Source organism: Engystomops pustulosus, chromosome 4 (genome assembly GCF_040894005.1).
Source record: "Engystomops pustulosus chromosome 4, aEngPut4.maternal, whole genome shotgun sequence".
NCBI classification, from domain to species: Eukaryota; Metazoa; Chordata; class Amphibia; order Anura; family Leptodactylidae; genus Engystomops; species Engystomops pustulosus.
The window spans coordinates 163,795,326-163,939,504 of NC_092414.1; the positions used below are offsets into that span (position 1 = coordinate 163,795,326).

General features: G+C 43.3%; 3 protein-coding genes and 2 long non-coding RNA genes across 12 annotated transcripts; 3 read left to right on the forward strand and 2 right to left on the reverse strand.

The window, feature by feature from the left end:
- Positions 1-18,184: 18,184 nt before the first annotated feature.
- On the forward strand, positions 18,185-42,933 carry LOC140127560 (peptidyl-prolyl cis-trans isomerase FKBP8-like). 2 transcript variants are annotated; one of them, XM_072148400.1, is made up of 8 exons: positions 18,185-18,752; positions 24,023-24,192; positions 25,947-26,035; positions 29,043-29,260; positions 31,164-31,336; positions 32,460-32,537; positions 39,721-39,789; positions 40,276-42,933. In XM_072148400.1, the coding sequence occupies exons 1-8, from the start codon at positions 18,401-18,403 to the stop codon at positions 40,360-40,362; spliced, it is 1,236 nt and encodes a 411-aa protein (XP_072004501.1). In that variant the 5' UTR covers positions 18,185-18,400; the 3' UTR covers positions 40,363-42,933. The 2 variants fall into 2 exon arrangements, with proteins under 2 accessions (XP_072004501.1, XP_072004500.1); XM_072148399.1 differs by having other exon boundaries at positions 18,186-18,752; positions 39,721-39,867.
- Positions 18,796-53,152, reverse strand: LOC140127562 (uncharacterized). 5 transcript variants are annotated; one of them, XR_011855012.1, is made up of 8 exons: positions 52,982-53,152; positions 47,633-47,736; positions 41,864-42,215; positions 40,449-40,533; positions 40,217-40,358; positions 37,860-38,045; positions 36,557-36,668; positions 23,914-24,536 (listed from the first exon to the last, which is right to left on the reverse strand). It is a non-coding gene; the product is annotated as an uncharacterized lncRNA (long non-coding RNA). The 5 variants fall into 5 exon arrangements; XR_011855010.1 differs by lacking the exon at positions 52,982-53,152 and adding an exon at positions 48,119-48,203 and having other exon boundaries at positions 23,916-24,536; XR_011855011.1 differs by lacking the exons at positions 23,914-24,536; positions 52,982-53,152 and adding exons at positions 34,431-34,564; positions 48,119-48,203.
- SERF2 (small EDRK-rich factor 2) lies at positions 53,121-58,662 on the forward strand. The gene is made up of 3 exons (XM_072148402.1): positions 53,121-53,277; positions 56,208-56,310; positions 58,159-58,662. The coding sequence occupies exons 1-3, from the start codon at positions 53,271-53,273 to the stop codon at positions 58,220-58,222; spliced, it is 174 nt and encodes a 57-aa protein (XP_072004503.1). The 5' UTR covers positions 53,121-53,270; the 3' UTR covers positions 58,223-58,662.
- Positions 58,663-70,032: 11,370 nt separating this feature from the next.
- LOC140127563 (ras and EF-hand domain-containing protein-like) lies at positions 70,033-95,582 on the reverse strand. The gene is made up of 17 exons (XM_072148403.1): positions 94,913-95,582; positions 88,128-88,283; positions 87,529-87,619; positions 85,317-85,412; positions 84,349-84,426; positions 82,906-83,021; positions 80,161-80,229; positions 78,363-78,441; positions 77,448-77,497; positions 76,525-76,729; positions 76,295-76,411; positions 74,880-75,027; positions 74,479-74,560; positions 73,332-73,446; positions 72,038-72,148; positions 71,879-71,955; positions 70,033-70,686 (listed from the first exon to the last, which is right to left on the reverse strand). The coding sequence occupies exons 1-17, from the start codon at positions 95,224-95,226 to the stop codon at positions 70,590-70,592; spliced, it is 2,001 nt and encodes a 666-aa protein (XP_072004504.1). The 5' UTR covers positions 95,227-95,582; the 3' UTR covers positions 70,033-70,589.
- Positions 95,482-107,105, forward strand: LOC140127564 (uncharacterized). 3 transcript variants are annotated; one of them, XR_011855017.1, is made up of 4 exons: positions 95,482-95,573; positions 96,964-97,067; positions 103,571-103,636; positions 103,896-107,105. It is a non-coding gene; the product is annotated as an uncharacterized lncRNA (long non-coding RNA). The 3 variants fall into 3 exon arrangements; XR_011855015.1 differs by lacking the exon at positions 95,482-95,573 and adding an exon at positions 95,624-95,713; XR_011855016.1 differs by lacking the exon at positions 95,482-95,573 and adding an exon at positions 96,488-96,563.
- Positions 107,106-144,179: the final 37,074 nt, after the last annotated feature.

Sequence of the window (144,179 nt, forward strand, 5' to 3'; positions counted from 1 at the left end):
ACTCCTATTCCCAAAGCAGTGTTCAGTCCTTGATATGCGACAACATTATGGTCTGTGTCTCACAAACCAAACACGTTTATGTGAATGAGCCCTTATATGAGTGGCTAATTGTTCCATTACAGTCAGGAACCAAGGCCAAAGTAATAATGCAGCTGCGTATGTAGTGGTATTACATGTGTGATACTCACATTTTATAATTTCCTTTACTATATAATAATTCTAGAGAATCTTTTCGTATGAGTTGTGTTATTTCTTGCCTTAATTTACAATTATACAGTTTCACAATTTACAGAATTATATAATTTCACAATAGCAAATTTCATTGCTGTGCTCTTGGAACTTTGGAGCTACTTGACTGTGTCTATTGGCCCACCCCTGAAAAAATGCATCAGTTTGTAACTACTAGTTAGAGATGTTATTTTTAGCAGTTTTATATGGTCCATGACTACATTGGGAAGCCATTCATGTATGACAGATGGGTGTCTAACTGTGCTGCATCCTTATATATACAAACGGATTAGGTTACATAGACCTCAGTGTCTGTATAGGATTAAGATGTTTTGTGTGCAACAGAGGCACCTGCTGGTAATGTAGAGAACATACTCTAGTGACATTCTTAGTTATACTGTACCTTACAAGATCTATGCCTTTTATAAGGCAATGCTTTCAACCTATTGTATGTGAGCATTATAGCAGCAATTGTCAGAACGCGATGCATTCAATGCATGCTGATTAACCTCCAGCAATGCTACCCATCAGGTACAGTTTTATTCACTGAGAGTCCTTTTACAAATAGTAATAATTGGGAAAGGAAATTCCTGCCTAAATCCCTGCCTCTTTGTTATCTACAATAAAATGCTGCCAACATCCCTGTTGTATGGGCCCTTACCTGGACCTGTTGTCACAAATGACCAACTGACCAGTATTCACCCATTGCTTATGTAAGAATTATCACTTATAAGAACCAACTAGGGCATGGGAGCCAGAGGCAGGAGGAAGAAATCACATATTACCCAATGGGATAAGTGTATAAACAGTGGCGTAACTAGGAAAGACAGGGCCCCCTAGCAGGCTACTGCATGGGGCCCCCATTCCCACAAAATATACATATTAGAATACTCACACATGCGAGTTACAATCACATATATACATCACAGATACTGCATATATACACCACAGTATATGTTATATACATATTATGCTGGACATGTGCAGTACAATATAGATATAATGGTGTACATCCTCCATTCTTTATTGTGTCAGGTCAGATGACGGGGCCACCCAGCACTGCAGGCCCCATAGCGGCTGCTATGGATGCTACCGCTGTAGTTAAGCCCCTGTGTATAAAAGTACATATCAATGAATAAATGTGTGTGAATAAGTGTAATATGTGTGAGTATATAGTGGGTAGGGGGGCCCCATTTAGAAGTCTGCTATGGGGCCCTGCCTCTCATAGTTACGCCCCTGTATATGTATTTTTGTTTATATACAATGTTGTTAGCTTGATATTAACTACACATGCTATTTAGTGATAGAACTTATCAGTGAAATAGAAATCAAATCTGCCCTCTGAAGTCAACAATTCAGGTAACTTGTACATCTGTCATTTCCTTTTAGAGTAAGAGAAATATGGTGCAGGACTAACACTTGTAATGTTATCTATTAAAGATGAAGCTGTACCTACAGTAGTCATAGGTGACAGTCACTATTTCTTTTTAAGAAGGAAGTTTAAAGTTTATATTCTTATGAATGAGAAATATATATATATATATATATATATATATATATATATATATATGGGTAACTTCCCCGACCCTCAACCATGTTGCTTTGGGGAGATGCCTCATCCTGTTATCCTGTTTACCTGTAGGCATCCACACCCCTAGTTGCTGGTACAGTCACTGTAACATTCCATCTAAATGTCTCTAAGGCTATCTCCACCCAATGCAGAAAAAAAAGATTTTGGGTGAAATTAGGTGAGAAAAATTTCTCAATGATAATATAACATTCTAACGAAGCCTGACCTAAATCATTAAATAGTACCTTACATAAAAAAATCACTTGTGCTACCTATGAAGAATGTGAGATTATCTGCCCATTCATAAGTTGGACATATGTGAGCTCTGTGAAACTGGTTCCCAATGTGCATTGTGGTTCATCCGAAAGGATTGATATGATTGTGGTCCAAGCCATGCCTCTATGGACCTCCTGTCTGCCCTAGTTTTTAATGTGGGGAAGTTTTAAACTTTCACTGAAGTTTTTAAATTATCTGACGCTTAGTACATAACAGTAATGTAATAAAACTTGGTGCACAGAAGCTATAATATAACATAATATATTACATAGGGACATGAGATTTAGAGTAATGGAACAGGGAGCTTGCAGCTCCCATACTCGGTGATAGAACTAAGAGGTGAGATTCAGTAGTGGGCCCTGGTATATTTCAGGTCGGATTCTAATCCCTATAAAATTAATCAAAGAAGAGGGGGGAATGCTGGGAACGCTCTACTAGGTGGGCCTATTTTATTAGCTGGACCCACTATTTTACCCCTGATGGAAGCTCTGACCATGGATTTGCTGACCCGGCCTGTGACTTAACCCCTTACCTCCTTACTTTCACAGGAAGAGCCCTCTACATACAAGATGGGTGTTTGCTGCGATGTGCAGGTAACACTCGCGATTGGTGCTAACACAGATCGCAGATGTTAACCCCTCGATTGCTGCCGGCAAAGCTGCAGGCGGCTTTAAGAACTGGGAATGAAACATCTGAAGATTATTAGGTGTGTGCCAATAAATGTGTCCATTTGGTGACTAAGTAATGTACACTTTAGGGTGCGGTTACACGTACTGCTAGTGCTGCATTCACAAAGGGTGCGGGCCGAGGCCCGACCGCTTATGCGTATCTATGGAAACGCAAGCGGTCAGTAACCAGAACCCGGTGTCTTGCATTGTTTTATCCATAGAAATGCGTATGCGATCGGGCCGAGGCCTTCCCCCGTACCCTAGCGGTACTTGTGACAGCACCCTTAGTCTTGCTATAATACGAGCCTTATTTTAGTACATTATAAAGGGGACTTTAGTGCATTGGGGACTATGCTCTATAATTGCATTTTATTCATAAAAATGAGCGAAATCATCCCTAAGGTTTACAAATCCAGAATGAAAGTCTTCATGTATTCAAACTAAACCTAATCCATACAGAGTCCAGAGGATTACAGCACAGCAATGCTGTGTACACAGACGTCAGCCTTTCCTGTCGTTTTTCTAAAACAGGTGTCACTTTGAATATTAGTGACTCAGTAGACAGAGACAAGGAAGGACTGAGAGCAGGCTGGCGGTCAGGGCTTGTTTGAAGGGTAAGATGATGAATATTAGCAGCAGGCAGCTCAAGACTAGCAATTTCTTTGTAGTCTTATTAATCTATTCTTCACAAAGTAAACAGATTATAGGAAACTTTTTGGTTATTGGATATTTAAATTCAAATAACCTTCCCCAAACATAGACTTTTTATCAGGATCTCTTTAAGGGTGCAGTCACGGTCAGTTTTTCAGATGCAGTTTTTGATGCCCAAACCTGGAATGGAGTAAAAGTAGGAGGAGGAGCAGCACCTTTCAATTATATGTCTCAACTAGAGATGAGCGAACATACTCGTCCGAGCTTGATGCTCGTTCGAGCATTAGCGTACTCGAAACTGCTCGTTGCTCGGACGAATACTTCGCCCGCTCGAGAAAATGGCATCTCCCGCCGTTTTGCTTTTTGGCGGCCAGAAACAGAGCCAATCACAAGCCAGGAGACTCTGCACTCCACCCAGCATGACGTGGTACCCTTACACGGCGATAGCAGTGGTTGGCTGGCCACATCAGGTGACCCTGGAATAGAAAGCGTTAGGGTGTTCTATTAGAATAGTGTTAGGCAGGAGTGATTCTAAAAGAACCCAACAGCCCTTCTTAGGGCTACAATAACGTTATACATTTTTTTTTTTATTTGCAGCTAGTACCATATTGTGAGGAATTTGCAGGGGGACTTGCTACCGTTGTGTTTAGCTCTTAGTGACACACATATCCACCTCAAACACCAAAGTGGGACAATTTATTAGGGGTTTGATTTCAATTAGGCACAGTCTGCCGGTTTCTTTTTATTTTACGTTTATTTTTTCATAACTCAGCGTCATCTCATCTGGCATAGCAGTGTGCTTTCATACTTGGCTAGAAAATAGCCATAGGAGAATCCAAACGGCTTACTTAGGCCTACAATAGCGTTATATATTTTATTTCTGGTTGATCTGCTGGTGGCTGTCCTTGCTGCAGTGCATCTACTACCATATTGTGAGGAATTTGTAGTGAGACTTGCGACCGTTGTGTTTAGCGCTTAGTGACGCACATATCCATCGCAAAGACCGAAGTGGGACAATTTATTAGGGGTTTGATTTCAATTAGGCACAGTCTGCCAGTTTCTTTTTATTTTACGTTTATTTTTTTAATAACTCAGCGTCATCTCATCTGACATAGCAGTGTGCTTTCATACTTGGCTAGAAAATAGCCAAAGGAGAATCCAAACGGCTTACTCAGGCCTACAATAGCGTTATATATTTTATTTCTGGTTGATCTGCTGGTGGCTGTCCTTGCTGTAGTGCATCTACTACCATATTGTGAGGAATTTGTAGTGAGACTTGCGACCGTTGTGTTTAGCGCTTAGTGACGCACATATCCATCGCAAAGACCGAAGTGGGACAATTTATTAGGGGTTTGATTTCAATTAGGCACAGTCTGCCAGTTTCTTTTTTTTTACGTTTATTTTTTTAATAACTCAGCGTCATCTCATCTGGCATAGCAGTGTGCTTTCATACTTGGCTAGAAAATAGCCATAGGAGAATCCAAACGGCTTACTTAGGCCTACAATAGCGTTATATATTTTATTTCTGGTTGATCTGCTGGTGGCTGTCCTTGCTGTAGTGCATCTACTACCATATTGTGAGGAATTTGTAGTGAGACTTGCGACCGTTGTGTTTAGCGCTTAGTGACGCACATATCCATCGCAAAGACCGAAGTGGGACAATTTATTAGGGGTTTGATTTCAATTAGGCACAGTCTGCCAGTTTCTTTTTATTTTACGTTTATTTTTTTAATAACTCAGCGTCATCTCATCTGGCATAGCAGTGTGCTTTCATACTTGGCTAGAAAATAGCCATAGGAGAATCCAAATGGCTTACTTAGGCCTACAATAGCGTTATATATTTTATTTCTGGTTGATCTGCTGGTGGCTGTCCTTGCTGTAGTGCATCTACTACCATATTGTGAGGAATTTGTAGTGAGACTTGCGACCGTTGTGTTTAGCGCTTAGTGACGCACATATCCATCGCAAAGACCGAAGTGGGACAATTTATTAGGGGTTTGATTTCAATTAGGCACAGTCTGCCAGTTTCTTTTTATTTTACGTTTATTTTTTTAATAACTCAGCGTCATCTCATCTGGCATAGCAGTGTGCTTTCATACTTGGCTAGAAAATAGCCATAGGAGAATCCAAACGGCTTACTTAGGCCTACAATAGCGTTATATATATTTTATTTCTGGTTGATCTGCTGGTGGCTGTCCTTGCTGTAGTGCATCTACTACCATATTGTGAGGAATTTGTAGTGAGACTTGCGACCGTTGTGTTTAGCGCTTAGTGACGCACATATCCATCGCAAAGACCGAAGTGGGACAATTTATTAGGGGTTGGATTTCAATTAGGGACAGTCTGCCATTTACTTTTTATTTTACGTTTATTTTTTCATAACTCAGCGTCATCTCATCTGGCATAGCAGTGTGCTTTCATAGTAGAAAAACGAAAATAAAGGTGAGGATCGGCACTCCAGGCTGTCTAAAACATGGTACTTCTTTATTCAAAATTCCTTAAAATCCATAAAGAGGTCATAGTGCATAGTCCATAGACCTACGCGTTTCGAACATTAACATTAGTTCTTACTCATGGTCTCATGGTGTTTTGTTGCCTAGTGTGCTTTCATACTTGGCTAGAAAATAGCCATAGGAGAATCCAAACGGCTTACTTAGGCCTACAATAGCGTTATATATATTTTATTTCTGGTTGATCTGCTGGTGACTGTCCTTGCTGTAGTGCATCTACTATCATATTGTGAGGAATTTGTAGTGAGACTTGCGACCGTTGTGTTTAGCGCTTAGTGACGCACATATCCATCGCAAAGACCGAAGTGGGACAATTTATTAGGGGTTGGATTTCAATTAGGCACAGTCTGCCATTTACTTTTTATTTTACGTTTATTTTTTCATAACTCAGCGTCATCTCATCTGGCATAGCAGTGTGCTTTCATACTTGGCTAGAAAATAGCCATAGCAATAGGATAGCATCGTTTGGTTTTAAAAACTAAAAAACACAAAAAAAAAAAAAACACAAAAAAACACAAAAAAAAGTTAAAAAAAAATTAAAGTTATAACTTTCATTTTCAAAATGTTTAACCCGAGGGCTAGGGGTAGAGGACGAGGGCGGGGACGTGGGCGCCCAACTACTGCAGGGGTCAGAGGCCGTGGTCCTGGGCGGGGTGAGACACCACCTGCTGATGAGGGAGCAGGGGAACGCCGCAGAGCTACACTCCCTAGGTTCATGTCTGAAGTTACTGGGACTCGTGGTAGAGCACTGTTGAGGCCAGAACAGTGCGAACAGGTGATGTCGTGGATTGCCGACAATGCTTCGAGCAATTTGACCACCAGTCAATCTTCCACGCAGTCCACCCATGTCACCGAAATCGGCACTCCTCCAGCTCCTGCACCTCAGCCTCCTCCCCCCCAGTCTGTCCCCTCCCAGGAAAATTTGAGGAACTGTTTTCTGGACCCTTCCCACAGTCACAAACCACTTGTCCGGTTGCTGCTGAGCAATTTTCCGATGCCCAGGTTTTCCACCAGTCGCAGTCTGTGGGTGATGATGACCTTCTTGACGTAGTGGAAGAAGTGTGTAAAGAGGTGTCCGACGATGAGGAGACACGGTTGTCAGACAGTGGTGAAGTTGTTGTCAGGGCAGGAAGTCCGAGGGGGGAGCAGACTGAGGGATCGGAGGATGATGAGGTGACAGACCCAAGCTGGGTTGAAAGGCCGGGTGAACACAGTGCTTCTGAGACGGAGGAGAGTCCTCGACCAGAACAGGTTGGAAGAGGCAGTGGTGGGGCCAGACGGAGAGGCAGGGCCAGAGCTGGTGCATCAGCGCCAAATGTGTCACGTAGTGAAGCTCCCGTGGCGAGGGCTCCCGCGGAGAGGGCTAGATTTTCAGAAGTCTGGAGGTTCTTTAAGGAAACAACGGATGACCGACGGACTGTGGTGTGCAACCTTTGCCAAACCAGGATCAGCAGGGGTTCCACCACTACTAGCTTAACTACCACCAGTATGCGCAGGCATATGAATGCTAAACACCCCACTCAGTGGCACCAAGCCCGTTCACCTCCGGCCGTGCACACCACTGCTCCTTCCCCTGTGTCAGCTGATAATCAGCCCCCTGCCCAGGACCCTGGCACAAAAACCCCATCGTCGCCTCCACGATCCTCCACAGCATCCACCAGCGTTCAGCTCTCCATACCCCAGACGCTGGAGCGGAAAAGGAAATATAGTGCAACCCACCCGCACGCCCAAGCCCTTAATGTCCACATCTCCAGATTGCTTAGCCTGGAGATGCTGCCCTATAGGCTAGTAGAGACCGAGGCCTTTCGCAACCTCATGGCGGCGGCCGCCCCTCGGTATTCGGTCCCCAGCCGCCACTACTTTTCCTGATGTGCTGTCCCAGCCCTGCACAAGCACGTGTCAGAGAACATCATCCGTGCCCTGACCAACGCCGTTTCTGACAAGGTCCACCTGACCACGGACACGTGGACCAGTGCTGCCGGGCAGGGCCACTATATATCGCTGACGGCACATTGGGTTAACTTGGTGGAGGCTGGGACCGAGTCTGACCCTGCGGCTGGTCATATACTGCCGACGCCGAGGATTGCGGGGCCTACCTCGGTCCAGGTCTTTCAGGCCTACTATGCCTCCTCCTCCTCCCACCCCTCCTCCACCTCCTCCTCCGAACTACCATCCGTGGGCATGGCGCCATCAGTCGCTAGCTCTAGGCACAGCAGCAGTGCCGTCGCTAAGCGACAGCAGGCGGTGCTCAAACTGCTGAGCCTAGGCGATAAAAGGCACACCGCTCAAGAACTATTACAGGGCATCACGGCGCAGACTGATCTGTGGCTGGCACCGCTGAACCTGAAGCCAGGCATGGTTGTGTGTGACAACGGCCGTAACCTGGTGGCGGCAGGCTGACACATGTGCCATGCCTGGCCCATGTGTTAAATCTGATAGTTCAGCGTTTCCTCAAGACATACCCCAATCTGTCTGATTTGCTCACGAAGGTGCGCCGCATCTGTGCGCATTTCAGGAAGTCCAGCACAGATGCTGCCACTCTCAGGGCAGCGCAGCGCCGCCTCCAACTGCCCGCTCACCGACTGTTGTGCGACGTGCCCACGAGGTGGAATTCAACATTAACTATGTTATCCAGAGTTTACCAGCAGCGCAGAGCGATTGTAGACTGCCAGATGTCAACTTCCACCAGAACTGGTAGTCAGGTCAGTCAGCTTCCTCAAGTCTACAATGAGGAGTGGACGTGGATGTCTGATATCTGTCAGGTGCTGAGTAACTTCGAGGAGTCAACACAGATGGTCAGTGGCGATGCCGCCATCATCAGCCTCACCATCCCGCTGCTTGGCCTGTTGAAAAACTCTCTGATCAGCATGAAGTCGGAAGCTTTGCGCTCGTCACAAGAGACGGGGGAAGAAGATTCCCTTGTTGATAGCCAAAGCACCCTCAGGTCTGTTTCTCAGCGCATATCGGAGGAGGTGGAGGAGGATGAGGAGGAAGAGGAGGAGAATGTTGGCGAGACACAAGAGGGGACCATTGTTCAGTCCTTCACTGTTCAGCGTGTATGGGCAGAAAAAGAGGAGTTGGAGGAGTTGGAGGAGGAGGAAATGGACAGTCAGGCCAGTGAGGGGAGTGAATTCTTGCGCGTTGGTACTCTGGCGCATATGGCAGATTTCATGCTAGGCTGCCTATCCCGTGACCCTCGCGTTCAAAGAATTTATTCCAGCACCGATTACTGGGTATTCACTCTCCTGGACCCACGGTACAAGCAAAATCTTTCCACGCTCATCCCTGGAGAGGAAAGGAGTGTGAGAATGCATGAATACCAGCAGGCCCTGGTGCACAAGCTGAAACAGTATTTCCCTTCTGACAGCGCTAGCGGCAGAGTGCGTAGTTCTGCGGGACAAGTAGCGAGGGAGAGTAGGCGAGCAGGCAGCTTGTCCAGCACTGGCAAGGGTACGCTTTACAAGGCTTTTGCCAGCTTTATGTCACCCCAGCAAGACACTGTCACCTGTCCCCAGTCTCGGCAGAGTAGGGCTGATCTTTACAGAAAGATGGTGAGGGAGTACGTAGCTGACCATACCATCGTCCTAAATGATCACACAGCTCCCTACAACTACTGGGTTTCAAAGCTGGACATGTGGCACAAACTGGCGCTGTACGCCTTGGAGGTTCTTGCCTGCCCTGCCGCTAGCGTGTTGTCCGAGCGGGTTTTCAGTGCAGCTGGTGGCATCATCACCGATAAGCGTACACGCCTGTCGACTGACAGCGCTGACAGGCTGACGCTTATTAAGATGAATAAAGCCTGGATTTCTCATAATTTCCAATCTCCACCAGGTGAAGGAAGCTCAACCTGAATAATTTATGCACTCCTCCTCCTCATTTTCCTCCTCTTTGTACACTAAAGCAGAGGAAACTGGCTATTTTTTGACAGGGCCCACTGGCTCTAGCTATAGTACTTTATGCATTAAATTTTTCTGGAGGGCCACCTACCCGGTCCTCTGTTTTAAACAATTTTTGGGAGTGCCACATACAGGTACTCAATCTATTCAATTTTTCTGGAGGGCCACCTACCTGCTCCTCTGGTTTGAAAACTTTTTTGGACTGCCACATACAGGCACTCAATCTATTTCATTTTTCTGGAGGGCCACCTACCTGCTCCTCTGGTTTGAAAACTTTTTTGGACTGCCACATACAGGCACTCAATCTATTTCATTTTTCTGGAGGGCCACCTACCTGTTCCTCTGGTTTGAAAACTTTTTTGGACTGCCACATACAGGCACTCAATCTATTTCATTTTTCTGGAGGGCCACCTACCTGCTCCTCTGGTTTGAAAACTTTTTTGGACTGCCACATACAGGCACTATCCAAATTAAATTGTCTCCATAGCAGCCTCCACACGTTGTCTCCATTGCTACCTCCAAAAGTCGTCCATATAGCTGCCTCCATACATCATCCCCTTATCAAACGAGGTGTGTCAGGCAGAAATTTGGGGTGTTTTCATGGATTCCACATCAAAGTTGTTAACTTTGTCGCCACCCTGCTGTGTTATCCACAAAATATACTGGCAAACTTTAATGATTAACCGATATTATTTCAGCGCTTCTTGCGCATCTGTTGATTACACTGCTGTGTAATCCACAAAATATACTGCCAAACTTTTACCATTTACGGATATTATTTCAGCGCTTCTTGCGCATCTGTTTACATTCCCCTCACCCGCCATATCCCAAACTTATAAGAACGCTACTACACTTAACTTGGTGGAGGCTGGGACCGAGTCTGACCCTGGGGCTGGTCATATACTGCCGACGCCGAGGATTGCGGGGCCTACCTCAGTCCAGGTCTCAAAGGCCTACTATACCTCCTCCTCCTCCCACCCCTCCTCCACCTCCTCCTCCTCCGAATTACCATCCGTGGGCATGGCGACATCAGTCGGTAGCTCTAGGCACAGCAGCAGTGCCGTCGCTAAGCGACAGCAGGTGGTGCTCAAACTGCTGAGCCTAGGCGATAAAAGGCACACCGCCCAAGAGCTATTACAGGGCATTCCACATCAAACTTGTTAACTTTGTCGCCACCCTGCTGTGTAAGCCACAAAATATACTGGAAAACTTTTATCATTTACCAATATTATTTCAGCGCTTCTTGCGCATCTGTTTACATTCCCCTCACCCGCCATATCCCAAACTTATAAGAACGCTACTACACTTGATCTTATACAAAAGGTTCTTAGAAGTGCTGTTTGGGGAGTAGCCTAGAGACAGGGGCTTGGATTGGCGAAAGCTCGCCTGGCAGCGGAGCGCCAGCTCCATCCCAAGATCCAACTAACATAGTTTTAACTGCAGCACCTTTAATCTACTACTAGTTCACTGCCTCCATACATGGTCCCCTTATCAAACGAGCTGTGTCAGGCAGAATTTTGGGTTGTTTTCATGGCTTCCACATCAAACTTGTTAACTTTGTCGCCACCCTGCTGTGTAATCCACAAAATATACTGGCAAACTTTTATCATTTACCGATATTATTTGAGCGCTTCTTGCTCACCTCCTTTGGTTCCTCTCTGCCACCCATTGGTTTTAAGCCTGAGTCCATTTGGGGTATGTTGCCAAGACACTCTCTAGCCTGCCGCTGCTGCCGCTGCCTCTGCATGCCGTCCCCTATAGTGTCAGGGTCAATTATTGGATGTTTTAGATGCTATCTAGCTTCATTCTGTCACTCTGTCATGGCCATGCTGTTGCCCATAATTTTGGCATAATGGTGCGTTTAAGCAGCCTCAGAGGCATCCATGCATGCTGCCCCTGCTGTTTCCTGTCCATTTCCGTGGTGTTTCCATCCTTTTCTGAGGTTTCCAGGTGTTTGGCCAAGCTTCCCTGTGCAGAGCCTTGGTCCCCTTGAAAAATGCTCGAGTCTCCCATTGACTTCAATGGGGCTCGTTATTCGAGACGAGCACTCAAACATCGGGAAAAGTTCGTCTCGAATAACGAGTACCCGAGCATTTTAGTGCTCGCTCATCTCTAGTCTCAACCCATTATGATCCACACCTGCTTTTGGCTTCACAAACTGCATCTGAAAAACTGAGGGTGCGGTCACACACCTGCATTAACAAGCGTTAACATTTGCTTTTTGTAAACACAAGTGTTAACAGCTGTTTAATAAGGCAAATCTCTCTTCAGCTTTTGCAATGCATTTTCAAGCGCATGCGTAAAACGTAACATGTGATCGCACCCTCAGGTGCCAAATTAGTAATAATTAGTGATGAGAGGACCCAAGTAGGTTCGGCACCAATAACCCCAGAACAGAGTTCTTGATTAAGAAAAACACCAATTAACCAACTAGTTTGCAGCCCCATAGCAACTGCAGCCCACCCATATTTAGCATTGCTGTGATTGGCTAGGTTGGACATATGACCCTGCTGGATAAGGGGCTCACATGTCAAGGTGCCATAACAGACAGGAGACAGAGCTATGGAGAGGTTGCTGCTTTTCATAGGGTCAGACAGACAGGAGGGACTTACCAAAAATGAATGATTGTCCTTTTCAGGGCAGTTAGGTAGGGAGAGGAGGGTGCTGTCATTAGGGACAGGTGGAAATCTGAAATTGCCCTTTTTAAGCCTCTATGGGGAACTTTATGTTGCTACTTATAGGTTGCTATAGTGAAGGGCCAGTGTTAGTACTATTTACACTTCCAGCATCATATGGCAATACTTTAAAGTAGCAGCGTTAGTACTATTTGCATTTCCAGCACTATAAACCAATATCTTAAAGGAACAGTCAGAGTATTATTTGTCATTATTGTTATTAGCTCCAGCATCATACAGCAATATTTGAAAGGACGAGTGTTAGTACTTTTTGCAGTTCCAGCATCTTACAGCAATACTATAAAGGAGCAGTGTTAGTACTATTTGCATTTCCTGCATCATACATCAATATCTTAAAGGATCAGTATTAGTACTATTTGCAGCATCATACGCCAATTCCTGTCTAGGCTACCAATACATTAACACAGTAGGCAGTTAAAGAGATGTCATGCTAATTTGTCCACATATTGGGCCCGTGGGTGAGATTGGCCAAACTTCTGCCTATTCTCCATTGTTTTTTTGGGGGTGGGAGCTGAATGCTTCCCTGTGATAGTGTGGACAGGCTTGGTGATGGTTGTGGTGGTATCACATCCTCCCTTTGCAAAGAAACAGGTGGCCTAGTCACTTGGCATGCGTTGGTAGAGGCTTAAACGGGAGCCTCAGGTGTTTCCATGTTTTTTTTTCGGTATTTCATCCACCACAGCTCATGTTTTGTTTTCTTGGGGCCTGGTTATACACATGGTGCTCAGATTGTTGTTCACTTAAGGGACTAGCAGCATTGCATGCAAATGATATTTTGTCGTTTTGCTTGAAAAAATGTCACACCAGGGAGATCCCCTGGGTTGTACTTTGTGTGCTCAGCCCTGGACATGATGGCCAGTAGTAGGCAATGTTGTGGCCGCTGCCCACCTTCAAAATCATTATGGTAGATGTCCTGTGATGGTCCATTGTCCACACCTTTATCCTCCAACCCAAGAGTTCCAGACATCTGGGAACTCTATGTCTGCAAATGGGGCGGGGGGGGGGGGGGTGTAGATGGCCCACATTATCCCAGCTAGGAGATTTATCATGGAGCATTAGTAACTGCTCCATGACCTGTGGCTGAGATGTCCTTGCTAATTTGAATGGGCACTCTGATTTTGGGACACTCTTTGCAATGTAATTCTCTATTCTAGTCATACACAGGACTTTATACTGTCTTGAAAAGACCAATTATTTAAAGCTTCTAGCTGCCCCCAACTGTCATTCTAGCTCTTTCCTCTCCCACAGACAGTTTTGGTGGTGACCACTCTTTAATACCCACACCATCTTCTGTCCCAGTGACATTAACATCATATTAATAATTCATTAATTTTATTATTTTAAGTACTTTTCCTAACCCATATTTGGCAGGGCAACTGCCCTGTTATTACCACAATTTTTCAGCCGTCTTTCCCTTATCAGCTCTATTTTACAGCCATTTCTCGGTGTTCAGGGTCATGTTCAGGGTCACATCCGGGTCCCGAACTAAAGTTCAGACTCATCACTAGTAGTAAGCACTTTTTCACTGATATAGGCCTCTAAACTCCTTATTTAGAAAAAAGTTCATGTAACATGTAGCACAATTGGGCACATTTAATTCGAGAGCATATTTTTCAGTCTTGACTATATGTAAAATAGCTATAGTTTTCAGGAAAGAGATCAAAGTGTATATTAGTTTCAGCTGTTTTAAGGATGCTACTTCAGGGTAGATTCACACCACTGATACTGGGGCTTATTTACTAAGGGTCGCGGATCGCACTTTCGTCAGACTGTTCGCCAGTTTGGGGATTTGCGCAGCTTTGACAGGTATTTAACAGGGGTTTGCGCTGGGATTGTTTTGCACGCGATCGGATTGTGGCGTAGCTGCACTGGCTTTCGTGCGACAGAAATCGGGGGCCGTGCCATCGGACGATCCGACTGATTCGGACTTTTACTTTCAATTTGTGTCGCAAGACAATGCAGCAGATTTACTTACCCGGCCCATTCGCGATCCAGCGGCGCGTTCTCTGCGCTGGATTCGGGTCCGGGCGGGATTAATTAAGGTAGTTCCACCGCCGTCCACCAGGTGGCGCTGCTGCGCTGAAAAGCATCTGAACGCGCTGGAATTCACCAAGGCCGGCTGAGTGAAGGTAAGCGCAAGCTTCGCGACACATTTTCCATTTTTAAATGCAGCGGTTTTTCCGAATACGTCGGGTTTTCGTTCGGCAACGCCCCCCGATTTCCGCCGCGCGCATGCCGACACCGATGTGCCACAATCCGATCGCGTGCGCCAAAATCCTGGGGCAATACAGGGGAAATCGGCGCAAATCGGAAATATTCGGGTAACACGTCGGGAAAACGCGAATCGGGCCCTTAGTAAATGACCCCCAATGCGTGAACTCCTGTGAACTTCTCGGACAGGGTAAGTAAATGTGCCCCACTGTTTGGTTTCCAGTTTGTATCACAACTATTTTGCTTCTGTTTTCTTCCCTTTTTTTTCAGATTCGCCCCCCCCCCCAAAAAAAAAAAAAATTAAGGTTCAACATTGGTCAGAAGACATAACAACTAGTTCTCCAACATCGTCAGTGAAAAAAAGGACATCAGATTTTTGGGGATAGACCCAAAGACTTCTATTGCCTTCTGTGATCCACAAGCTTGAAAAAAATAGGAAAGTGTGAAAAAGCACATACATAAGAATGCTTCAGTAAGGTTTCAATAACAAATAACTGAAGCACGGAAGTGAAACAAAAAACGGACATGTAAATGAGCAAAATGTTAGGATGAAACATCACTGCTACTTTGGTCCTGTATGAGCAGATATCTGATCTATGGGGGAGATTTATCAGAAGAGTCTGAGAGCAGAACTGCTTTAGTTGCCTTTTGCTACCAATCAGAGCTCAGCTTTAATTTTCACACCTTCTTATAATATTAAAGCTGAGCTCTGATTGGTTTCATTGGGAAACTAGAAGGGTGGTGCTCTCAGACACTTAAATCTCCCAAGTTTATTTATGTAGCACAGAAACTATAGTTGTTTACAGTAGTTTGTTACTATGATCGTTTGTTACTATGATCAGAGGTTGTTATTAATGTTTTGAATAGAAATGATACTATTTCAGTAATTATTCATTCATCGAATATGACCTTCTCTTCAAACCTTTTACCAAATATGTGCAAAAAATGTAACTTTAAACCACCTTACAAAAGGAATTATTCCCTTACTGAAAGAAGAAGAACCTAATTATATCGGAAATGTTGTGCAGACTCACATGCTGGCACTTTATTCCATAAATAAATTTTTATGAGCGTTGTCTATGTCTATACTGGCACCGTATATAACATGGTAGGGTAATCCTGAGAGTTTGACACTAGAGAAGACCTTTTTATCCACCCTAGAACAAAGTCACCAAGGTAAGTGTGCTATAGTCAAACACAACTAACTTTTCATTTATTCTCATCTCTGATGTTTAAAGGGCATCTACCACTAGGATGAAAGACTATATGCAAATGAGCCTGAGGTGCTCCAGGCTCCTTAGGTGTTAATGGAGCCTGGAGCCCCTGATGCTCATTTGCATATAGTCTTTAATCCTGGTGGTAGATGCCCTTTAATTTGTTTTAAAGAGAATCTGTCTGGCAAGTTGGGTCCACTAAATCTGCAGCATACCTTTATACAGTTGGGGTGTAGGGTCCTCAAAATATTTAACTTACCTCTTCCAACTGCCTTGGAGAAAACCACAAGTTCTGCTGATATGGGTCTGTTGAAGTCCTCCAGCAAATACACCTTGTAAAGCCCAAGGCAGTACGCTTTGCTGTACATGTTCTGGATATTGAGTGACTGAGGTGAAATGCCCTCTTCTTTACCAGGCACACTGTGCCTGTGCTGGGGGCCTCCTGCATATATACTGTATATGCATATATATGTAATTAATAATAATAATAATTCTTTATTTATATAGCGCACACAGATTACGCAGCGCTGCACAGGCATGTCAAATTGGTCCCTGTCCCCATGGGGCTCACAATCGAATCAACCTAACAGTATGTTTTTTTTGGAGTTTATGGTATGTCCTGATGTTTAATTTCAAGAAATATTAATATTTATAAATATCACATTTATAACTATTTATTACCATTTATTACTATTTTTTACATAAACACATTCCTTTAAACTGATGGTGGTTATTCTTTCAAATTATGGCAAGAAAAATTCTTTCTTTTTTTGTGCATTCTCTCAAGCACTAGACAGGTTTATATACTTGTGGAGGACTTGTCTAGACCTCCCTGGTTAGGATGTTTCTAACATTCACATACCTAATCCCAAATCCTGTATTCATTTATAGTAGCAGAGGACAGATGAGATTAATGCCCCTCCCCCAACTCTACACTTCAGCTAAAAGAAAACAGCGCTATTCATTATAGAGCAATAATAACAACAAAATATTACAACAATAAAATAATAATGTAAACCCTCTAAACAATCTGTTTCAGTTGTGATTTTTGTGTTGTAAAGACCATATTTTGTTCTTTAGGATTATGAAGGACTAGATTTTAAAAATGAAACCAACATTCAAACGTGTAAATAAAGGTCATCCGTCTCTCCTGAAATTGTAAGAATTGCCAAAGTGTAAACATAGTATTTATTCTACAAATGATTAGGCCATAACAATACAGGAATCTTTGTAATGTATCTTTATATTATGGTAAAGTGGTTCTTTCCAACAGTCTGTAATACTGCTCCTCTTTCTGCCACAGCATGCTATAAGAGGGGAGGGAGGTTAGATGGGGGAAAGATCACAGAGCATATAGTTAGCTAACTAAAGAAAATAAAAGCTGAGGATAGAAGTCTACAAAATGTGGGTTTAAAGAACATTTCTAGAGCTAGGTCTATAACCAGGGCGGTGGAGTCAGAGCCGGTGACAATTTTGGTGGAGTTGGAGTCAGAGTTAGGGAAATTGAGGAGTTTATAAAAGCTCATGTAATAAAATACTTCAATCAATATTCAATATGAAAATCACATATAATAATTAATAATAACAGGAACAGGATAAGAAACCTATGTTTCTTACCCTGCTTTGGCTCCTTTGTTGCGCCGGTCTTTTGGTCTCCAACACTGGTGGTTCCCTGACCCACTTTGGCCAATCAGAGGCTTCCTTGGACCATGGGACATCACTTCGCCCCACGGTCTGCAGCGACCACTGATTGGCCAAAGCTGGTTCTGTGACTTCCAGATTGGAAATCCAGCAGGTCAACGGAATCAGGAGGTAGAACCGGGCAATTACACTTTGATTGCATTTTGGCAATCCTGCTCCCATGCAGTTTTCCACGATTCCTGGCAAACCCCTTTAATTACCAAACGGTTTTGGTAGAAGTCATAGTGACTTAGTATGTATGTTGTAATTGAGCTTGTAAATAAAAGAGACATTTAAAAAAATAATAATTAAAAAAAACATCAGAAAAAGGTGCTCCTTATTCTACATGGATGTAAACTGGCAAACAAATCAAATACCACATATAGGTTTCTGAAAGTTATCCAGTGATAGATCAATTAGTCAGTTTTCTCTGTGATGTGGTCTCCAGAGAGTGGTTCTCTGTACAAATGTCAAGAAGGCTTCACATGTGCCCTCAGTCACAGACTTAAGATCCTTACGCGAATGTAAATAGACAGAATGAGAGGGAAGAGAGGCTTATGTTAATCATTCAGTTAATAGCAGTAATTGAATTACAGACATTTAGAAGACTCAGGGTTCAGGTTGTAGACATCTAGTCTTCCGAGCTTGTGTTTCCTTCTCTTTTAAATATATATTGAAACACTCACTAGACAGCAGGTCAGGACTAACAGATGATGTGACTTCTATAGGAGGGTGATCACAATATCCCATCATTTTCTGAAGATAATATAAAACTCTTAAAAAGCAAAGGAAAAGCGGTGATGCCGCAAGGTATCCTCCAGCCTGGAAAAATCCCTGATCCTATAGAACATGGGACCCTATGGGACACATCAATTGAAGTACAGGACAATGGAAACTTGGGTAAGATACCAACAGTATTTGTGGAAGAGGCAGATTCGCAGCAGGATGAATACAGGGAAACTGAAAGGCTTCTGCAAAGGACACCAAGTTTTGGAAAGACAGTCAAATTTATTTTGCCCCCTATCACCATTGAGGACAACGCACCCCAAGAGGAGGAGATGCAGTTCTTCCAAGCTGTTGAAGATGTTCTGGGAGGTAGAGGATACAGCTTCAAACATATTTTTCACTCAAATCATTGGATAGATATTACAGGTACGTAAATGTTTTTAAAAAAATATTTTTATTATATTCCTGGTGGGATTAATCTAAATAGTTTGAGACAGCCTTACATTAGCAGGAAGTAAAAATAAAGTAAATCTCATTTTTGAAAATTCTGCTTTGTGAGGTATCTTAATATACAATTACGATAGTTGTGATTTGTCAATGTGGAATATTAAGGGGTTATTTACAACTTGTGTCAAAAACAACAGTGCTCAACAAAGATGACATGCATCCTTCTACAGACAAGGAATTACCTTATATATCAATCTGTAGTTACTTGAAGGATATACTCCATAATAATATGCTTGTTCTATTATAATAATTATATTTTATATTTAATATTATTCTTCTATGATACTAGATGACAACTCCCGGTTGTACTGTGATGCTCTTCACATGCAGTTGTCAGACACCATCTATGAACCATAAAGACAACAAAAAGCTGAATAAGACATTAAATGGTCAACTCAAAGATTTTCTTACCATACATTTCTTTGTTTCTTTGTGGTAAGACTAATCATTCTATTAGGACACTTTGAAGAATAGAATACGCCAAATAAGAATAAAGGGGGATATTTATTTATGTATGATGAAGCCCCACCCGTCCGCCGCCACTGCAGATACATTAGGGTTAGACCTTATAATAGATATAATAATAGTAATAATAATAAGGAAAGTTGTAAACATTTTACAGTGCGATTTTAACATTTTATCCATCATTTGAGCACTTTTAAGATTATTTTATCTTTTATTGGGTTTGGTATTTTGTGTTGAATATATAAACACACACAACAAAGAAAAACTGTTTTAGATATAAATGAAGTTCAAGATTAGGTGACCTATAAAGCCAAGGATTAAAGGCGTTTGCCCATGAAATAATTCAAATTTTTTCCCCTTAGTGACCATTCATATGGATATCTCCGTTGGTCCATTAGGGGCCTTAGGCTAGGCCGACTGGTTTCTCTGTCCGCCTAGCCTAAGTTTGAAGTGAGCGCCCTTGCTCAAACAGTCCGGATCGGAATTAGTTCAGATTCGAACTGTTTAACCCGTTAGACGCTGTGACTGCGAGATCTACATATCAAGCCCCAGGTTGCCTGTCAGCCGAGTTGTCTACCTGTCAGCCTATGCGAGTTCAAAGGCTGAGATTCCTAATGCTCTGCAATACATGGTAATTGCTGCGCATTAGTTTGAAAAAAGTGATCAGATGATCACTTGTTAATGCAGCATTATGGTGAAAATAAATATTAAAAATAAAATTCAATAAAATGTCCCAAAAAAAGTTTAAAAAAAACCCCACAACATATTAGTTATCTCTGTCCCTAAATTCCCAATCTATAAAAATATGAACAGTTATTCCTGGCAGTAAACCACCAGTAAAACACCACTTTTATTGCCATTTTGCAGCACATAAAAGTTGAATAAAAAGTGATCATTTTAGAAAATGGAGTCGTTCTTTGGGATAACTGGTTTGAGGTACCGGAGGCCGCATCCATACAAGGGATTTTGGTTGCGTTTTGAAACTAAATCTAAAGGTATCATGTTTCCAACACGTTAATTAAATGTGAAGGAAATATAATTTTACCTCAACATATGATCACAGGTGGAGACTTTGGATTGCAACTGAAACATCACATGGGAACGTTCCCTCAGGGGCTTTGCATTTTCTACTTTTATTTAGCTTAAAGGGGTTTTCCCATGAAAAAAGGTTAGGCCCTATCCACGGGATAGGGCCTACCTTGCTGATCAAATGGGGTATCAGTGCTGCGACCCCACAGATCACAAAAACGAGTGCTCCGTCAGACTAATGGAGCAGATGCCGCACATGACCATTCTGCTCCATTAATCTCTATGGAGCTGATGGAAATTGCCAAATGCTGTAATGGTCAGTGTAAAACTCCAGAGTCTGCGTGGGGACGCTCTATGCATACACTTTATGATTCCTTGTGCTATGAGATGCTATATGCTGACAATGTACTTATATTATCAGAGTACAGGTTTATTTACACGTTTATTTAGCTTCTGAACATTCTACTAGTATCTGATACATAGAAAAAGAAAGATGATGAGATCCATGAGATGTCTCCCTTCCCTGGATAAAGACCTTATCTGTCTGTAGCTTGTAGAGTGAGTCTCTGCACACTGCTGCTTGCCAGCAGGACGTCTCTGTGGCTGAGCTGGTCTTGTACTGCCAGGGGAGGGGCAGGAAGTAGAGAGCACTGCCAAGATAAAGCCAACATTTGTTAAAAGCACATAGAGCACATCTCTTTAACATGAGTGCATATTGGTTTTTAACTATGCTTTGAATATTTAGGTTTCTGTAGATTACCCCACCTGTGCCTCTCTGGGCTACTTGCCTGGAATTGAACCGGTGTTGTTTCTCTGTGCATCTATCCCCATTTCTTCTGCAATATCCCCCACCAGGGCCTAACCTTTTCCTTGGGGCCTAGAGGGAGCCGGGGCCCAGAGTACCGGAGTGGCTGGCGGTTGCAGCCTAGGCACGCTGTGATCACAGTGCTTGGTATGGGGAGCGGAGGGCTGTCCTACAGCCTGGCAGGTCTCCAGCAGGTGGTGTGTGCAAGAAATATGGAGGGAGAGGCTGATGTTCTGGTTCTCCCTGGGGCAACCCCTGAGTGTCCGTAATATATGTCCTGGGTGATGGATGGGGAGCCCTTGGTGGTACAGCCTTATCCATGGAACAGACAGAGGCAACACAGTGCAAAATAACTCCCGGTTCTTTATTAGAACAACTGCAGGCAATGGCCTAAATGATCTTAGAACAGATTCTGGATTACTGGAGATTTCAGATCACTGGAGTGGTCATTTAGAGTGATCCTCAGGAAGGGTTCACCAGCCTGGTAGTAGATGCAGGCTGGGACAGAGCTGTGTCCAGCTGTGGATGCTGCAGCTTTTATCCTGGGTGTTAGTGCTGATGGTGCACAGACACTCGTTCTCTCCTCTGTGACAGGATGTGATCTCTAGTAAGAGCTGAGGCCTATGTGGCCTGTGGTAAGAGCATGTGCTCTCAGGTTTCTGGAATGCAACAGAGCCAGATCCTAAGAGACCTAGCCCCTCCCTGTCCAGGGGTTTTGTTAACCTGGTCAGGTGGAGGCTGACTCTCCAATCACACTCCAGTGTACATGGTGGAATACAATTGGTAGACAGAATTACATCCACTTAACCCTTGCCTGTTCAGGCACAATCTACAGTTGCTGATTACCTAATAACCCAGTGTAAGAACTTACTAGAAGGTTCATGACTCCTTAAAACAGCTCCTAACCTGGATAGGGCGCTGTTCGCAACTACTCCTCTGTCCATGCATTGGCAGGGGTGTTGCACTTCCCACATGGACAGTCTCAGAAGCAGTAAGCTGATCTCTTTAATTTGCTTCCATAGACAGCACCGCAAAAAGTAAAGCGCTTAAACATAGGTCAGTACTTCGTACCTTGCAGATCCTCTTACATTTTATAGTGGCGATAAGTGAACTTATTGGCTACAATAATAAAATCTAAAAATATATGCGACCACACATGTAGATTCATCACAGTTAACATTAATGGGATTGTCCAAGAATAAATAAAAGTTATATGAGCTTGGGATCTAGTTAGCCGCGGCATTGCTCATCACTGCAGAGTCTCTGTTTGTATATGAAGGGCAGAGGTGCTGTCACGACTGTGAGCCTGAAACTACTGATGTAGCAAGCGGGTAGCTGTTTTTGGGATGGCATAGCTGTTCTCTGTATAAATTCAGAGACCTGTCAGTGATGGGCAGTACCAGAGAAAGGGAAGTAAGTTGTTTATTATGTCTATAGCCCCACCCCCCAGCTATATATAACATTTTTTTTTATCCCAGACAACCGCTTTTTTCCGTTCCCGCATTTGAGCGTTTAGGAATGTCCAGAAATTCACATATTTACCCCATCATGGCCTGAACATTCTGAAGATTAGATGGGTTCAGCAAAGTGACAGCTGAACCCCTCATTAAACCCTTAAAGCGCCACAGTGATGTTTGACCGCGGCATCTATAGGGCTTTGTTGCCTATTCCCCGTGTTAATATTCCATGACGTGTACAGGGAAGCGGGAAAAAAATTTCAAATGTGGTGAAATTGATGAAGAACACATTTGTTCCATTTTCTTGAGGACTTTTTTATGGCTGTCACTGTTTGCTCCAAATAACACATCTACATTAGGGCTCATTCAGATGGGCTTTTTTGATGTCTGTATGCTATCCATTTTATTGTGGATGGCATACTGATCTATTGATTCCTATGGGTCTGTTCGCACATCCGGTATTTCATTGATGTGCAGAGAGTGAGAAAAAAATTGCAGCATGCACTATTTTTTTCTCACATGCAGACCACAGACCTCCGTAGAAGTCAATGGATCCACAATAACAGACAGCACACGGATGACATCCGCATGTGGTCCGGTTTTTCTCAACTTTCTCAAAGTGTGCCACAATTGTGTCTGTGCCACAATTCTGCAGCATTAACAAAGTGCACCAAAAAACATTGGTGCACACTTCCCAGGCAGTGCAAGGGGGCACCAGATTAATGAAGACCGTGCACCAGTTTTGATTAATCTGTTGCACTCTGCACACTCCACAGGCAAACTGCATCGAGTGCATTTTGCACTACTTTCGATAAATGTGGGCCACTTTGAAGAGGTTCTAAGGATTTGGCTCACGTGTGATGCACTGTCTGCAGCATCCCTGAAAGTTATTTTACAATGTCAGCAGTAACGTCAGTCTTCATACTACATTAAGTAGGTCATAGAATTCCACATATTTTTTCAAAGGAAAAGCAGGACTTAGTGTCTCTGTCAACTTCCATGTTCACATTGCATTAGCTCCCATAATCTACTATATACCAATCACAGATTCCCCCTCTCCCCCAGCTGCCCTTTGAAGGCATACAAGAAAATATTTTATACATGACTGGTCAAATCTTTAATACATCTAGCAAAACTTGAATCAATGTTAAACCAGAATAGATATAAGCCTTGACTTCAACCAACCCATCCCACCCTTTAAAAGGAAAATCATTATTTTCTTGATTTTGTTTATAGGATAAGGATTAGCTTTTAATTTTTTTGTTCTGTACTAATATACTGGCTCCAAAACATACAACGTGTCCTTAACTTTCCTTGACTCAAGTTGGGACACAAATATTTTTTTTTCCCAAAATCCTCTATCCCTTCCCATTTCTGTTTGGCTATTTCAAGGAAAGAAAGAACAAATCTGCATCAGGTATTTTTTTATTTAGATGACAAACTGCTAAGAAAGAAAATTCTGAGGCCAGGTCGTGGTGAGGACTCAAGACCGCTCCCAGGGCAACAAGTAACCGTCTACCTTATGGGAATTTTGGAAGATGGAAACTTGGTGGAGAAAGATCCCAAACTGTCCTTTGTCCTGGATGAAGGTGATGTTATACAGGTAAAGATACTTGAAATTCACTAGATTTTGTTGATGCATTCTATGGTCCATTTGAAGGATTCACTTACATTGGAGAAGACAGGACAGGTTTTTAAGTCATTCTCAATGTTTCAATCAGAATTGGCAATTCAATGGGCAACCAGTGAAGACACTGACAGAAAGGAGAGGCTGATAAGAAATGTGGACAGACATGAATTAGTCAGGAGCAGAGTGAAGGTGGGATTGCATGAATCTAGAGACCACAGAAGAATGTTGCAGTAGTTCAGATGAGGAGGATATGTAGACGCCAGGTTGAGGAAGAATCTGATGTTCTTGACATGGAGGTGGAAGGTTATAATGAAGGCCTGAATAATGGGTGAAGCAGAATCAAGGTTACTCTAAGGCAGCAGCCTTTTGGAAACCAAGAGAGAGTAGAGTTGTTAACTTATCAATCTATTTGTTGGAGTAAAGATTATGGCCCACATTTATTAAAGTGTGTGCGCCAGTTTTTTGTCTGACTTTGCACTGAAAAGAACATGGAAACAGCTTGCACATGTATTTAAGAAGTGTCCGCAACACTGCCCGCCGCAAGGCATATTTCTGCACATAAAGGGGCTTTTGGGTGCAAGGTCAGTCCATGCGACACATTTGTGTCACAAGCTCTATGTTGGTGCACACATCCTGAGCAGTGCGCGGTGCGTCAGATTCACGAGGAACGTACACCACATTTTATGAATCTGGCTTACCCTGCACACTACACATGTGCAGTTTGCACTGTTTTTGGTAAATGTGGGCCAATGAGTTTTGTTTTTTTCATGTAGGAGGATGTGGCTGGTGGACACTCTAGAACTCTGGATAGCAGAGAGCTGATGTCTGCACCAGAGATATAGATCTACATGTGAAAGGGATAAGTATGTCCATAGCTTCTGGGGGGAGCACATAAGGCTTATACGCGAGTCAAAATGTTTTTTCCAGGTTTTTTGTGTTAAAATTAAGGGGTCTCTAGTTATACTCGGGTTCGGCTTATACTCGAGTATATATGGTAAACTTTATGAGTCTGAAGGGCTCCAGGGGGTTTTTACCAGAGAACCACCATACTGTAGCTTCACATGCTGTTACAGCGTCCCCCCCCTTGCTCTCTTTGCACTTCCCCTCTTACTCTGCCTGATGTAATCTCAAAGCAGCAGAGGAAGTTTCATCACACAATGGGAGGGGGAAGTGCTCCTTGCACACAGAAATAATAATAATAAAAATAATAATAATCACTTTATTGTCCTCAGAAAGGAAATAATATTGTTTTACTCTACTCCATGAAACATAATAAAATCATAATAAAACAATAAATAATATTTGACCCCTAAAAATAAAATAAAAAAACATCACAATAATCAATTAATATTAATATTCGGCAAGCATTGCTACCTACAAATTTTACCCTCACTATAAAGTGAAGAAAATGGGATAAAACTTTTATTCAATCTTTCCCTTTTGGAAGTTCAGTGATTACATCTACCACTAAATATACTTGCAAATTCAAATAGGCTGTGTGTCTGCAGCACGGAGGACCTCTGGTAACACCCCCAGCAACCCTTCAAGCTCATTAGCATAATTTTAAAAGTTCATTCTTTTTTTTTAGAAGGAAGGAGGCTATGGATAATAAATACACACTATTACCACAGTCACTGTGCCTGAATCTATGAGTAACTGCCCCTGATTGATCATGATGGATTTCCTTTACATTCTTGTATGCATCTGACCATATTTTATGCACACAGGCTTTAGAGTTGGGTGTTCGGTCAATGCAACTGGGAGAAGTGGCATTCCTGCTGACAAATGGCCTTTATGCCTTTGGTCTTTTGGGAAGGTACGTATATTAAGGAATATAATTGAATATCTGCAATAAATCAGTGTTATAAATCATCAACAACCAGAAACTGCAATGTGAAATCTGAAAATAATTTAAAGGGGTATTCTGGGAACATGAACGTCTGATACAAAAACCCATAATTCTATAAATAAATGAATATTTGAATGAACAAAACTCAATGTCATTAGTCACAAAATATTATATTTTAAAGACCCATTTTTATGTGAATTATGCTGATTCCTAAAATACCCCTTTAAGCAAAAGTCTCGCCACCTCTTATCTATTTCTTTTGACTTTCTACGTGAAAATAAGTAGGGAACAAACTTGGTTGGCTGATGGTGATGGTGGCTACCTTTGCAACAAACTGTGAATTAACTAAAAGTGATTACAAGAAAGGATGTAATATAACTTATGAGAGGAAATTGCTTCTTTCTCCACTTACTTTGGCTCTTCTCATCCTCCCTACATCTATCTTAATCTGATTTGCATCATAAAATCTGCGCTGAATTGCATCTTGCAAGCCAGACATTACACAGAAGTTATATGCAGGAGGATGTGCCAGTCCCAGTAGCTTTGTCTTCACCTACTAACACTGAGAGGAAATCAAGAGACACAAACTGCACAAAGTAAATCTGCTAGAAAATATAGACTGCAACTGACCTAAATTGTATTTCTTAAAGCTCATTAGCCAGTACCTTTCATACTTTTGTCTGCCCATGTCACAAAATCCATGAACTTTAGAGTTTAAAGCATCTGTATAGACCAGTGATGGCGAACCTTTTAGTGACCGAGTGCCCAAAAATCAACCCAAACCTTCCCTTATTTATCGTGAGGTGCCAACCAAAAGTTAAAGCAGTAACTTATTGCTCCCTGTTCTTCAACAAATTTCAATCATATTGGCCTCCTGAGGACATTAACACAGTAGAAATATAGAAAATTTGCATAATTTTAGCTTCTTTGCAGTGTCCCTCTGTACACAGAGAATCGTGGGGCCAGTAGGAGGTCCGCCAAAGATAATTCGGCCCTGTCTGTTCATTCTCCCTCTTCCTACAGTCTCAAGTAGTGAAGTAAGTATGAAAATATGACTGAAAACAGCATCTTTTAAGTTGCGTGGAACTGCAGGAAGAGTCTGAGTCCTGTCTGGTGTGCTGGGGTGATGGCCCGGGTGCCCACAGAAAGGGCTCTGAGTGCCGCCTCTGGCACCCGTGCCATAGGTTCACCACCACTGGTATAGACCTTTCCAGAGAAATATATGAACACAATTATCTTATTCATCCCCCTATCGACAAAAAAGCCCATCAAAAATAGTAAATTACAATTACAATAATATCTTACAATAGTGAAGAAATATGCAATCAAGAAAACATTTGTTGAATACGTTTCTAGCATAGTACAGATGCTGATTTTGCCAAGTCTGTGTACATGACAGCTGCTAGATCAGCTGCTGAATCCAAAATAACTGAAGACTTTCCATTTATTCATTTAATGTATTTTAATGTATTTGGATTTCAAGTATATTTGGATCTCTATTGTGATTAAATATCCAAAAAGACAGTATACACAGATGTCATTTAGAAATGAATGGTTCAAGCTGCACACGTGTGGCCACCTCATCGTTCACAGGGACAATAATAAGGGGGGTAGACTGGGTACCCTTGTTCAGGAAAAAGAGGGAGTCTAAGGGAAGAAACATGAATCTATCGGACGAACGCAATATATCCTGGGGGATGTAATCAGGTCAGGTACCTGTCATGGTATCCATCATTTTATCACCTCTAAAACATATGTGAAGTCCATCACTTTCCACTTCTGGATAAAGTAACTTTATTAAGACACTTATTGAGATTGCCTTTGCAGCCCACTTTTTCAGGCATACAGTCTTAAAGGCCATGTATGCTCTGCTGGAGTTTCTAGGTTAGAAATATTCAACTATGTCTCCAGCGGTCTTTTTAATGGGGGAGTCCGTCTACATAAATCTCTATTGATACAACATGGAATAAAAGCCAAACCATTAAAGGGAACCTGTCACCACATTTTCACAAATACAGCTAAAAATAGTTTTCCTTACCAACACATAAATTAACTTTTATTATATTACCTGGCATAAGAAGGGGCATGCCCTGCTTGGCAGGCCCCTCCCATCTACTCCTCTCCATGTCCCATGTCCCAGCATGTCATGTGACCAGAGTGAAATCATCGAAGGTCTTGTTACATCTGCAACGTCTACCCCATGTATGTATCTGATCACATGAAATCACAGCAGCCTCCATGGACTTCTATTCCTCCCCATCATTCATGGATTTCTTCTTCTCCCCATCCTCCATGAAGGTATGCTGTATTGAGATACATACATGTGGTCATATACATACATGGGGTAGACATTGATGATGTCATACTGGTCACATGACTTTAAGTGCCTAATGTTACAACAGATCCCTTGATACAGCAGAATATCATAGCCTGTCAATCAGAAACAAGGAGGCATGGCAATGCAAATCAATTTTCATATGAATGGCTCAATGGGTGTGAGTTACTCACATCAGGTGATTTGCATATAAGTTTACAAACTGATTCTTGTAACATTGCAGCCATGGAAAGGAATCATTTAGGGATAAGGCCAATAATTTTTAATCATAGTTTTTAATGAAGCCTTTATTTTAGGTGAGTTAATTTGCATGACAGGTTCTCTTTAAGTCTTCTCTAAAAGGAACAGAGACCCAACTGTAAAGGGCACTGTTTCAGTTTTGTTGCATCTCATGAGGAGAGTGTAGGGAACTGATTTGGTTAGGTGTCAGGTGTTCTCCTTATGGAGGTTGCCTTTACTAGCTATTTCATATGGGTTTTCAGCTAATGTAAATGATTCCCTATACACTGGTTAAAAGATAAATGTTGATGATGTGATGTGAAGCCCTCGAGTGCCTTGTGTAAACATAGCTCTGGTGTACATGTAAATGATATTTTATGTGGTAGTTTGGGATTTTTACTTCTCTATTTCCTATTGTAGAGACCCAGACATTCCATCAGATGCCTCTCTACTATATAAAGTGACTTTGCTAGAAGTCAGAGACAAGCCCAGTCTGGTAGCCCTCACCACAGCTGACCGTATAACTCTTGGGAACCAGAAACGGGAATGTGGAAATTTCCATTTTGAACGTGAAGAATTTCGAAGTGCCATGCACTCTTACAGCCAAGCATTGACTATCCTCACACCAAACACTGCAGGTAACAGAAACTCATATACATTTATAGTTTGCATCATCATTTCTAAATTTTAAAAGTTGTACAAGCCAGACTATATCCTCTATTGAATACCCATCCATTTACTTGTATTTCTGTTCTCACAAAAACATTAAATAAGGTAATTTCAACCATAGCAGTTATATGACTGCTTTTTTAATCACATTTATGCACTCTAAATTCCACACTCTCAATTTTACCCTGAGGCCTTCTTGGCCTCAAACAATGGAGTTGAATAAGAAGCTTAAACATAGGCACAGTTATGGTGTTGCAGCTAACCACGGGTTTCCCATCTTACAGAGTCTGCTTTATGCTACTGCAACACCCCTACCAATGCATGGGCAGAGGAGTGGTTGCGAATAAGCCCCTTGTACTATTCAGTACATCTAGAGGTAATAATGCAGCGGTAGATTCTGCCTAGATAGGCAAGGGTTAATATTATTGCATTCTGTTATTGTCAAATTACATGCTTCATTGTAAACTGGAGTGTGATTGGAGAGTGAACCACCACATGACCAGAGAGAGTAACAAAACCCCTGGACAGGAAATGACAAACTCTCTTGGAACCCAGCTCTCCTAGAGAGCAGATCTCTTGGGACTCAACTCCTGAATGAGGAGCATCTAGATCATCCACCTGAGCAACTCTAGACTGAGTGACCAGAGACAGCGTGTAGTGCACACCTCTAGTGCCCACACACACAGAACACCCAGGATTAAAGCTGCAGCTTCCAGCATTGGACACAGCCACATCCCAGTCTGCATCTGCAACCAGGCTGGTGACCTAGCTCCTGAGGTTCACTCTCCAAGATCACTCCCAGTAATCCGACCATCTGTAAGGAATCGTTTGGCACGTTGCCTGCCATTGGTTCGTATAAAGAACTGTAAGTTATTTTTTGCACAATGTTGCCTCCGTCTGGTCCCTGCTACGACTGTATCACCATCAAGGGCGCCCCCATCTATCAGCCAGGGACTTATACTACAGACACTAAGGGGTTGCCCCAGGGAGAACCAGTTCCACAGCCTCTCCTTCATCTAATTTCTTGCACACACCACCCGCTGGAGACCTGCCAGGCTGTAGGACAGCTCTCCAGTCCCCATACCAAGCACTGAGACACTAGGGTGCCTAGGCTGCAACTGCCAGCCACTCCGGTATTCTGGGCCCCGGCTGCCTCCAGGCCCCAAAGAAAAGGCTAGGCCCCTTGGGGAATGTAGCACTACATTCACACAAACGTGATTTCTCCAGTACTGTATTTCTGTGCCGTATGAATCCTTATATAAGTGATGTTTTTTATATGTATGTTCATGTATGGTCCAATATCTGTCCGTATCTGTATAAAATATGGTGGGCTAGTAAACAATGGATGGCTGACTATTGTCTGCCTGACAGAATGCACCTCTGACTGTTTCTACGTCAGCATATGGTGCGCAACCTGTATGCAACCCCCATTTTTATTTGTTCCCAATGACTTCAATGGGGTGTACGGACGCAAATACATGAGAAAATATGCTCTTTATTTTTATAAGGATCAAATACGGTACGATACGGTGCACAATACGGCCATTCAATGGAAGGCTGTATTGCCCATTGAAAAGAATGGGGAAGTATGGTACCCATATATACGGCCGTTTTCACATGTTCGTGTGAATGTAGCCTAATTCATATTAGTGTTCAGTATTTCTTTAAAATACCCTCAATTCTTTAAGTAATTAGGAAGCAGAATCTCCAGGTATCTATAGGGGCAATTGTCTGGGCATGTTTTTTTCTTCACTGCATGCCGGTATAGCAAAATGGAAGTTTTTTTCTGGTTGTGTTGTCATGGTACCATGCAGTGAGATGTTCGCACAATCATCTCCTGGATAATGACTCACCATTATCTGTATTACTCAGACCCACTGAGCTCAGAGGAAGAAGAGGAGATTCGTGAGCATCGAATCAAGTGTCTGAATAACCTGGCAGCCACCCAGCTGAAGCTCCATCACTATGATGACGTTATTAATTCCTGCAATGCGGTCCTAGAGATGGATACAGATAATGCAAAGGCACTTTATAGGAAAGGCAAGGTAATGTCAGATTACCCTTTCACATATAACTAAGATAAACACTACAAGGTAATGTTTTCCTTCTCCATAATTAATATGTCTGAATGAGCTCTGGGTAAACACATCTCAACCGTCCTCAAAAGCGGCATTAACAATTATTTTAGAATCATTTCCTTCCACTTATAACTAATATTTATGTTTTAAGGGGTTATTTTTCCATGAAAAGCATTTCCCCATTACCCACAGTATAGAGGATAACAGTCTGGCTCCCAGCTATTAAGAGCACAGTATTTCCAAGTTCCCCTTTGTGAATGGAGACATACCATAAATGCAGACCACCTCTCCTTCATATGCACGACCACCGCTTCAAGCGGCGTGCTCGATCCCACTGATCCCACTGTTGTGAATGAAGAGGTGATTGTGCATGTATTCAAGGAACAAATCTGCCGAGCCCACCTGACACAGGTTCATATACAGGTTTCGGGTTCTATATCAGGCGGGGGTTCTGGGTACCGGATCAGGCTTAATTAAGGCTCAGGTACAGGGTCAGGATTTCGGATCAGGCTGAGGTTCAGGAATCTGGATCAGTCAGGTTTCAGGTTCAGGTACATGTTCAGGTTACTAGTTCGGGCTTCACTGGAGTTACTGGAGTAACGGGTTTCACATCAGGTTGGATTCAGGGACAGGTAGGAGTTCAGGATACAGATGCAGCAAAGCAGGAGAAAGTATAACCACCCTGAGTGAGCTGAGGCGTTCCTTGATGTCCCCCTCGCAGATGACTGACACCGCCGACCATCAATCTACCCACACCTGAAAACCCCAGCTCAGAAACAAGATGAAACTACTCAGCTTTCAACAAATCTCACACCCAGCTCATCCATGGGAATCAATTGCGCTAGGCAGCTGTCAATCAAAGCTCCAGGAGAGAAGCCCTGTGTGTGGTTAACATGCTCAAAACACAGCAGAAAGAATCCATTCAGAGGGTTCTGACAACATATGTGAACTCCACCACTTTCCACTTCTAGATAAAGGAAGAGACCCAATAACTTATTAAGACACTTTTTAGTGTCAGTAAAAATGCCTTTGGGCATTTGGAATCTCTTGACAAAGAACCTCAAAGTGTCCATTTTTGTGTCCACATCAGGTCTTATCAGAGAGAGGTGAATATGAAGAAGCCATGTCTATCCTCAAACAAGCACTTAGAGTGGAACCTACAACAAAGGTAAGCTATGGTATATAGAGTAAAAGAGCAACATAAATGTGATTGCAACTTAGGAGAAACAAAATATTAAAAACAATGGAAACAAATGGAAAACATAGTTCATATTGCATAAGTAATATCCACCACATTTTTACTACTATATTTGAGAAAGGGTACTATTATAACTACCCTGTTTCCCCGAAAATAAGACAGTGTCTTATATTAATTTTTGCTCCTAAGGAGGCACTAGGTCTTATTTTCAGGGGATGTCTTATTTTTCCATGAACAAAAATTTACATTTATTGTTGAACAAAAAATCAACTTCTCTAACATCCTTATAACTCTCCAAACTCTGAATTTCATGCTGTATTTCTTGTGACTGAATTTCTATTGGAATCATTGGCCCCAATCTCTCACGTTTAGTAAAAACACTTTCCATAACTGTCCCTTCTTATCCTGGTAGCTGCTGGTATCACATTTGTAGCACAACAACCAGTGATTTATTCCATGAATTCTTCCCCATGTCACAACCTTCTGCAGCATCTAAAAGACTTACTAATACTAATGTATGCGCGGGTGGAGCTGCTGCAATGACGGCCGCTAGGTCTTATTTTCAGGGGAGGCCTTATATTTCTAAGCCTGAACAAAATTGTACTAGGTCTTATTTTCAGGGGATGTCTTATTTTAGGGGAAACAGGGTATTAGAGGTAGGTTTATTTCTTTTTATTGTACAATAGAAAAAAACTTCTAACTAATCGGTGGAGGGGCAAGTTGAGCATGCATACTGTCACTTCATTCAATGGTAAGGGAATCTTGGAAATGGCTAGGATATCTCCAGCACTTAGGCCTTATGCACGGAAACGTGTTTGCATATGGCCACAAACAATGGTTGATGTTATTTGCCGCCCAGGTGACATGGGTGAGCATTGCACATCCCGCTCAAGTCAACTGAAAGAAACTGGCTGCAAGAATGTAATTGGCTTAGCACCTGCTCTATAATTTGTAGTCTGTTCGCATGTGAATTGTGTAGTGTGGCACAGTACATGCACCGCACCTTAAACATGCCCAATAAAAGGCTATAAGGTTGTGATATAGCTACAGTTTGTGTGGCTAGCTCACAACCTCTGCACACCTAAGACTGAATGTGAGTCTTGGAGACAACCGAATGCTGTGCATGGCACTTTACAACACTTCCATACTATTTATCCTCGACCTCTCGCTCCATCAGTTAGTGAGGATGGCACCCCCATTCTCTGGATTGCTAGTGGTCCCCTTCTAGTGATCAGTAGGGGTCCCAACAGTGGGATCCTCAGCTTGTCCACCGGGGATTATTTGTAAACTTAGTACAATACTTTTAAATCTGGAAAAGATTTGCCTAGGACTGTTTTACTATGAGACAAGCTAATTAAGACCTATTCAACACTGTAACAATCTTCCTTTGTACATATACTGTATGTGAAATTAGATGTCACTGAGGTTATAGAACTGGACAAAAAGTAGTCATTCACATAACATGAATGTCCGGTAAAGCTTCAGATTTTAAGGGGACTTTCCTGCCACCTAACGGTAATATGTAAAGTGTTCTCCCAATTTCCCCAAGTAGTTCTTTCTTTGTAATGAAAGTATGGTAGTGTTAGCTTGAAGCGTATCTGTAATTTGAAACAATTTCTATATAAATTTAGTGGAAGTGTTATGTGACATTTTTGTACTTTATTACCAAATTCAGCTTAATTTGTTAAAAATAATAAATTGAAAATAACAAGCAGTATTGCTCCTCTAAGGGAGAGCAGAGGCAGGAGCTAAGTCTGCAACCCTTAGGCTGCATTCACACGACCGTAGCGGGACGTATATACGGCCTCAAGCTTGCAGTCATACATGCGTCCCCCATAGGCCAGCAATGGACACACGGAGCGATTTGGTGCTGCAAAAATACGGCACCGTACCGCTCCGTACACGGGGATAATGTCCTACCTTTCCCAGTTATACGGCACCGTGCCGTGCACCATCGCTATGGAGAGGGGTCAGTCTTACAGCAAGCAACATTAAGCCTATAAAGACAAACACTGTATAGGCTGAATACAGGCTCTCCCTATCAACACTTTAGCTAGTTTTCCTAGGGAAAGACAAACATTTTTAACAAACTTGGCTAATTTTGTTAATAAAGTATATTGCAAAAAGTCTCATACATTTTCCCCACCACAATATAAAAATAATATCAATTGAAAATTGCAAAATGCACCAGCTTGAAAGTGTTTCCAAATCAATACCTGATGTATTTGCCAAGTGTGTGTCTAGAAACATGCTAGGCTCAGAAGAGCTCTCCTTACAGAGACTTTGCGCAGTCACTTGCAACAAAGCAGGAACTGGGAAATAGTGTCCCTTAACACCAAATGTCAGTATGAGTACTAGACATGGCATGGAGAACCAACTTAACCTGATACAGAGTATTACAAGTGGAATACCCTAATACAGTGATGGCGAACCTTTTGGAGACAGAGTGCCCAAGCTACAACCAAAACCCAATTATATGTTGCAAGCTGCCAACATGACAATTTAAGCAGTATCACAGGTTTTAATCGTATTGGCGTCCTGAGTTCACCAATACAATAGAAAGATGGAGAAATTTGGATTGTAGCTTCCCTCCAGGGTGCCCTGAAGAGGAAGGATCAGGGGACCCAGAGCAGGAGCTCCAATAACAATCCATCTCTATCCACACCTTCTTGCTCCTCCTTTAGTCTTGGCAGCCAAATAGCGCTCAGCATAGCACGTCCTGGGCTGTATTGGATCACAGAAGAAAACCTTGAGTCCTAGCTGGCAGACTCTGTGTTGGGGTGAAGGCCTGGGTGCCCACAAAAAGGGCTCCGAGTGCCACCTCTGGCACCCGTGCCATAGGTTCGCCATCACTGCCCTAATATATCACTAGTGGATGGAGCTGTGGGGGCCCCATTCTGTAGCTTGCCTGTTGCGGCAGCAGCAGAGGGTTTGGGTTCACCCCTGGTTATTGGTCACAGATCCTATGTCCTAGTTTCAATGAGTTCATTTTCCATTTCTTACATGACAACGGATATCACTATAAAGAGACATTCCTATTACTCTTTGACTTCCCTGTGCAACTTGTTCAGGCTTATCTTTATCATTGGGATATACTTGATGTAAAATATAGCAAGACTTTACTTACAGTTTCCACTGGCAAAGAATAAAACAGTCATATAGTGAGGTCATCTAAATAAAGGCAACATTTACCTCATGGATTCTCTTGCAGAATAAGGTTCTGAGGAATCACCCTGTCAGTATTTGACATTGTATACTAAAAGCTAAGCTTATGGTTGATGTATCTAGATTTTTTCATGCTTAAAGTTATTTATTTTTACATCTCTAAAAATATTTTGTTAAAATAAATAAATAAAGCTGTATCCAAGCTCTTATATAGAACATTACTTATAAAGTTTCTAAAAAGCAAAACTCATGAGTCACAATAAGTCTGCAACCATATGATACCAATCATGTAATGATTCCTTAAAGGAAATCTACCATGATAATCCATCATGATAAACCAGGGGCCCTTACTCATAGATCCAGGCACTGTTACTGTAGTAATCTTATGTTTATTATCCACAGCTATTGTTATCCATAAAAATATGCTATTGATCCAGAAGGGTTCTTGGGGGGCGATACCAGTGTCCCTCCGTTCTGCAGCTTCACAGGCTGTTACAATGTCTCACTCCCCCCCCCCCAAGTATTTCCCTCCCTCCTGTTGCATGATGCAATATCACTGCAGCAGAGGAAGTTTCTGCACACAGTGGGAGGGGGAAGTGCTCCTTGCACAGTGTAATAGCCTGTGAATCTAAAGCAGACACCCCCAGAGCCCTTATGGCTATAAGCGTCATTTTAAAAGTTGATTTTAGAAGGAAGAAAGCCATGGATAACAATTATAAGACGATTACCACAGTCACAGTGCCTGAATCTATGACTAAGTGTCCCTGGTTTACATAATCGATTTTGATGGTAGAAACATAAACAAAACACAACAGAAATGATACCTCATTGTATCTAAGCCATACTGTTCTGAAGCTGCCCAGGCCTCCTGTTAGTCCCATAATATCTTATCTCTCGACACGTAGCAATGAGTCATTTCCTACACAAGAAAAGCCTCTGTGAGGGATAAAAAAATCTCACAATCAGGTCTCCGATCAAAAAACGAAAAAATGAAAAACTACTAAACTTAAACAAATCTAATAAAAGAAGTCCCTTTCATCAAAATATCTTACTATGTATAACATTAAAAAAAACCACACAATTTATTCTTGAATTTACATAAATTTACATAAATAAAGTTTGTTGTGAATGATAATATTAATCTAACACATTACATGGTGAAAGATGTTTTAAAAAACTACATATCTATGCCACAAATGCTGTTTATTTTGTCAGTTGGTCATCTCCATCAATGGAAGATTATGGCTCTCAGAATAAAAGATAGATAACTTTTTTTTAAATAAAATTTAGATTGTACAATTAAGACGACACAAACTACCGTATATACTTGAGTATAAGCCATGTTTTTCAGCACAAAAAATGTGCTGAAAACCCCTAACTCGGCTTATACCTTTCCAACGCCCGCGCATGTCCTCCTCTGTCTTCAGCTCTGGCTCCGTCTTTGGGTCCCGATGCGCTGCGTCGCACATACCATGACGTCAGCTGCTTCATCATAGTGTGTGCGCCAGCAAGCAGCTGACGCCATGGTGTATGTGACCCAACGCCACCGTGCAGGGACCCAAAGATGGAGCCAAAGACAGAAGAGGACCTGCAGGAGGCGTCGGAAAGGTGAGTATAGAATTCTTTGGTTTTTTTAGGCTGAGCAGGGGGCTGTTGGCCACATAATGGGGGAAGGAACTGGCTATATACGAGGGGGCTGCTTCCTATATACAAGGGGGCACACGCTGCTATATACAAGGGGGCTGCTGGCAATATACTGGGGGACATGGGCTGCTGGATATATACTGGGGGCAGAGGGCTACTGGCTATATACTAGGGGCAAGGGCTGGCTCTATACTAAGGGGGCTGCTGGCTATATACTGGGGGGACAGGGGGATGGCTGGCTATATACTGGGGAGGCTGTGACCAATGCATTTCCAACCCTAGGCTTATACTCGATTCAATAGGTTTTCCCAGTTTTTTGTGTTAAAATTAGGTGCCTTCGACTTATACTCGGGTTGGCTTATACTCAAGTATATAGGGTATATAAGTTAGGTATCATTCTAGCCCTGTACTGTGCAGTATGGTGAACACCACAAAATTTATAGGCTCAGATTTATCAAAAGTGAGGCAAACACATTTACTTACCCGGTCCTGCGTGTTCCCCGTTCTGGAGTGTCCGACGAGAATGCACTGTTCCGCGATTCACTTACATCCAGATGCATGTACGTGCTTGGTTTGCGACACAATTTTAAAGTTAAATCTTGTGGTTTGTCCGATTCCGTCGGATTGTCCAAAAGTCTGAAAACCCCATGGAAATGCGTCCGCGGGACCCTTAGTAAATAAGCATCACAGTCTTCAATTAACTGATGCTCCCTGCACTGCTCAGGAAGTGTGAGCCAACTTCTTTTAGGTGCTTCTTTAACATACAACGTGTGACACAATTCTGTGGAGTCGCTCTATTAAACTATGACTAAGCACTAACTCTATGTTAAAGACACCTTCTTGGCCAGTGTTTTATTATTACTATTATTTTAGTTAAATACATTGAGTATGCCACAGCATTGGACAGTCATGGGTCTTATTGTCTGCTATTCCTATCTCATGTACCGTTGTATCCAAACAAGTATCATATGTACCAGATAAGGATGACGTGTGCTTGTGTCCAAGATTTTGTTACAACCTCATCTCCGAAGCACAATTTACTTTTGCCCCTTTCCAGTGTAGATGTGAAGTCCCTGTAGGCAGGTCTTTCTTTTCTTCTGTACCATAATCTTAGCATTTCATAATGTCTATATATATACTGTATGTCATATCTATATGTCATGTAGATGTGTACAGCACCGACAATTTAAGCATTAACTTATTACTCCCTGAACTTTCAGAGGTTTAAATTGTATAGGCACCTGAGGACACCAATACAGTAGAAAGAAGTAGAAGAATTTTGGATTATCATTGTAGCTGCCTTCTAGGGTCTTGGGCTGCAAGGACTGCAAGAGGCCTTCAGTCCTGTCTGGCAAACCCTACCCTGGGGTGATGGCAATGGTGCCCATATAGAGGGCTCCGAGTGACAGTTTTGGCACCCGTGCCATAGGTTCCATAGGTTCGCCACCACTGAGTTAGGGGAAACTGCTGGGCATTTCATTAGTGAGAGGGGCTGCTGGATATTTTATAAGTGAGGGGAGGCTGTTGCTGGACATTTTATTAAAGAGTAGCGGCTGCATTTCCCATTCCAGGTTTATACTTGTGTCAATTACTTTTCCCAGTTTTTTGTGGTAGAATTAGGTGTCTTGGCTTATGTTCAAGTATGTACAGTACAAAGATTTTTTTCCTCATAGTGAAATGGTCAAAGACAAGGAGAGATTATAGGTGTGAGTGGAATGCTATAGAAAAAAGGCTATTATAATGTCCCCTTTTCTTATGTCCCCTTCTTATATAGACAGACAACAGAAAAAGGAGCACTACAGGAGGGTCTACAGAAAGGGGAGCAGCTGCAAGAAAGGGGGCATTTTAGACTGGGGCTGCTGGAAATTACACATTATATAGATTGGGGTTATATATGGGGCATTTGGGGGGACGACCAATTTTTTTCCTGTTCCTTGAAAAACAAATTTGGTTGCAGCTGGTCCCTAGATACTAAAGGTCCACTGCTTTAACAGATGTAATGCTTAATATGGATTTTAACTAGGTTAGAAAGTTAATCTCTAGTTTGCTTCTGTTATAAAAATATATATATATATTTTACTACACAAACATTTGTTGTGTGACAAGCCATGGTATAACATGTTTTCTAAGAAATACAGATAAATATTCATCTTTTTCTTTCCAACAGTTTCACAAAAAATAAATCTGTCTTCAGACCTACCATCCTGATTCCGAATGATGATTTTAGTGCATGCACAATAGTTATAGATATTATAGAATATAGGTATTTAGAATTTTGTGTTATAAAATAGAATTCCTACTAATGCAATGAATAAGGCTCATAGAAACATTTGTTTTCTTTAAGGCAATCCATGCAGAGCTTTCCAAGCTGGTAAGGAGACAAAAAGGACAGCCTGAAGTCACCAAATCCTTGGTGAGAACTAAACCCAAAGCTCATCTTAAGCTAAGAGATGATTTAAATCCGCTTATTCTTCACAGTGCAAAACAGAGGGTGAGTTCTGTCTCCCATGTAAGGTTTCACCTTTTTATTAATGTAAATTAAAGGTTCTTTCTGAAAGACCAGAGCTCACACCCATTGCTTATATTCTAGTGCAGGTTTTATATAACAATAATGTTGGCTTCTCAATATCACAACTAATATTGGGAGTTTTGGATAGATACTATGTCAAAACAGATTTCCTTACTGCCTATTGTGTTGGGCCTATAAGTGTAATTATTATGCTCTCTAATGATTTTATTTATTTAGATTATTTTTTGGTTCTGATAACTCTAGAGAGTGATTAGATATCAGTAATGAATCAAAGGCAGTAACAATATTGTGCATATCTTCATTCACTTACCCAGAGGAAACACTGGCAGCCATTAATACTAATGAGCTCTTTCTTTCCCTTGATATTAGGTAACCAACAAGGTGCTGCTGATCGGAGCTGTGGTTGCAGCGTTACTGAGTTTATTGGCAACTTTCATCCTTGTTCAGGACACCTGAAAGCAGAGAACAGATCAATGCTCCATTATAATTTAAAGTTTCCATTGTATACATATGCAGATAATGTGTGAAGACTGAAAACTTACTTTTATATGGTTAAAGCTGCGTCTAGTCAGGGACCACTGCCCTCCACTCACACACAGGGTGGACTCTTGTGTTGTAGTGCAATTCCTGGCAAAAAAACAAAGATATTTTCTTTATGTATTAAGGAAAGTAATGAATGGAAAAGTATATATTTCATGTCAACATGTCTAGCATTAAAATTATTTGGGGGTTTTCCCTTTTTTGATGTGAATATATACCTTTTAACATCAAGTTGTTTTGATAAATATTCCATTATGTCTTCATTGTATTCGTATAAATACCTACGTCCCTTATAGGCGTAGGAATAACAAGTAACATTCTGACTTAAGCCTCCACTAGGGGGAGCAAAGTAAATTTGTCTTAAAGGGGTTTGCTCATGAAAAAAGTTCTAAATTATAATCCCCTAGAGATGTTTACACAATAAAGATAATTTTTAACCCCTTACTTTACTATTTTACTTAGTTTTATTGATGTTTTAGCTCCTATAATTTAGTGATGGTCAGTGTAAAATTCCACAGTGTGGGCGGTACCTGTAAGCAGACACATAATGATCCCTGTGTGCTTAGATTATCAGGGTCCAGGGTTTATCTCCACTTTTATTTAGCTTCTGAGATATGAGACAGATTTGAGATGAGAGATGATGAGGTCCATGAGATGGATATAAAACACAATGAGGCACATTTACTAAGGGTCCTGCGGCCGAACCTTTGTAGGATATTCCAACGATTTCTGTTTTGCGAAGAGGATTTGTCGCACGTGATCGGATTTTGTTGCATCTACGCCGGCTTTCATACAATACGTTGGACGATCCAAATGATTCGGACTGAGCGCAGGGTTTAACTTTGAGATTGTGACGCAAGCAAAGCACTTACATGCACTGGGAAGAAGATGGTGAACTCCTGCGGACCTGAGCGGGGATGCGACACATGCAGGATATCAGGTGTAAGTAAATGTGCCCCAATGACACTCTGCTAACTCACCTATAAAACACGCTGTCAGCTACACTATATCTCAGCTATAACAGACACCGTCAGCTCTGCTAAAACTCTTTCCCTGCTATAAAGACCCTATCTTGCCTTTAGTTGGTAGAGTAACTCTGCTCACGCTGCTGAAGTGTCTATGAGTTTCTGTGTGTGTTTAAGCTCATCTTTAGTTATGGGAATTACGTCTTTTCTTAGTGAGCTGGCTCATTAGGTTCCGCTCACTAAGAAGAGTCATCTTTTATGGCTCGTAAACAGCTCCCTATTACATGTACAATAGGGAGCCGCAGTCCAGCCAGTCGCCCCATTCCACAACACTTTTTACCTGATTTTATCAAGTTAAAGGGGGCGTGTTGAGCCGTTTAGGGGTGAGGTTAAGTGAGCCGTATGCTCACTGCAGGGAGTCGACTCGTAAAAGAGCCAGCCCTTGTACTTACCTTACTGTAGCACTCTGTTCGTGTGACATGTCTCTCTAATCCCTGGTTGACACCTGCAGCTGATGTTTTGTTGGTCACATTACTTTTGCAACCAGCCAGCGGCTGTCACAGGAGTGAGAATGGTCACTGTCCTCCCTCCTGTAAGCACAGAAAAGTTTAAAAGATTTGTAAGTGCTTGACTCCTTAATAAGTCACAACACATGGAGATAATCCAGATGGTTATTGGTTCTCACTGTCCTCTCATGGATTGGAGTAAAAGATATATGGTGGTCCCTCCACTGTCCTATTTTCAAATGTCAAGACTTCACCGCCTACAGCGTTTCACTTCCGTGTTTGGGATCTGCAGAGATTCCTGGATAAAGTTAAGAGGGCACATAGCACAGGTCACAAAACATAAGGATAAAAGTAACTTTTATTAGGATATGCACAAAGGAGATATGTAAAAATATGCATGGTAATAAAACATGTGTCCATGAGTAGACAACTTCCGTGGCAAGGAGGTTGGTGTCTTGTGGTCACATTGGGGCACATCTACTAAGGGCCGTGGGACAGTTTTCTGTCAGACTTTTCACATTCTTAATATTGCAAACTGCTAGCACAGGAATTTACTATGCTTCATGCAACACAAATGTGTTCCACGGCCCATGTTAAAGGTGCACCAAAAAAAAGTGGTGCATTCTGTTGAGGCAGTGCAGAGGGTGCCAGATTTTTGAAGAATGTGCACCAGAAATCCTGAATCTGGCGCCACCTGCGCACTACACAGACAAGCTGCACATACTACAGACTGCACTGTTTGTTTTGCCAAATTGTTTGATATGCATGTTCTAATTATACATAATAAATATGCCATCTATATCTTTGGTCAGAAACCAGTGTTATATACATGCAAAATGTCAAGCTTATGTGCACAGTATATATAGTATTATAATATTGTATGTTATATATATGTGAAGATGTAAAATAATTTCATTCATTCAGTAACTGTTATGTGTCATTTTATATAACAAGGGCCCAGAGCAGGAGCTCCAAGGAACTGAATTCAAGGACCAAATAAATTAGTGATGAAATAAAGAGAGGATTATTTTGTACTATTACTCAATGCTAAAAAAAACAGGGACATTTCCAGGGACACAAGTTTCCAGAGCTGTAAACAGGAAGAAAGTTTCTGAATATACACTTGGTATTTCTAAATTACCAGCATCTGTATCTCTCCTCTACAGACAAAGTGTGCGTTGTGGGGTGGAGGGTGGGTGCACTGAATAGCAAAACATGGAACCAGGCAGGTGAATTTTCGATAAAATCACCACACATGACAACCATCTGTGACCATATATATATATATATATATATATATATATATATATATATATATACTTCCCTTGTCCGGTGAACTCCGGCGTCAAATAAGGACCTATAGTTGTTTAGTGTCCCAAAGCCACCTGAAAAACACACAGAGCACTCCTGTCCTCCTGCCTCCTGCTGTACTCATCTGTACTGGGCGCTGTGTGCTCCAGCAGTTCTACCTCATTCTCCTCATGTTCCGGGCTGCAGGGGAGGAGGGGGAGGGGCGTGCATTGACCTGCTGCTGTGTCTGACTAGGCAGCACTAGTGAGAACAGAGCAGGTCAGATGCAGCCTTCAGTGAGAGAGATCACTGGAGCTCTCGGCGAGCGGCAGCATTTCCTGCCTGGCCAGTGTTGCAATGATTTATATAGAGACGGCAGTGGAGATGGTGCGCGTGTCCACAGAGAGGGCTCTATGCGATCTGTCTGGCACGTGTGCCATAGGTTCGCCACCAGTGCTCTATATCCTTAATCTTGTACTGTTCATAAAAGTAATTTGAGAATGAACTTCAATCGCGCTCTTATAGCCCATCTGTTTAGGAAAGCCAATCACATTCCCTACTGCATGGACCCTCCAACCCGACTTCTGTCCAAACCAGATCTCTCAGAGATGTGAATGCAGCTTCTGTCTGGCCCGGCCTCTGTGCTCTGCAGCTGAACTCCCCTTCATACTGTAAATACTCATGTAAAAGCCAAGGCTCCTAATTTTACCACAAAAATTTTTACTGGAAAAAGTTATTGACTGGAGTATAAGCCTTGGGGAAGGGGGGATACAGCCACTACTCTAATGCCCACCACAGATGGCCCCCTTTAATGAAATGTCCCCCCAGATGCCCCCTTTAACTAAATGCCCACCACAGATGGCCCCCTTTAATAAATGTCCACCCCAGATGACCCTATGTAATGTCAACAGCAGGGCTCTCTTGAAAGAAAAAATATATATTCCCCTTCTGACTTCTTCTCCCTAGCCTGCAGCTTTGTCTTCTTCTTCTGGCCCGGCCGCATACACCATGACGCGGTGGTGTTGTGCCCATGTGACGTCATAGTGTAAGGGCCCGCGCACACACACCGTCGCGTCATAGTGATGCGCCCAGGCCAGAAGAGCAAAAGATGGACCCGCAAGGCTGGGGAGAAGAAGCTGGAAGGTGAATATAGTTTTTTCTTTCTAAGACTGATAGCGGATCTTCATATAGGGCCCGGGTATGGGTCACTAGACTATAATGTTATAGTAAGTAATAAAAAAACATCAGTAATGTCTGTTGTAGCAATTTTGACCGACTGACACCTTTTGGTTTGCAGAAAAAAAAAGCTACATGCCACTTATTCCAAGCAAGTTCTGGTGGATTCTGCTTGAAATATTAGCAAGCTGTCAAAATCTGAACAGTTGCGTGAATGAACTCTAAAATGTAGCTAGTTGCATCATTCTTGCAAGATTGAATTTAAAGGAAATCTACCATTTGATTTGATGCATTGTGAAGCAAACATACCTTGAGAATGCCATAGCTACACTGATGCAGGATCATATCTTGGTTAATCCCTGTGCCCAGTGGTTTTGCGGAAAAAACAATTATAACATTGGGAAAGTTGGGTTAGGCTGGCTGACATAAACAGGTTACACACGGGAACTTGTAATTACAAATGGAGATTAGTCAAGTCATGACTAATCAACCTGAGCTGGATCACTCATACACAGCAGCTGGGGGATGGTGCAGCAATTGATTATTCCGCCTTCAGGCACAAGCCAGGAAGTACATCACCCTCTCCTGCGGTGAATAGGAGAAGCACTGAAGCCATAGAAATGACAGAGCTTCATTATCATAATGTTATATCTGTTTTATCGGCAAAACCACTTAGCACAGGGATTAAACAAGATATGATCCTGCATCAGTGATTCTACAGCATTCTCAAGGTATGTTTGCTTCATAAGGCATCAAATCAAATGGTAGGTTTTATTTAAAGGACATCTACCATTACTGTAGATTACCTGATGGTAAATGATTATTACTTAACTCCCCCATGCTGTCCCTGTGTGTCCCAAGCTTTAAAGAAATGCGTCCCTGCAAATAAATAAAAAATGAAGCTTGGGACACACGGGGACAGGACGGGGAAGTGAGTAATAGCCATTTACCATCAGGTAATCTGATGATAGATGTCCTTTAACAAAATAATTGCTAAATAAACACGAACCACTAGAGGGCAATGTTGCTACAAAAAAGATTCAGCTAGTTCTCAGAACCTGTCTCCAAAATGTTCAGGCCATCATGTTCACACTGCATTTGCAATGAGCATTTGGGATATTTTCAGGAAACACTTCTTGCACATATATTATATAGGCACTTTCAGCAAATAATTGATATTGTTTGTATAATGAAAAGTTCCAATACACTTTCTATGTCTAGTTCTCGGCTTGCTGTCATTCTAGAGGAAGCTTTATTGTTTATCCTGCATGTGTAGCCATTAAAATGCACAGCCCTGATTACTTTCTATGATATAACGTCTACCTGTGTTATATCACATGAGCAGGTAAAGGTTTTTATCCAAAAATAAGTAAACAACAAAAATATAGAAAGATGCAGAAGAACAGGCACTACCCACGTCTCTCCATACTGTGGACACAGTGTGAACTCTCCCCAATAGCACAGGACGGTACCTTCTCCAATCGCTGGTGTAATGGGATCTATTGTGGTGCTCTGTTCCCAATAGAATAGAAGCCAGTAGTGGAAAGTCCAAGAACAGAACGGCACTCACTTTTCTCAATCCACGATTCCTTTATTCAAGCGTTAAAACATCAGACATCTGAGGACGCCGGGGTCCACAAGGTAACAGCCTGTTTCGCGCGTATAGCGCTTTGTCAAACCTCAGGTGAATTGAGAAAAGTGAGTGCCGTTCTGTTCTTGGACTTTCCACTAAGTAAACAATAAAGTTTCCTGTGGAGTGACAGGAAGCAGAGATCTAGAAAACTGCGAGGAATCAATAAAATCAATTGAAAGCATATTGGAAAATTATATAATTTGTCATCACAGAAACAATATAAATTATTTGCTGAATATGGACAACCCCTTTAATAACTGACATCTAAACTAAAATTAGGATTTAATTAATTTAAAATTAGGAAAACCAAGTATGGTATTGCTGAACAAGCATATTATATTGCGTATAGAAGGGATAATTGCTCTCAGACACTTCTAATACATCTCCTGCAAATGTACCTAAGTAATACCCCTCATTTGACAACTCACCACGCTCTGCCCCCATATAACATATATACCTCTCAAAGCAGAGCTGACCCATAATTATTTTTATATAAATAAAAATGACCATAATAATATAATTTTAATAATGTATTATTCCCCTATGATAAATTGAGACATTTTGCTGAATTTTACATATAAAAATGAGACCAGCATAGAGTTCTCAATTTGTTATGGAGGCAATATATTTGCCTCCAGTCAAATAGACACAGTCACAGTCTCCACTGAAATCAGTATAGTTACAGTTCCCCAACAGTATATATAGTAATAGTACCTTCACTGCAGAAACCAGTAATAGTCACAGTGCCCCCACAATATCCATTATAGTAACAGTACCCCTAAGGTAGCCAATATAGTCATGGTGACCTTACAGTAGCCATTATATTTACAATGTCTCCACAGTAGCCATTAATTACTCCAATTTCACTGTAAACCATATTCTGTGTTCAGGTGCTTTGTAATGGGACCCAACCCCTTACTTCAATGGCAATACTAATCCAGTCACACTGATAAAGGAGTCAATCATAAGATATATATTTTACTGGGTAATATGGCAGCAGACACAACTACGGAGATTGAGTCAATATAGTCACAATACCTCCACAGTAGCCAACAGTCACAGTGCCCCCAGTAACCAATAGTTACAGTTCTCTAGACAACAGTCACAGTGCCCCATAGTAGCCACAAAAAAAGGTAATCCTCACCTTTCCACTACTGGCACCTCCAATACTGGTCTCAACTACATCCACACATAAACAATTGATTGCTTATTCTCTAAGTATAGGGATAAATCTTTAGCCTCAATTAATATTCATCATTATTCATTCATTAGCAACTTTAATTACCATATAAGTTAATAAAATAGATTAAAACATTTCTCTGCGTATAATCTCTAATGTTTATTTATTAGGACATAAATTCACTACCAATACAAGGTAAAAGGACACCTGAATACTTGTAGTGAGGCATATTTCCAGGCATTAAAGGGTTAATCCTTCAGCTCCCTCCCTGTGTGTGACATCATAATGTATGACACGTGTAGACACGCCCTCAATGGTCACAGATGTTGTGCTGATGTCATAATTACTGAAGATTCCATAATATCTGGCGCACTGCTGTGCCTGCTGCCATTTTGTGCCATTGGACCTTGAGCTTGACTACCTACAATATACCTACCTTGATGCAATTTGGAGGTTCTACCAGGGATGCCCCATCAGCCCAGGACTCAGCACCACAGCGCCGCCATCCTCTTCAAGGGGTTGTCTGCCTCAGACCTGGAGCTGCGAGGGAGGAAGGGACATCCACCACCAGATCAATTGGGTGAGAGATATTTATTGGCAGTGACCCTCTAAGCCCAAAGGAAGGGCGACCCTTCAGCCATGGCTTCCCTAGAGGTTTCCTCCACAGGGGGTTTTTCCTCTCCTGAGTGCTGAGGGGTGACTCTTCGTGAGTCGGGGGTCTGCCATGGGAAGTAGGATTATAAATAAAGATTTGGCCATGTAATTCCCAATGACGTGCGTTTTGTGTATTTATTGTGTCTTCTTTGGGTTGAGAATCAGGGTCCATACAGGGTCTGTACACATCACATATCACACAGTCATAGGGGAACATAGTCCAATAACTGCCCCTATGGATGCATCTGCCCCAGTGGTTGCCCCTTACCATGTGAAGAAGCCAAACTGCCCAGTTATCACATGTACACACATCCCTGGGGTAACAAGGCCCAGTACATGCAATAACTGTCCTGGTTACCCATAGTGACCAATCACAGCACAGCTTTCATTTCTGAAAATTCTCTCTTAAAATAAAAGCTGCTCTGTGATTGATCGCTAGGGGAAACAGAGACATCTTCCTATTTAGATACTTTATTAACATATCTCAATCCCCCTCATATTGTGCCACATATACCCAGCATATTGTGCCTTCACCACCTCCACTTTATATCCCCCCCACACACACTTTACCCTTAGTTATGCCCCCCCCCCGATCCCGCCCTAATATTATGGCTCTCTCTCCATCTTCAGCTCACCTATCCTCTTCTGTCTTTATTGCTGCTGTGTGTAGCACTGAAGCCAGAGGACAATGATGATGCAGGGAGCCGACTGCTCTCTGCATGATCTTTGAATTCAACAGTGGAGCAGATCCCAGAATCTAGTACTATCCAGCAACATCTGGGACGGTTAGGAGGTTTGCCTAAAATGTTTTGAATTACTTGATACATCGATTCACCAAAACTGTCTAAAAGTCGGCTTGCCCCCTTGGAGTCATAAAAGTGTATAAAACTGTTTAAACCCCAGATACATGTGGTGTTTTGAAAAACATTCGAAAAATTCCCCCAACCTCCAAACGGCATACCGGATCTTCTAGGACAGTGATGGGCAACCTTTTGAGCTTGGTGTGTCAAAATTCGCCAAAAAAACGAGCATAACTCGGGTGGTGTGTCACCTTGACAAAAAAAACATAATTTTGTGATATTTATAGTTTAAATAACACTTATGTATATTATTTAACTTCTAGGGTACTTTAACCCTAGGTTGTGTGATTGATCCTACCATGTACTGCCATACTACAGTATACTACATTATGGCAGTATATGGGGATTTTCCCAATCATCTATTACTATGTGCAAATCACACATTGTAATAGATCGGTTACAATCAGACACGTGTGGAAATGCTTAGGAACCTGTCATGAAAGTTCACATTATAGCGAGGGCGCAGGCGCCACTGTCTGCATCTCCCTCATGCTCTCTTGGCATGGAGAAGGTGTGAGGAGCAAAATAATCACACAAGGCAGCAGCAATGTGACCTCTGACTGTGCTGCCATCTTCCCCCCACCACAACTATCAGGAGCTGCAGAGGAGCCTCCTGGGTGTATGGCCGGGTCACCTCTCCTGCTGTTCCCCATGCTGATACCTGTGCTGACTGGAGACACTAGGCACAGCTCACACATGGGGAGGGGCTGGCCCAGGGGAGGAGGAGGAGGGGGGAGTGCTGGAAGCTCAGTGCAATCTCTCAGCCTCCCGGCTACTGCACCTGGTCATGTAGGATGAAACTTAACTCTCAGGCAGCCGTGTGTCAGTGAAAATGGCTACGCGTGTCAGCACTGACACGCGTGTCATAGGTTAGCCATCACTGTTCTAGGAGGTTCTGACCTGGCAGAGTTTTTAGCTATATTCTTCTTTTCCAGCTGAGCCAATCGTAAATATGGCGGCCTCCTGGCTCCGGAATGACCCGTTCCTGACCCTTCATTCCGAAACTGAGCAGTAAACCTGAAAAACTGGCAAGTAGTGTGGTGTAGCAGCTGTAGAGGGCTTGCCATGCTACGGGGCCCGCCATGTTAGGCTCCGCTGAGCGGGGCCTGTCCCTCTATGTTCCTCATGAGGGTGGTATGAATACATTATGACTTGGAATCTCTCTATGTCCCTGATGCACAGCTGCTGCTGCATGGCCAGCCCAGTCCATCTTGGTTTTGGTTCTCCTTTAGTCTTCTGGAGTCATGTGACATATTCTGAGGTTGAGCAAAAAATTTGTGCTGAAAACCTCTAACTCGGCTTACACTCGAGTCTATTAAAAAAAATTAACACTGTACTCACCTTTCCGACGTCCGCCATAGGTCCTCTTCTACTTCCATTGCTCCGATGCCTCCTCAAGTCCTTTGGGTCCTCTTTGGGTTGTTCCGCTCCTTTTCGGGTCCCCTCATGATGACGTTGGCTCACAAACAATGAAGTCGGCAACGACTGACTTCATTCTGTGTGTTGGCCGAGTGCAAAGACCCAAAAAGAAGCAGAACGACGCAAAGAGGAGCAGAAGAACCTGAAGAGGACCCGAGGAGGCACCGGAGCATTGGAAGCAGAAGAGGACCTACGGGGGATGTCGGAAAGGTGAGTACAGTGTTAATTCTTTGGTAATCCTTGGTCTAATTACAGCAAAAAATTTTGAAACTCCAATTGTCACTGGTGCAAAAAAAAATCTACAATTTTAAAAGATACAGTTTCTACATACATACAAATTCAACTTAAGAACAAACCTATGGAACCTATGTTGTACATAATCCATGTATATATATATATATATATACATGTATCTTTATATATATCTGTGTGTATATATGTATATATACATACAGGCAGTCCCTCAAGTTACGTACAAGATAGACGTCACCCCGTGTACATACGTGCCGGCTGCACGCTGACTTACCGTCCATGCTCCAGCAATGGCGCCTGTGGTCCAGCGGGCACGTTCCCTAGGATGAGTGCGCGTTGGTTCAGTGAAATTTAGAGGAACAGCCTGCCGCTAACCGCGCAGGCCGGCCGCTGCCCTGTTATATAACCTGCCACTACCTGTGACCCCTGCCGGATCTTTGTGCCTGTTGCCAATGAGAAAGCGTGTTTTTGTGACACTTGTGATTTACCAGTTGTGACTTCTGCTTCATTTCCTGACTTCGATTCTCTGCCGCCTGTCTTGGCCTTCTGCAACGTCCCTGACTCCGATCCTGTGCTGCCGTTTCTGTACCTCACCTTGGCCACTACCGCGAGAAGGTCGCGCCTTTGGAGCAACCTGGTGGTTTCCCGCCGCAGCAAGTCCAACCCACTCTGCGGCGGGTTCTGGTGAATACCGAGTTCACTAAGGCCCCTTTCACACTTGCATTTTTGACGCGCGTTTTCTGCGCGTGCTTTTGACGCGCAGAACTTGCATTGCACTCTGACCCATTGTAATCAATGGGTCTTTTCAGACTTGCATTTTTTTTCAAGCACACACTCGCGTTTTTTTTAACGCGCGTTTTAATCTCGGCATGCTCTACTTTTGCAAGTCATGCGCGTGAAAAACGCACCATACAAGTCTATGGAGATGCATCAAAAACGCTTTGCACTCTGAGACACATGCAAGTCCAATGCAAGTGCAATGCGTTTTTCACGCATCAATTGCCATAGAAAAGATAGAGACCAGTCCTGAGTCCATTTCACAGGGCATTTTCTGCGCGTGAAAAACGCATTGAAATTGCATCAAAAACGCGCGTGAAAAACTGAGACACTGAACAAACTCTGACTGAAAACTGATTGAACTCTGATGCAAAATGTGCGTTTTTCACTGACCAAACCCTGATCGCACCCACGTGAAATGCAACGCGAGTGTGGAAGGGGCCTTAGACTCCGCTCCAAGGTGTTGGCTTACATCGGCTTACGTGGTTCAGTGGGTTCAACACCTCCGATCCTGACAATAGATTCTTTAAGTTTGCTCTTAAGTTAAATTTGCATGTAACTTGGAACAGGTATATTTCACAATTGTAGCTCTAGACAAAAATTTGTCCCTGTGACACTTCAATTTTCAAAGTTTTGTGCTGTCATGGGACCAAGCATATATGATATGCGGTATGTGTGTATATTGTATGTTTATACTGTATGTTTGTGTATAATATATATATATATATATATATATATATATATATATATATACACATTATGCCTAAGTGTATGATGTATATAAACTACTAGCTGGTGTTGCCCGGGATAGTAAATAACTGCCCTTAGCTATAACAAAATAAAATGGGTTAATAAAAAATATGTTAGATCTCTCTCTCTCTCTCTGTATTCTCTATTACAGGGGAGCATAGGGGAGTCTCCTAACACTGCTGTGAACCCTGCAAAATAATTATCTGTAGGTTTTTTTCCATTCACAGCTAAAAGGAGCGAGTGCTTATTCAGACGTACGTCTACGCTGCTGTCCACAAAAAAACGTGGATGTGTGATGTCCTTGTTCCGTCCATATTGTATCTGCATCTGTTTTTTTTTCATGCGTATTTGTATGACCGCATACGAATGTCATAATTTTAAAAATAGTGCAGCAATTTTTTTCTCACAGTCACATCAGGGAAAGAACCGGACATGTGTTTGTGAACAAACCCTGAGGGCGCGTTCACACGTTGCGTTTTGACCTGCGTTTTCATTGCGTTTGAAACGCATATACAACAGCTGAGGAGAGGTGATTTGCCTAATTTCATCACTGTTAACGCATGCGTTAACAAAACGCATCGTAAACGTGATGTTAACGCATGTGTTAACAGTGCGTTAACGCATGCGTTTTGTTAACGCATGCGTTAACATTGCGTTTACAAACGTAAACAGTAATGTAATTAGGCAAATTACCTCACATCAGCTGTTGTATATGCGTTCCAAACGCAATGAAAACGCAACCAAAACGCAACGTGTGAACGCGCCCTGAGGGTGCGGTCACACGTTGCAGTTAAAACTGCATCACAATCATCTTTGAGGTGGTTTTAGGTGCAGTTTTGTCAATTGAACAGGTGAAAGACATGAACTGAACGAGTGAATTTGATTTTGAAGGAGAAACCTGCTCCACAAATGTCATTCACTTGTTCATTTCATGTCTTTCACCTGTTCAATTGACAAAACTGCACCTAAAACCACCTCAAAGATGATTGCGATGCAGTTTTTACTGCAACGTGTGAACGCACCCTCAGAAAACCATGAATTCTGCAAAAACTTAATGTCCTGAGTACACTTACAATGCTGCCCTCTAGCGTCCACCACAGTGTCTACATCCCGAGCAGCTCACGTGACGCTCCGTAACGTGACCACGCGCCTCCCGCTCCCATTCGCCGATCGCCCCGCAGGCTCCTCCTTTCTAGGGGCGGGGTCTTATATGTAGCGCATTGGAAATAGTTGTTTGTGGGACTGCTGCGCTGACGCACGTGATGTGCGACAGCCAATCAGTGACCGGCGAACGGTGAACCGCAGCGGACTGAGGAAGAAGTTGGTGCCCGACTGGGGAGCGAGTCCCGGAGAACCGGAGCCATGACCCGTGAGTATAGCGGAGAGGAGCGGGGGCGCGCGGCCACAGAGGCGCCGCGTGTGTGTCTATTCGTGACCTGATTGGAGGGAGCCCGGGTAGGCCGAAGCCTGAGGCCTCCCTGCCACGTCTACAAGGCCTGGATCGCCGGGGCCAGCTGGGAGTGATGCGCCTGCTACTGTTAGTGCGGGCAGGGAGAGCCCAGGCCTAGTGCTCCGGGGCAGCTCATGGATAATCTGGGGCCTGGCTGCTGGGCCGATACATCTTCTTTCTGTGCATTGAGTTTCCTTCTATAATATCTCACACGTTTATAGATCAGCGGGGAAGATGCGATGTGTGATATGTGAGCTATGGGTAGGATTCCCTCCAACTCTTTACAGACAATTTGTGGGCGCCCCGCGGGACGTGTGTGGGCGCCCCGCGGGACGTGTGTGGGCGCCCCGCGGGACGTGTGTGGGCGCCCCGCGGGACGTGTGTGGGCGCCCCGCGGGACGTGTGTGGGCGCCCCGCGGGACGTGTGTGGGCGCCCCGCGGGACGTGTGTGGGCGCCCCGCGGGACGTGTGTGGGCGCCCCGCGGGACGTGTGTGGGCGCCCCGCGGGACGTGTGTGGGCGCCCCGCGGGACGTGTGTGGGCGCCCCGCGGGACGTGTGTGGGCGCCCCGCGGGACGTGTGTGGGCGCCCCGCGGGACGTGTGTGGGCGCCCCGCGGGACGTGTGTGGGCGCCCCGCGGGACGTGTGTGGGCGCCCCGCGGGACGTGTGTGGGCGCCCCGCGGGACGTGTGTGGGCGCCCCGCGGGACGTGTGTGGGCGCCCCGCGGGACGTGTGTGGGCGCCCCGCGGGACGTGTGTGGGCGCCCCGCGGGACGTGTGTGGGCGCCCCGCGGGACGTGTGTGGGCGCCCCGCGGGACGTGTGTGGGCGCCCCGCGGGACGTGTGTGGGCGCCCCGCGGGACGTGTGTGGGCGCCCCGCGGGACGTGTGTGGGCGCCCCGCGGGACGTGTGTGGGCGCCCCGCGGGACGTGTGTGGGCGCCCCGCGGGACGTGTGTGGGCGCCCCGCGGGACGTGTGTGGGCGCCCCGCGGGACGTGTGTGGGCGCCCCGCGGGACGTGTGTGGGCGCCCCGCGGGACGTGTGTGGGCGCCCCGCGGGACGTGTGTGGGCGCCCCGCGGGACGTGTGTGGGCGCCCCGCGGGACGTGTGTGGGCGCCCCGCGGGACGTGTGTGGGCGCCCCGCGGGACGTGTGTGGGCGCCCCGCGGGACGTGTGTGGGCGCCCCGCGGGACGTGTGTGGGCGCCCCGCGGGACGTGTGTGGGCGCCCCGCGGGACGTGTGTGGGCGCCCCGCGGGACGTGTGTGGGCCAGGGGCTACTAAAATCAAAGATGTCTGTGATGAATTCTGGCAACAGAATCCGGTTGGGAAGCGGACCTCCCCTACATGTTACTGTGTGGGCAGTTGGCTTGGACCCCACCGTGTTGTGATTGCACCCGGTAGATGTCTGTGTGCCATAAATTAGCTGCAGGTTGTGTGGCTTACTGAAGGTGCACATATCCAGTAATGTGCGTACGCCAGGTAGAATATGCTGCACAAAACTAAAGGAAGAAGAAACCAACTTCGCTGAAATTAGAGTGGGGTGACATTAACGCTTGTAAATATATGTTGAAGGGTCCACTTCAATGTGGACATTTGATTAACCTAAGATACTTGTGCGTCGGCTGTGTTACTTAGAGGGTGTCTGATAAGTATGAGCGGCAATGGTTAAAATGGATCTATTCCACGCTAAACCATACTGTATACTCAAGCCCTAAAGACTTGTGGCTAGACCTACAACCTATAGTAATCCCTTTAATTTTGCCTTAATGGAAAAACTCCACTCACCACACATACAAGTGCTTCTCCATAAATTTAAAAAAAAAAAATCAGCAAAAAGTTATTTAGTAATTCAGTTCAAAAAGTGAAACTCGTAAGTACGAGACCTTGGAAACTACAGCCTAGTTCATGAGGCCATAGAAAGCCTTGGGGCTGTGTGCTTGCTGCTGAACGAACACCCTACACACGACCATCTGTATGAGGGCTCCCAGGTGGAGCTCTGGATGCGGGCACCTTAGTGTACTTTTTCCGCAGGCGGCAATGATAAACTGTAAGTCTGCAATAAAGCTTCATTGTTCCCATGACAACACAACATTTTGAGTGTCCGATTGTCACGGAGATAAATTTAAACAAAATACCTGTTGCAACTTGTATCCGAATTCTGCATCGACTTTAAGGGGACTAACTTGCTGATTGGTGGGGGTCTCAGTGATGAGACATCCACAGATCACGAAAACTAGAGGTCCCACATACCTCTGTCAGACCCGTTAGAGTAATGGAACAGACGGCCGTGCATGGACGTTCTGCTCTATTAATCTATGGAGCTGACGGAGATCGGTGAGCACCGCGGTACCCGGGACCCCATCCTGTGGATACGGCCTAACTTGTGTTTGTGGGAAAACCCCTACAAGCTATGAGATAAAGGGTACAGTTTGGGGGGGGATTAGGACTGACCCATGAGCAATAGATAAACAGTTCCCTGCCCTGTGTATTGAGAATGTTGCTTCCTTGAGATTGATTGGGGTCTAAGATAGCTCAACCCTCAAAGGCGAGCACCATCCACCTACTCTTTCTTTCAGTCTCCCTTTATATCTCTACTGTTCTATGAAGTACATTGTGTTTTTGTATATATTAATACATTGTGCACATGTTGTACAACTACACCAATTGTTGCCAAGATCACAGTATTTGGGGGGTGGTTTGGAGAGTAACTCCTGTACTCCATATGGCAATAAGACAAATTACATATAGGCACAGTTGCTTTCCCTGCCAGGGTATACTGTGTAACTGCCCCAAAATGAATTTTATTTTGATCCATTTGTCAAGGCCTAATAAAAGATCTTATTCTACAGGTGGAAACCAGCGTGAACTTGCTCGAGCGAAAAACCTAAAGAAAACTCAAGATAAAGCAAAAAAGCAAGACGATGGTTTATCGGCTGCTGCCAGAAAGCAGAGGTAAAAGATTTAGTACTGAAATAATAGTCAGTGGTGCAGGGACTGTGCGCTGACTGAAATTCACCACAGTGTAGACGATTGGACTCCAAGCATCATAGTGATGCATGATCCAAGGAGTCCCTTCTTCTCTGTGGATTAGCAGTACCAAACTGTAATCATTATAGTGGGAAAGAAGGGACTCCATATATACATACAAGGTAGTATGTTGCAGGTCTAAGGCATATTTGGAGTAGTCCCCAATATTTTCAGAGGTTTTGTTTTAACTCCTTTTGGACCGACCGCTCACTTTCGATGTTGCTGCAGTTGTCTACTGCTTCTGTGCTAGAGCTGGGAGTGGGCCGGGTGTTGGAAAACCTAGGGAGATGAGGTTTATTTACTGCTTTTCACTTCTCACTCTATCACTCTGAAGTAGCACAATGCAGAGAGGAGCAGAGCTGGAACTGCCGCCTCCCCTATAGACTCGGCGGTCACAAGGAGTTAATCGACCCAGTATAGCTGTGATCAGTATCAGCTGATCTTTTTCTTTACAAAGCATCAGCGCCCCAGTTACAGGGGAGAACTTTTTAAAGAAAAAAATGAAAAAATAACTGAAAATTTCCCCCAAGGGTCTTTTATGACCTCACAGGGGACATTCACCTTTCACAATATAATAAAAATCCCCCACTACACTACTAAAAACATTGCTATAGTTGCCCCATGTGCCAGAGATTATACATATTCTATATCAAAACAACTGAAACAATATAGGAAACTATATATTTACTAAAAAAAAATGCTGCAAAAAAGGGAAGTTATCGCCCTTAAATCGCCACGTAAAAAAAAATTCGCTAAAAATGCCCAGTCATTAACCCCTTACCGACATGTGCCGTAATACTACGTCATATGCCGGATGTGGGTGTATGTAGAGGGCTCACGGGCTGAGCCCTCTCCATAGCCGGCAAGTCTTTGCTGCATATTGCAGCAAAGGCTTACCGGGAACACCCGCGGTCGGTGCCATCTTGCCGATACATGACAGCCTCGAGTCTTCTTCTGGCAGCTTCGTGTTAACCCTTTCATTACAATGTGCTATGAGCACATTGTAATGAATGAGGAGGGAAATCCCCATATACGGCCATACTGTAGTATGGCAGTATATGGTAGGATCGTACAGACACCCTAGGGTTAAAGTAGCCTAGGGAGCTTCCTTTTGAATGACACGCTGTTTTATCAATCCCGTGGTGCTAAAGGTCGTACAGTCCTAAAAATGATAACATTGAAAACGTAATCAAAAGTAGCAAAAAATGACACCCCCCAAAGCTCTGTATACCAAAGTATAAAAAAGTTATTAGCACCAGAAGATGGCAAAATCCCCCAATTTTTTTTATCTACAGAGGTTTTAATTATTGTAAATGTATGAAAAAGTTATAAAACTATACAAACTTGGTATCCCCTTGATTGTACCGACCCAAAGAATAAAGTAGACATGTCATTTGGGGCGTACAGTGAAATCCGTAATCCAAGCCCATAAGAATATGGCGCAAATGCGTTTTTCACCAATTACGCTGCATTTGGATTTTTTTCCCTGCTTCCCAGTACACGGCATGGATATTAAATACCACCATTTTGAAGTGTAATTTGTTATACAGAAAACAAGCCATCACACAGCTCTGTACATGGAAAAATAAAAAGTTACAGATTTTTAAAAGGTGGGGAGTGAAAAATGAAAACACAAAAACGAAAAAGGGCTGCGGTTGGAAGGGGTTATTGCGTCATTACTGATCATATTTTTGGTGGGTTTTTTTTGTCTGGTTTTTTTTCCCCACTGGTTTTATTCTGCACTTACACACTATAACCCATTCTTTCTTTTAGAGATGCTCAGATAATGCAGGAAAAGCAGAAAAAGGCGGCGGAGAAAAAAGATGAGCCGAAATAGCATTGGTGGATTGCATGTGATGGAGGAAGATGATGACGAAGCGATGATACATTGCCCAATCCCTGAACAAAAACATTTGGCTATATGGCTTTATTTGCCTAAATGCAGAGTTTTTATTTTTTCCACTGTGCATCATTTCTAGCCTTTTTTCTTTTGTCATACACTAGTAGCATAGATTTTTGTTTTTATTCTGCCTTGTGTATATATTATAAATATACCACTTTTATTCCACCCCTGCACAGAGCTCAGGCCATCATGTTTCTCTTCCCTCCGGCTTTCTCTGCATGCTGACCTAGCTTTAGTTACGTCAGCCTTAGAAGACAACTTCTGATGGAAATCAAGATCGTACAAACACTTCACCATAATTTGAAGTAAATTGTCATTTTGTATTCACGGTGGACCCAGTCAAATATTCAATAAAGTGGCTTTTTTTTTCCGTGGTTGATGTCTTGTAATAGGCCAAAACCAAATCATGTTCAGGGTAGTAGATCTGTATGTTAAATTTCCCACCAGTTACCATTTATGATGCAGTCGCACTTCCCGTCTTATGCATGCGTTTCAAAATGCATTGCCCCAGCTGGAGAGATTTGATTATGTAAACAGCTGTTAACATTTTCATTAACATCACATTACCGATTGGGTTTTGTTAACACATGCGCTAATGAAAGCGTTGACAGTTGGTTAATTAGGCAAATCTCTCCAGCTGGTTTGAGACACGTGTAAGATGCGACGTGTGACTGCACCCTCAGTCTGTCTAGGCCAGTATTGGGAAAGTATTCTACAAGCAGGAATTCATCTAACCACCCCATAAAAGCTCTGTTAATACTATGCGGACATGTTTTGTAACTAGATCAAGTCTTTAATTTGTGTTTCGATTGGCTAGCTGGTAGTAAATCTGTTGAATATATAAAAAAAAATCTTGCCATTCCAATATTCATCACTAATACTGAAGCCAGTGATTAGCCCCAGCAGTATAATAATGTAGACTATATGATAAGCATACTTTTGTTTTTAGTCCAGTTCATGTTTTATAACTACCAGAACACACCTTTAATTCTGTAAGACAGGATAGTAATTCTGCCAGTGTTCCTATATCTTGGCTAAACTTCTTCCATTTCTATAGGACAGGGGATTGGAACCTTTTTGGCCGATAGAGCCATATTTTAAAAAGTAATTCTGTGAAAGCCATACAATATGTTTAAAACTAAAGTAAATGTGTACAAGTAGTGAAGTGTCCTGCAGCAGCCGTGCCCCCTCATAAAAATAAACCCCCGGTGTAATTTTCTTCCTGCCAGCACACACACATATTTTGTCAAATAAGGCTGGTTTCACACCACGTTTTATGTATATGATAAGTTTATACCTCAGCATAACAACCGACATATGTGCTTAGGGTATGCATTGACAAATGGTGGCAGACAGAGGCGTAGTTATTGGGGCTCATTTACTTACCCGGTCCTGTCGCAATCCCACGGCGCGTTGTCCAACGTGGATTCGGGTTCCGCCGGGATTCACTATGGTCGTGCGCCCGATATCCAGTAGGTGTCGCCTGAGTTCGCCTGCTTCTTCCTGGTGCATGTAATTGCTTGATCTTGCGACACATTTGGTTTTTTAAATTCTGCAGTCTTTCCGAATCCGACGAGTTGTCTGACGGCCACACCCCCCGATTTCGGTAGAGGGCTTTATCCTCTTTCATATATACCTTCTATCATCAGTTTACCTATAAAATTCTCCTACAGTCCAATGTGTACCTCTGGCGAGCACATTGAGGGCTGTGCAGTCCTCCAAAGAAATGCTGCCCCACACCATTACTGACCACTGACAAACCGGTCATGCTGAAGAATGTTGCAGGCAGCAGATCGCTCTACTTGGAGTCTCCATGTGTTCAGTTTGAACCTGCTTTCATCTGTGAAGAGCACAGGGTGCCAGTGCCGAATTTACCAATCTTGGTGTTCTCTGGCAAATGCCTAGTGTCCTAGACAGTGTTGGGCTGTGAGCACAACCCCCATCTGGCCCTCATATCATCATCATCATGGAGACCGTTTCTAACAGCTCCCAACCATCCCGGATTGGCAGGGACAGTCCCGTTTTTTTTTTACCTCTGCCCCACGGTCACGCGCAGCTGGTAGATAGTCCCGGATATTCCCTCCAGGTCCCGCACTTGCTGTGGTTGTCCCGGCTCTGTGTCCCGCTCAGTAAATACTTTCAGAGCCTGAACCTGGGATACTAAATGGCTTCTACAGACACCGGCAGGGAATCCTTTTGAGAGATGTATCGAGTTAGCGGAGAGCAGGGGCCATGTCATCAGGGAGACATCGCCATCTGTTCATATATGGTCTGCACATCTACTAGGATTCCCCCCCTCCCAAAGATTTTTTGGTAACTAAGAGCTGGTGACTGCTACTGTTACAATGTGACACAGACTTAATGCACTGATATATAGAGAGGGATCTTCTCAGAGATTATTATTGTAATTATTGAGACTATTATTATTATTATTATTATAAATTTTATTATTTTTATTATTATGGAGACGATTATTAATCATAGTAAAAATAATAGTAATCGTCTTAATAATTACTATAATAATATCTGAGAAGATCCCTCTCTATATATCAGTGCATTAAGTCTGTGTCACAGTGTAACAGTAGCAGTTAACAGCTCTTAGTTACCAAAAACCATCTAATTGCAATCTCCTAAGCCTGTAGCCTAGTGGATAGATGCTCTGTGTCATGATGGCACATGGGCTGTGCATGTTTTAGGTTCAAATTCCTACCTAGCTAAAAAAAAGTATTATTATTGAGAAGATGATTTTTATTATTATAATATGGTAAAAAATGTGGGCGTGGCCAGGGAGTGTGGCTTAGGGGGATAGCCGCGGTACACTACGCGTGCCATCGTTTTGTCCCTTTTTCCCCTTCCAGAATTGTTGATAGGTATGACTTTCTAACTGTGCAGACACATGCACAATTATGGCTGCTGGAGGTAATTTTGGCTGGGCTCTGGCAGTGCTCCTCCTGTTCCTCCTTGCACAGAGGTGGAGGTAGCAGTCCATGTCTCCTGGTGTACTGGCCTGTCTCCTGGTAGCGCCTCCAGCCGCTGGACACTACCAAACATACACAGGAAACCCTATTGGCACAGGTGGCATTTATGTGCCTTCCTGGATGAGCTGCACTGCCTGAGCCACTTGTGTGGGTTGTAGAGTCCGTCTCATGCTACCACAAGTGTGAAAGCACCACCAATGTTCAAAATTGACCAAAGTATCAGCCAGAAAAGATCGGTAGAGACCGTCACCCCAGTTCAGCGTTTGCCGGACAGGTTACATGACTCAAGATCTCCTCCTGCAGTCCTGGATAGCCCAGGATTTGCTATGTTCAGTGCTATTTTAAAGCACCACTTCCAGGAGGTGTGGACTGGATTATCATTGTAGTTATTGCCCTGCAATTCTTTTAATGGACCTTGAAACAATGCTACAATCATAATCCAAATTTCCCCTCCTTCTTTTAACTGTGTTGGTGTCCTCAAGATTCCAATACGATTGAAAGCTGTGCATAAAGCAATACATTGTTGATTGAATTGCTGCTTTGGCACAGCGTGATACATAAGATGGTTTTTGGCTGTAGTTTGGCACTCAACCTCAAAAAGATTCACTATCCCTGGTCTAGTGGCTACATGGTCTAGGTCACTAGTAAATGTAGTGTAAGGAAATGTGGACAAAGTCTTTATGGTTATTTAAGACAATACTCAGATAAAAGACATCTAAAGTCACGCCATGTCGGGAAATAATACGCCACCGCGGCAAGTAACAACTTACTTGGGTGTGCAATGCCGGATACATCAACAGAAATTTTTCAAAAGAACACAAATTAAGTTGCAAAAATATACCACGTAGGAGGTGGTGTATGTGGGTCCACCGCTACTGCATGTGGTGCATGGGGGTGATGTATGTTGCCTTGAAATTTTTATTTTTGACGCCGGGTTGGCATATTAATCTCTGGAGTTGACTCTTTAAAGCCACTGGATTGATTGGGCTGCGAAGTGGTCGGTGGTTGTTGCTCAGAGGCAGCCACCATAGACAAAGGATTGTGGTGGCTGTTATTTGTACTGTGGATTTGCGGAATCATAGCCGGTGGTTGCTGACTTGTTGTTGTCATGGCCATGAATGGTAGGGCAGTGGGGGACATGGCTGCAGCTCGTAGTGTTGGGTTGGCGATAGCACGGCTGCAACTTGTAGGGTTGTTGCAGGCATAGGGTGAAGACACACGTGGCGTTTTTAGGCCGTTTTTGGGCCGTTTTTACTAAGTGGGTTTTCAGATCGTAAAAAACGCATCTGTTTTTTAAAAATGCATGCGGTTTTTGAAAACGCATGCATTTTTGTCCATTTTTAATTGCGCAAATTCGGAAAACCGGACAAAAACGCATGCATTTTAAAAAAACAGATGCGTTTAACAATCTGAAAACGCACTTAGTAAAAACGGCCCAAAAGCGGCCTAAAAACGCCATGTGTGTCTTCACCCATAGAGGGCGAATGTAGGGCTGTTGCAGGCATGGGGGGGATTGTAGGGTTGTTGCGGGCATGGAGGGGGATTGTAGGGCTGTTGCAGGCATGGAGGAGGAATGTAGGGCTGTTGCAGGCATGGGGGGGATTGTAGGGTTGTTGCAGGCATGGAGGGGGAATGTAGGGTTGTTGCAGGCATGGAGGGGGATTGTAGGGTTGTTGCGGGCTTGGAGGAGGATTGTAGGGTTGTTGCGGGCATGGAGGTGGATTGTAGGGTTGTTGCAGGCATGGAGGTGGATTGTAGGGTTGTTGCAGGCATGGAGGGGGAATGTAGGGTTGTTGCAGGCATGGAGGGGGAATGTAGGGTTGTTGCAGGCATGGAGGGGGATTGTAGGGTTGTTGCGGGCTTGGAGGAGGATTGTAGGGTTGTTGCGGGCATGGAGGTGGATTGTAGGGTTGTTGCAGGCATGGAGGTGGATTGTAGGGTTGTTGCAGGCATGGAGGGGGAATGTAGGGTTGTTGCAGGCATGGAGGGGGAATGTAGGGTTGTTGCAGGCATGGAGGGGGAATGTAGGGTTGTTGCAGGCATGGAGGTGGATTGTAGGGTTGTTGCAGGCATGGAGGTGGATTGTAGGGTTGTTGCAGGCATGGAGGGGGATTGTAGGGTTGTTGCAGACATGGAGGGGGATTGTAGGGTTGTTGCAGGCATGGAGGGGGAATGTGGGGTTGTTGCAGGCTTGGAGGAGGATTGTAGGGTTGTTGCAGACGTGGAGGGGGATTGTAGGGTTGTTGCAGGCATGGAGGGGGAATGTAGGGTTGTTGCAGACATGGAGGGGGATTGTAGGGTTGTTGCAGGCATGGAGGGGGAATGTGGGGTTGTTGCAGGCTTGGAGGAGGATTGTAGGGTTGTTGCAGACGTGGAGGGGGATTGTAGGGTTGTTGCAGGCATGGAGGGGGAATGTAGGGTTGTTGCAGGCATGGAGGGGGATTGTAGGGTTGTTGCGGGCTTGGAGGAGGATTGTAGGGTTGTTGCGGGCATGGAGGGGGATTGTATGGTTGTTGCAGGCATGGAGGTGGATTGTAGGGTTGTTGCAGGCATGGAGGGGGAATGTAGGGTTGTTGCAGGCATGGAGGGGGAATGTAGGGTTGTTGCAGGCATGGAGGGGGATTGTAGGGTTGTTGCAGGCATGGAGGGGGAATGTAGGGTTGTTGCAGGCATGGAGGTGGATTGTAGGGTTGTTGCAGGCATGGAGGTGGATTGTAGGGTTGTTGCAGGCATGGAGGGGGAATGTAGGGTTGTTGCAGGCATGGAGGGGGAATGTAGGGCTGTTGCAGGCATGGAGGGGGAATGTGGGGTTGTTGCAGGCATGGAGGGGGAGTGTGGGGTTGTTGCAGGCTTGGAGGAGGATTGTAGGGTTGTTGCAGACGTGGAGGAGGATTGTAGGGTTGTTGCAGGCATGGAGGGGGATTGTAGGGTTGTTGCAGGCATGGAGGGGGAATGTGGGGTTGTTGCAGGCATGGAGGGGGATTGTAGGGTTGTTGCAGGCATGGAGGGGGAATGTGGGGTTGTTGCAGGCTTGGAGGGGGATTGTAGGGTTCTTGCAGGCATGGAGGGGGAATGTGGGGTTGTTGCAGGCTTGGAGGGGGATTGTAGGGTTCTTGCAGGCTTGGAGGGGAAATGTAGGGTTGGTGCTTGCACAGCTGAATATTTGGGACAAACAGTCTCCCCTGCCTAATGTCATGTATTAATGCTGCCAATTGCACTCGGTCAGCAGCCTGCAGGTTGCTGGTTTACAAATCGCAGTCTGGTCTGGATTTTTACTTCAGGGTTTACATTAGTTTTTTTCAATAGCCTTTATCCACAATTGCACAATTTTAATGGGTTTCTTGTGTAAAAACATCCTCTAAGAAAAAAAAAAAAAACAACAAGAAACTGGCTTCCCCAATTTACCTGGTGATATTTATTGGTGTCTTTATTTACACACTCATTTGGAGCCATATCTGAATGCTATTGTGACAGTTTTTGATATAGGAGACCACGGTAATCCTCCTTTCCCATTGAGGGATTCTCTTTTCATGGATCTATTGAGTCATCTACTCATTGCCTTGTCACGGAATCTGAGCTCAAATTGAAATATATTCTAGTACCTATTTGCACCTTTTTCGCCAGGAATAGATGACACTATACTTTTGGGGCTCTGGAGTGTGTGCATATTTGTTATCAGGCATAATGCACACAGACACACATATTTGTAAGTGGTTTTAAGGTGTTTGTGTCATTTAAATCTCAATAAAGGTATATACTGTATATATAAAGGTATATTTATATATACGGCAATACTTTTTGTAAGATATTTGTGGATAGCCAATACACATCCCTCTTTTCTTGGATGTAACTTACACAGTCTGACACAGACATCTGCGCAAACCACTGCCTAAAGATAAATCTCCCCCACAAAATCAGTGTAAAACAGACTTGGACCTCTTTCACACTAATATATGAGCGCTGCTCGCTCCTCCACTCTCTATAGCGAGGCATGGTGCTGGTCCTCAAAGTACCTAGAAAAATATACAGTCTCACTTCAAATATGTTATATTGTATATTGGATTTTGTTACAAAAATGTTATCTATTTTATTAAAGTATATAGAAATTAAACAGCAGCAGCAATGTCCGCACTCAAATCCTTTTATTAATGCATTTACTGAATTCAATACAGGATGTACTAGGGCACTCATTTCCCCTGTAGTAAGACATATTTCCAGTCATTATAGGGTTAACCCTGCAGATCCCTCAGGGTGTGTGACATCATAATGTATGACACGTGTAGACACGCCCTCAGTGGTCACAGATGTTGTGCTGATGTCATAATTACTGAAGGTTCCATAATATCTGGCGCACTGCTGTGCTCGCTGCCATTTTGTGCCATTGGACCTTGAGCTTGACTACCTACAATATACCTACCTTCTTGCGATTTGGAGGTTCTAGCAGGGACGCCCCATCAGCCCAGGACTCAGCACCACAGCGCCGCCATCCTCTTCAAGGGGTTGTCTGCCTCAGACCTGGAGCTGCGAGGTAAGAAGGGACATCCACCACCAGATCAGCCAAATTATTCCTCTATAAATTGGGTGAGAGATATTTATTGGCAGTGACCCTCTAAGCCCAGAGGAAGGGTGATCCTTCAGCCATGGCTTCCCTAGATGTTTCCCCCACAGGGGGTTTTTCCTCTCCAGAATGCTGAGGGGTGACTCTTCGTGAGTCGGGGGTCTGCCATGGGGTGGGATTATAAATAAAGATTTGGCCATGTTATTCCCAATGAAGTGCGTTTTGTGTATTTCCTGTGTCTTCTTTGGTTTGAGAATCAGGGTCCATACAGGGTCTGTACACATCACATATCACACAGTCATAAGGGAACACAGTCCAATAACTGCCCCTATGGATGCAGCTGCCCCAGTGGTTGCCCCTTACCATGTGAAGAAGCCAAACTGCCCAGTTATCAGGTGTACACACATCCCTGGGATAACAGGGCCCAACACATGCAATTACTGTCCTGGTTACTCATAGCAACCAATCACAGCACAGCTTTAATTTGATAGTTCTCTCTTTAAATTAAATCTGCTCTGTGATTGGTCGCTGGGGGAAACACAGACATCTTTTCTTAAAAGATATACAAAAGTAGGTTCAATATAAACAAAAACACTTCATTTATCAGATTTGTGAAAAAAAATCTGTGGAGTTCATACGTACAGTAGATGTGTAGTGCTACTTGCCTTCATTTAGAGTAATGTTTAAAGAGAACCTACCACCACGAATCTACCTATAAAGGTAGATCGGGTGGTAGGTGGATGTAAGGGACGTGAGGAGAGCTATTTTTAGAGCTAATCCTCACGTCCCCGCTAACTTTTGGGAAACTTTATTAACCTAATATGTAAATTTCGTTATGCGGCTACTGGGGTGTGGAGTAGCCGGCGCGAGGCTACACAGCACGGCTACTCCACGCCCCAGTAGCCACATTACTCCTCCTACCCTGTTGCGTGCGGCGCGCAGCTCCTCGTAGCTGCGCGCCCTCGTCCGTCATGATGGCGTTCTCGGACGAGGGCGCACAGCTGCAAGGAGCTGCGCGCCGCACACAACAGGGTAGGAGGAGTAATGTGGCTACTGGGGCGTGGAGTAGCCGCACTGTGTAGCCTCGTGCCGGCTACTCCACGCCCCAGTAGCCGCATAACTAAATTTACATATTAGGTTAATAAAGTTTCCCAAAAGTTAGCGGGGACGTGAGGATTAGCTCTAAAAATAGCTCTCCTCACGTCCCTTACATCCACCTACCACCCGATCTACCTTTATAGGTAGAATCGTGGTGGTAGGTTCCCTTTAAATACCTTCACAATTAAATCACTAAAGGCATTATATGTGATCTTCTTTCTTAACAATGACTAAATATTATTACAAATAGATGATTTATTAACAAGTGAAATATGATAAATGTCCAGGATAAATATCTGGATTTTGTCTAGATAATTGTCCAGGTTGTGTCTAGATTTAATGAGAATAATTTTTTCTTTGTGACCCATCAAACACAACTTTTTAGTTCAACCGCGGACCGCAGCCAAGTAACAAAAAAAAACCCCAACAAACCAGAAAGGAATATATACCGTATATACTTCAGTATAAGCCGAGTTTTTCAGCACAAAATTTAAAACCCTAAAAAGAAAAAAGGAAAAATTTGAAAAACCCTAAATCGGCGTATACTCGAGTCTATAAAAAAAAAAAATTAACACTGTACTCACACCTTTCTGCCACCCCATGTAGGTCCTCTTCTGCTTTTGATGCTTTGGTGCCTCCTCGGGTCCTTCGGGTTCTTTGTCTCCTCTTCATGTCCCCTACAGTATGACGTAGGCAAGCGGCTGACGTCATACTGTGTGCCAGCCAAGCTTGTAGACCCAAAGAGGAGCAGAAGGGTTCAAAGGACCAGAGGAGGCCCCAGAGGATCGGAAGCATAAGAAGACCTATGCGGGACATCGGAAAGGTGAGTACAGAGTTAATTTTTTTTTTTTTTTACTACAGGGGGGCTGGCAGGCTATATACTACACAGAGGGGAGGGGGCTGGCAGGCTATATACTACACAGAGGGGAGGGGGCTGGCAGGCTATATACTACACAGAGGGGAGGGGGCTGGCAGGCTATATACTACACAGAGGGGAGGGGGCTGGCAGGCTATATACTACACAGAGGGGAGGGGGCTGGCAGGCTATATACTACACAGAGGGGAGGGGGCTGGCAGGCTATATACTACACAGAGGGGAGGGGGCTGGCAGGCTATATACTACACAGAGGGGAGGGGGCTGGCAGGCTATATACTACACAGAGGGGAGGGGGCTGGCAGGCTATATACTACACAGAGGGGAGGGGGCTGGCAGGCTATATACTACACAGAGGGGAGGGGGCTGGCAGGCTATATACTACACAGAGGGGAGGGGGCTGGCAGGCTATATACTACACAGAGGGGAGGGGGCTGTCAGGCTATATACTACACAGAGGGGAGGGGGCTGTCAGGCTATATACTACACAGAGGGGGGGGCTGTCAGGCTATATACTACACAGAGGGGAGGGGGCTGTCAGGCTATATACCTATATACTACACAGAGGGGAGGGGGCTGTCAGGCTATATACTACACAGAGGGGAGGGGGCTGGCAGGCTATATACTACACAGAGGAGGGGGCTGGCAGGCTATATACTACACAGAGGGGGGGGCTGGCAGGCTATATACTACACAGAGGGGAGGGGGCTGTCAGGCTATATACTACACAGAGGGGAGGGGGCTGTCAGGCTATATACTACACAGAGGGGAGGGGGCTGTCAGGCTATATACTACACAGAGGGGAGGGGGCTGGCAGGCTATATACTACACAGAGGAGGGGGCTGGCAGGCTATATACTACACAGAGGGGGGGGCTGGCAGGCTATATACTACACAGAGGAGGGGGCTGGCAGGCTATATACTACACAGAGGAGGGGGCTGGCAGGCTATATACTACACAGAGGGGGGGGCTGTCAGGCTATATACTACACAGAGGGGGGGGCTGTCAGGCTATATACTACACAGAGGAGGGGGGCTATAAGGCTATATACTACACAGAGGGGGGCTGTCAGGCTATATACTACACAGAGGGGGGCTGGCAGGCAGGCTATATACTACACAGAGGGGGGCTGGCAGGCAGGCTATATACTACACAGAGGGGGGGCTGGCAGGCAGGCTATATACTACACAGAGGGAGGGCTGGCAGGCAGGCTATATACTACAGAGGGGGGCAGGCAGGCTATATACTACAGAGGGGGCTGGCAGGTTATATACTACAGAGGGGCTGTGACCAATGCATTTCCCACCCTCTGCTTATACTCGAGTCAATAGGTTTTCCCAGTTTGTGTTAATTAGGTACCTTGGCTTATACTCGATAATATACGGTATTCAGTATTCAGACGGCCAGGAGCTCGCCCGTACACCATCCCGGTCGAGAACAGGGCCGGAAGGAGGGTTGAGCTCCATAGACAGACGAGCGCTGACACACCGTGTGCACACTGCACTATGCCATAGGAGTGGCAAATCATGCAACCAGATCACGGCCCCAATAACGGCTGTCTGAATGAGCCCTTAGTGCCTAGGGAAGTGGGAGCTGTTAATGTGACCCTGATGACCATACTACATGCACAAATCAGTTTATATAGCATCATTTAAGGCAGCAAATTTATTTTTCATCTCCAACATATCAGCTACATATGGATTCTCATTAAAAGTGTACATCCAAATACTTGATTTGGAAATATCAGTTTAAGGAAAACCAGATGAAATTCGAAAGTTTATTTCACATAGGCTGTTGGCAAGGAGCCAACCAATGTGCCTGTGTACCATGCAAGTTTCCTCTCCTACACCCCCTCCCTCCCCTGCTTGTTCAATGCACATGACAGGAAGTTGGATGAGTGTGGAGGAGAGGAGACATGGGCACACACAGGCTGGAGCTGTGGGCCTGCCTTTCCCCGATCTAGCCATATGCTGCTGGCCATGAGCCAAGTAATGTGAAATAAACTATTATATACTACTGAAATGATTTCAAATGCTGACAAAGGCATTATTAAAATCAGCATAGCTGGAACCGATCATAATCTTAAAATTACATTCCTGGTTTCACTATCCAAATTGCATAAACTTGTGCATATTTTCCAAACACTCAAATATTCATGAAGATTTTCCATCGTAACTGTATGCAGGTAACATTGTAAGGTAAGGTTAGGATTAGTAATGAGGCAGGCAGTCACAAATATTTAAATAAAAGTTTTATTTCACATAAAAATTGGGACTCTTTATCAAAGTAGAAAGTCCCATATATTGCAGTTCCATCAGAACATGTAGTTCAATGTCAAGAGTGTCGATTCCAGAATGAGGAGCTCTAGCCCCCACACCGCAACACAAACTTGCAGTAAGTAAAAGACCTCATAGAGGAGCATTTGTCTACAGTTCTGCCTCGTGTCAGAACAAGTTCTATAAAATAATGGTCCCATGACAGCATCATTGGTCACTTCATAATTATTCATAGCCAATAAGGCACTCAAACATTAAAAAGATCAGTCTCAAACTTCCAAAACTACAAAAAGTCAGTGAAGACATAAAAATATATCCACATTTCTTATCAATAACAATACAAAGTGTTTGTTCCCCTGAGCGCACATTCAGAATTATGTGCTAGAAATGAACAGCAAAATGTTTGTTCAAATTTAAAAACGTGTTTTTGTTGGGATAGACAAATCCACCATCACAGTGAATAAAAAGAAACATCTATTTCTTGTGTTGAAGGTGTCGCCTGGGCTATAGAGGACATCTAAATGTTGCAGCAATTGGACTTCTTCTCTGGAATACTGAGTTTAGTCACCGAATCTGCACCTTCTTCTGTCACATCCACAGATTTCTTCACTTCCCTGGAAAAAAAAAAAAAAAAAGGAAATGACATGACCTTATAAATCCAACAAGGCCAAGTTCACACCCTGCAGATGTTGTGCATAACCCAAGTGCAGTATGGATCCTCCGTGCCGTGCAGAGAAGTTGCTCAGCTGACCGCTGAATCTAAATGTGTTGTGAGGTAGAGTTCACACAACGTGGAGGTATCCACAATACACATGGCATCTTGATGTACTCATTCAAATCATCAGGTTCGCATTAAGGCCTCATGCACGCGGCCATAGGGGGACGTATGTATGGATAATATGTCCCCCGTAGACCGGCAGTGGCTGTACATAGCAACATGTCCTATATTTCCCCATGTTACAGGCCGTGCGCCGTTGATTACTATGGAGAGGGGTCAACCCTCCTCCTCTCAATCACGGCTGACGTATGCCCGTCTGGTCGTAGCCGTGTGGGCATTCGTCAGTGTGCTTCTATCCTTAAGAAGCATTCTGACTTTCAGCAAGCTAAATTTCTTATTCTGATTGAAGTTGCAAGGGTGGTGGCTACCTCTCCCCTCCTGTCAGACTCCTACAGCAATAGTTACTATAACCATGTAGATAAGCCTCCTGTCTTTCACTTCATGAGCGAGACATTACTATCCATAAAATGGCCGCAGATGGCTGGTCATGTGATCTTTATCTGGCAATTGTGCATGGACAGATAGAGATCACATGACCCTCCATTGGCAGCCATTTTATAGACAGGAATGTCTGGCTAATGAGGTAAAAGACAGGAGGCATCACTTTACACTTCAAGAAAGCAGAGCAGAACCTTTAATAGATGTATATAGGTAAATTACCCAATGTACTGCCCCACACATTACAAAAAAAATGAGGTAAAGTGGCCAACCCCTTCCTCTACTTCCAAAAATGGAAATTAACATAAAAGAAAAAGCCATATGTAGAAAAAAAGGGAGCCAATAAAAATCAAGTCATTCTGCAAAAAAACAAGCCCTCACAGAAGAAATATAAATATGGTCACTAAGGGGTTAATTATGAGTTTATGAACAGTTTCGTTTAAAAAGCATCAAAACTGTTCTGAGTGACTGAGACGATAACCATACATTGTAGAAGAATGTTTAAACATAGAATTTCAGTGAAAGACTGTGGCTGCAAAATCATTGACTAATTCTTAGAAGATCACAAAGCAGCAAGATTCGGACATTACCGAGCCAGGTGAAGCACAGCCTCCACTACATTGGTGCCATCCTTTGCGCTGGTCTCACAGAAGAGGGAGCCATAGGCCTGGAAGGAAAGAAAGCAGAGATAGAGCCGCGCACACGAGTCTCTACAAGCTCATGCATTAGATAATGGATAGGATTGGTACCATGGCTAGCTTCTCTCCAATGGCAGTCTGAATCCCAAATTCGTTTTCTTCTCTCCTCAAGTCGGTTTTATTACCTATAAGCATCAGAGGGATGGCTTTATCACAGGAGCTCTGCAAAGAAGAAAATACTGTGAACATTAGGTGTAGGATACCTCAACATGAACTGCTACAGGGAAAAACAGAGTTGTGTATAGGAAATTTATTATTAAAAAAAAAAAAAATGGAAAAAATAAATAAATTACTTAATAATACAGGCGGTCCCCTACTTAAGGACACCCGACTTACAGACAACCCATAGTTACAGACGGACCCCTTTGCCCACTGTGACCTCTGGTGAAGCTCTCTGGATGCTTTACTATAGTCCCAGACTGCAATGATCAGCTGTAAGGAGTCTGTAATGAAGCTTTATTGATAATTCTTGGTCCAATTACACCAAAAATTTTGAAACTCCAATTGTCACTGGGGCAAAAGAAAAAAAATTGTCTAGAACTTCCATTATAAAATATACAGTTTCGACTTACATACAAATTCAACTTAAGAACAAACCTCCAGACCCTATCTTGTATGTAACCCGGGGACTGCCTGTAGTGTTGCCAATAGTAACTTGATGCATAATAAATCTATAGTGATAATGGGAAGTTATAAAAATGAAATCATCTTAATGGTTGCCCACACGTAGCATGTTACACACATAATACAGTAGCAGTGTAGTGGATGGGAATTTTAGAAGTCTCACACAAACACTACAGAAAAAAAACCCATAAACTGCTTTCCACTGCAGATTTATGATCTACGGTACATCATTTATCTGCTGTGGATGTCCATGTGGAATTCAATCTGTGCAGTGCAAAGGTTGAGCTCCGACAGCTCCACAGCCATTCTATGTGCAGAGTGTGTTAGGGCGATGCCACATGTGGCGTTTTTGGTCCCTTTTTAAGCATGCGTTTTTAATCCTTTTTAAAATCCATCCGTTTTTTTTTTACCGTTTACCATGTGTTTGGCTGCTTAGAAACCTGCTTATCTTAATACATAAACAGGTTCTAAGCAGCCAAACGCATGGTAAATGGTCAAAAACGGATGCGTTTTAAAACGGACCGAAAACCCATGCTTAAAAAACGTACCAAAAAAACCGCTATGTGTGGCTGTAGGCAGGAGATAACTTTATACCTTAGGTCATCGCCTGTAAAGAAACATACATTTTTCAATTCTTAACAGTTATCTGCCAGATCCTTCTTTCAATGTAATCATGAACATATGGTTATCAGAGATGGGGTGAAACGTCTCCATTTTATACCTTGATCTCATCGATCCATTGCCGTACATTGAGGAAGCTGGCTTCAGATGTGACGTCATACATGAGTAGCACCCCGTGTGCTTTACGGAAATAAGACTTTGCTATACTGCGAAATCTAAAAAAGATTGCACAAAATACATGTATTGTTTACTGAACAAACCTTATGTGACCAAGATGCTACATGCAGTTACAATCAGCCCCTCGTGTTTTCTTATCACATTATGGTATAGACGACTCCATCACTAAAGTCATAATACTCAGGGCTACAAAATGGAGCATGTACTGGCCATCAGCTGGAAATTCCCTTAAAGGGGTTTTCCCACAAAGGAAAGTTAGGCCCTATCCACGGGATAGGGCCTAACTTGCTGATCACTGCCGAGACCCCTGCAGATCATGAAAACGATTGTCGCTCCATAAGATTAATGGAGCAGACGACTGCGCATGATCGTTCTGGAGCTGCACTCACTGATCTCTGTCAGCTCCATAAAGATTAATGGAGCAGAGCGGTCCTGCACGGCCATCTGCCCCGTTACTCTTATGGAGCGACGAGTCGGACCCCTTGTTTTCGCAATCTGCAGGGGTCTCAGCACTGAGACCCCCACTGATCACCAAGTTAGCCCTATCCCGTGGAAAGGGCCTACTGTCCTTCGAGGGAAAACACCTTTAAGTTTGCACCAACAGCTTATACAAGCAGTAAACGAATAAGCATGACCTGAAATCCTTAATGGAAAAGCCCATTGTAATAAAAATGTTATAAACTTTGCACTAGCACCAGCTGTCGACTGGGTTTGGACACCCTTTCTGTGTATGGAGGCCTTTAGCCATTGTACGCTGGATTGCATTAGTTTCTAATCCATATTTTAATATGACATTTCCACCATTAGGAGTTACTATTTTAAACTATGTGAATAAGTAGATGACAATGTGCCCACAGCAGCTGTCAAGTTCCCCAAGGGGAATGATACTAAGGCGATCACTTACTCAATGTTTAGTCGCCTAAATCAGTTTTGGTCCATATGTTTATTTGAATATAATTTTTCAATGCTCTCATCTTATAAATATTTCACGTTACCTGTAGCTACAGCTATTTTAAGCCCTGGTATTTTATCAGTATAGCTCGCCACATATTTTCAAGGTTTGCACACACCTTTCTTGGCCAGCTGTGTCCCAGATCTGCAGTGTTGTATAATCTCCGTCAACAAGAAGTTTCTTCATTTGAAAGTCCACTCCTAAAATAGAGACATTCTTAACCGACATGTTTATAGCAACGAGATAGTCAGGGAACTATGAAATAAATAGGGCTAAAGATAGAGTAGGCTTAGAGAGAAAAAAAAACACACAATCTGCACTTAACAAGGTGATCTGAAGTGGAAAAACAAACATAATATTAAGGGTAAAGGTTCCAAATTGGGCAAGAGGCACAGTGTGGATCATATGCTATTGTACTGTAGAGAAAATCTACCTGCAAAGTACACTGTAGCATCATCAACTACAATATATTCCTTATACTGTAGATATATAGGATTAGATAGATCTCATATACTCAACCTAATGTGGTTGGAATGTCTCCTCGGAATTCATTCAAGCAAAGTCTTAGAAGAAAACTGGATTTTCCAGAACCTGCATCCCCAGCCAACACAAGCCTGTATATTGGACTGGAGGATTGAGATCCTTCACCTATCGTCAAACCTTCTTTCTGCAATGATCACAAAAATGTATTGATTTTCTGCAAATATAAAGATTAAAAAACACTAAAAATACAAGTCTGACAATTGCAAGTGGTTTCAGAGTTTTCCAACCCATGATCAAACATTTATTCCTTTAGGTGGTATAAAACCGCTTATTTTTGCACATATACCAAAATATTAGAGTTTAGAAATATAATTTTTTTTATTACGGGTTCAGCCGATATCTTTTAAAGGCAACCAGTCATCAGGTACTGACCTAATAAACCACTACCAGTATGTTGCCAAGCAGCTGACACACCTTACACATCATGTTTCTTTCATGACCCAGTGTGGTGACATCATCCAGAAAATAAACTTTGAAGTGAGAGGTAAATTGATTATATAAAGTCAAGGAGGCAGAGAGATTTTAACACTGAAGTCAAGCTCTCTCTTCCTCAGAAAGCCCCTTCGCTGTAAATGATTGTCCTGCATCTAGAAAAATCACTAACCAGAACTTAATGACTGGAGAAACCCTTTAAGGAAAATCTACCACCAGATAAAGGATTGTAAACCAAGCACACTTAAATGCTGGTGAGTGCCTCATCTGGCAGGATCCACTCTTTTAGCTTCTTATGCCCTTGTTTTTCAGGAAAAAAAAGGCTTTAAAAATTATGCAAATTATAATAGCCGTTTATGGAGCTCGGAGCCCCTCGGGTTTATTTGCATAATTTTAGTGAGCAGAGTCACAGCTCACTAGCTTGCCGAAGGATTTTCTGCACCTGCGTTGGCCTCCTGTGAAGATGCGCAAGCACAGTCGACTGTCGGAGGCTGCGAACCCTCTCTTTGAGCATGACAAGAAACAAAATAGTAATGCAAAGATGCAGAAAATCCTTTGGCAAGCCGTGTGACATTGCTGGAGGGGAGGAGTAGGATCTTGTGCAGGCGCGGGAGGCAGCTTTACTCGCAAAGTGGTATACACATTGCGTGCATGCTAAGATTTTAAACTCTTTTTTATGTAGATCTGCTGCAAAGATTTTATAGCTAGACAACTGACACGTTCCCTTTAAAGCTTTTTTTTGGTAAAAACAAGGGAGAAGCTTTAAAAAAAAAAAAAAAAAAAAAAAAAGATTCTGCCAGAGTGGACACATAGTAAGTGTGCTTGGTTTACATTCCTTAATCTTGGTGGTAGATGTCCTTTAATAACCCGCCCTTTTTGGTGAAGGCCTAACCAGCAGCACCAAATGCCAAAAAAAAAAAAAAAATCTGACAATTTCTCACCGGAAGTGACCTACTCACTTTTGGAGTAAATGCAGGAAGCCGTCTTTTGGAAGAGGCAGTGGAGCCGCTGCGGCTAACTGGACGTGAGGGAGTCCATTTTATCCGTCCATCAACTTCTGATCTCGCTTCCATTGTCTGGAAACATTAAGGCAGATAATACTTGAACAACAAAACAACATGGTATCTAATACTAAAAGGCATCTATCCAGACGTGAACTGCTAGACAGCCAAAAATAACGTATAATTACCTCTGTTTCAGAATTGATATAAGAAACACTCCCTTCCCAGGGCTCATCAGAGCTGTGACTCTGCTCACTTCCAAAGTCACTTGCCGAGCAGTCTATGTCACTGTAACCAAGACTTCGAGGTAAGGACACTCCGCTGTCTTTACATCTATTGGCCCAGCTGGCTACATCTGAATACTTGTTATATGGATCATCCTCTGCTGCAAATCTATGAGAAAGTAAAAAAAATGACAAAAATTATAATTTGTTCAAATCCAAACTGCACAAAAGACCGGGCTGCAGAGCAAGTTAATTCACTGTAATTCTTAGTATAAAGTGAATTGTCTGCCTACAATAGCAGAGCTGTGCATCAAATTCCATCTGAGTGACAGAAAAACACCAAGGCGCCTAACCCTTGCATGGCAAGAATAAAAAAAGTCAGCACATTTTCTAAATTGCTAGACGTCTTAAAATTCTTGCACCCTGAAAACCCTACGGTGTGTGTGCAGTAGTATGCACACTATATAGTGCCCATGCTCCAGTGCCGCAGGTTTGGTTTCCATTGAGGCCACTAAATAAAGCCAACTGTATCCAGCTCAGTGCACTGTGTAATGCCAGGCTAGGCGGACTTCAATACTAATTATCTGGAATACCCAGGGTATCAGCTAACAGCAAACGCAACACCCCCAATAAAAACACAGCGGGGATTGTTTTTTTTAAGCCAATTTTGCTGACTTGAGTTTTCTTGTGGATTGAGAGAAATGTCTCACTTTATAAAGCTGGCTTAGGGTTTGTTCCAGAATGGAAGAGCATAACTAATGCTGAAGACTTGGGCAGAAATAGGATCCAATAGTTCATATCCTAGGTGCTCTGTAACTTACAACAGGCTTTACTGTGTGTTGTATATGTACAACTGTGTGTGTTGTGTATGTACAGCTCCAACCTACCTGCTATAGGTGATCACTGGTGCCTCCTTTGGAGGATTGGGGGAAGAATGCTGAAACAGAAGAGAAGGACATGGTTGCTAGAGTGACAGACAAAAAAACCCAGATTTTTCCTCATATCTGTAATAATAATAATTCTTTATTTATATAGCGTACACAGATTACACAGCGCTGTACAGAGCTTGCCAAATCAGTCTCTCTCCCCAATGGGGCTCACAAGCTAATCAACCTATACATATGTTTTGGAGTGTGGAAGGAAACCGGAGGACCCGGAGGAAACCCACGCAAACACAGAGAGAACATACAAACTCTTTGCAGATGTCGACCCTGGGTAAACATCACAAGATACCAAACTATGCACATGTGACCATTACCTCTAAGATTCCAGCATACAAATTAACAGGGCGTAAATGTCTGCAACAAATCTATCGCACAACACTACACAAGACCATCCCCATGTTGTACATTAGGTTTTCCATCCTAACCAAAAATCCACCTCCAGGTTCAATCTGCTTATATGTCCAAGACTATGAGCAAATTCCCAGTATAAGGTCACGACAATCAATTATCTCCAGGGTGGTGACATCACTCTTTTTTATGCCGCACACAGAAAGCAGAAAATAAGTGCACTTTTATCAGTTGTATATCCTCACATCAGCTTTAACATTTGTGCCGATTTGAGGTTAAAATGAACGGATCTATGTGAAATCTAGAGATTACTCACAACTGGATATACAACTGAAGGGTGTGCATCACAAATGTGCAAGGAATTAATAAAATACATTATAATGGAGGTCCAGGTTCATGATCTTACATCTTATAGAACCATAATAAATAAAAGATGTAGAGAGAGAATCATGATAATCTGGGACAAGCCTCTTTGTACCCTTAGATTTCCTCTTACTGAATAGAACTTACCCTTTTCTTTTCATTTTCAATGTTTGTTAGAGCAAACCGCATGCTGTCATTACTGTCATACAGAGACTTGTTGGCCTCACTGCAAGGGTAAAACACAGACATCCAGTAAGAGTCAGAGACACATGTGGTACCAGACATTTGGCAACTACAGGTCCATCTGATTTTCAGGGCTAGAGGCAGTTTTTGGTAAAGACGACTTATCCTGTGTAGGTCATCAGACCTGTGGGGGTTGGTCATATACACCTCTTAGTTATTTTAGGCACCCGCCAGTGTAAGCTCTAAAAATGGGTTAGGGCTTATTTTCACTGGATGTTTTTTTTTCCTATGAGCAAACTCAACATCATCCTCAGTAACAAAGCCTGAATCCCATTGAGAATTTCTTGTGACTCTATTGCCTTTAGAAACATTAGCCCGAATTTCTCACGTCTAGCATTGGCACTTCCATTATATGTGCTCCTCTTGTCCATGTAGCTGCTGGTAGCATATTGCATCTATAAACTCCCTCTCCTCCATGTTGCCTTCAGATGACAGGCTTGCGGGGGCAACATTCAAACAATATCTTCTAAAGTGTGGCACCTAAAAACACAGTTCTGGTTCTCTCCTTTAAAGGAAACCTACCACCACTCATGTACCTATTAAGGTAGATTGGGTGGTAGGTGCCTCTATTGTACGTGAGGATAGCCCTTTTAAGGGTTAATCCTCACCTACTCTGTATCTTTTTCTAACTTTTATTGCCCTGATTTTCTAAAGAGGCTACTGGGGCGTGGAGTGGCCAGAGCGGAGGCCTTCGTCTGCAAATGCGATTTTCTCTGCATGTGCAGAACAGCAGGCCTGTGACTGCACGGTCATTGCTCCAAAGCCGGAGCTACTGCGCAAGCGCAGAACACTGGCATCGCGGATGAGGGTAGGAGGATCAAAGAAGCTACTGGGCATGGAGTAGTCACACTGTGTAGCCTCAGTTCTGGCTACTCCACGACCCAGTAGCCTCTTTAGAAAATTAGCATACTAGGGAAATAAAAGTTAGAAGAAGATACAGGGGACGTGGGGATTAGCCCTTAAACGAGCTATGCTCACCTACATTAGAGGCACCTACCACCCGATCTACCTTAATAGATACATGCGTGATGGTAGGTTTTCTTTAATATCACACAAGGAATATATAGGGGGAGATTTAACAGTAATGTCCGAGAGCAGAACTGTTCAAGATGCCCAAGGCAGTCAATCAGGTATCAGCTTTGATTTGATAAACAGCTGTGGGAAAATGAAAACCGATTTCCAATTAGTTCTAAAGACATTTCCGATAAATCTCCCCCTATGTGTATAAGTTACCAAAGACATAGAGATATCCACAGTTAAAAGTTACAATCAGGAGTGAGAGGTGTATATAAAAATTACCCTCCTGGAAAATTGCCTTGTGGAAGCATTTGTTAAGACATACAATATGTGTTATTAAAGGGGAGACTCTCCTCTTTGAAATTACACTAGAATTGTGTTATTAGGTGACACTGTTCAGAACATATAGTGGTTTGTAACTAGGGCTTATTTTTTAGGGTAGGGTTTATTTTGCAGAGAAGTACGGTAAAAGCTGAGCTGCAGTACCCCGGCCCTGCTGCTGTGCAATGGATGGAGCCATATGCTTCAGACTTCAGTTTCCAAAAATAGTGATTGCTCAGAACACCAGACTGGTGCAGGGTATAGTTGTAGGATTAGTTAGTAAATAATATAAAACACAATACACAATGTATCTATATTTTATAGAAAGTGTAATTATAATGTATAACAAATGCATTCTACTCACTTCAGTAACTGAATCTGGTTGCTGTACCCTGTGCTTTCTTCTATGATGGTTTTCAGCAGTAATTTCTCTCTGTTTTACATGGAGACAATACAGTTACGAGGAAGGCTTTAGTAATAGTGTAAAGATTATACTCCTTGTATCCTGCACTCCATGGGCTTCCCTGCTTCTAGATGACATCATGTTATACTGGAGGGAGGCCACTCCTGATTCACCCCAAGAGGGTCAACATAACCATTGTACTAGAAATAATGCAAGTGCTAGAGTAGAGAAGTCAGATAGATAGATAGATCTCAAGTTTTTCTCCTGAATATCCAAAGGCAGTTGTATAGGATTATTTCTAATGGGTGAAATTCTTCAAAAATCAGCCTCACACCTGACATAAAGGAGCCGAGCTGCAACACAACACAGCCCATGACAGTTCCTGACAAAAAGCAGCCATGGATTATTAATCCTTTACAACCCATTATCATGCCTAAGTGTTAACTTTGCAACTTTTTTCTTAACAGAAAAAAAAGAAATTGTAGCTAAATAATCCCTACGTTTAGCCTACGCACTTACAACAAAATAAACCACCTAAGTGTTGTGCATTTACATCATTTAGCAATTAAGTTAATTGGTAGGGATTACCAGGTAATTTATGGGAATAAATGAAGGAGCATCCTACCACCATTCCTACAGTCCATACTTTCACTATACTCACAGGTAATCTCAAGAGATATGAAAACAGGTTCGACCAGTCATCTAATGTCTTTCAAATTTCCCCAAATAACAGATGAAGGGAAAATAAGGATGAGGAATGGGCAGTTGGATTTTACCTAGCGGATTCTCCCCCGATCTACTACTGTCATTCTCTTTACAAAATGAACGCTTCTAGATCAACATTACAGATGTACAATGGTAGGTGTATTAATGTACGTTTCTGTATATTTATCCTTTAAATGCCTTTGCTATGAATTTTGACAAATTAACATAGAACGAGCTAAAGTTCAGAATCCAATTCAGAGCTGCTGTTGCAAAATAAGCAGGGACCCCATACATCATGTACAGTGGTGGCCAGAAGTATTGGTACCCCTACAATTATGTCAGATAATACTCATTTTTTCCCCAAAAATGATTGCAATCTCAAATTCTATGGTATTCATTTAATTTGTCTTCAAAAACATAAAAAGGGGTTGGACAAAAGTATTGGCACTGTTTGAAAAATCATGTGATGCTTCTCTAATTTGTGTAATTGCACCTGTAACTTACCTGTGGCACCTAACAGGTGGTGCCAATAACTAAATCACACTTGCAGCCAGATGAAATGGATTAAAGTTGACTCAACCTCTGTCCTGTGTCCTTGAGTGCACCGCATTGAGAAAAGATAGAAGACCAAAGAATTGTTTGAGGCCTTGAAAATCAAAATTGTGAGGAAGCCTGATCAATCTCAAAACTACAAATCCATCTCCAAAGACCGGAATGTTCCTGTGTCTACCATGCGCAGTGTCATCAAGAAGTGTAAAGCCCATTGCACTGTAACCTCCCTAAATGTGGACAAACGAAAAATTGACTAGAGATTTCAACACAAGATTGTGCAGATGGTGGATAAAAAACTTCGACTAACGTCCAAACAAGTCCAAGCTGCCCTGCAGTCCGAGGGTGTCAACCCATACTATCCATCGGCATCTGAATGAAAAGGGACTGTATGGTAGGATACCCAGGAAGACCCCACTTCTTATACAGAAACATAAAAAAGCCTGTCTGGAGTTTGCCAAAACTTACCTGAGAAAGCCTAAAACGTTTTGGGAGTATGTTCTCTGGTCAGATTAGACAAAAGTAAAGCTTTTTGGGAAAAGGCATCAACATAGAGTTTACAGGAAAAAAAAAAAAGAGGCCTTCAAAGAAAAGAGCACGGTCCCTAGAGTCAAACATGGCGGAGGTTCCCTGATGTTTTGGTGTTGCTTTGCTGCCTCTGGCACTGGACTGCTTGACCGTGTGCATGGCATTATGAGGTCTGAAGACTACCAACACATTTTGCAGCATGTAGGGCCCAGTGTGAGAAAGCTGGGTCTCCCTCAGAGGTCATGGGTCTTCCAGTAGGACAATGACCCAAAACACAGTTCAAAAAGCACTAGCAAATGGTTTGAGAGAAAGCACTGGGGACTTGTAAAGTGGCCAGCAATGAGTCCAGACCTGAATCCCATAGAACATCTGGGAGAGACCTCACAATGGCAGTTTGGAGAAGGCGCCTTCATATCCCAGGGACCTGGAGCAGTTTGCCAAAGAAGAATAGTCTAAAATTCCAGCAGAGCAATGTAAGAAACTGATTGATGGTTAGCTGAAGTGCTTGTTCGCAGTTATTTTGTCTAAAGGTTGTGCTACCAAGTATTAGGCTGAGGGTGCCAATACTTTTGTCCGGCCCATTTTTGGAGTTTTGTGTAAAATGATCAATGATGACTTTTTTAAAATTGTCTATTGTGTTTTTTCATTGCAAGCTAAATAAATTAAGATATTAATACCAAAGAATTTGCAATCATTTTCTGTATGAAAACGAGTATTATCAGACAGAATTGCAGGGGTGCCAATACTTTTGGCCACCACTGTATCACTATGAAGATCTGAGTTCCATCCCTTGCACTGTGGTCAGCCCGAGAATTTCGGCCACTGCAGGTCTGTGTTTCAGGGATCGACCATGATCGTCTGTTTTAGCCCTTAACCCCACAAAAAGTTTGAATTCACTTTTGAGTAGATTCCTTCATTCCTCACCTCTCATGCTGCGCATTTTGATCAGCAAAGTCATTTTTCAGCCGGTCTAAATCAGTCTGTAAAAGTGAAATGTTTGTCTGGGTCTCTAGAAGGGTCCGTTTTAAATCAGCATTTTCCTAAAAAAAAAAAAGACTATTAGGCTTAGTTAAAGTTTTGTTTTTACTACAAGTCAGTCATATGGAAAAAACACAGCAAACATATCAATAGGCACACAACATATGCCTAAAGAATGTACATATAGCAGACAACGCTGTGCCTAAAGCGCACATACTGTCATGGTGGACTTCTAAAGCATGAAATGGTCTCTATAGTTTGCAATTCGTATAGAATTCTCAGTGGGAACTTTTGTGGAACTTAAAGAAAGGTCTCCATAGCCAATGCCGATTCAGAATCTAAAGAGGTCTTGAAGAGTCATGCAAGTTACAAAAGACAAAATACTGTATGCAAGTGACTGAAAGATCCTTTCATGACTTCCGAGTACAAATCACAAAGTAAATAATACGTAGTGCTGAAGCTTGCGCAGAGTAAATAAAGGGAACCTGCCTTGTGTGCGACAGTTCACTTGTCACAGCCCTGATATTCAAAGATAAGAGACGGCTATATTATATTAGCCTCCACAGTAGAGACTCGCTGGTTAGCACTGCTGTCCTGCAACACCGAGGTCCTGGGCTGGAATCGGAGCAAGGCCTACATCTACTTGGAGATTCCGGTGTCTGAGCGGGTGACACCTGGAGAAGTCATGGGGTAGAGAAGATTTACATTGGCCTGCCCCCTCCTGGTTTGAATAATGTCCTATCGAACAAGTACATCCTCATAAGATACCTTTACAGCTGTTAACAAGAATTTTGATGTTGGACATGGATTATGGGACATTAATTAAACCAGGAGTGGTCATCCCAAACCTGCCCCATCTAGGCCAGTTAAATAGTGTTAAAAAATTTGTAATGGAAATTTAGAGCCCCATTAGATATATAGACTGGTAGAGACTGTGATTGATTGCAATGTATGTCAACATCAGGAAGTAAACAACTGAAGTTATAATATCTTGTCTATGACACCTGGTCAGTGTGACGAGTGTCTCATCGAACAGTGACTGAGCCCAGCAGCTGCACCGCAAATATAGATATGTCCTATATTTAGCGGTTTTTATGGTATTGCTGCTTGACTTTAATGGAGAGGGGAGGGGTGAGGAGTGCTAACCCCTCCACCCTCCAGCACCCAGCTGTATACTCGCCCAGTTACAGCCTGGGTGAGTATATGTTCGTGTGCATGAGATCATAGTTTGTGACTATTGAAAGTGGTCTATAAAAATGTAACTCTATATAAACGTTCACAATTTATTTGGATTCTACCAATAAGTAAGGGCTACCTGCACACAAAATGTACATATACTGCAAGCACAGGGCAGCACTAATGGTAGAAGACTCTTCTTAACTTGCTTACCTCAGAAAGATCATAGATTTGTTTTTTAAGCTTTGTACTTTCCTCTCTGGATTCTTGGGCTTTTTGTTCATCTTTTTGCTTCAGGTCAATAATATAAAAAGAAATATAATTAGCAAAAACAAGTGTATGCAGAGAATGTTAAGAAATATACATTTTTGCAGGTTAGAAACGATGCATTCCAAGAAGAAATTTTTCTGTAGATGTAGGGGGCACGGCTACTGTACTGTAAAAACTGTGAATCGGTGGCTCTGGTCACAGAAGAGACAGTAAAGAGCTTCAAGAGAGGTCTAGATGTCTTCTGACAGCAAAATAACATTGATGGTTATGTAATAATGTAGAATTGGGTTCCCTTACATCCCCTCCGCATCCAGTCCCTTTCTTGGTTGAACCTGATGAACATATATCTTTTTTCGACCGTACCAACGATGCAACAATACATATTCTACACAATTCACCGAATGAACTACATATTAACCACAATTCTATATGTGGCTGCTGACTGCCTTTATTTGCAGCACCCATTGGTTCTAGAGTAATAAATGGTGCAGAGCCCCCTTTTTTAAAGAGAAAAGGTTGGTTACCTATAAGTATCTATTTGACAAAAAGCTTGTTAGTCTTCATCTACTGCACAGCGACATACAGTATAATCAGTAATTGGTGCTTTAAAGGAGTCAACCACTGAAAGCAAACTTCCAATTCCAATGAGACAGACAAATCTAAACAATTCCAAAGCTTCACGAGTCCCCTGGAGTCCCCATTTTGTGATGGGCAAGGATTCTTTTCGGTCATTGGGCAGATATCAGACAGTTCTGAGCCTGAAGCCAGTGAATAAGTGCTTTATATAAAGATCTATGTATCATAAGACAAAGTGGCTTTCACATGTAATTGTTGTGCTGGTTATACAGAATAATCTAGAAGAGACAAGTGTATTCAGGTAATTATTCTGTGTCTTCCATAAAGACTCCTACCTTAGTCAATCTAGTAATCCGGGATTGTAGGTCCGATATGTCATTCTGGTGTCTTCTTTGCATCTCTTGTATTGCAGCTTCAAGTCTCTGTTGCTCCTAAGACAATACACAGAATACCAACAAAGAGTTTTGATACAAATAATAGAACATAAACAAGTTCTGCACTTAAACAGAGAGCAATGCACTCCTGCCGCCTGAAATCAATGTGGTGATCAATAAGGAAATAACAGGTGTAATTACCAGTAATGCACTAGGTATGCATTATACCCAGGCAACCAACAGGAAACCTGCCAAATCCAAAATGCTGGGAATGTACCTTGTCTTACCGCATCATTTATTTGCCACGTCATCATTGCCCTAGGCCCTGGGTAATGCTATTCTATGCTAATTCTGCATTTAATAGATACAGAGGTGATTATTAGACATAATCGTCTACTACACAACAAATACTAACAATGTGTGCTGTTCTCGGGTCACAAACAACAGAGCCGTGGTCAGATCCCGTATAATCTGTTACAGAGGTGTATTTCCGCATCTCGTCCACTTTTGGCTGACAATATTACGTCACTTGCCTGTCCCAACCTCTGCATGGGTCACATGATTGTGTTATCTTACAGGTGTTCCACAAATATAGGCTGCACGCGGATGACACCTGTGTAGCATCCATGCATTTCACATACCTATAGACTTCTATAGGAAGCATACAGGGGCAGTAACAGAACCTGCCCTGAGTTTTCTACAGGAAAAAAACTGTAAACGGGGGCCATGATCTTGCTGCACAACTCATGGCCTGATTGCGGCCCCTAAAAAGGTCTATTGCACCCAGTGACAGTGAAGTGAGCTTGCATGGCTTGCTTATCCAGTACAAGCTGTGGATGAAGTCGATATTTCACCAAGAGATATGCATGCTATAGTTTTAGTTTGGGCATTTGTGATGCCCATGAAACCAAAGATTGTCATGTCACCATGCAACACTTAAACAATTAAGTGGGTTCACATTGAATTGCCCTGACTCCCAACTGCAAAAGAATAAAATGCAATGGTATTTTTTTGGTTATCCAGTCATACACACGGCAAGTCACAGATCAGCTCAATTCTCCGACAACCTGAGAGTTTATTGGCAAAGAAAAAACCTGGCTAACATGCATAAATTGATAGAGATAATAAGGGAGGTGGGGGGGGGGGGGAGAATTCATCCAGACTCTCACAGTCTTGATCTTGGTCGAGGGGTAACTTATTTCTTACAGAATAGCTTTAGGTTTATCATTGGGGCAAATCCCCCAGCCATTCAACAACATGTGCAGATACCTTAAAGGCCTCCATGCACATTGTACACTGGGCCTTTGGACTATGCCCCAGGAACAGATATGGATGAGAGCGATGAGGATACAGCAAGCTGGAATTTGAGAAGCCGAATCTTTTGTTCCATGAAGATGTAGAAGGAATCAATTTGTCCGCACAGGTCGTGCATGAGGAAGTCATGAGGGATAGCTGTTGGACAAATAATGATTTGGCCAAGAGATGTCTAATGTGTATTGGGTTTTATTAAAGGGAACCTGTCATGGGAAAAAGGCCTAATAAACAACTAGAAGTATGTTGTCAAGCAGCTGAACAGCTTCAAGATAATGTTTCTTTCATGACCCAGTGTGGTGGCATAATCCAGAAAATCAATTTTGAATTGCGATGTAAATTGGTTTTATGAAGTCAAGGAGGCAGAGAATTTAACACAGACGTCAAGCTTTTCCTGACTTAAAATGCCACATTCACTGTAATTGAAAGTTCTGGGTCCAGGGACCTCATTGATCAGATCTCCTGAAGTCCGGTGCATGTCAATGACATGGGAGGCAGGGAGAGCTTGACTTCAGTGTTATACTGTCTGCCTCCCTGAATTTATACATTTCATTTACATCTAACTTCAAAGTTGATTTTCTGGATGATGCCTCTGCACTAGGCCATGAAAGAAACATGATCTAGAAACTGTTCAACTGCTTGACAATGTACTGGAAGTGGTTTATTAGGGAAATTTCTGATGACAGGTTCCCTTTAAATACGCATCACATATGATATACCTGTTAGAAATCAGCAAAGGTCAAATGGCTGGCTAGGAACATAGCAGAAGCCTCTCTAACATGACCGAGGACATAACTAGATCACTGCTAAATACTCAAGATGATAAAGACAATATTTAGTAACTGATGGGTGTCAGCCTCACCTCCTCACGTATTTGGCTTTCTACTTTAACCAGATGACGCTGCAAATCTTCTTCCAACTCGGCCATCTGTAAGGCTGTTGTCTCCTCAGTTCTACAAGATTTATGAACAAAGTTTACGACGTAGTATTGACAAGTTATGGCAAATTCACAAGTGAAGGAAGAGCAAGGAAAAGTAGCACATGTTGAGTTGAAGCAATTTTATAGAGTGTAAAGTGCACAGACAGTATTTTTAATGGAGCTGCTGAAAGCAAATGGATAAATCCCTGCAAACACATATTGTTCCGGATCACTGGCATAAGCCTCAGCTGAGGGATCATAATACCTCACTTCTCCAGCTTCCTGAATTACTCCATGGATGAATAGATATTCGCTAGATTGCCCTCTCTCGATCAGAATTCTTCATTAAGTTTAAAGTGGACTAAAACCTAAAAACCCTGTTACTATACGGAGCCAAACTCCCTCTCAAAAGGACAAACCGTCTGCATCCTGTACAAAAATCCTAACAACGGGCACACATGTCCTGTTGTCAGGTGCCCCCTGCGCCCTCTTCTATCCATGGTTACCAAGGAGGAAAACAAAAGCTTTACATCAGAACAAACCTTTTCAGAATGGACTCCAGTTTTTCAGTGTTAAGCCGCTGAGCACGAAAGTCATAGGACATGTTTTCAACCAGTTTTTCATACTGTTCAAGGAGGCCGGGTACAGACACCCCCTGAATTTCCTGGTGTAAGCTCCATAGCTGCTCTCTGGTCTCACTGCAAAACACAAGTTGAATGTGTCACATCCATCCTATGTGATCATAGTGTCAGCAACAGATCTAACACTCAAGAGATACAGTAATGCCAGTATCACATCCAACCGCTTTGTCACCTCACAGAGAATTTAAGCCATGAATAAGAGCATCATTGAGCTAACCGGGCCCCTCCTACATATGGAGAGTGAAAATGATGAACAATCTTCCACATCAGAAAACACCAACAATAGGCGAACAGATAGATCCCCGTCATTATTGGTCCAGCTTTATGTTCAGAACAATTTATTATTTGAAAACCACAGAATAAACACATTTGGGTCACATAGAAAGACCAACACATTACTACATCTCCCCCATTGTGTCTGATACTGGATGATTATTCTGGTGCAGTACAAGACTGGGGACCACTTTGGACTACAGATATAACGATGTCTATACTATGACCAACGTATTGAATTTGTAGACACAGAAATTGCAATGTGACCCATTTTTCACAGCCACGATACTCTTCCATGATGAAAACAAACATTGAATGTGAACAAATAAAACCTTGGATACGGGCCCCTTCATTGGGCTGACCCCTTCATGATGGCTGGCGCCCTGAAATTCATGGGATGGTGTGTGGAGGACAGATATAGTAGGCTCATTCTTTACCGTAGCCAATTATTTGTAATTGATATGTGGCAGGGCGTTTCAAAATGGTGGCCGTGTTGGACACCTCCCCCTCGCAGATTTGCTTCCTTTTCCTTAGGTAAACACCTTAGGTAAAGGATGGTGTTTAATAAAATATATATTTAAATGACTTCATATTTTTTTAAACCAATCTGTATATACCTAGAAGGAGGTAGAAGGAGAATGCTGCAGCAACATGGGCCACATAACACCCCGGCACAACCAAGAACATTAATCTGGAGTTATTATAAAGGCCTTTTTACTCATTCATATCCACATGATTTGAAGTTTAATTTCATACATTCATTCAATGGTATAAAAAAATTGTGTTTGTAGAAAGTGATAATTGCTAACTACACGTTCCTGACACTCTGAACGTACAGGCAATAAAGCCGGATTATGAGTGTATAAACACTGTAAAAAGACATGACTCTCAGCAGGTCGAGCCTGGGATCGCCAGGAATGTGGGCGATGGCACTTTCCTTTTATCTTCTACAAACAGGTGGAACTCTTAGGACCAGTTTTACACTGCTCCGACACCGTCACAAATACCTCCTCTGACATCTCCATGAATGTTTGCAGTCTAGGCGGAGAATTATTACAGTGACTCAATGACCAGTGACTAAACCTGACCGGCCCTGAGCCAACTAGCTCTATCACACGAGCCCCTGATAGCGATAAATATGTCATTTACGCGCTGCCATCACAGATAAGCTGGTGTTTATTGTTATCAGACCACCATTGCTTCTGTAAGGATTGTCAAACCTTTTTTAAGTGCTAGGCCTCAGCCAACTTCCATCCCTAATTGGGCCTTTTCATGGCCTCTGGACTCAGACTACAGGAGTAATATGGCCATTTTACTAGATTTTGATCACTGGATGATATGCAACTATGATGAGGGTTAGAAACAGGCAGACACTGTACCAGAACTATGATGATTAAGGAAGTCTCCAGCATAAAAGGAAAAGTTACCGGTAATAATAATAATTCTATATTTATATAGCGCACACAGATTACACAGCGCTGCACAGAGCTTGCCAAATAAGTCCCTATCCACGTGGGGCTCACAATCTACCAGTGCGTTTTGGAGTGTGGGAGGAAACACATATACTGTAAGTAACCACTAATAGGATCAAAAACATAATAAATGGTTATGTACCACCTTTTCATGGTTCCTACTGTTCCCTCAAACACCACAAGTGAAACTAGGAACCCAATAAAGGTTTGGTGTGGCGACCCAACTCATCCACGAATTTGCCGAGTTGACCCCGTAGTGTTTCCCAAGGTCAGAAGAACCGCTAATGGAGTATAATGGGCAATTTTGACACCTCCAAAAGGTGGAAAATATACAAAGCACGAGGGCACTGAAAAATAGCTCTAATTTTCTGAAATATATCAGGGGCCGGTAATTATTGTAATAAGACTGGGTCCATAGTATAATACACATCAAATAGAAGCATAAACCATATAAAACGACAAGAGATGTGCTACAAGTTCCAATAGCACATCTCTAGTCTATATTTTATAGTGGTTTGAGCCGTTATCATTATAATAAGTTGCGTTAAGGTGTGAAAGTTGCAAACCAAAGCGATTGCCAGTTCGTAACTCTAGCTGAGTACATATTAACCCCCACCACATTAATCATCATATGCACCATGCAAGTGCCTCTTCATAAAATTGGTGCATGGCCATCAACACCATCTCAGAAAAGTATATATCTTAGGTTTTGGAAACATTTTACAGATTTTTTTTTTCCCCCTGCAGGGCAGGCTTACTAGGAGGATTTATCTGAATACAGTGTTTACTAAAGGGATCCTGTCATTGGTAATGATGGGGCTTACACCATTTACTAATGCCCATAGACTGGAGGGTGCCTAATCCCGGATAAGACTGGTTAATCTGACCCATAGTTCTTTGTCACGAGGGAACCCCAACTTTTATTGCTGAAACTACATTAATTGTGGGCAGAAACACAAATCACTGAACAAGTACTATATAATCTTGTAGGGCATCCACCATCGTATAAGCGCCTCATGTGGCCTTTACATATTTATTTACCTGCATTCCATCATTCTGACACAAGTGAAATGTAAAACTTTAATATGAATTGTAATGTTAGTGACTCAGCCTCCCGGGCCAGTTATACAGGTAAGACATAGAAGTGAGAAATGTGTGCGGGGAAGAAGAAGATGAGAGGTAAATGTGTGCGCTGCGTGTTTTCTGAGAACCTAATCCTCACTGCTTAAGGGCGCTGTAGAACAAGCTAGGGATCTCTAATAACACTGAATAAGCATGTAGCCAAAACTTTTGAGGAATGACTATTTTGTGGTATGACAATATACTACCCCTACATTACATAGGGCTGCACTGCACACTATATTCATTAGTGGTTAGAAATACAGCAGCATTTTATGAGGACACTTAGGCTACATTCACATTAACGTGTGCCCGCTGTACGTCGGTGCCGGAAAGAGGAGAAGTGCTCACCCCCCCCGTGCTCACCCCCGTCCCTCTCCATAGTAATATATGGCGCACGGCGCTGCAGAATGAATGCAGGGTCAGTTTTAGACAAAGTGGGGCCGCATAATAAAACTATTTGATGAACAGTAACATTCAGTAAGAGGCTCCCTTTAGCCCTGCACAATAAGAACACTTTCTAGTAAGGGAATCTGTAATATGGGACTGTAGGAGAATTTTATAGGGAATAGGCAGATGATAAATTCATAGACAGATTATAGATTTACAGATTCAGAAATATAAAACGAAATTATATATAGATAGCTAGATAAATGTAAGAAGATAGATATGCGAGATAGATACAGTAGAAGAGAGAGAAGGATGATTGATAGATTTACCTGGGCATTCAACCATTTGCATAATAAACCACTACCGGGATGTTATCAAGCAGCTTCTTGATGAGGTTTCTTTCATGGTCTAGTGTGGTGGCATCATCCAGAATTCAACTCTAAAGTGAGGTTTGATTTTATGAAGTCAAGGTGGCGGAGAGTCTGAAGTCAAGCTTTCCCTGCCTCGGAAAGCCCCCTTTACTGTAATTGATTGTCCTACACCCAGAGACATCACTAACCAGATCTTCTGAAGTCCGCTGCATGATGTCAACGACAGGGCAGGAGACTTTCACAGGTGGGGAGAGCTTGACTTTAGTGTTGATCTCTCTGCCTCCCTGACTTTATGCAACCAGTTAACACCTAATTTCAAAGTTTATTTTCTTGATGATGCCACCAAGCTGGGCCATTGAAGAAAATGATTGAGAAGCTGTTCAGCTGGTGACAGGTTCCTGTTAAAAGAACAATAGGGCACATCCTCTGACCCCAAATGTCCATATGCAGGGGGCCCTTGGCAAATACCCAATTTGCAGCCCCCTAACGCCGACCCTGGATGCCGGCCCTGGAAGCATGCTCAACCTGACGCCCCACTCATTAGTGAGAAGGGAACCCCGGGGGTACCAGCAGTTGGATCCTCACCGAGCAGCTTGTCCACAGGACAGGGGATCACATACAAACTTGGTACAACCCCTTTAAGCAAATATTGTCTCCGTTGGTCAATTTTAATAGGAAACAAAACTACATAAAAAATAGATAAAACTAAAATTCTGTTTAAACCCCAACAGTATCTACATACCAGTGCCCCAGAATAGGATACATCAGCAGAGTAAAGCTGGATCCTGTGAAATAAGAAGATAACCAAACCAAGACCGCAGCATTAAGCAGTCACACAATGGATGTAAGACCTTCTCAGTGTCAGCATTAGCAGACAAAGCCCTCACAGCAAATATTGACATGTGTCATCAATAGAGCATTTCTCTCATGGCAAAACAACCTCTGTGCCATCCACACACATATAAACCTATGGCACCATATTTTCACATATACAAATATTATCCTCCCTTACAACATTGAAACTGTAGGACAAATGACTTGTAATGAGTATTTTATTACTGCTGTGTACCTTACCTTACAACAAGCTTTGCATGAATCACTAGCACATTGTGTGTATAACATAAAGACGACCATTTCTGAATGTTACAGAACTTGTATAATGATATTTTCCTGTGCAGCCTCTGTAGTTTTCACTTCTCCCTGTCCTGGAGGGATGTGACTGGTAGTGATGATGCTTCTCTGATGCTGCACACGTAGTGAATTGTTATGGGAAACACCACGTTAATCCATTCCAAATATGTGTGGTTTATCTGTACACATTTCGTAATTCACATTTCATGCAAACGTGACGTCTTCCCACATGCGTATTGTATCTCTCTTTTTCTGATCCCAGTACCCACTATACGTGTAATAGAAATGTAGGCTGATCCCAGTACACACTATACATGTAATAATAACGTAACATAGGCTGATCCCAGTACACACTATACATGTAATAATAACGTAACATAGGCTGATCCCAGTACACACTATACATGTAATAATAACGTAACATAGGCTGATCCCAGTACACACTATACATGTAATAATAACGTAACATAGGCTGATCCCAGTACCCACTATACTGTAATAACGCCATATACGCTGATCCCACTATACATGTAATAATAAATTATAATGACAACGCCATATACGTTGATCCCAGTACACACTATACGGGTGATAACGCAATGTAGGCTGATCCCAGTACACACTATACAGGTGACAATAACGCAATGTAGGCTGATCCCAGTACACACTATACAGGTGACAATAACGCAATGTAGGCTGATCCCAGTACACACTATACAGGTGATAATAACGCAATGTAGGCTGATCCCAGTACACACTATACGGGTGATAATAACGCAATGTATGCTGATCCCAGTACACACTATACGGGTGATAATAACGCAATGTATGCTGATCCCAGTACACACTATACGGGTGATAATAACGCAATGTATGCTGATCCCAGTACACACTATACGGGTGATAATAACGCAATGTATGCTGATCCCAGTACACACTATACGGGTGATAATAACGCAATGTATGCTGATCCCAGTACACACTATACGGGTGATAATAACGCAATGTAGGCTGATCCCAGTACACACTATACAGGTGATAATAACGCAATGTATGCTGATCCCAGTACACACTATACGGGTGATAATAACGCAATGTATGCTGATCCCAGTACACACTATACAGGTGATAATAACGCAATGCATGCTGATCCCAGTACACACTATACAGGTGATAATAACGCAATGTAGGCTGATCCCAGTACACACTATACAGGTGATAATAACGCAATGCATGCTGATCCCAGTACACACTATACAGGTGACAATAACGCAATGTAGGCTGATCCCAGTACACACTATACAGGTGATAATAACGCAATGTAGGCTGATCCCAGTACACACTATACAGGTGACAATAACGCAATGCATGCTGATCCCAGTACACACTATACAGGTGATAATAACGCAATGTAGGCTGATCCCAGTACACACTATACAGGTGACAATAACGCAATGCATGCTGATCCCAGTACACACTATACAGGTGATAATAACGCAATGTAGGCTGATCCCAGTACACACTATACAGGTGATAATAACGCAATGTAGGCTGATCCCAGTACACACTATACAGGTGATAATAACGCAATGTAGGCTGATCCCAGTACACACTATACAGGTGATAATAACGCAATGTAGGCTGATCCCAGTACACACTATACAGGTGATAATAACGCAATGTAGGCTGATCCCAGTACACACTATACAGGTGATAATAACGCAATGTAGGCTGATCCCAGTACACACTATACAGGTGATAATAACGCAATGTAGGCTGATCCCAGTACACACTATACGGGTGACAATAACGCAATGTATGCTGATCCCAGTACACACTATACAGGTGACAATAACGCAATGCATGCTGATCCCAGTACACACTATACAGGTGATAATAACGCAATGTAGGCTGATGGCAGTGCAGTTACCTGGTCAGGTGCCGGGTCTCTCCCCCCAGCCTCCCCTCCAGCTCCTCCCAGGCAGGGGGCGCCTCGCTCGGGTGATATGCGGACAAGTTGAGGGCTTCAGAGACTTCCTCAAACCTGGAGCAAAAGTCCTGGAAGTCTATTAATCCATCTCCATCCACGTCCAGTCTGCGGAACAGAGGGCGCACCAGGTGAGGCTGGAGCCCGAGCTCCGTGCACAGGGAGGTGAAGTCCTCCAGCTCCACTAACCCGGAGCCGTTCACATCACAGGCGGCGAACAAGCTCCGGAGCTGCGAGAGGTCAGGTGCTGAGCCCATCAGCAGCGGACAGCGGCTTCTCCCCTAGTCTGAGGCTGTCGTTCAGCCTGCTCCTATAGCGCCCTGCTCCCTGGGGATGTACCACGCTGATAATGAGGGGAGCTCCAGTACCTCTCCACTGTTATAAAGTAAAGGAATGTGACGAGCACAGCAGCAGCAGGTATGGACGATCCTAATAATAGTAACGGGCGCCGCCAGTCACAATAGCAATATTAGTATATTCCCAATTATTGTCTCATCCTGCCACCTGCATAAGTGGAGGCAGCGGCCGCGCAGTCCTGGGGGCGCTCCTGTCCATGATGCTGGGGAGAGCACTGCCTCTGGGGTCTACGAGAGGGCTGCTCCAGGTAGGGAGGATGTTCCTGGAAGGGGCGGAGACTCTCGGAGTAGGGGCGTGGCTTCCTAGCTTATAGCACTGTGTACATTATAAGAAAGGACTACACTTAGATGTGAAGGTGTACAGCGCTGGGACAATGTCTGTCTACATGTGAGTGTGCAGCACTGGGACGACTTATGCTGAATGAGAGTACTACCTGCAAGATACCCCCCACCCCCTTGTCCACCAGGGGGCACCGCCTGAGGCCGACTGCATTCTAACAGGCTGAAGGACCTGAAATCATGGGTGAATTATGGAAGCCACAGCTGTGTATATGAGCCCTTAGAAATACAAGGGTGACGTGTGCTAGGCATTGAAATCATACTACCACACCGGGACTACTTACCATTCTTCCTAATATTACCTGTAATATCACTGTACAAGGAGTAAATATCACCTCTATACAGTGAGATTAGTTTCATACAGTTATTAAACAATCAATAAGAGCAATCTTAGGCTACATTCACACGATGTATGCCCGCCGTACCGTAGTACGGCGGGCATACATCGGCGCTGCGGAGAGGAGCAGGGGATGAGCGCTACTCACCCCCGCCCCTCTCCATAGGGAGATACAGCGCACGGCGGCGTAATACGGGAAAAGATAGGACATGTCCTATCTTTTCCCGTGCTACGGAGCGGTGCGGTGCTGCACCGCTCCAGTACAGGGCCGTGAGCCCATAGGAGTGCATGGGGGACATAGACTTACCAGTAATAACCCTGTAAATTACCACCACACCATGACCAGTACCGTGATCACAACAAAATTACCATATGACTATATAATACTGGAAAGAAATATAAAAGAAGAACAGAGCAGCTTTTAAGAGAGAACTTTCAGAAATGAAAGCTGTGCTGTGATTGGTTGCTATGAGTAACCAGGACAGTTATTGCATGTGTTAGGCCTTGTTACCCCAGGGATGTGTGTACACCTGATAACTGGGCAGTTTGGCTTCTTCACATGGTAAGGGGCAACCACTGGGGCAGCTGCATCCATAGGGGCAGTTATTGGACTGTGTTCCCTTATGACTGTGTGATATGTGATGTGTACAGACCCTGTATGGACCCTGATTCTCAACCCAAAGAAAACACAATAAATACACAAAACGCACTTCATTGGGAATTACATGGCCAAATCTTTATTTATAATCCCATCCCATGGCAGACCCCCGACTCACGAAGAGTCACCCCTCAGCACTCAGGAGAGGAAAAACCCTCTGTGGGGGAAACCTCTAGGGAAGCCATGGCTGAAGGGTCGCCCTTCCTCTGGGCTTAGAGGGTCACTGCCAATAAATATCTCTCCCCCAATTTATAGAGGAATAATTTGGCTGATCTGGTGGTGGATGTCCCTTCCTCCCTCGCAGCTCCAGGTCTGAGGCAGACAACCCCTTGAAGAGGATGGCGGCGCTGTGGTGATGAGTCCTGGGCTGACGGAGCGTCCCTGCTAGAACCTCCAAATTGCATCAAGGTAGGTATATTGTAGGTAGTCAACCTCAAGGTCCAATGGCACAAAATGGCAGCGGGCACAGCAGTGAGCCAGATATCATGGAACCTGCAGTAATTATGACATCAGCACAACATCTGTGACCACTGAGGGCGTGTCTACACGTGTCATACATTATGATGTCACACACAGGGAAGAATTAACTCTATAATGGCTAGAAATATGTGTCATTAAAGGAGAATAAATGTGTACTTGTACCTTATATTGGTAATAAATGAATTGAAATGATTGGTTACCCATGGAAACCAATCAGAGATCAGCTGTAATTTTATAAACAGCTGTGCAAAAATGAAACTTGCGCTCTGAGACAGTCAGACAGTCACTGGAAAAGAATGCCAGCAACAGACAGTCACTGGAAGTCACTGGCGACAGACAGCTAGAGACTATAGATACATATAAAATATTTTTCGTTAACCCATTCTATTTGGTTGTAGCTATGAGCAGTTATTTACTATCGAGCTACAGCTAGTCTAATATATAATGCTGACTGTATGTGTGTGTGTGTGTGTAAATGTATACATGTATGTATGTATGCATGTATGTCTGCACCGTCCCATTTACAATCACCAAATTTTGCACAGATGCTCTCCGAGTGCCGCCTCTGGCACCAGTGCCATAGGTTCGCCACCACTGCTATAGGCAATGAGTAGAAGATACCTTATGTGTGAGGTAAGATGGATAGAGATACAGAGATAGGGGGAGATTATCAGAAATGTCTGAGGTAAAACTGTTCCACTTGACCATGGAAACCAATCAGTGATCAGCTGTAATTTTATAAACAGCTGTGGGAAAATGAAACTTGAGCTCTTTTGGTTGCCATGCAACTAGAGCAGTTTTGCTTTTAGACACTTCTGATAAATCTCCCCATAGACAATGTGACAATTGCAGACAGAGACGGTCACTGGAATGAGAGTGTCAGAGACGGTCACTGGAATGAGAGTGTCAGAGACGGTCACTGGAATGAGAGTGTCAGAGACGGTCACTGGAATGAGAGTGTCAGAGACGGTCACTGGAATGAGAGTGTCAGAGACGGTCACTGGAATGAGAGTGTCAGAGACGGTCACTGGAATGAGAGTGTCAGAGACGGTCACTGGAATGAGAGTGTCAGAGACGGTCACTGGAATGAGACTGCCAGAGACAGACAGTCACTAAAAAAGACTGCGAGAGACAGACAGTCACTGAAAGGGACAGCCAGAGACAGACAGTCACTGCAAAGGACTGCCAGAGACCGACAGTCACTGAAAGGGACTGCCACAGACAGACAGTCACTGAAAGAGACAGACAGTTTAAAAAAAGAGACGGTCAGTGACAGAGACAGTCTGAGACAGTCTACTGTATAGATACATATAAAATATTTTTTGTTAACCAATTCTATTTTTTTTATAGCTAAGAGCAGTAATTTACTATCCCAGGCTACACTGGAGCTACAGCCAGTATGTCATAAAATAATATATATTTGAGGTGCAGAATTATCATGGTACTAAGCATTGTGTTGCCAGCCTCCTCCCTCCCCTGTCTTTAGGCTTCTGTATGTAATATATTATTTCTTACAGGAAGCTTGAGCATGGCTTTGCCTGCATTCCTTGGCATTTCTTTGCAGTAGGTTTCCTAGTAAAGGTTTATTATGTGGGAATAATTCAGTGTACGGTTATTTACTTTAACTGCAGATCTCTTTCCATATTTGTGACACATTTTGGTTGACTCTTGCTCTTTTAACAAATGGTGGTTCTCCTGAATTTATCATTATCACATCTGCTGCCTCTATGAATGGCGATCACTTGTTCGCCAAGATCCCGGAAGTGAGACGCTAGAACTAACATAGCACAAATCGTAAAAACTGTCACTATAAAAGTGCATTTATCACCTGTAAGTGGGGATCACAGCATTGGAAAAGTAAACTCTAAAATTAATATAAAGTTACCAAATGTCTATTTAAGGGACAGATAGTAATAAAGAAAATTAAATGATAAAATAAAATATATAAAATATACAACTAAAATGTGTACACCACTGTGGTCACTATATGACCATAAAACAGACATGTGATTAATTAAAATTTGTGCAAATATTGGCTAAGCTGTGTGTGTATGTTCATGTGAATGCCCTCTATGCTCTGGCTTCACTGCCCTTAGCTGATGTCACAACCAGGAAGACCTGCTCACTTCAGGAAAAGCTATGAGGATTTCACATATAGCCTCATATACCTTTTAGCCCTAAATCAGGGACGTAACTACAGTGGTAGCAGCCATAGCAGCTATGGGGCCCACTGTGTCAACGGGGGGCCCGTCATCCAACGTGACAATAAAGAATAAAGAATATGCACCATTATATATATGCTGTACGTTTGTATATGGCACTGTATATGTGATGTGCATGTGTGTAAGAGTGTATAAATGTGTGTGTATGAACTGTATGTATATAGGTATATAAATGTATGTGTTTACATGTGTAATATGCAAAATTTAAAATGGGAAGGGGGGCCCCATTCAGAAGTCTGCTATGGGGCCCTGTCTATTAGTCTACTAGTCTACTAGTTATGCCCCTGCCCTAAATCTTAGGATAGGAAGAAGCCAGAGGCATAATATAGATATCGTTGGAATTGTTGTCAAAAGCTCTCTCCTGATGTGCTAAAACTATTTTTGGCAAGTAACTTTACAGTTACTATTTAAAGGAGTTCCTCTATGCAGTTCCTTCCAACAGCAACTCCATTGTAGCCTCCTTACCACTGAATTGACCAACATGAAGTTGCTGTTGATAGCAATGTCCTAGGACAACTCTAGCTCCTCTCTGCACAGAATATTTGTCCTGAGACAGCCTGCCTTCTTCTCCTAAATCATATGACATCACCAGCTGTTGTCTTCTTCCTCATAGTTTACTACAACTGTGAAGTTTCCCAAGACATGACATCCTTTTCAGGAGAAATGCACCTGCTGCACCTCAGAGCACTTGTCATAGGCATTCTATTGTGTTCATATTAACCCTTGCAAGCATGCTCTTTAACTATTGCACAAACCATAAGTATAATAAAAAAAGTCACATTTTACAACTGTAATGTCTCAAGAATTTACCACCCACTTGGATTCAATGTAAAATTTAAGGCTACATTAACATCTAGTTTTTCGGACATGTTACAGGAAAGCGCTTGGTATACATGCTGAATATGATCATTGACATACTGTATACCAGTGGTGGCGAACCTATGGCAGGGGTGCCAGAGGTGGCACTCAGAGCCCTTTCTGTGGGCACCCAGGCCTTCACCCCAACACAGAGTTTGCCAGCTATGACTCAAGGCTTTCTCTTGTGGTCCAATACTGCCCAGGACGTGGCATGCTAGCGTTATTTTAAAGTGACATCCTTCACTGCCAGGACTACAGGAGGAGCAGGAAGGTGTGGATAGAGATGGATTGTCATTGGAGCTCCTGCTCAGGGTCCTCTGGATCTTCCTCTTCAGGGGACCCTGGAGGGAAACTACAAACTAAATTTCTCCATCTTTCTATTGTTTTGGTGAACTCAGGACACCAATACCATTACAACCTGTGATACAGCAGGGATCAATAAGTTACTGCTTAAATTGTCATGTTGGCACTTTGCAACATACAAGTGAGTTCTGGTTTTAGCTTGGGCACTCTGTCTCCAAAAGGTTTGCCATCACTGCTGTATACTGTTTGGCCTTCGTCTGCTGGGCAAATTTTGCATTTTGCAAACACATCATGGAAAAGCATAGTAGACTTTATCATTCTGCTGGATTCTGTAAAAAAAAAGTATAGGTTCAGCAGATAACCTATGGGGGGTAGATTATTAATATTATTTATTTATAGAGCACCATTAATTAGATAATGATGTACAATCAATAAGGGACTCACATGCATTTTTACTTGTCTTTATGTAATGTAAGTACAAATACAAAAACCACAGAGATCTGGAATAAGTGGGAGGAGAACCCTGTCCGTGAGGGCTCATAATCTATATGGGAGGGTTGATGGAGACACAAGGTGAGGGAGCGGAGCAGTTAATGGGGCATATTTACTTACCCGTCCAGTCCCGATCCCGCGGCGCGTTGTCTGACACTGATTCGGGTCTACCGGCATTCACTAAGATCGTGCGCCCGATATCCTGCATGTGTCTCTTCCCCTCTCAGGTCCGACGGAGTTCACCTGCTTCTTTCTGGTGCATGTAAGTGCTTGATCTTGCTTGATCTTGTTTTTTTCGAATCCGGCCCCTGATTTCTGTCGCGTGCAAGTCGGCGCCGAAAAAGGTACGGCGTTCGGACCCTTAGTAAATAAGCCCCAATGTGTGTTGTAGGCAAGTATGGATACCAATGTATGGCATTCATTCCCAGTTCATGCTGTGGTCCCTTAAGTGGATTGTATAATACAAAATAATTCTTTGCCAATGGGGGTGACAGAGGAAGAACCCCCTACTTTTATTATATATTAATAAAATAAGTCACTTAAAAGTCAGGGTCGGCATTAACTGTGGCCTCCAAGGGATTACATGGATGGGACCATAGTTGTCTCTTATCCCCATTGTTGTGGCCTGTAATATACTCGTGTATAAGCTGAGTTTTTCAGCACAAAAAATGTGATGAAAAACGTCCAATCGGCTTATACACGAGTCAATACTTAAGTCAATGGGCTTAAAAAATAATAAACTTATATACTCACCCTCCAGTGGCCCCGATGCAGCGCTGCTCCCCCGATGTCCGCACCGCTCGTCTTCTGACTTCCCAGCTCCTCTTCTGTCTTCTGTAAGATCGTGCTGGGTGCCGCCATTGTTCTCTCCCGGGTGGCGCCTAGTATGACGTCAGCAGCGGCGCATCATACTATGCGCTTGCCTCCCGAGAGAGAACAATAGCGGCGCCCAGCACGATGTGACAGAAGAGGAGCCGGGAAGCCAGAAGACGAGCCGTGCGGACATCGGGGGAGCAGCGCTGCACATCGGGGCCACCGGAGGGTGAGTATATAAGTTTATTATTAAGTTCTGGGCAGGCTGTATACTACTGGGGGCAAGCTGTATACTACTCGGGGCTGGCTGTATACTAATGGGGGCAAGCTGTATACTATTGGGGACTGGCTGTATACTACTGGGGGAAAGCTGTATACTACTGGGGGCAAGCTGTATACTATTGGGGGCAATCTGTATACTACTGGGGACTGGCTGTATACTACTGGGGGCAAGCTGTATACTACTGGGGGCAAGCTGGGCTGGCTGTATACTACTGGGGGCAGGCTGTATACTACTGGGGGCAAGCTGGGCTGGCTGTATACTGCAGGGGGCAGGCTGTATACTACAGGGGGCAGGCTGTATATTATAGGGGGCTGGCTATATACTGGGGGGGAGGGTCTGTGACCAATGCATTTCCCACCCTCGGCTTATACTCAAGTCAATAGGTTTTCCTAGTTTTTGGTGGTAAAATTAGGGGTCTCAGCTTATACTCGGGTCAGCTTATACTCGAGTATATATGGTACAATGACTTTGATTGCCTATCACAGGGGTCAGCAAAACCAGTAGGTGCTTTAAGAGGACATATGTTTACTTACAAATTTGTGATTCATTTCGACAGATGATGTCACTGATGAATGTATGTAAACAAGCCTTACGTATTGCCTCCCAGATTATTTTCTATTGTTTCCAGTCATTGTCAAACAGATCATTGAGAACTGGTTTCCTGCACTAAAACTTTCTGTGATGACTAGAACAATACTATTATCCAAGGAGATTGTGTCCTGACACGTGAGAATTTCCACTTATTGCCAAGCTGTACCTGCATATAAAAACAATATCAAGTACAGGTGCAGCCTGGCTATTGGCAATAATTCACACGTGTTTACCTCTACAAGGTCACATCATGTATAGTGCCTTAAAAATTTTTAATGATCTGACATTTTACCGAATTTGTGGACACTGTGGCTTTGAGGGTTTGCCCATGAAAGAAAATTCTCAAATTGTAATCCATTAGTGATGTTTACACAATAAAGATAATTTTTAACCCTTTACTTTACCATTTTACTCAGTTTTATTGCTGTTTTAGACCCTATCACTCAGTGATGGTTAGTGTAAAATGTGGGCGGGGACTCTTTAAGCCAATATATTATTATCCCTGTGTGCTAAGAATGTGGTTAGATTATCAGGGTCCAGGTTTATCTACACTTTTATTTAGCTTCTGAACATTGTACTAGTAACTGACACATAGAAAAATAAATTCGTAGAAAGATTCAGAACAAGGTCCAGACAATTTGGATCAAAAGGAAGGGATGCAGAAACTGAGGAAGAGTCAGTTTCGGACTTGAAATGCGTTTTGCCTTTTTTATTTATATTATATGTACAGTGGTGTTATGCATGATATAATTAAACATTAAAACGAGATCAAGGACTTGCGCCCCTTCCTTTGGATCCAAATTGTCTGGACCTAGTTCAGAATCTTTCTTTGGATTATTCAGCCCACTATCTGCCCTCTGGCGTTGCAGGATCCATTACGGAGCAGCAATCCTACACATTTCAACGAGTTGTGCCGAACCGCACAACCCATTAAGGTAAGTGTAACTAATATTTTCTCATACTAATCTACACCCAAGATTCTACTCATGAAACGCTATCTCTGTTTTCTCTTCCTATAATAAAAATAGAAAAAAAGATTAGAGATGAGAGATGATGAGATCCATTAAATGCATATTACACATGACTACTATCAAAGCCATAACATATACAGCTCTGCTATATCTCATCTATAACACATACTTTAAGATCTGCTGTGTCTCACCTTCCCTGGATAAAGTTCTTATCTGTCTGTAGCTTTACTCTCCTTACAGAAGGAATTGAGTATGCGTCTGTGTGAGCTCCTCCTGGAATGCAAGGGTGGCGGCTAGAGGGAAAGTGAAGCTCAGTGCTGTGTCAGACAGAGCAAGATGTCTACCTGACCCTTAACTCAGAAGATACAGGGCTGGATCTAGGTGCAACCAAAATTGTGTACACCAGGACTGATAGAGACAGTTTGGAATTATATCTGTGAAATGCTATATTTTTGTTAATAACATTGAATTAGAGAATGTGTTATTTTGTGATCCTGAGTACATTTAAAACACTTGTCTTCGTGGGAATACTCCTTTAAGGGTCAGAACTTGGTGGTTTAAAAAATGTGTAGAATTTTTTTGTAATAAATAGACAAATTTAAAAATTAATCGTTAAAAGGGATAAATAACCTTTTTGTAATGCATTTCACTTTTTTTAAATTTGCAAATGAACTCAAAATAACCATAAATGAATTCCCTATTGTGTGACAATTGTTTTGATACATAAAGGGGGTCATTTACTAAGGGCCCAATTTGCGTTTTCCCGACGTGTTACCCGAATATTTCCGATTTGCGCCGATTTTCCCTGAATTTCCCCGGGATTTTGGCGCACATGATCGGTTTGTGGCGCATTGGCGCTGGCATGCACGCGACGGAAATTGGGAGGCGTGGCCATACTCACATGCACGCGACGGAAATTGGTCGCACGGGCCATACTCACATGCACCACAATGAAGACGGAAAACCCGACTGATTCGGAAAAAACGCCGTATTTTTTAAAAAAAATTGGTCGCACGGGCCATACTCACATGCACCACAATGAAGACGATGCTCTCCGGGGCACCTTGGCGGACTTCGGCGCAGCAGCGACACCTGGTGGACATCTGGGCAGCAGGACCTTCATGAATCGTCGGAAGACCCGAACGCTTGTCGGAGAAGCCGCCGCTGGAACGCGAATGGCCCGGGTAAGTAAATGTGCCCCAATATGTATACACTACATATGATTTTTTTAAAATAATTTATTGTGAAATATGAATATGTATTTATATACATATATATATTTATATATTATGTGTGTATGTTTTTCATGTCTCCTATGCGGTCATAAAATATTTTAATTTTGGCAACTGTAATTGGGGCAATTATAAGAGCAAATGTGTTGTGCTGAGCAGAAATGGGTCTGAAAAAAACCCTCCACATCCCTCTTATAGAGGCAGTGACACTATTTCTGTCGTGTCTCTGGCGTCCTACAGACGTCTCTAGCACACCCCAGGAACCAGGAACATGACAGTGGTTTTCCCAGAGGAGACAAGCATTCGGTAATGAGTGTACTGATCCCTGACCTATGAGAAGCTACAGAAAGTCCCAAAATGACCCGGTGGATCATAGGTAGAAGTAGTAAGTACAATACATGTGACCCTGTTAGGGTATTAGCCTTACTTTCAGCAAGCTTATTTTCAGCATCACTTTGATTTAACTTCTTTTGTAGCTGTTCCACTTCAAAAATGTATCAGAAAATACTTGGTACCAGGTAAGTTTTAGTACCTACTTCAAAATAGATACCATGTGAGCCAAAGTGGTATTACAGTGTCACTTGTTCAAACTTTCCAGCTGTGAATGGTAAACACTACCTATGTCATCAGAGGGATAATCTCTGCAGTGGACATCAAACCACATTTAGTTGACCTGTTACCATACAATAAAAAGGGGCAAAAGGCACCCGTATAGAGATACAGTAGCTCTAAAAAGATAAAATTCTATACATAATTAATATTCCATTCTTTTCTACAACAGTAAAGTTATGGAACCGTTAAAATGTATTGAACATTTCTGAGGATATCATAATGTAGAAAATTGTCAAGCTTATACTGAGGGACTAATAGTGACAAATCCATGGCCCCCATTGATATTTAGGCTGCTCCCACATCCATCAAATGCACACAGATGGCTATGGGGAAGCAGAGCTCCTAATAATAATAATAATCTTTACTAATAATATATACTCAAGTATAAGCCAATCCAAGTATAGGCCGAGGTACCTAATTTTAACATAAAAAATTGGGAAAACCTATTTACTCGAGTATAAGCCTAGGGTGGGAAATGCATCGGTCACAGCCTACACCAAGTAGCAGGTGCCTGCCCCCCCCCCAGTATATAGCCAGTGCCTATACCCCTAGTATATAGCCATCAGCCTCCTATGTTCTGCCAAGAAACTCTGTACTCACCTTTCCGATGCCCCCCGCAGGTCTTCTAAAGCTCCGGCTCTGTCTTCGGGTCCCCGGGCGTTGCACACACCATGACATCAGCTGCTTGCTGACATCATAGTGTGTGCAAGTGGCTGACGCCATGGTGTATGCGACGGAGCGGGAGCTGCAGGATACAGAAGAGGGCCTGTCGGAAAGGTGAGTACAGAGTGGAACAATAGGAGCTCCTACAGTGTTTCCCATAAAACAAGGGCTAGCACAGCAGCTACACAGCATCTGTGTACACCATTGAGCCGTGCACGTACATTTGTATAATCAGCATGTGATGGTGGAAGAGATTGTATCCCTGGTATAATATAGCCATGTGTATTAATATCCTGCATGTTCTTGTATAAATACACTTTAAGAGGAAATAGCCAAATCATATTTGCATTTATTATTCTTCAGAGTTTATGCATGAAAGGAAGAGCACGATATAGTGTTGTGCAGCTGCTATAACTCAGTGTGAGGAGCAGGTACAGCCTGTATTCAGAACACGTTTGTCTACATGTTGGCTGTAATTGTCAATAAGAACCTAAGGCACTGTTGTCAGGATCGATATGGCTGGGAAATATTGCTGTTTTGCTGAAAATATTTTAAGTATTTTGGTAATAGTTCTGTACATTTCTTTCGTCTAGCAGCTATTGGAAGAATATTTTTAAATACTTGATTCTCAATTGAGGATGACACATTGCAATGACCCTTAGTAGGGATGTTATATAGGGATGACTGTATCTCATATGATTAAATGTACTATATAGTTATCATTGCAGAATGTTTACAAGACTCTTATATTTAAGAGGCTCTACTACAGTAAGTGTGTCCAGGGGTCCCATTTCTATTACTGTTCATTATTTTGTGGAAAGCAAGAAAAAAGCAAACAGGGTGGTCATAAGGTAGTACGTTTGGAAGTACATGGCAATGTAAAAGTGAAGATATACTAACTGTTTTTGATATATGTATTTGGAAGTTGGTGCAATTAAATATATAGTAAATAAATGTTTTATAGTTAAATCTCACGCACAAACTTTAATTTTTTTTTTCACAGAATCTCTCTACACTCTATGATTCCAGCAATAGGGCCCTTGATGACTGATATTGTAGCATGGCAATATATGGTACAATGAATCAGACAACCTAGGGTTAAAGTACCCTAGGGGGTCTGACAAAATTAAATAAAAAATAACAAAGTTTAAACCACACCCTTTCTCCAGACCTGATATAAAAATAAACAGTAAAAAATCATAAACATCTTAGTTATCCTGCGTTACAAACTCTCCAATCTATGAAAATATAATAACAATTATTCCCAGCATTGATCCCAATAAAGGAAAATAACACACAAATGTCCGAAATGCCACTTTTTTGCCATTTTACAACATATAAAAAAATTAAGAAAAAGTAATCAAAAGGTTGTACACTCCCCAAAATGGTAGCAAAGAGAACGTCAGCTCATCCCACAAAAAAATGACACCTCACACAGCTCAGTACACAGAGGTATGAAAGTATGAAATAGTTATTAATGCCATAAGGTGGCAAAATAAAGACATACTTTTGCTGAGAAAGTTAAAAAATTTTTTAAATGTAGTAAAACACAAATCCCTGTGAACGTACTGACCCAAATAATAAGTGTCATTTGGGGTGCACGGTGAAATCCGTAAAAACCAAGCTCATAAGAAAATGGCGCCAGTTGCGGTTTAAGTGTCCCATGGTCCCTGGGCCATTCACATGACTAGTGCCCCCCCTCCCCCAGCGTCCAAACCCACCTCATGCCCTGAGACCTATTCTCCGCCCCACTAACCACCACAGCCACCACGCAAAACACTTTGATGTGACGTGGCCACGACGCCACCATGTCATAACGTTTGCGCACAGGTCGGAAGAGGAGAAGATGGAGCTGCGGGGAGGAGAAGAGGCGAGTATAGCATTTTTTTTAACCTGGCGATCTTCAGATAGGGCTCGGGTATGAGTGAGTGTGAGCCCCTGGCAAGCCAAAGGCCCCTGGGGACCGTCCATACCGTCAATATGAAGATCCCCCCAATTAAATGGCACAATTGCATTTTTTACCAATTTAACAGCATGTAATATTAAATACTGTCACTATGAAGTGCGATTTGTTACGCAGTAAACAAGCCCACACAGCTCTTTGTATGGATCGGAGTTATTCTTTGCACTTGTACAAGAAAATCTTCCTTCCTGCCAGCCATAGCCCCTAGGCAACTTCCTTAGGTCGGTTGCAAAAAAAATGATTTTCGCATATCAGTTTAGTTCTGACAATACTCATACAGGACTGGGAGTTTCAGGACTTCCTGTGACGTCTAGAGTTCTGCTGGCTTCTGATGGATTGAGGAGGACATGCTGTGTTTGGAGGGGTTTGCGGCTGTCTATGGCACATTGCGCCAACCACTGATATGGGAGTGGTTATCATGGAGGGCCTATGCAGATAGTAATGACTACATGGCCCCCTCCATCCAGAAAAAGCTGTCAGAACATGGGATGTCACAGGAAATCCCAAGTTCTGCTGTCTGGTGGGTCAAATGACCCACAGCTCCCAGCAGTAAACGCCAAACTTTAACAGGGTTAATGTAATATGGGTGACCATATTAGGATCTTGTACTGTACCTATCATGTTAGATTTTATATAAGTGGTCAACCCCTTTAATATATTTAGACAGAGAAAGAGAGAGATGCTTTTTCCCCTGATCTCCCCACCTACAAAGCTGATAGCTTTGTCCAGACCTTCAAAGAAAATTTTATCGCCCTCTGTTATTAAAGGATGTGGAACTGACATTGACTATAAAATGAGTATTGCAAGCTTCTGAAATAGTTATATTGCCCTTTTAGATGACTTTGATTCTGCCCTTTTGATCCTGTGTCCCAGGAAATAAAAAGAATGCGTTCAGTGTTTACAAGGTTTGTCTCAGAACGTATTGTAAAACACTGTGCCTGAACATCAGTTCTCATAGACGCCTCAGTCCAAAAGACTTCTTGTCAAAAGGAGCGCACAAAAGGGCTTCATAGCTGACATTCCTTCAGTTACATAAGACACACATGACAAACAGATCTGAGGCCCAGGGAAATGTGCTGTCTCTAGGGGCACAGAACGTCTGTCAAACAAACCAAGCTACTACATTTACAAACACATTTCAAAGGGGATTTCCAATAGAGGATAACAGTAGGAGGAACTTGAATGTTCTTTCCGGTAATAACTGGACTGCACCACGATCATCACAGTTCTCTCCTCTTCAGTTCTATTGGAGAACAAAGGGGAATTTATCAGGCAGCATATTGTGGACCCGTTTTCGGAGTGGCGGATCACCACCGGTAGTACACTGGCAAGTCCATACTACAAGAAAAATCAATTACATTGGCGCCTTTAAGGCGTCGGCGTAGTTGATAGGCAGTGTGGTGCAGCACAGAGCACCTTTGCAGGTTGGTGCACATGATGTCTGTGTCATCGACTGACTACTAGTGTGTGTGTAGTAGTATCATCGGGGAGGGGAGGGGGGAGCATTTTCAATTTTTGCCTCAGCCAGCACAATTGCTAGACTCGGCCCTGAGTGAAGGGTGTGTTCACATGTATCAGCTGCCATCAGTTTTTTTTTATCTGCAAATTAGCAACATAACAACTGGTATATGTGATTGTGACCTAAGAAGAGAGGATGTAATAATTACATTCTAATTCAGACGGTCACCTGTCTGAGTTTCTCCATTATCTCATCCTCATTCTGCCATGTTGTGCCTAGAGAGATCTCTACCTTCCCGTCCTTGCAGTGACTACTAGATGTTATCACTTTTCATGTCTGTCTATGACCATTGCTGTCATTATTAGACTATATAAAGATTGCTAACTTTTAGTTGTCAACTTGGCCTGGGCTATACAAAGCCTTTTGTTGTAAAAAAAAAAAAAAAAGATTACTGTAAAAGCGATGGTCAATGACCGCTGTTGTGTCTGTATTAGCTGCTGACCACACTGGACCACTACAGGAGGTAGTGCCTCGTAATATCTATACATCGAGTCTATATGTCTATATTGGAGGCGAAAGGGTGAACACCATAGAGATCCAGGAATAACGCCCTCAGTGTGTGGATGGGTCTACAACCTTCTGATCATTGCACTTACAAGTAGTATCCACATGTTATATCAATTCGGTGTCCTTTTTTCTTTTCTTATACATTTGCTCCCGTCCTCTATGATGATTTCTTATAAGTTTGTGCAACACCCCTGCCAATGCGCATGGCAGAGGAGTGGTTGCGAATAAGCCCCTTGTACCATTCAGTACACCAAGAGGTAATATGCAGCGGTAGATACTCGCCACTATGACTAAGGAGTAACATCCAAAACGCGTCAATGGCTTTCCCGATCCCATGTGCACATGGCTTTTAACTATATGATTAAAAGTTAGGTTTTAATTATGTTTTTCCCAAACATTGTTTGATATTTTTCATTTTTACCTTCGCTGGAGTGCCTGCTTTCCCAATTTTGACTCGGAGCGGCCCGACTCCTTTACTCCGTGCGACTGGTCTGATACGGCAGCTTCTGCAATGTTTGGTGAGCTGAAAATAACATTCTCTTTTCCTAGCGGTAGATACTGCCTGGATAGGCAAGGGTTAATCTGTTTTACTGATGTCATCCAATGATGTTCCACCTTTGTAACTGGAGTGTGATTGGAGAGTGAGACCACTCGACCAGGGGCTGATGAGAAGTGACAGTTAGTTAGTGCTAACAGACAAGTTAGAGAGTTAGTGCTGAGCTCTCACCTCATGAGCAGCTCTTTAGGCCCAGCTCCTGACTGAGGAGCATCACTCCAGAGCACAAGCTCTTACACTGAGTGACCAGAGATAGTGTGTGCCTCACACCTCTAGTGAGCTCACATAGAACAACCAGGACAGAGCTGCAGCTTCCAGCATTGGACACAGCTACATCCCAGCCTGCCCCTGCATCCAGGCTGGTGACCAAACTCCTGAGGTTCACTCTCCAAGATCACTCCCAGTAACCCGACCATTTGTACACAATCATTTGGCCCGTTGTTGCTGTTGGTTCGAATAAAGAACTGTAAGTTATTTTTGCACAACGTTACCTCCGTCTGATCCCTTCTACGGCTGTATCACCATCAAGGGCGCCTCCGTCTATCATCCAGGGACTCGTATTACAGACACTCAGGGGTTGCCCCAGGGAGAACCAGTACATCAGCCTCTCCCTCATCTAATTTCTTGCACACATCACCTGCTGGAGACCTGCCAGGCTGTGGGACAGCCACTCGGGTATTCTGGGCCCCGGCTGCCTCCTGGCCACAAGAGAAAAGGCTAAGCCCCGGTGGGGGATGTTGCATTTGCTTTTTACACAAAAACTTCTTTGGGCATTTATATTTTAAATTAATTTCTAACTTAGATCCAAGCTTTTAATAAATAAATAAATTGAGGGTACAGATACGTAAATCCGAAATCAGGCCACTAAATGAATACAAAAAATACAGTATGTGAATAGGTCGTTCTAGAAGTCCTGAAACATCTGTGTCTTCAAAGAAAATTGAAAATCAAAGTTCTTTAATTATTGAGGCAATATGAAATTAACTGCAATGTGCAAAATCAAAACCTTAGGCCCTTGGAAATCTCCAAAACCACTCATATTATAACATTTTCATACGGCCACACAGGAAAACACGAATGTTGTAAATGATATGTGGTGGGTTTAGATTGTAATGAAAGATTTGTATAAGGGGGTAGAAGATTAAAATCTGACTGTAAATAACAAACAGGGATGAGTTGGCGCAACACTAGACAATTTGTTGTCGCTGGTGATGAAGGTGGTGACCTGCACCCCAAGTTGAATATAGATCCACTAATGGAGCTACTAAAAACGAAATAAAAACAGGAGTACCTGCGCCAAACAATCTAGCAAATGAACAATCTCCTCTATATCTCCATACAAAAACTCATAACATGTATATGTGTGTGAAATGAGCTCTATGATAGATCAGATATATTGGAGTGTGGACAGAAAATAACTGAAGAGCTAAATGGATACCTGGTGGTGGTGGAACCCGGACCTCCTGGTCGACTGTGGATTCAGTTCTCTCGGTGCTGAAGTGCGGAGATATGATAAAATCCACGAATATGGTTATCCAGAAGGGTTTTCACAGGGAGTCCGACTTGAGTTTTCTTAGACTTGAGGATCGCTTGTTTTGCACGTGGAGTAGAGCCCCGGCCGGCAGCTACTGCTCCATACACAGTTCTGTTTGCAATCCGTGTGGTGACGTCACCAGATACGGTAGGTCCAGAAAGACAATCTTCTTCCTACGCGTTTCGAAGGCTGCTGCCTTTTTTCGTCAGGGAATTTGTGTCACTGTGCATATGGTGTGTTTATATAGCGATCACCTGTCTAAGTAGGTATACCAAACAAACCCCTCCTGAAATAGTGAAACCGATCTTTCTACTTATTCTAGTTAAAAACTATTTTATTCAAAACTCAAAATTAAAATTAAAATAGTAGCTAAGTGTGCATTAAAAATGTAAGTGTTCTATATAGACACTACAACTACCTATATACGCAGGTATCGTACATGTTATACTGAAAGGACATACATAGTGGGGCACATTTACTAAGGGTCCGCAGCCGCGAATCTGTCGGGTTTTTCCCGAATATTTCCGCTTTACGCTGTATTTCACGGGATTGTGGCGCACGCGATCGATTTTTGGCGCAATCGCACCGACTTTCGCGCGACAGAAATCTGGGGCCGTGGCCACCGGACAACCCGAAGGATTCGGAAAAACCGCAGAATTTAAAAAGCCATTTGTGTCGCAAGATCAAGCACTCACATACACCAGAAAAAAGCAGGTGAACTTCGGCGGACCTCGGCGCAGCAGCGACACCTGGTGAATATCGGCGCACGGACCTTGGTGAATCCCGGCAGAACCCGAATCAGCGTCGGAGAACCCACCGCTGGATCGCGACTGGACCGGGTAAGTAAATGTGCCCCAGTGTGTCCAAAAGGTTTAAGATTTGTGTTAAGGCACTCATTACAGAAAAGCAAATAGTTCTATCTCCTGGTTTAGCCCTTTGGGTGCTAATGAATCCAGTGACAAGATCCACTTGGTTTCTGTCCGTGACATCTGGGCGATGTAATTTCCTCCCCTCCAACTTGGGTTCACCTTTTCTATAGCGAAAAATTTGGAACCCGCAAATTGTTTCTGGTGGAACAATTTGTAGTGTTTTGATAGAGGGTGTTCTTCTGATCCTTTTATGATGTTTCATCTATGTTCATTGATGCGGTTTTTTAGATTAGATGCCCCTGTAATAAACTCTATGTGGGCCGGACCAAGAGAAAATTAAAAAACCGCATCAATGAACATAGACGAAACATCATAAAAGGATCAGAAGAACTCCAAATTTTTCGCTATAGAAAAGGTGAACCAAAGTTGGAGGGGAGGAAATTACATCGCCCAGATGTCATGGATAGAAACCAAGTGGATCTTCTCACTGGATTCATTAGCACCCAAAGGGCTAAACCAGGAGATAGAACTATTTGCTTTTCTGTAATGAGTGCCTTAACACAAATCTTAAACCTTTTGGACACACTATGTATGTCCTTTCAGTATAACATGTACGATACCTGCGTATATAGGTAGTTGTAGTGTCTATATAGAACACTTACATTTTTAATGCACACTTAGCTACTATTTTAGGAGGGGTTTGTTTGGTATACCTACTTAGACAGGTGATCGCTATATAAACACACCATATGCACAGTGACACAAATTCCCTGACGAAGAAGGCAGCAGCCTTCGAAACGTGTAGGAAGAAGATTGTCTCTCTGGATCTACCGTATCTGGTGACGTCACCACACGGATTGCAAACAGAACTGTGTATGGAGCAGTAGCTGCCGGCCGGGGCTCTACTCCACGTGCAAAACAAGCGATCCTCAAGTCTAAGAAAACTCAAGTCGGACTCCCTGTGAAAACCCTTCTGGATAACCATATTCGTGGATTTTATCATATCTCCGCACTTCAGCACCGAGAGGGACTGAATCCACAGTCGACCAGGAGGTCCGGGTTCCACCACCACCAGGTATCCATTTAGCTCTTCAGTTATTTTCTGTCCACACTCCAATATATCTGATCTATCATAGAGCTCATTTCACACACATATACATGGTATGAGTTTTTGTATGGAGACATAGAGGAGATTGTTTATTTGCTAGATTGTTTGGCGCAGGTACTCCTGTTTTTATTTCAAATCTGACTGTGATATACAGGTGGTCCCCTACTTAAGGACACCCGAGTTACAGACAACCCCTTGTTAAAAACTGACCCCTCAGCCCTCTGTGACCTCTGGTGTTGCTCTCTGAACACTTTACTATAGTCCCAGACTGCAATGTTCGGCTGTAAAGTGTCTGTAATGGAGCTTTATTGATAATCCTTGGCCCCATTATAGCATAACTGCCTGTATACAAAAAGCACTCCCAAATCAAGTGAAAATGGTGGTTTTATTCCTCCTCACACTTATTTCAAATTGTTTAACTTTTTTGACTATGACATATTCATAAAACAATTTAAAGCATAACAGAGATCTAATATAAGTACCTTGTGTTCTTTTTGTATGCTGCTGCTATCTCTATATATGCTTACCACAGTCTAAAAGGAATAGTAGAACACAGGTAGGTTCCTTTGCCATTCAACAAGACAGAACTAGGTTAAATGCATATAAGTAAATATCTGTGCACACAATGAACAGGATCTCCTAGTGCCAGCAGAGCACATAATGCATCTAAATGGCACGTACTTAAAAAAATTCTTCCTTTGGTCATGACAAAGAAGAGTGTTTTGTGTTTATCAAACAGGACCTGAGTATTTTTGTTAAAGATAATTAATAATAAAAAAATAAGCATGTTTGGTATTGACACTTTCATTCAACACAACTAATTTTTTTTATTAAAGTCAGAATAGTATTTTTGGTAACATAGCAAGTTATACATACCACATTACCAAGTTGACAATAAGAAATTTTAAAACTTTTCGCAAAAACTTTCATAACCAAACTAAACTACATCCATAAAGGAAGCCTACCACCGCGGATCTACCTATTAAGGTAGATCCAGTGGTAGGTGCATCTAACGTATGTAAGGATAGCCCTTTTTATGGCTAATCCTTTAGTCCCCTCTATCTTTTGTAAACTTTAATTGGGGAATATGCAAATTTTCTAAAGAGGAGCTGAGGCTACACGGCGCGACTACTCCATGCCCCAGTAGTCTCTTTGATCCTCCTACCAGATAGCTTCAGCGTGCAGCTACGAGGAGCTGCGTGCACTCGTCTGCGAAACTGGAGTTCTGCACATGCGCATAACGCAGGCTGGCGGCTGCGCAATCTAGGCTCCGAAGCTAAGCTACCGCGCATGCGCAGAACTCCGGTTTTGTGCCGTTTTTAGGGCTAATCCTTTAGTCCCCTGTATCTTTTGTAATCTTTAATCAGGGAATATACACATTTACTAAAGAGGCTACTGGCGCGTGGAGTAGCCGGAGTTGAGGCTACACGGCACGGCTACTCCACGCGCCAGTAGCCTCTTTAGTAAATGGGCATATTCCCTGATTAAAGATTACAAAAGATACAGGGGACTAAAGGATTAGCCCTAAAAATGGCTATCCTTACATACATCTACCACCGGATCTACCTATTAAGGTGGTGGTAGCTTTCCTTTAATGGGTAAAAGATGTATTCAATGGATAAGGGATAACTACTGAGTAAGTAACACATTTGTTTTGGGGTACTGTCTGTTTGACGTCATTATTTTGGGAATGGGACGTAATTTGACAGCAGTGTTTTTAGGGGTGCTTTTTTATGGCATTTTGCAGAGAATTACTACAGTGGGTACGTAAAGTATTCAGACCCTTCTAAATTTTTCACTCTTTGTTTCATTGCAGCCAATTGGTAAGATCAAAAAAGTGGAGCCATGGTCTTAGTATATAGGAGTGTGGACTAGGAGATTAATGGTCTTTAGGAGTGCAGCCATAGGAGGTCATGGTGTGCAGGTGTGAAGACATGAGCCATGAGCCTATAGAAGTGGGATTCCAGGGATTCTTGGAGTATGGTACAAGAGGGTCATAGGCCCACATTTATTAAAGTGTTTGAACCAGTTAGAATGTGCCAACTGCTTGCACATTTACTGTCTATATCCCATGTTAAAGGTGCACCAAAAAAATTGGACACTGTCGGAACAGTGCAGAGGGCGCCAGATTCATGAAGAGCGGTCACCAGAAATCATGAATTTGGCGCCCCCTGCACACTACACAAGCAAACTGCATTTAGCGCAGTTTGCACTGTTGTTAGTTAATGTCTCTTTAGGAGTGATGTCTTATCTTCAGGATTACAATTGATAAATATCACTAGGAGATGTTTTATACTTGATCTCCTTTGATAACATTGAACAAGCATCATTATAATTAAACACTTTGAAACCAGATTTGGTCATAGTTTTATTAACACATTCATTAATAGCTGAAACTATACTGTACATTACCCAATGCATTGGCCTGTTTGTGACCCTAGATAAGGAGTTGTCACCTACTTCCTGATCCTATGACTTCAGAGAGGGTGGATAATTGTGCCTTGATTATATATTCTGTTTGTCACCCTTTAGGATGATCGAAGATAAATATAACTCTTAGACGAACAGTAGACCATATAGATTGCAGAATGTCTTTAAGGCCAGCAGTACACAACAGTGTAAATCAGTTGAATGGACTGTACACGGCTGCACTAACTACAATACTCTTTAATAGAACAGTGCCCAAGGAAGTTATTTTAATGGACCATGTGACTGATCTGTTAAAAGTAGAGCATGTCATAGTCAGAACCGTTTATCCCGGAACACTCATAGACAATAGTTAATCAGGATCCATGATAAATGGATGCCAGACTAAACGACCATGAAATACAGACATTAACATTAATTTTTCATGGTCAATTTTGTCTGTACTCATGTGCAGATAGCCCAAGTCCTGCTGTAGACTGTACTTCATAGTATGCTGCAAAGCTAGTTTTCATAGCCTCATTCTATTCTGTCCTTCAGTGTCTAGTCTCATTTTCATCTGCCCTACCTTCTCATTTAAGTGATTGTAATAAGAAAGGAATGTAAATGGTTCTTAAGAATGTCTTCAAACTCTTAAAGACAAATGTCTGCTATGTCATACACAGACAGTTTTACGCGTTGAAACAGAAAAATAGATGTATAAATGGCCCCCCCTTGAATCTTCTGTCTAACAATATAAGATTTTTTAATAGATATTTAGAAAATATATAATTTAATACCTTAGTGTTTCAATTTAACATACATAGGCTTTGCTTTGAGATTGTAGAAAATTTACAATGGAGTATTGTCATTTCTAAAGCGGTGAAACATATCTGTTATACGAAAGATGATGACACAATTTCAGATGAAAAAGCAAATAAAGGTACAGCCTAGACAGACTATATCTATCCAAATACATTATGAATCCATATGCTGTCTTAATGGGCCCTTAAAGTCCTAAAGTCCATAATTCTAACACTGTTGTGTAGCTTAAAGGGAACCTGTCATCAGCAACTGATCTAATAAACCACTACCAGTATACCAGGCCACTGGTGGTTGTCGGCAATCTCACTCCGACAACCACCAGTGGCCTGGCACCAGGTGAGTGTCGTTGTTGGAGCGGACAGCAGCACGGGACACCGGGAGGGCCAAGGGAGGTACCTGCACACACCATATACTCACACAGCACATACACAGCACACTGCACATACACACAGCACATACACACACAAACAACAGATACATAGGGGCCTTCAGGCGGGTGTCTGTAGTGGTGAGAAGGCGGCTGGCCCAGACGGGTAGGCAGTCAGTCGCATTGGACTGGAGGAGCATAGCATTGGGCAGAAGGAGTGGAACGTAGCATCGGGCGGTCGGCCGGCAGGACAGGTGTCAAATAGCAGCACGGCAGTGTGCCGGTGCGGGCCCCTTCCCCCAACGGGCCCGGTTGTTACGCCCCTGATGTGTATGGTAAACCAAAAGTTGTATCCATAATAGCTGGTATTGTTTTGAGCATTATTAAAGAGTAAGGGGCTTGATAATAGACCTTCTAGAGCGAATTGACTTACTCTAGAACCAATTCTTGTAGGATGTAAAGTTATGCATTGACCTACATCTTGTTTTTGTCAGCACTCGTACCTCCATTTTGGCTTTGCAGTACTAAGTGTACCCCTCAGATCATTTCAAGATACTCAAAGAGATAACTGACTGGCTAATAAGACTAATAGTATGTGAATGCTGGATGTCTGACTACTGGACATCACCAAAAACATACAGGTAGGTTGTTTAGATTGTGAGCCCCACGGGGACAGGGACTGATTTGGTATGCATTGTGCAGCGCTGCGTAATCTGTAGGCGCTATATAAATAAAGAATTATTATTATTATCTCTGAATTTCATAATACGCTGTCTTAATATGCTCAACTAAGTGATTCTTTATGCCTCTATAGATGTGTCAGTGATTCAGAAAACATTGGCTGCAGGGACACCTTGTGGCTGATACTCAGTTATCCACTGTGACGGCTCTGAAACACAGAAGATATTTCTTTTCTCATTGAGGAAGGAGAGAGCGACTGCTAATCTGCAGCATAAAATTGCCACATGGAGGATTTTAAAATCTACTGTCAATTTAAAGGAAACCGACCATTTCAAATGGTAGGGGTAAGCTGCAAATGCCGAGCACCAGCTCAGGCTGAGCTGGTGCCGGTGCTTACTTTCGTTAGTGTTATTAACCGCTTTTTCACGGTTTTAACACTTTTTAAAGTTTATAGCAGAAGCTGCTTCGGCGCTGCGTTTTGCACCTTTTTTGGTGCAATTTAGCTGATTAGCGCCCCCAAAAAGGCACAACTCAAGCAAGCACATCTGCCCTACTAAGATAAACTGGGCAAACCCGAGGCAGCAAAAAAATTCTCTGATTTTAAATAACCTGGAGAACAGGGGAAAATAAGGTGCAAAATACTGAAAAAGGTGCAACGAAAGAAAAAGAAAACTTAGATAAATGACCACAAAGACTATAATTTTTGAGGATCCATGAAAAACAGATACCAGACTGGTGCAAAATCAAAAAAACTAAAGCGAATGTGGCACATTTACTTATCTGGTCCCTGCGCGATCCCCGAGGTGCGTTGTCCGACGAGGATAAAGTCTGCCGTGATTCAACAAGACTGTGCGCCCGATATCCTGAATGTGTTGCTTCCCCGATCAGGTCCGCCGGAGTTCACCATCTTCTTTCCAGTGCATGTGAGTGCATGTCTTGCGACACAATTTGAATTTTAAATCCCGCGCTTAGTCCGAATCAGCCGGGTTGTCCGATGGCCATGCTACCCGATTTGTGTCGCATGAAGGTGGGCGCGATTGCGCCAAAATCGAATCCGTGCCAAAACCCCTGTTAAATGTAGCGCAAAGCGGAAATAGTCGGGAAACCCGACGGAAATGCGGTCAGCGGACCCTTAGTAAATGTGCCCCAATGTTTTTCACAGCCTAGATTTGTCATGTCTTTCAACATGTAAACAATGCAAAAGTTTTGATGTTCGTTATCAATCACATACCGATTCAATGAGATCAGGCCAAGCCCCTCACCTAATTCAAAAGCCACGTTAGGCCTATAGAGGTTCAAGGAATTTCAGAGAGGTTCCCCTTTTTCAGCTCGGACATTTCCATAGAAGTCTATTGGAACATGCAATATACAGATGCCACACTAGTGTCATCAGTGTGCCATCCACATTTGTGAATCAGTTGCTATGTGACACAATCAACCTTTAAAGGGAACCTGACACCAGGGACCTAATTTTTCACTAAAGACAGATTGTAAAAGCCCATGACACCTGCAGTGAAAAAATGCCTCTCTGCCTCTTCTAAGCATTTGCATTACAATATAATTGTGTGTTATAACTTACTCTTGCATCCTGACAAAATCCTGGGGTAGTCACAGGGGCTGGACTCTGGTTTGCATGCATTTCAAAATACAACATGTGACCTGTTTGAGCTGCAGGCTGTCTCCATGTTTGTGCTCATGTACAGCCCCACTGATGTCAGGCTGACCAGGCTGTGACCTCTGAGAAGAAGAAGGAAGTGGAGCTAGTCATGAGCACAAAGGTGGGGGTCAAGCTCTGAGGAGTGGGTAACACAGACAAGCCACATGTTGTTTTTTTAAATGCATCCAAACCAAAGTCCATCCCCGGTGACTACCCCAGGATTTTGTCAGGATGCAAGGCAAGTTATAACACACAATTATATTGTAATGCAAATGCTTAGAAAAGGCAGAAAGGTATATTTGCACTGCTGGTGTCATGGGCTTTTACAATCTGTTTTTAGTGAAAAATGAGGTAAAGGTGACAGGTTCCCTTTAAGTGTTTGGGACAAGCTTGTGGCATCACTTGGCATGCATTTTTGCAGATGAAAAATGGAAAGAAACAGATGACATACAGACTATGAGTGGATTGTATCTGACATTTTTGATAAAACTACTGCACCATTTACAGCAGTCTGAAGTCTGTGAACCACATAACGGTTTACAAAGAATTCAGAGCAAGCTATTCAGAGTTTTTTGCTACAATGGGTCCAAAAAGTATTCAGACCCCTTTACATTTTTCATTCATTGCAGCCAATTGGTAAGATCCACTCTGCACCCCTTCTTGACAGAAAAACAGAAATATAGACATTTTTGCTAATTTATTTAATAAAAATAACAGGTTTAGGTCAGGGCTCTGGCTGGGCCAGTCAAGAATGGTCACAGAGTTGTTCTGAAGCCACTGCTTTGTTATTTTAACTGTGTGCTTAGGGTCCTTGGCCTGCATTTATTAAAGTGTTTGCACAAGTTTTTGTCTGACTTTGCACTGAAAAGAATGCACAAACTGCTTGCACATGTATTTGTGAAGTGTTTGTGCCAGTGTGTTTGTCCTCCGCACTACAAAATTCTGCACATAAAGGGGCGTTACAGTGCAGAGTCAGACCATGTGCCATATATATTACTGTGACTCCACAGAATTGTGTGGCATGGTCTATGTTAAAGGCATACCTCCCAACTTTTGTGGAGGAGAAAGAGGGACAAAATGGCGATTTTTTTACCCACAGAAGCCACACCCTAGCCACGCCCCCTAACCACACCCCCTGGCCACGCCACTGCTCATACCTTCAACGCATCCACTGGCACCAATGTATATTTATGTATATAATTGGGGGGCATATTCCACTCCCCCTAGACAACGAGCATGCCCTCCTAGACAACGAGCATGCCCTCCTAGACAACGAGCATGTCCTCCCCTAGACAACGAGCATGCCCCCCCCAGACAACGAGCATGTCCTCCCCTAGACAACGAGCATGTCCCCCCCTAGACAACGAGCATGTCCCCCCCAGACAACGAGCATGTCCCCCCCAGACAACGGGCATGTCCGCCCCCAGACAACGAGCATGCCCCCCCCCTAGACAACGAGCATGTCCCCCCCAGACAACGAGCATGCCCCCCCTAGACAACAAGCATGCCCCCCCTAGACAACGAGCATGTCCCCTAGACAACGAACATGCCCCCCCCTAGACAACGAGCATGTACCCCCCCCTAGACAACGAGCATGTACCCCCACCTAGACAACGACCATGTCCCCCCCTAGACAACGAGCATGTCCCCCCCCCCTAGACAACGAGCATGTCCCCCACCTAGACAACGAGCCTGTCCCCCCCTGTGGCTGCGTGCCCTTTTTTGTGTTTGTGTTATTTTTGTCTTCCAGGACCGTGCCTGCTGTGGACTGCTTCCGATTCGAAGGATTACATCGATGACCGACAGTTCTAACAAATAAAATGGTCAACGAGGGTGTGTCTGCGTTTTTTGTTCAATAAAATTTTCTGAAAACGGTGTGATTATTTATTTTTTTGCGACACTCTTCATAGTTTGCCGTAGTAGTGGTGCCGGCTAGATGACTGTGCTCATTACTAAGGGCTGGCCTTAGTGTTTGCCTTAATTTTTTTGGCAAATTCACACTAACGCCCATACCATTACCCCGGTACCCACCGCCACCAGGGGTGCCGGGAAGAGCCGGGTACAAACCAGTACCTGACCGTCTATAGATGGTCAGGTGTTGGGGCGGCTGCAGGCTGTTATTGTTGCGCTGGAATAGCCCCCTAACAGTGGCCTATCCCAGCTCAGTAATGGCAGGCTGCTGCTGCTTTTTTGTATCAGGCTGATTTGAAAAATAGGGGCACCCCATGCCGTTTTTTCTTCAAATTTTTGACAAAAATATGCGTGGGGTCCCCCCTTTAAAGGGGGCTCCCAGGCTGTTTCCCCCATTTTTACAAAAAAATGGGGGGGGAAAACGGCATGGGGTGCCCCCTATTGTTCAAATCAGCCAGATACAAAAAAGCAGCAGCAGCCTGCTATTACTGAGCTGGGATAGGCCACTGTTAGGGGGCTATCCCAGCGCAACAATAACAGCCTGCAGCCGCCCCAACACCTGACCATCTATAGACGGTCAGGTACTGGTTTGTACCCGGCTCTTCCCGGCACCCCTGGTGGCGGTGGGTACCGGGGTAATGGTATGGGCGTTAGTGTAAATTTGCCAAAAAAATTAAGGCAAACACTAAGGCCAGCCCTTAGTAATGAGCACCGTCACCTAGCCGGCACCACTACTACGGCAAACTATGAAGAGTGTCGCAAAAAAATAAATAATCACACCGTTTTCAGAAAATTTTATTGAACAAAAGACGCAGACACACCCTCGTTGACCATTTTATTTGTTAGAAATGTCGGTCATCGACGTAATCCTTCGAATCCGAAGCAGTCCACAGCAGGCACGGTCCTGGAAGACAAAAATAACACAAACACACAAAAAAGGGCACGCAGCCACAGGGGAGGACATGCTCGTTGTCTAGGGGTCAGGGGTAGACATGCTCGTTGTCTAGGGGGGGGGGAAATGCTAGTTGTCTAGGGGGGGGACATGCTCGTTGTCTAGGAGTCGGGGGGAGACATGCTCGTTGTCTAGGGGGGGGAATGCTCGTTGTCTGGGGGGGGGACATGCTCGTTGTCTAGGGGGGGGGGCATGCTCGTTGTCTTGGGGGGGGACATGCTCGTTGTCTAGGGGTCAGGGGGAGACATGCTCGTTGTCTAGCAGGGGGAAATGCTCGTTGTCTAGGGGGGGAAATCCTCGTTGTCTAGGGGGGGGACATGCTCGTTGTCGCAGTAAAGGGGAGGGGTCCTATGGAGCGCAGTAAAGGGGAGGGGTCCTATGGAGCGCAGTAAAGGGGAGGGGTCCTATGGAGCGCAGTAAAGGGGAGGGGTCCTATGGAGCGCAGTAAAGGGGAGGGGTCCTATGGAGCGCAGTAAAGGGGAGGGGTCCTATGGAGCGCAGTAAAGGGGAGGGGTCCTATGGAGCGCAGTAAAGGGGAGGAGTCCTATTGAGCGCGCAGTGAAAGCCATAAAAAACACATTTGATATTTTCCTTCCCGCTTCCCAGTACAGGGCCTGGAATATTTAATACTGTCACTAGGAAGTATAATTTGTTACGCAGAAACAGGCCGCACACAGCTCTGTACGTGGAAAAATAAAAAAGTTATTGATTTTTGAAAGTGGGGAGTGAAATATGGAAACGCAAAAATTGTTCCGTCAGAGTAATGGAGCAGACGGCCGTGTATGACCATTCTGCTCCATTACCGTCATAGAGCGATGACATGGACCTTATGTGGACCCCAACAGACCCCTCGTTTTCATGATCTATGGGGGTCACATCACTGAATCCCCCAACACATCAGCAGGTTAAGCCCTGTCCTATGGATAGGGCCTAACTTGTATTTGTGGGAAAACCCCTTTAACCCCTTAACGCTCTGCGCCGTAGCTCTACGAGGCAGAGAGTATAAGGAGTGTATGAAGAGGGCTCACGGGCTGAGTCCTCTTCATACAAGGTGGGGGGTTTTGCATGTTGCAGAAAACCCCCACCGCTAATAACCGCAGTCGGTCATTGTCGCCGGCAAAGTCTTTTTTACGATCGCTGTGCCCCCGAACGTCATCGGGGGCGGCGATCGTTTGCCGTGGTAGCCTCGGGTCTTCTTTTGACACGAGGCTACATGGCTTCTGCAGGTTCGTTACAATGAGCCAGAAGTATTGCAGTATATGGTAGGAGCGATCTGACCATCTAGGGTTAATGTACCGTAGATGGTCTAAGAAATAGTGGAAAAAAAAGAAAAAACAGGTTTTAAAAATAAAAAAAATTTATAAAATATTAAAAATTCTAATCACCTCCCTTTCCCTAGAACGCATATAAAACATAATAAACAGTAAAAATCACAAACATATTAGGTATCGCCGCGTCCCAAAATGCCCGATCTATCAAAATATAAAAACGGTTACGGGCGGCGGTGACCTCCGAGGCGGGAAATGGCGCCCAAATGTCCGAAATGCGACTTTTACACCTTTTTACATCACATAAAAAATGAAATTAAAAATTATCAAAATGTCGCACAGACCTCAAAATGGTAGCAATGAAAACGTCGGCTCATTTCGCCAAAAATGACCCCACCCCCAGCTCCGTGCACCGAAATATGAAAAAGTTATTAGCGTCAGAAGATGGCAAAAATTTTTTTTTTTTTTTTTTTGCACACATTCGTTTAATTTTTGAAAATGTATTAAAACACAATAAAACCTATAAATCCGGTATCACCGCGATCGCACCAAACCAAAGAATAAAGCTGAGGTGTTATTTTGAGTGCACAGTCAAAGTCGAAAAAACTGAGCCCACAAGAACGTGACATGTGCGGTTTTTTAAAAAAATTTTTCCACATTTGGAATTTTTTGCAGCTTCGCAGTACACGGCATGTTAAAATAAATAACATTACGGGAAAGTAAAATTTGTTACGCACAAAATAAGCCCTCACACAGGTCTGTACACGGAAAAATGAAAAAGTTATGGATTTTTGAAGTTGGAGAGCGAGAAATGAGAGGAAAAACCCTGCGTCCTTAAGGGGTTAAGGGATTAAGTATATGGTACAATAAAAGCAGAATAGAAGGGCACTGGGGGGGGTTAGGGATGGGGGCAGGGGGTCTATGGAGGAAAGTGTTTAACCCTTTAGCTGCTGCCTGCAGTCACTGTAGAGTACCTGTTATCACACTGCAGCAGCTGCACACACTCGGCTCTGCTTCATCAGACGAACTTCAGTGAGGAGCAGGAGGAGGTGGGGGCAGGGAGCCATTGATGTAGCAGTGCTGGAGAGTTCCTGCCTGCACGGAGGCTGATCCCCTGGGGCTGCTGTGCAGGGGCAGTGCAGAGAATATGACACTCTGCACTGCTCCATCCATCCATCCATCCATGTGCCTGCAAGTGGCAGCCTGAGGACAGGGAGGGCTCTGCCTCCCAGGGGAGGGGATGGGGGGAGGTGCCGGCTCTGCAGCAGACAGCCCGGGAGCTGGAGAGGAGGAGGACGCTGTACCCCGCCCCCTGGCTTCTCTGTATCCTGAGCAGGACGGGGGCGGGACTCGGGGGCGGGACTCGGGGGGGGCGGGACTCGGGGGCGGGACAAAACGGAAAAATCCGTGAAACCGCAAAAAAACCGGGACTTTCACTTAACGGTCCGTGCAGGCGGGACAAGGGTTAAAAAACGGGACTGTCCCGCCCAAAACGGGACGGTTGGGAGGTATGGTTAAAGGTGGACCAAAAAAAGTTGGTGCACACTTCCCAAGAAGTGCAGGGTTTGCAAGATTAATGAAGACCTGGCGCACTCGGCACATTCGTGAGACAAACTACACATAGTGCAGTTACCACTTCTTTTGATAAACGTGGGCCATTTAGTTGGAAGGTGAACCTTCGGCCCAATCTGCTTCCAGAGCACTCTGGAAGAGGTTTTTATCTAGTATATTTTGTACTTAGCTACATTCATTTTCCCTTTAATTGCAACTAGTTGTACTGTCCCTGCAACTTAAAAACACCCCCATAACATGATGCTGCCACCACCATGTTTCACTGTGATTGTATTTGGCAGGTGACGAGCAGTGCCTGTGTTTCTCCACACATACAGCTTAGAATTAACACCAAAAAGTTCAATATTCATCTCATTAGACCAGAGAATCTTATTTCTCATAGTCAGGGAGTCCTACAAGTGTTTTTTTTTAAACTGTATCCAGGCTTTCCTATGACCTGCACCGAGGAGAGGCTTCTGTTGGCAGATTCTGCCATAAAGCCCCAACTGGTGGAGGGCTGCAGTTATTGTTGGCTTTGTGGAACATTATCCCATCTCTGGAGCTCAGCCACAGTGATCTTGGGGTTCTTCTTTACCTCTCTCATCAAGGTTCTTCTCCCATGATGACTGAGATTGATTGGGCAACCAGGTCGAGGAAGAGGTGTGGTTATCCCAAACTTCTACCATTTATGGATTATGGAAGCCACTGTGCTCTTAGCAACCTTTAGTACTGCAGAAATGATTCTCATGTGCTCTGACATGCACTGTGAGCTGTGAGGTATTATATAGACAGGTGTGTGCCTTTACTAATCAAGTCTAATCAAGAGTATAAGCCGACCTAAGTATAAGCCAAGGTAACTAATTTTAACACAAAAAAATGGGAAAACCTATTGACTCAAGTATAAGCCTAAAGTGGAAAGTACATTGGTCACAGCCTCCAGCCACTATAAATCTGACCAGCCCCCTACCCCCCCAGTATTTAGCTACCCAGTCCATGCCACCCAGTATGCTGCCAGACCCTGCCCCTCAGTATATAGCCTGCCAGCCTGTATCCCCCAGTATATAGCCTGCCAGCCCCTGACCCCCCAGTATATACCGTGCCAGCCCATGGAGTATTTAGCCAGCCAGCAGAAGGGATTCATCCGCAAGTCGTCTTCCCCTGCTGGTGCTGGATTCTTCTTTGTGGCCAAGAAGGATGGTTCCCTCCGTCCGTGCATTGATTACCGCGGCTTCAATAAAGTCACAGTGAAAAAACACTACCCTTTGCCTCTCATCATTGAACTTTTTGATTTCCTATGGGGTGCCAAGATTTTCACCAAGCTGAATCTGGAAGGGGCATACAACCTCATCCATGAAGGCGACGAGTGAAAGACAGCCTTTAATGACGGGAATTTTGAGTATTTGGTAATGCCCTTTGGACTCTGCAATGCTCCAGCAGTGTTCCAAGAATTTGTCAACGATATCTTCAGAAACTTGCTCTACACTTGTGTCGTTGTATACTTGGACAATATTCTGGTGTTCTCTCCGGACCTACAGTCACACCTGACCCACGTCCGGCAAGTTCTCAGGCGCCTAAGGGCCAAACGCTTGTATGCCAAACTCGAGAAATACCAATTTCATCAGAGTAGTCTTCCGTTCCTGGGATACATAATTTCTAACAAAGGACTTCAGATGGATACTGCCAAGTTGTCTGCCGTACTTCAGTGTCGTGCCACACAGAGATTTCTGGGCTTTGCCAATTATTATCGACAATTTATTCCACACTTCTCCTCTCATGTGGCTCCCATTGTGGTGTTGACCAAGAAGAACGGTAATCCAAGACTCTGGCCTCCTGCAGCTGAAGAAGCCTTCACTAGGCTGAAGTCTGCCTTTGCCTCTGCGCCAGTTCTCACAAGGCCTGACTCGGAGAAGCCTTTCTAGTTGGAGGTTGACGCCTCATCTGTTGGTGCTGGGGCCGTCCTCACCCAGAAGGGGCCCAAAGGTCGTACCCTCACCTGCGGTTTCTCCTCCAAGACCTTCTCAGCTGCCGAGAGGAATTATTCCATTGGTGATCGGGAACTTCCGTCCATAAAGCTAGCTTTGGAGGAATGGCGCTATCTTCTGGAAGGAGCTCGTCATCCGATCCATATCTACACTGACCACAAGAATCTTCTGTATCTCCAGACTGCTCAGCGTCTTAATCCTCAGCAGGCTTGATGGTCTCTCTTTTTGTCTCAATTCTCTCTTTTTCCTGATTCACTTCCGTCCAGCCGAGAAGAATGTCACGGCCGATGCGCTCTCTCGAGCCTCTGATGTCGTTGGGGAAGAATCAGCTCCTCATCATAACGTTCCTCCAGAACGACTGTTGTTATGGCTCCTATGGACCTACGACAGCTTCCTCCTGGCAAGACATATGTCCAACCTGCTTTTCGGAAGAGGATATTGATTTGGGAACATTGTTCTCATGTGGCAGGGCACCCTGGGGTGCAGAGATCCGTTGCCCTCATATCTCATTACCGCTGGTGGCCAGATCTGGTCAAGGATCTTCGAGATTTTGTGGGTACATACGCCTCCTGTGCCCGTAACAAGTTGTCACATCTCAAGCCAGCAGGTCTCCTGCTCCCATTGCTGATACCCAGTTGCCCATGGACACACATAGCCATGGACTTTATTACGGATCTCCTATCTTTCTCCAGTAATACAGTCATCTGGGTGGTAACGGATCGCTTCTCTAAGATGTCCCACTTTGTTCCTTTGCCAGGTCTGCCGTCTGGTCCACGCCTCGAAAGCCTGTTCTTCCAGCACATCTTCCGGCTTCATGGACTCCTCCTGCACATTGTCTCGCACCGTGGGGTCCAGTTTGTTTCCCGTTTTTGGCGTTTTCTGTGTGGTCAACTGCAAGTTAAACTGGACTGCTCATCGGCATACCATCCACAGTCCAATGGACAAGTTGAGAGGGTTAATCCGACCCTATCTTTGCCATTTTGTTTCCGCCCAACAGGACGACTGGCGAAATTTTCTTATAACTCTATGGGCTCTGCATCTGCCGGCTCCGCTCCATTTTTTGTTGTCTTTAGGCGACATCCTCGTCCACCTCTTCTTCTGTCTGAGTCTTCTGATGTTCCTGTGGCATACAAGCTCCGCCTTCCTCCCACCATGCGCATCCCAAACTCCTTCCATGTCTCCTTTCTGAAACCAGTCATCCTGAACCACTTCTCCCAGCAAGTACCACCTCCAGCTCCTGAGGTGCATTCCGCCGATATCTATGAGGTGAAAGAGATCCTGGGTATGAAGTCAGTCAGAGGGAAGTGGTTCTTTCTTGTTGACTGGAAGGGGTTCAGCCCAGAAGAGAGCTCCTGGGAGCCCGAGGACAACATCCTGGATCGTGCTCTTCTGCAAAGGTTCCTCCAGTCCAAGAAGAGAAGGAGGCCGAAGGAGAGGGGGTGTACTGTCATGGGTACTCCTGTGACCCATATCTCGAGTCGCAGGCACACCCTTGCCGGATCTTTGTGCCTAGAGTTCTGTTTCTGAGAATTTCTGTTGTGACCCCGGTTCCATTTGTGACTTCGCTCCTTTGCCGCCTGCCCTGACCTGTTGCTACGTCTTCGACTCCGATCCTGTGCTGCCCGTCCTGACCTCCTGCCTGTCCCCGACTACGAGATTGCCTGCCGTTCCTGTACCCCGACCTTGGCTGCCACCGCGGACAAGTCACGCCTGTGAAATGACCTGGTGGTACAACGCCGCAGCAAGTCCAACCCGCTTTATGGCGGGCTCTGGTGAAAACCGGGGGCCACTTAGACTCTGGTCCCAGGTAGTGGCTTGTGTAATCGTCCGCAGTGGTTCAGAGGATCCACAACCTCTGAGCCTGACTCCTGCCAGCCTCTACCCCCACTATATAGCCTGCCAGCCCCTGCTGTATATAGCCAACGCATCCCTACGGTACATAGCCGGCCAGCGCCTGCCACAATATACCAAGCCTTTACAAAATAATTAACACTGTAATGACCTTTTTTGCTTTGGGTGCTCTGGCTCCTCTTTAGGTCATCCGGCTAGGTTTTTGGATCCCCCAGCGATGGCATTGTTTGTGCACCGCCAGCATCGTGCAGGGACCCAAACAGGAGACCTCTTCATTTATTTTAGCAAAAATATCTTCATTTCAAGTTTTTTTCCTCTCAAGATGGGGTGCAGAATGTACATTAATGAGCAAAAAAAAAACCTTTTTTGATCTTGCTAATTGGATGCAATGAAAGATTGAAAAATTTAAAGCGGTCTGAATACTTTCCGTTCACACTCTATATGCTTCAGATTTGTCTTGCTCTCTTGTTCTTTCCAGTCATTTGCTCACTTTTGTTTTCTCTGCTGCATGTCACATACCTTAGTACAACTTTAACTTTTAATTAATGTATGTAAAGTAGGAAACTTGATAGTAACAAGAATGCCTAGATTGTAAGCACTTGTGAGTATGAAGCTTATTCCTTTTGTTTCATCTTATCATTTATTGCACTGTAAGATCTTATTTTAGTTGTATATGCATCCAATATCTGTAAAATGCTGCAGAATTTGATGGCAACATAAATAAAGATGTTGTCAAGAATTTTGGAGCATTTAGTAACTGTAATGTTTAGTTTGAAACTGTAGAGGGCTCTCTTACAACAGACAATAAGCTTCTACTTTTTCTCTAGGATTAAAATTTTGCATTTGGTCAATGGAACAAGCATATTATCTTCCCTTGTGGTCATACCTAAAATTTTCCCATCGGACACATTGCCAAAGATAACAATTATGCAATGATATTTCTAAAAGTATTAGCAAAGAAGGCCATGATCCTTATGTTCCCAGAATTCTGTGAAGTCATAAGATTAAACCAGACAGGTTATCTGTTATTTTTGCAATGGAATTTTGATATAAGTTATAAAATGATTTGTTGCATAACCTGATAGTTCTGCACATGGAACTTTAACTACTTCTGGTTTGTCATGCCCATGTTTGTTTTCCCTCCTGAAACATAAACTTTCCATATGTTGTCTTTTCACATTCATCCATGATGGTTCTGCAGCTGCTGCCACCTGTGAGGGTTGTAATCTTATCCTCTGAATGCTTTATCCACAATATACAAGGACTGCTGAAATATATTCACTGTTCCCTATTTCACATACTTTTAGACTAGCAATACTTAAAGAAGACCTGTCACCAAAATGTTACCACCCTGATAAACAATAAAGGGCCGCATGTCCTTCCCATATCACCTAAAATTAGCTGTCAGTGAGGCCCTGTACCCTAATTACAGCCATTTTTCTGATACTCAAACAAACGTCAAAACGCAATGGGGCGGACCACACAAACATCGGATATTCCGACAATTACCGTTTCGTGCCGCATTTAAAAGGGGATTGTGTCACACGCGATCGGATTTGGGCGTCACAAACGATCTGACGGATTCAGACTGAGCGTGGGATTTAACATTTGAATTTGTGTCGCAAGCCATGCACTTACATGCACCGGGAAGAAGATGGTGAATTCCAGCGGACCTGAGCAGGGAAGCGACACATGCAGGAAATCAGGCACACAATCTTAGCGAATCGCGCTGAAGTCCATGACCGTCGGACATCGCACAGCGGGGATCGCGCAAGGGACGGGTAAGTAAATGTGCCCCAATGTGTTAACAGAATACTGGTGTAGATTGCTTGATAAATGTGGGCCACTGTTTCTCACCACATTGTGGACAGAGCCAGGCAGCATCTCGGTAGTACTCAACCCTCCCATCTAAATCTAGCCGAAATGGCCTGCAAGCTTTGCCTGTTTTTACTTGTAAGTGTGCATGAGACCTAACTATGTATATTATAACAGATTCTCTTGACAAACTGATTTCTATATATTTTGCATTGGATTCATTCTTTAAGCAGGGCCACACTACATAAAGTAATTTTCAGAACAATTGCCAGATATGTCAGTCCCAAATATGGACTTATGAATTTTCTTGTCCTATCCAATTAATGTTGGTGTTTCTGGTTCAATGTGGTATTCCAGATCTTATTTTTGTAGATTATTCTTGGTATTCTCAGACATTTATCATGGAAAACAGTTCAGGGTGCCAAGTTTCCACATGATTTTTTGTAAAAGGTCAGTTTTGAGCTGGTCAAACTTATATTCCCATCAACTCCCTTGCCCTCTCTTCTAATTCCCTGTTGATATGTATTTTAGTGCCACAGGGACAAATAATATTCCCCAAAACAATCAGTGGATTAATATTAAAAGGATTATTGACAAATGTATTAATAATATTAATATACTTCATAGAGTCAAATATATCTGCCTTAAATTAGAGAGAACTGGGAACTCTCATTTATTTTTTCTAGGTCTTATACATCAGAGATGAATTGAGAAGTTGTCAATAAAGAAACAAGGTGTATTTATCTGAACCACTAAAGTGGCGTACAAGCCCTGAAGTAATCAAAACAATGGCAATATCTAGGCATTTGCTAGCACTTGCGATCATTTTTATATGCTTTGGCCATTTAATTAAAGGGGGGCATCTTCTGTGGCCATTTCATTAAAGGGGGCTCTGCTGTGGACATTTCATTAAAGGGGGCTCTGCTGTGGACATTTCATTAAAGGTGGGCTTTCCTGTGGCATCTCTTAAAGGGGGCTCTGCAGTAGACACTTCTTTAAAAGGGGGCTCTGCTGTGGACATTTCATTAAAGAGGGTCTCTGCTGTGGACATTTCATTAAAGGGGGGGCAGTATAGACTGCAGAGGTGACATTGGGTGGAGGAGATTAGGCATTGGGCACTAGGTTGGTTTGGACGCTGTGGGGGCCCTAGTCGTGTAAACAGCCCAGGGCTCATGGTTACACTGAATCCGCCACAGCTTGAAGTTATAAACTACACTGCCAGATTAATTCTTTATTCTCACTGCCAGTAGCATAAGAAGTGTCATGGTCCCATGTACCAGAACCCTTGCCAGACAAAAGTATTTAGAGAGCCCCAACCTACTGACCAGTTGCTGTGCAGCTCGTCAAGTAGATAAGGACATCAGAAGTGACTGTACTTGTTAGATGTTAAGAAAAAAAATAAGAAAGCTGTTTGGTTTGATTTGCACCAAAACAGGCTCGGTCTGTGGAAACGGGCCTGTGCGCTGGTTAGATCCCATAGACCGAGCACACTGCAGTGGATGGGAGTCCTTGTGTCATAGAGTTATATGGTGCAAGGACTCCCTGTCTGCCAGCCGAACAGCAGCACCGTTACTGCAAGAACTGTCAAAGTGTCAGTGCTGCTGTTTGGACTGCAGGGAAGTTCTAAGGCCCCTTCCACACTTGCGTTGCTGATCATGTCAGAGTCTGATCAGGATGCGATCAGGGTTTGGTCAGTGACAAACGCACATTTTGCATCAGAGTGCAATCAGTTTTCAGTCAGAGTTTGTTCAGTGTCTCAGTTTTTCACGTGCGTTTTCAATGCAATTTCAATGCGTTTTTCACGCGCAGATAATGTGCGTGAAATGGACTCAGGTCTGAGCTCTATCTTTTCTATGGCAATTGATGCGTGAAAAACGCATTGCACTTGCATTGCACTTGCAAGTGTCTCAGAGTGCAATGCATTTTTGATGCGTCTCCCTAGACTTGTATGGTGCGTTTTTGATGCATCTCCATAGACTTGTATGGTGCATTTTTCATGTCGAGATTTAAACGCGCGTGTGTGAAAAAAAATGCAAGTCTGAAAAGACCCATTGGTTACAATGGGTCAGACTGCAATGCAAGTTCTGCGCGTCAAACACTCGTGAAAAACGCAAGTGTGAAAGGGGCCTAACTCTGTTGCCTGTGTAATAATCAGTGACCTAATCAGAAAATCTAACAAAAAGATTTATTTATTTATTTAGCACTGCTTCTGCAGAAAATCCAATTTTCATTCCAAATTGTGGTTCTTACATTTAAATTTTCCATGTTGTGCTTTTCCCCACAAATTTCACTATGGAAAAAGTTTAACACGAGTATAGCAGTCAGTCATATGTGGGCTTTGACCTCTCTATCCTAAAATAATGCAAATCCAAATAATTTCAGGTACCATTGTTTGTAGTTATTCTGGAAAAAAAACACCAGTTTCCATAATTACAAGCACGCATGTGGGAAGTAAGAGAAATTTAAATATTTATTTGTAAAATTAACCCAAGTCTGTAAGTGGAAAGTATCCAATTGTTTCCTGTAGAGGGCGATACTAGAATGGGCTCAGGGATATAATTCTAGCACTAAGGTATTTGTTGTAATCCTCACTAACCACCAAGTACAGTTTTATCCTGCAAGGGTGAAGAATGGAATTTACTAGCAGGGAGTAATCATATCCAGCAAATGAATGAAGATGTGTTTACAAAGTGCAAGCTTCCATATCAGCAAATACTTACATAGCACATTGCTGCATTTATGGAGTGGAGTAAATATCGGAAAGTTTGCCGACAAAATAAGTAGTGGCTTTTAAGAACATTTGTAAGGAGATCAGGGAGAAATGCTGTCACTAATGTGTTTCCAACCTTGTTACTTCTTTCTCTCTAAAATAAAAAAAGGATTGCTGTAGAATTGCACAATGTGTAATTAGATATAGAAGCAACTGCATGTTCTCTGTTTCCATACGGTCATATTTTAGCCCAATGCTGCCTAAAATAGAGCACTGAGCACCCCTGTTATGAAACTGATGTGCCATAAATCATATGAGAAAACCAGTAGGTTGGCCAATTTATCAATTGATACAAAATACTGAACATTTTGTTCTAGCTAGAATCTCCTTCAGATTATGTTACCCATTAACCATTTTATTTATAGCTATACTTTTCTCATTTTCTTTGGAAAAATTATAGCAACACTTGCTGCCCCAGTCAGGTGATTCAGTTACCAGAAGCTAGGTAAGTCATTTTTAATTTGGGAATTATATATTATAATCACAGCTTAATTTATGTTATTGAATACAATAATCCTTAAGTTTTCAGTGACTACATTGAGTAAGCCTAAAAAAAAAGTCTAAATATCACATATAGAAACAAAGTATGTAGTATATGCCGAGTTTCATTGCAGGTGGCTTTGATAACTCATATATGTGACTTTCCATCGACGTGTCTATTGTATTTCACTAGTGTCTCAGGCTGCTATGATCTGTAGCCCCAATATGACATCACTGTGTGGGATGACTGTGATGAGTCACAACCCACAGTGACATCAATGATCACTGTAGCCTGAGGATAAAGTACAGTATATTACCAGCATCCAGAGAGCTTCACCACAGTGGTCAGAAAGGTTCATCTGTAACTAGGAGTTGTCTTTAAGTCAGATGTTCTCAAGTCGGAGACCACCTGTACCTTAGAGAAGAGTATTAGGAAGTATTTCTGTAAAACCATTAATACCCTTTAACTCACTACTTCCGTCCAAGTCAATTTTCACATACCGTATATACTCGAGTATAAGCCGTCCCGAGTATAAGCCGAGACCCCTAATTTTACCACCAAAAACTGGGAAAACCTATTGACTCGAGTATAAGCCGAGGGTGTAGTATTCAGCTAGCCAGCCCCAATGTAGTACACAGCCAGACAGCCCCCATGTAGTATACAGCCAGCCAGCCGCCTGTAGTATACAGCCAGCCCCAAGTAGTATACAGCCAGCCCCCATGTAGTATACAGCCAATCCCCATGTAGTATATAGCCAGCCCCCATACAGTATACAGCCAGCCCCCATGTAGTATACAGCCAGCCCTTATGTAGTATACAGCCAGACCCCATACAGCATACAGCCAGCCCCTATACAGCATACAGCCAGCCCCCATGTAGTATACAGCCTGCCTGCCCCATGTAGTATACAGCCAGCCCCCATACAGCATACAGCCAGCCCCCATACAGTATACAGCCAGCCCCCATACAGTATACAGACTGCCTGCCCCATGTAGTATACAGCCAGCCCCCATACAGCATACAGCCAGCCCCCATGTAGTATACAGCCAGCCCCCATACAGTATACAGCCTGCCAGCCCCATGTAGTATGCAGCCAGCCCGCATCATAGTGTGCCCCGGCACAGGTCGCTTGGATGCGACTCTGACGGCTTGAGAAGAAAGAAGACAGAAGAAAGAAAAGGAGCCGCCGGGAACCGCGCTGAAGATCGGGAGCCGCGCACCGAAGATCGGGAGCCGCGCCAAGGATCCGGACACCGAAGGGTGAGTATTAAGTTTTTTATTTTTTAATTGACTCATGTATAAGCTGAGGTGAGGTTTTTCAGCACGGCTTATACACGAGTATATACAGTATTTGTTTTCTTCCCAAATTCTCTTCCCTAATATTAACCCCTAGGCGCACCAGGACGTTATAGTACGTCCCCGGGGCTAGATGCTTAGCGCACGGGGACGTTCTATAACGTCCTGCTTCTGGCACCGGCTCACGAACGGAGCCGGTACCAGAAGCAGCGACTGTCAGCTGTCTAGTACAGCTGACAGCCTGCGCTGTAGGGTGTTTGCGCTGTGGATCGGATCCCCCGTGCCGCTTACCGGGGGATCCGATCCACTTCTGGGCAGCTCCGAGGACTGGCATGTGCCCCGGAGCTGCCCGGTTTCCATGGCAGTCAGACCCCTTCCGGGTCTGACTGTAAACTGTCTGAGCATGCGCAAGCTTGCTCAGACAGTTTACACTGCTCTACAATAAAATAGTATTGTAGAGCAGTGTATTGAACTTAAACCAGTGATCAGAGTATCACTGGTTCAAGTTCAAGTATGTATAAGTAAAAAAAAAGCAAAAACACTGAACACTAAACATTATAATAAATAAAAAATAAATACATAAAAATATAAGCCCCTAAAATGTCACTTTCCCATAAAAACACTTAATAAAGTATAAAAAACACAAAAACACAAAAAACCCCGCATATTTGGTATTGCCGCGTCCGTAACAATCTGTATAATAAAACAGAATTGTTACTGGACCCGCACGGTACACGCCGTAGAAAAAAAACGCAAAAACGTTCCGAAAAAAGATAATTTTTAATTAATACCCTATAAAAAAATGCTCTAAAAAGTAATTTAAAAAATGTTATGCACTCCAAAATAAGCCCACTAAAAAGAACAACTCTTCTCGCAAAAAATAAGCCCCTAACTAGATTTGTCAGCCAAAAAATAAAAAAGTTATGCATATGAAAAGATGATGATGCTAAAATGAACAAGATTTTCTCCAAATTGGTTTTTATTCAGTACAATTGAATAAAATACACAAAACCCCCACATATTTGGTATCCCTGCGTCCGTAACAATCTGCATAATAAAACAGAATCGTTATTAGATCCGCAAAGTTAACCCCGTAAAAAACAAAACAAAAAAAAGCTCCAGAAAAAAGATAATTTTCAATTAATACCCTATAAAAATGCTCTAAAAAGGGATTTAAAAAATGTTATGCACTCTAAAATAAGACCACTAAAAAGAACAATCCTTCTCGCAAAAAATAAGCCCTTAAACAGATTTGTGAGGTGAAAAATAAAAAAGTTATGCATATGAAAGACGGTGATGCTAAAAGTAACAACATTTTTGCCAAATTACTTTTTATGCACTAAAAATGGGAAAAAAATAAAAAATCTATATAAATGAGGTCTTTTTGTAATCGTGGCGACCCATAGAATAAAAATAATATACTATTTTTATGGTATGGTAAACAGCCAAAAAAAAAAACCCATAAAAATCTTCCTGAAAAGTGATGATTTTCATTTCCTCCACCAACAAAGAGTTAATAAAATCTCACCAATTAGCCTATAGATTCCCCCAAATTACGTACCAGAAAAGTGCATCTCATGTGGCAAAAGAAATAAGCCCCTATAGGTCCACATTAAAAAAAGAAAAAAATTATAGCCTGTACAATGTGACATAGCAAATCTGATCTGGATGGCGCCTCCTTCCCTTCTATGCCCGGCCGTGCGCCCATACAGCAGGTTACCACCACATATGGGGGATCCGTGTACTCGGGAGAAATTGGGTGACAAACTTTGTGGAGCCTTTATTCATTTAATCCATTGTAAATGTTTAATTTTCCACCCAAAATGAGTGTATTGTGAAAAAATATTACAATTTGCAGACTGCACCTCCATTTTGTTTTAACCCCTATAAAACACGTAAAGCGTTAACAAACTTCTTAAAAGTGGTTTTTCATACGTTGAGGTGTGTAGTTTCCACAATGGGGTAATTTACGAGTCTCACTATTATTTAGGCCTCTCAGTGTCAATTAGAAGTTGAGCAGGTCTATCTAAATACAGGTTTTAGTGATTTTACAAAAAATTTGAAAAATGATACCTAAATTCTGAGCCTCATAACATTCTAGTAAAATATGTGGAATCTTAAAAAACCATGCCAACATTAAGCAGACATTTGGGAAATGTAAGTTATGAATTTATTTGGGAGCTATGACTATCTGCATCAAAAGTAGAGAATTTAGAACGTTGAAAATAAAGAATTTTTCCAAATTTTTGCCAAATTTAGTTTTTTTTCATAACTAAACACAAAAGATATCATCCAAATTTTTAAACTAATTTGAAGTACAAAGTGTCACGAGAAAACAATCTCAAAATCCCCTGGATATCTCATAGCGCTCCAAAGCTATAACTACTTATAGTGACACAGGCCAGATTTGAAGAATGGGGCCGCGTCCTTTAGGCCAAAATAGGCTGTGTCCCCTAGGGGTTAAAGTTATTAAATAACTTTAATATTTCAATATTTTTAATAAAGCAACATAGCCATTTGAGGGCTTATTTCTTTGCATCAGCAGCCTTTTGACACTACCTTCACCTAAGCATCAGGGAAATGTTCCTGAAGAGCTCTCCTCTGTAACTACCACACAGGAAACATCCCTTCCCCAGCTTGTTCCAGGTGTGGGACAGAAGTGACTGACATGTGTCACTGTGTTTGGTTTTTCCCCTCGTATACAGTCCTTTTGGGAGAGAGTACTTCTCTTTGCATGCACATATACAAAACTACAACTACCCCAACCTCGGGCTGGGCTTTTTTTTAGCCACTCACAAGAACATCCCCTCCGGTCCCCACTCAAGAATCTATTGTTTTGCATATTAGCTGCCGGCCTCAAAATCATATTACAAACTTGGTTGAGCCTGGCTATCCTGTCTTACGATCTGTTTTTGGGAGAAACTGGTATTTTGTTCAGGATGTTTTGGGTTCAGACCTGACAGACAGTCTGTGACAGAGACTAACAGAGACAGAGACTGACAGAGACAGTCTGTGACAGTCTGTGACAAAGACTGTCTGCGACAGAGACTGACAGCCTGTGACATATAAAATATTTTTTGTTATTTATTTATTTTGTTATAGCTAAGAGCAGTTACTTACTATCCTGGGCAATGCCGCGAGCTACAGCTAGTCTATTTTATATTACTGAAGAACCCTTCCCATTCTCTTGTTTCTCATGTTATGCTTCACATCTGTAAATGACTAAACTGGTTTAAAGGTATGTTTGCAGGCAAGTGTCTCTTATCATTTTAGACAATGTTTGGATTTCAGCAAATCTGTGTTGATGCCAGTACCTACCTGCTGGTTATCTCTCGGACTTGGCACATATTTGTACAAACTGCTTCTCTCAATGTTTTCAAAGTTTTGGTAGGAAATAATAACAGTGCTGAGCAGTGAAATGTGCTGAAATGATAATATTATGTCAAGCTCACTGGATGTCTATGACTGAGGGCTTGAAGAGAAAACCATATTTAAAAACCTGCTACTTAAACTAAACTCTGTGTAAAATCAAGCAGATGGGTACTTGGGGGAGGGGAAGCAGGTGTAACAAAAGTGCACAAAAGTATAAATGTAACCAGGCATATGATAAATGGTGCAAGGAAAGTGAGGACCCTGAACCCAAATATTAACTATGTCACCCATGTGATTAACTGCAATATTATGTTTATTATTATAGATGTAGCAAACCTTAAAGGAAATCGACCATTTGAAAAAATAAAATAAAATAGAAATACTCACATGAATTCTCGCCTCTCGCATGACATTAGAGGGAGGCACAGGTGTGTGCATAATTAGCTGCCCGGAGTGCCGGACATCTTGTCCCTGCACTCCGTGCTGCGAATTATACGGTTCTCTTCTAGGTGATCCCAGGTGTCAGGACTAGCGGATATACTTTAATAGGTATATTCCTGATAGTAGGCTTCCTTTAAATACACTGTACTAATAAAGACCAATATTAATATCTTCAATGATAAAGCACTGTGGCACAACCTCATGGCTCTACACATAAATAGCATACATGCTTCTCTAATGACTAAACGTGAACACTGACATTTAGATGTAATGTACTAATCTTCCTGAAAGCCTCTGTGTTCTTTCAAATAAATGCAATCCCCTGCCAAGTACCAACTGAGAGAAAAGATTGGTAAACAGCAGACAGCAAGCAAGAATACAGGCATTGCAGACAAAAGATGATGCAGTGCACTGTGTACTTCTGAATTATGAAACAGGTATGACTTGCATTTCGGATGGGAATAATTTAATACTATGTGGCTGATTACCATTTACATATAGTATTAAAGGCTTTGCCAGGTCAGAGAAGTATATGGAGACTTTCAATCATTGATGTTCCATAGGGGAACTCTGGGAAATGTAAATAACACTGCTCAAATGAAATATTCTCATTGTATACTTTTCTTTTGTACAAAGTTGAATGTGCTGACAAAAAAAAATCACAAAAGCATCAATGGAAATCAAATTTATTAACCAATGGAGGCCTGGATTTACCCAAAAAATTTGAAAAAAAAGTAGAAAAACACACTACAGACGGATCCAAGTCTGATGTAATGTCCATAAAACAAGTCAAAATAAGGATTAGTATTGTGTGTGGCCTTAATGTGCCTGTATAACCTCCCTACAATGCCTCCCACTGAAGTGCCTTAGGCAGTGCAGCTCATCCAGGATGCCACATCAATGCAAGCTGTGGCCAGAAGGTTTGCTGTGTCCAGAGTAGTGTCCAGAGGTTGGAGGCACTACCAGGAGTCAGGCCAGTGCTCCAAGAGACATGGAGGGGACTGTAGGAGGGCAACAACCCAGCAGCCTTTGTGCAAGAAGGAACACTGTCATAGCCCTGCAAAATCACCTCCAGCTGGGCACAAATGTGCATGTGTCTGCACAAGGGAAACAGGATGGCATGAGGGCCCAACATCCACAGATGGGGGTTGTGCTCACAGCCCAACACCGTGCAGGACACTTGGCATTTGCCAGAGAACACCAGGATTGGCAAATTTGCCACTGGCACCCTGTGCTCTTCACAGATGAAAGCAGGTTCACACTGAGCACAAGTGACAGACGTGACAGAGTCTGGAGACATAGAGAGCGATCTGCTGCCTGCAACACCATGACCAGATTGGGAGTGGGCTAGTAATGGTGTGGGGTGGCATTTCTTTGGAGGGCCACACAGTCCTCCGTGTGCTTGCCAGAGGTAACCTGATTGCCATAAGGTACTGGGATGAGATCCTCAGACCCCTTGTGAGACCATACGCTGGTGCGGTTGGCCCTGGGTTCCTCTTAATGTAGGACTATGCTAGACCTCATGTGGCTGGAGTGTATCAGCAGTTCCTGCAAAGGCATTGAAGCTATGAACTGCCCCGCTCATTTCCCAGACATGTATCCGATTGAGCACATCTGGGACATCATGTCTCGCTCCATCTACCAACGCTGCATTGCACCACAGACTTTCTAGGAGATGGCAGATGCTTAAGTTCAGGTCTGGGAGGAGATCCCTCAGGAGACCATCCGCACCCTCATCAGGAGCATGCTGAGGTGTTTTAGGGAGGTCATACAGGCACGTGGAGGCCACACACAATACTGATCCTCATTTTGTCTTGTTTAAAGGACATTTCATCAAATTTGGATCACCCTGTTTGTTTTTACACTTTAATTTGTGGGTGACTCAAAATCTAGGCCTCCATTGGTTAATAAATTTGTACAGAACAAAGTATTCAATGAGAATACTTCATTCATTTAGATTTAGGATGTGTTATTTGAGTGTTTCCTTTATTTTTTTGAGCAGTGTACATTTTCCAGGATGGGATTAGGAAAACATTGGGGCAGATTTACTTACCCAGCCCATTCGCGATCCAGCGGCGCGTTCTCTGAACAGGATTCGGGTCCGGACGGGATTTATGAAGGTAGTTCCTGCGGCGGTTATTAAATGCTGCGGTTTTTCCGAATCCGTCGGGTTTTCGTTCAGCCACGCCCCCCGATTTCCGTCGCGTGCATGCCAGCGCTGATGCGCCACAATCCGATCGCGTGCGCCAAAATCCCGGGGCAATTCAGGTACTATCGGCGCAAATCGGAAATATTCGGGTAACACGTCGGGAAAACGCGAATCGGGCCCTTAGTAAATGACCCCCATTGTCTCTTGGCTACCTATGAGAAAACACAAAGTTTCCCTGTACCTATTGTGTTGGTCTCCTTTTCTTTTGCGGTACCAGCTAAGGAATTTCAAGGGGGCCCTAGGATTCCGAGGGCCCTGGATGTCAGTTGCTCTATAAAACAAGTAGTGATACTGGAAGCCCTTAAGCCCACTGGCCCAAGTGGGTCTTGTGACATGTAGCATGGGCCACCGAAGTATATTTACAGAATTTCTGGAAACCCCCCCCTTTGACCTTACATTATATTAGTAGAGGCAGTCCCTTGGTTACATACAGGATAGGTTCTTTAGGTATGTAGTTAAAAGGGGTTTGGCAATGAAAGAAAGATCATTTTAACCTCAATGAACTTGAGGTTCACTCATCATTTTGGTGGTGACAGTATAGATTATTTGGATGCCACTCTAAAAGGACAAAACGGTAATATTATAGTATCATCTTTTCGGAAATTGGTAGTAGGTAACACGATTTTATTATCCACGTCTTGCCATCCAAGGCATGTCGTGGATAATATACCCTATGGAGAACTGATCCGTCTCTGTAGAAATAGTTCCACAGATGTAATATTTAACAAGCATCTTGTGGATTGGGAAAAAAGAGAATTGCAAAAATTAAAAGAAATACATTGCTATAAAGCAAACATAAAAAGGAGGATTTTAATAATGCCAACACCAAACCAATTTCTTTTGTTACCACATACAGCAATCAATTTCATCTTATTAAAAGAACTATTAATAAATACTTACCAATTTTGGAACAAAACAAAGATTTAAAAATGTGTCTCTCACAGGGGGCTAGATAGATTTCCAAAAAAGCGCCTACTATTGGATCTATGCTTTCTCCCAGTTTATTTACAAGTAGAAGTGGAAATCAAACTAATTATACCTGGCTACACTATCCAGGCAATCATAAATGTGGGCACCTCAGATGTGTAGTGTGTGGGTTTTTATCCACCACTAATCAATTTTCTTCATGCACAACAAACAAGAATTATGACATAACTACATACCGTGGGGGCGTGGCCTGATGCCGGACTGAGAGGACGTGCGCCGCGGAGCTCCCGGGACCCGACACCCTATCTCCCTTCCCAGGCAGCCATCCCTCACCTGTGCCCGCTCTCTCCTGCTCCGCTGTGCCCCACACACCTGCCGCTGTCCACCGGCACCGATCTCGAGGCAGCTGCGGACTCCGCGCCGCTCCCCGACACTCTCCTGCAGCCGGCCACGTGACCAGCGCGGCGGCCCGATCCTGACAGCCCGGTGCCGCGTGAGGTACACAGGCTGTACCGCTCACCGGGGAAATCCTCCCCTCTCCCGCATCCTGAGTCTCCGCTCCCACCACCGGAGGCACCGTGACAGCGCGCCAACCGGCCCTGCATCCTGCCGGAGGCGCCATCTTGTGGGACTCCCCTGCGCTGCCTGAGGCCTAGGCGCGCAGGGTTAACCCTGACACTGCCGGACTGAGCCGGGACCAGGTAGGGAAGTAATTCCCCTGTTGCTGCCCACCTCTGCCCTGGGGACCCCGAGTTGTACAGTCCAGCAGGCACTGAGTCCTCCATACTCCCAGTGATCCCCTGTTCCTGGGTTCTGCTTTATATTAACCCTCGCAGTGCCGCTGCAATACTCCACGTGGGTTTGTACTGTATCTCTGCTAATTACTGGACGCTAGGCTCCTTGATTGTTTATCACTGGCCCCCCCCCTGCCCAGACGCCATGGGTAACCGGAGGAGGACGGCTAAAATGCTCAAAGCAGCGTCCGGGGTGTCTGCGCCTCCATTGGATGATGAATCCGTCCATGAAGATCCTCCATTCCAGTCCCTGGAACCCCTGGATGCGCAGGATTGCTCCACATCCCAAGCCGTTCTTGCGCAGATACAGTCGAATGCTGCTAAAAAGTTGGGGAGATTCTCCCGCACACAACTCTGCTCTCCTCAGGGGTCCCCAAACTCCTCTCCCTCC

Bases quoted from the DNA above. Each gene is read 5' to 3' on its own strand.
- LOC140127560 (XM_072148399.1), top strand. From the start codon at position 18,401: ATGCCGCAAGGTATCCTCCAGCCTGGAAAAATCCCTGATCCTATAGAA. The intron at 24,193-25,946 runs GTAAAGATACTT...TTATGCACACAG, and splicing joins ATGAAGGTGATGTTATACAG to GCTTTAGAGTTGGGTGTTCG. The intron at 32,538-39,720 runs GTAAGCTATGGT...GTTTTCTTTAAG, and splicing joins GAGTGGAACCTACAACAAAG to GCAATCCATGCAGAGCTTTC.
- SERF2 (XM_072148402.1), top strand. The intron at 56,311-58,158 runs GTAAAAGATTTA...TCTTTCTTTTAG, and splicing joins GCTGCTGCCAGAAAGCAGAG to AGATGCTCAGATAATGCAGG.
- LOC140127563 (XM_072148403.1), bottom strand. From the start codon at position 95,226: ATGGGCTCAGCACCTGACCTCTCGCAGCTCCGGAGCTTGTTCGCCGCC. The intron at 76,412-76,524 runs GTAATTATACGT...TAATGTTTCCAG, and splicing joins ATATCAATTCTGAAACAGAG to ACAATGGAAGCGAGATCAGA. The intron at 75,028-76,294 runs GTGAGTAGGTCA...TGATCATTGCAG, and splicing joins TTCCTGCATTTACTCCAAAA to AAAGAAGGTTTGACGATAGG.